The sequence below is a fragment of the Macrotis lagotis genome, chromosome 1, assembly GCF_037893015.1.
Source record: "Macrotis lagotis isolate mMagLag1 chromosome 1, bilby.v1.9.chrom.fasta, whole genome shotgun sequence".
NCBI lineage: Eukaryota > Metazoa > Chordata > Mammalia > Peramelemorphia > Peramelidae > Macrotis > Macrotis lagotis.
Window position 1 is genome coordinate 895425938 of NC_133658.1, and position 144179 is coordinate 895570116.

The following is a 144179-nucleotide window of genomic DNA, read 5'->3' on the forward strand; positions in this document are numbered from 1 at the left end:
AAAAAGGGAAATGGAATGGGAGAAAGAAAAAGGAGAGGGGGAATAGTCCAAGATATTTCACATAATAAGATTTTTTTATTGCAATGATATGGAAGGGGGGGAGGCAAGGGGGAATGAGGGAACCTTTACTCTCATCAGAGATGGCTAGGAGAGGAAACAGCAAATATACTCAATGGGGTATAAGTATCTGGAGTAAGAAGGAGGGGGGAGCAGGGGGAAGGGGTGGGGATGTGAATAAAGGAGGAGAGGATGGACCATGGGGGGAGAGAGGTCAGATATAACACATTTTCTTTTTTACTTCTTGCAAGGGGCTGGGATTGGAAGGCCTGCCCAGGACCATAGGGCCAGATGGATTCTGGGTCTAAGGGGTGGTATGGGGGCTCAGGTCTTCTTGGCCCCAGGACCAGGGATCTGTCTGCTGTGCCACTCAGCGACCCTACAGCAGAGTCAGAGTGAAAGGAGAGAGAAAATATAGTACATGGTAGTGGAGAAATAAGAAAGGAGGGAGTTGCAATCAGCAATGGCAACATTGGAAAAATATGGAAGTAACTTTTGTGATGGACTTATCATAAAGAATGTGATCCACCTGTGACAGAGTTGTTGGTGTTGGAACAAAGACTGAAGCACATTTTTTGTTATTATTATTTGGGGGAGGGTGCAGGGCAAGTGGGGCTGGGTGGCCTGCCTGGGGCCACATAGCAGGGTGATCTTTGGGAGTCTGGGGCCAGATTTGGACCCAGGTGCTCCTGGCTCAAGGGCCAATGCTCTGTCTGTCACCCAGCCACCCCTACTATTATTACTATTTTATTTTATTTTATTTTATTTTGGGTCTTTTTTTTTTCCTCTTCTTTTTGGTTTTTGCAGGGCAGTGAGGATCAGGTGGCTTGCATGTCACATGGCTGGGTGATCGTTGGGTTTACGAGGCTGGATATGGACTCGGGTGCTCGTGGCTCCAGGGCTGGTGCTTCATCCATTGCACCACTTGGCCATACCTACAATTATTACTATTATTTTTTTAATTTTAATTTTTTTTCTCTCCCCTTTACTTTTTTCACCTAAGCAAGTCTATCTATATTCATGAGGGGAGGGGTATTTTGTTTACTTGTAAATAAGAATATTTTATTAATGTAAAAAAAACATTTGTACAAAATGAGAATAAAAAATAAATTTAAAAAAGAACTGCTATGAATATTTGGGAACACGTGGGATTTTCCCATTTTTTATGATTTCTTCTGGATATAGGTCTAATATTGGAGTTGCTGGGCCAAAGGATATGATCAGTTTTATTGTTCTTTGGAAATAGTTCCATATTACTCTCCAGAAGAGTTGGATCAGTTCCCAACTACACCAACAATGCATTAAGGTCCCTATCTTCCTAACATCTCTCCAGCATTGATCTTTTTCTCTTTGTCTTCAAAGCAAATCTGATAGATGTGAGGTGAAATCTCATGGTTATTTTAATTTGCATTTCTCTAATCAGTAATGATTTAAAGTACTTTTATATGATAATATATTGCTTTAATTTCTTCATTTGAAAACAGTCTGTTCATATACTTTGACCATTTATCAATTGGGGAATGACTTGTAACTTTATCAATTTGATGCTATTTTGTATATATTTTAAAAATAAGACCTTTATTAGAACCCCGAGCTGTGAAAATTGTTCCCCAGTTTTCTGTTTTTCCTTCTAATTTTAGCATCATTTGTTTTATTGGTGAAAAAACTTTTAGTTTAAAGTAGTCAGAATCATCCATTTTATAATTTATAATGTATTCTATTCTATTTCTTTTTTGGTCATGAATTTCTCCCCTTTCCATAAATCAGACAGAAAGAGTATTTCTTGGTCTGTTAATTAGTTTATGGTGTTGCATTTTAGGTCTAAATCCTGTACCCATTTTGACCTTATTTTGGTTTAGAGTGTGAGATGTGGGTCTATGCCTAGTTTCTGCCATACTATTTTCCTGTTTTCCCAACAATTTTTGTCAAATAGTGAATTCTTATCCCAGAAGGTAATGTCTTTGAGTTTATCAAACAGTACATTACTATAATCATTTATTATTGTTTCTTTGAACCTATCCTAAATCACTGATCCATTACTCTATTTCTTAACCAGTACCAGACAGTTCTGATGACTACCACTTTATAATATAGTTTCAGATCTGACAGAGTCAGGCAACCTTCCTTTATGTTTTTCTTTCATCAATTCCCTTGTGTATATACTCTTTTTTTTTTTTAGGTTTTTGCAAGACAAATGGGGTTAAGTAGCTTGCCCAAGGCCACACAGCTAGATAATTATCAAGTATCTGAGACCAGATCTGAAACCAAGCACTCCTGACTCCAGGGCTGGTGCTTTATCCACTGCGCCATCTAGCTGCTCCGGGTATGTATTCTTGACCTGTTGTTGTACCAGATAAATTTTGTTGCTTTTTTTCCCAGTTCAGTAAAAATAGTTATTTGGTCAATTCATTGGTATGGCACTGAATAAATAAATTAATTTGGGTAGAAGTGCTTTGTAATTATGTTTATACAGTTTCTGGGTTTATCTTGGGAGGAAGACTCTCATAGATTTAATGTTGTCTGCAGTTACTTTAAATGAAGGTTCTCTTTCTATCTTTTGTTCTTGGGTTTTGTTATTCATATATAGAATTACTGATGATTTATGTGAGTTTATTTTATATTCTAGTACTCTGCTGAATTTGTTGTTTCAAGTAGTTTGTATATGATTTTGTCAAGTTCTCTAAGTATACCATCATATCATCTGCAAAGAGTGAAAGTTTTGCTTCCTCATTGCCAATTCTGATTCTTTTGATTTCTTTTTCTTCTCCTATTGCTAAAGCTAACATTTCTAATACTATATTGAATAGTAACGGTGATAATGGGCATCCTTGTCTCACCCTGTTCTTATTGGAAATGCTCCTAGTTTATCCCGATTACATATAATATTTGTTGATGGTTTTAAATAGATATTGCTTATTATTTTAAGGGAAATTCCATTTATACCTGTATTTTCTAGTGCTTTTAAGAGGAATGGATGCTGTATTTTGACAAAAAAAAAAACCTTTTCAGCATCTATTGAGATAATCATATGATTTCTGTTGTTTTTGTTACTGATATGGTCAATTGTGCTCAGTGTTTTCCTAATACTGAACCATCCCTGCCTACCTGATATAAATCTTACCTGTATTATCCTAATAATAACTTGCTGTAATCTCTTTGCTAAAATTTTATTTAAGATTTTTACATCAATATTCATGAGAGAGATTGTTCTATAATTTCCTTTGTTTGTTTTGGTTCTTGGTTTAGGTATTGGTATCATAAAAGTAATTTTGCAGAATGCCTTCTATTTTTTTAAAATATTATATGTAGAAGAAGAATTAGCTAGTCCTTAAAAGTTAGAAAGAATTCATTTATAAATCCATCAGGAACTGGAGATTTTTTTTTCCTTAGGGAGTTTATTGATGGTTTCTTCAATTTCTTTTTCTGAAATGGGGTTATTTAAGTATTTTATTTCCTCTTCTGTTAATCTGGGAACTTTGTAGTTTTGTAAATATTCATCCATTTCATTCAGGTTATCTAATTTATTGGCATACTGTTTGACAAAATAGCTTCAAATTCTCTCTTTAATTTCCTCCTCATTGGTGGTTAGTTCACCCTTTTCATTTTTGATACCAGTAATTTTAGGTTATCTTCTTTCTTTTTTAATCATATTAACCAAAGGTTTGTCTTTTTTATTGTTTTTTTTATAAAACTAACTCTTAGTTTTTATTTATTTATTTGTTTTTCTTGCTTTGAATTTTATTAATTTTTCCCTTGATTTTCAGAATTTCTAATTTGGTATTTAATTGGGTATCTTTAATTTGTTCTTTTTTCAAGTTTTTTTAGTTGCATTTGCAATTCTTTGATCCTCTTTCTCTATTTTATTCATATAAGCATTTAGCGATATAAAATTTCCCATAAAAACTGCCATGGATTCATCCCATAAATTTTGGTATGATGTCTCATTGTTATCATCTTCTTGGATGAAATTATTGATTATTTCTATGATTTGTTATTTGATCCACTCATTCTTTAATATGGTTATTTAATTTCCAATTAATATTTAGTTTATCTTTCCATGTCCCTTTATTACATGTAATCTTTATTGCATCATGATTTAAAAAGTATGCACTTATTATTTCTGCCTTTCTGCATTTAATTGAAAAGTTTTTACACCCTAGTATGAGGTCAATTTTGGTATAGGTGACATGGACAGCAGAGACAAATGTAAATTATTTTCTATCCCCAATAAGTTTTCTGCAATGGTGTATCATATCTAAGTTTTCTATGATTTCATTCACCTTCTTAACTTCCTTCTTGTTTATTTTGTGGTTAGATTTAGCTAGTTCTGACACAGGGAGGTTGAGGTCCTGCATTATTAAAGTTTTGCTGTCTAAATCTCTTTGTAATTCACTCAGATTTTCCTTTAGGAAATTTGGTGTATACCCATTTAATAATGATACAGCTTCATTGCCTATTGGTGCCTTTTAAGAAGATATAGTTTCCTTCCTTATCCCTTTTAATAAGACTGATTTTTGCTTTTGTTTTTATCTGAGATCAGGATCACCACCACTGATTTTTTTATTTCAGCTGGAACATAATATATCTTGTTCCAGCCTTTTATTCTTACCCTGTGTGTATCTGTCTGCTTCAAATGTGTTTCTTATGTAACTGTTTTCATTGGTGTCTCTTCCATTAGCTCCTTGCCTTTCTTGGCATTGCCAGAACATTCCTGGTATACAGCAGGCACTTGATACAGGCTTGTTGACTGACTGACATAGTAAAAATCTAATTCCTTCATGCCAGTTGTATGATTAACAAGCATTACAATGTGCTCTGTGAAGATGAGCATATTATTATTATTGTTGTTGCTATTCTTAATTAATATTCTGAGACTGGAGAAGTAGGTCTCAGAGGCCAGGGTGCCGGGGTCAAAGACCTGATTCTTCCCTATTCTCACAAAACTTAAACCCATCTGATTCTGGAGGTTCCTGAACAACAACTCAGCAGGCAACACAATGACTAACACACAATAGGGGCTGTAGAAATGCTACAGCCCAGGCACCTTCTACCTGCAACTCCAGTATACAGAAGCAGGAGGGCCACCCCCAACAGGGAGGTCCTAGGGAGGGCCCAGTGAGTCCTGCCCTTCCCCAGTTCTAATAGCAGCTCACCTGAGTCTTCTCCTTGGAGTCAGCATCTACATAGATGCTCAAATTCTGGAGGACCTTATAGTTTCCAGGGGAACATAATCCCCAAGAGAGCTCTGGATGGACTACAGCAGCACCTGGTCACCACCTGTGGGAAAGCAGACCCACAACACTCTAGACTCACAAAGGGATTGAAACAGGAGGGGAGCATGGGTTGTCTCAACAAGGAAACACAAGATAATTTATTCCTACTCACACAACTTTAGAATCTAGACTCTCTAGGTTCAAAGAGAAGTCAAAACAGAGGATTTAAAATGTCTAAGATTCTAAAGGAAATTATCAGCAAAGCTGGTTCTCAGGAACTTGTAAAAAGAGGTTAATTTAGTCCCTAGGACTCTCCCAGTTTCCTAAATGTGCCCACCTAATTTTATAAAGCTTGGAAAATTGATAACATAATTCTTCTGGAAGAACAAAAGGTCAGGATATCAAGGGAATTCATGAAAATAATGCAAAGGAAGGTGGCCTAGACATACCAGATCTAAAATTATAATATAAAGCGGCAGTCATTAAAACTATCTGGGGGCAGCTAGATGGCAAAATGGATAGAGCACTGACCCTGGAGTCAGGAGGACCTGAGTTCAAATCCAGCCCCAGACACTTCATAATTACCTAGCTGCATGACCTTGGGCAAGTCACTTAATCCCATTGCCTTGCAAAAAAGAGAAAAAGAAAAGAACCCCCCCCAAAAAAAACTATTTGGTGCTAGCTAAGAAATGGAGTGGTGGATCACTGGAATAGATTAGGTATACAAGACACAGTAGTAAATAATTATGATAATCTACTATTAGTTAATTCCCTAAACTCTAACTTTTGAGATAAGAATTAGACAAAAATATGGTAGAAACTATATATAGACCAACATCGCACACCCATACCAAGATAAAGTCAAAATGAGGACAGGATTTAGACATAAAGGGTGATACCATAAACCAATTGGGAGGGAAAGTAATAGTTTGTCACTTCTATGGAGAGGGGAAGAATTTATGATCAAACCAGAGACAGAGAACATTATGAAATGTAAAATGGATCATTTTGGTTACATTAAACCAAAACTTTTGCACAAACAAAACCAATGCAGTCAACATTAGAAGGAAAGTGGAAAACTGGGGGGAAAAGTTTCAAAGTGTTACAAATAAAGGGCTCTTTTCTAAAATACACAGAGAATTGTGTCAAATTTATAAGAATACAAGTCATTCCCCCAATTGAAAATGGTCAAAGTTTATGAACAGGCAGCTTTCAGATGAAGAAATTAAAGCTATCTATAGTTATATCAAAAATGCTCTAAATTGCTATTAGAGAAATCAAAATTAAAACAATTCTGAGGTATCAACTCACAGTTATTGGCTAATGTGTCAGAAAAGGAAAATGATCAATATTGGGGGGATGTGGGAAAACTGGGACACTAATGCATTGGTGTTGCCTCTCCGCCTCTGGAAGATTTTGAAGACAAAATTAGACTCCACCTAGGGTCCTCAGCTAGTTGAATGAGTAGACTGAGAGGTGAGGGAAGACACCCAAAACTGGATTCAGTCTCAGCTGCATCTCACACTTCTCCATGGTTGCCCTTTTGTTTAGGGCAGGTCACCAGAGAATAGGAGAGAGATCAAGCCTGTAGTAATGGCCCTTAGCATGACTGTGGAGGTATCAGGAATGTTTTCTCTTGTTCCTTCCACCTTCCAATTGTACTTCTGAGGTTTTGTTAGTCACTATTCCTGCTTCTAGTTTTGTTAGTCCAGGCAGAAGGATGACTTTGGGAAACCTCTCACTATTCCTGCTTCTAGTTTCAAACCTCAGTTCAGTGCACCTCAGAGACAGTCTTACCTAGGAAGCATCTCTGCCCAGCCCACCTACCTTTCCTACCTTAGCTCAGCCCAGAGTTCCTTGACTCTACTTCCCCAAGATGGTAAGATCCATAGGATCATGGTGTTTATAAACTGAGAGGGCACTTGGAGTCATCTAACCTCAGTCTTTTTCTGCTTCTGAGACTAGACAAGCAGCTTCACTGGACTTCAGTGTTCTCAACAACAAAAGGAAGAGATTGGACTTAGTGGCATCCAAAGTTCTTTCTAGTCCTGCGTCTTTGATTGAGGTCAACTACTTCCTTCCATAGAGAAAACAAACACCAAATCAGTCAGCAAGCATTTATTAAGTATCTACTAGATGCCCAGCATTAGGCTAAGTGCCAAGACAGGAAGAAAGAACATAAGGAAGGAAGAAAGGGAAAAAAAGGAGGGAGGAAGCAATCATGTATTAAGGGCCCACTATATGCTAGCTGCTGGGGATTCACAGAAAGGGCAAAGTGATTTAGTCTTCACCAAGGAAAAGTGACCTAATGAGGCTGTGCAGGTAGAGTGTTGGCTCCTTGAATGAAGGAACTATCCTGCCTTTGTCTTTGTAGCCCATCCTGAGCACAGTGTTTTGTACTTTGCTCTTTTTTTGAGGGGGATTTTGGAAGGGCCAAGGCTCTGATCTACTTGCTTAGGAAAGAAGACACCCTTTATGAAGGCCCATGAATACCATGTCTGCGACTCATAGACTTGCAGTGATCTACATTGATTTGTCCAAGATCCCTCAGCCACAATGGATCTGAGGCTGCATCTGAGTTCAAGGGTTGAGCTACCTCAGGGGGCTCCCTCCCTATAGCTTTCCCAGCAGAGGTTGGGTGACCATTGGTTGGAAGGGGTGTAGAGGGGATTTTTTGTTCACCAATTAATCAAACTAATCAGTCTCTGAGATTTTGCTGCTGCCCTGCAGCATCTCCTAGTTTAGAGAGAAACCAACAGAAAAGATGCAGTAAGCACTTATGGTCCTGTGCAATGGGCTGTCATCAGAGGCCACATTCCAACCCTCCCACATCTTCCTGGATGCTTTCTGCCTCTTAGGCTCCATGTCCAATCTACAAATAAGGACTGTTCATTTCACTTTTGCAGCATCTCCTGGCTATGCCCCCTCAATTCCTCTGATACTGCATCCTCCCTACTAAGGAACCTCTTTGCCTCACACTTGGATTATTGCAATAGATGCTGTGGGAGGAGTGGCATCTGCCTGTCTCCCATCTTTTCCTCCCTCCACTCCATCTCATATCCAGTCATCAAAGTGTTTTTTCTAAAATGCAGGTCTAAACATGTCGCCATCCTACTGAATAAACTTCAGTGGCTTCCTATCCCTTCTAGGACCAAAACTAAAATGTTCAAAGCTCTTCCTAGCATAGTCTTCTGCTTCCTTTTCAGTCCCATCTCACCTTACACCCTTCCCCCACCCCCTCCATTCCCCATCTGTGATGCAGTGAAACTGGTCTCCTTGTTCCTCCCAGCTGGATATTTCCCTTGTCCTTCCCTCATGCCTGAAATTCTCTCTGGCCACATCTTGACCTCCTGGCTTCCTTGGCTTCCCTCAGTCTTAACTAAAATCCCACCTTCCACAAAAAAGCCAATCCTATTCCCCCTTAAATCTAGTGGATTTTCTCTACTGATCATCTCCAATTTATCTCACATGGATCTTGTCTTTGGCTATTTGTTTTCACACTGTCATTTCCATTAGGTTGTGAGCTCCTTGAAAGCAAGCAATATCTTTTGCCTTTCTTTGTAACATGTGCTCAGCACATAATAGATCCAGAATAAATATTGATTAGCTAGCTGACTAGAAGTCTCCCTCTTTCTTTCATCTTTTATTCAGAATTTGACTTCAGGACCAGGTGGGAATGATCAACCTCATCCACCATTGTGTAAAGCTGTTCTTCAGGCTACTTCTATGCTAACATGAAAGATGATGATTTTGAGACATGTGTGCCTTACAGAGACTGCAGCTCTGAACAATACAAAAAGTCTCAAGGTGAGCCTCCTCCATCACCATCCACCCCAGGGACCCAGAACCATTGTGACTTCGGGCTGCTGCTCTGGAAACCTGAGAAGTTCCCAACTCTTCCTTAGCTCTGGGTGCTTCCCTGAAGGCTGTGGTGGGAAGATGGTTGGATCTGGTGTGAGGACTGGATCCAAAACTCAGCTTTACCCTTACTGCCCATGTAATCCTGAGGTTATTTGACCTCTTTGGGCCCCAGTTTCCTCATCTATCAGATAAAGATGTTGGATTATATGATATCTGAGACCTATTCCTGATGGAAATTTATAATTCCATGAAAATGAAATCGATTTCAGGTCCCCATTCTTATCTTCATGGACCTCAGTCTGGATCTGGGACAGTTTGGGACAAATCTGGAATTTGGGAGCTGGAAAATGTCAACAAAAGTCATTGTACTGGGGTCCTCTACTAAGGTGTTTGGGTGCACAAAGTGACTCTGAATATTTTTTATCTTTTAAAATGATTTTTTAATTGACAAAAGACTTTTTTTCTCTCTTTCTCACATTTCCCTCCCTAACCCCCCTGCCCTTGAGAACAAAAACAGAAGCAAAAATCTTTATAGCAAATTTTATGTGGTCAGGAAAAAAAAGCATCTTCATGCTTTGGCCATGTCCAAGGAGAATGTAGGTCTCCATTAGGACCCTGTATCTATCACTATGGCAGAAAGTGTTCTCAACTCTATGCAACAATTTAACTCAAGTAGCATTTATTAAGCAACTACTATCTACCAGGCACTGAGTTAATCCCATAAATATACCCAAAGCACATCAATCCATCTACTGAATTTATTTCAAAACCGTTTATCAATTGCCTGCTCTATGCAGAGCGCTTTGCTCAAGAGCCAAGGTGAATGCAGAGTTCAATTCAATTCAATGAACATTTATTAAGCTCCTTCTATGTATGGTCATAGAAACACAGACCATTTGTTCAAGATATGTACAAGATCCTGTTCTGGCAGAAGGGAGGGAAAAGAATACACCAGAATGAGAGTTTTTCATACATCTGGGTTCTATGTCTGTCTCTGTTTCTCTATCTATCTATCTCTATTTTGGTTTCTATCTGTCTCTGTCTTCAAGTCTTTCTAGCTCCATGTCTGTCTGTCTCTGTCTCTATCTCTGTCTGTCTTTTGTTGTTGTAGCTCTAACATCCAACATGGTTCTTGGTATATGGCAGGTCCTTAATAAATGGTATTTGTTAAAATTGATTGATGCAGTCTTTGCCCTCATGGAACCCACAGAAATTTGAAAAGTTCCTTCTAGATATCAGAAGTCAGTACTTTGGTGACGTCATGTTTAGAAATGAGGGTAGCCCTGATTGCTATGGGTCTTGCCAATATTGGTTATACACATAAATTATGTAACACACAGTCCCTTTGCCCAGGCTAAGCCTAGAAGTAACAGAACATGGTAGAGAGGGATGGACTAGGGCAGAGAGGCCATGGTAAGATCTGTAGGCCAGGGCTCAAGAATGATTGGTGAATAAACTGAGAGTCTTCTTGACCTGTGCATCAGATCTCTGCTTAGGAAAGGGTGATAGGCATAAGTATCAGAAATTCAAGAAGTGAGCACATTAGTCAGAGGGTTAGGAAGAAACCACAAGCAAATTACTTCCCTTTCTGAACTTCATGGGACCACACTGTGGTTGTAAACTCAAAGATTTAAGCCGGAAGGTGTTGTGAGTTCATTTGGTTAGATTTGTTCATTTTACATAGAAGGAACTCCAGGCCTATAGTGCCATTAAGTGGCATCCAGGTGAAGAAGTGGAGTGAGAGAGAACAGGCCTGGAGACTGAAAGACCTGAGTTCAAGTCTAGCCTCAAATAATTACCGGTTACATGACTGAAAAAAATCACTTCACCCTGTTGGCCTGTTTCCTCATCTGTAAAATGAGTTGAAGAAGAAAATGACAATCTACTGCAGTAACTCTGCCAAGGAAATTACAAATAGGGTCACAAGAGTCAGACACAACTGAAAATGACTGAACAGCAACAACAAGGTTTACCAGAGAATAAGCTGAATTCAGGGATACAAGACCCCTCAGTCTCTGCCCTCAAAGAGATCACACACTTATGTGAGAGATAACAATCAGATTGCCATGTAGATACAAGATATTTAGTGGTATCCTACCCTCAGAAGAAGATGTTTGCATTGTAGGGGATGGGAAAGACCTCTTATAGAAGATAGAATTTGATCCATTTTCAATGAAGATTGAGGGGAGGAAGGGGAGGATTCCAGACCTGGGCAGCATCTGGTAAAAAGACACTTCTTGTGTCTTGAGAGGTCCTTGAGAGGAGAGATTGGTTTATTCTTTGTTCTTCTAGCTCTGGAATCTTCCACAGGCTCTGGCATACAGGAAGCACTTAATAATATGTATATACACAGTACAAAGGCTGGGGTCTGCCTATGGCTGTTGGTGCCTATGTGCAGCTATGTGAGTGTAAGACAAAAGAACTGACCCCAAACTAATCAGACCTGAGATTAGAATGCACCTGTCCCATCTGGTCCTAAGTTGACTTGGGGTCTCTGTCCTTTGCAAGTGATATATTACTGTACACTCCCCTGTGCTCATTAGTACAATGACCAGGATAGGGAGAACTTATTAGAGAATAGTATAGAGGTGAATGTATTGATTAGATTATAACCCTAACCAATGACTGGCATAAAGGGGAAAAATAAACCTTTCAAACTGCATATGACTGGACATTGTAGTCATTTGCTGCCCTTCTCACAAGGAGAGATGGCCCTTCTCTGAAGAAAAGTTTATTAATAAAAGCTACTTTAATCACTCTGGATTAAGTATTTATAATTACTAGTCATTTGTAGCAGGAATGATAACTTTGACATAATGTATGGAAAATATTTATAGGACATTATATTGGCATATTGCATTCTGACTAGATATAGAGTACATGAGTTAGTCTCTATCAGTTCTAGGATGGTACAGAGGGGCACAGAGATGTCACAAAAACATAGCATCCTTTGTAGAAAGAAATAGAAGAAAGTACAAGTTAACTACTTGTGACCAGAAGCACAGGGAAGGGGAGTCACTGAAGTTTCCTGCTTCAACACCCACTGCTTGATCCTGGACCAGAGCTGCCCTTAGACACCTCTCCAACTTTATCTCTACTAACCAACACTTCATTCCTACAGTTCAGGCAGCTGTGGGCCACCTCAACCTGCAATGGTCATTGTCTCCACTGCTACTGCTGCCACTGCTTCAGTTGTAGCTGCTGTGGAACTTTCTTCTCTTCCTTCTCTTTGATTCTCTACCATCTCCATTGCCTAGAGGACATAACCTCCCTCTCAGATGCGACAGTTTTCAGAGATTGCCATCAACCAGCAGATCCACCTGGAGTTCTATGCCACCTACATCTACCTGTCCATGTCTTATTACTGTGACCTCAAAGATGTGACACAGAAGAACTTTGCCGAATATTTCTTGCACCAATCTCAGGAGGAGAGGGAACGTGCTGAGAAGCTGATGAAACTCCATCTTCCTGTAAGACATCAAATAACAGACCTCTTGAAGGGGCTGAATTCAATGGACTGTGCTCTGCACTTGGAAAATCATGTCTATCTTCTCTACTGGAACTGCACAAGCTGGCAAGTGACAACAATGACCTCATTTATGTGATTTAATCAAAACTCACTAAAAAAAATCCCTTACCCCAGCTACACAAAAAAAAAAAGTAGACTAAGTCCATCAAACTGAAGTAGGCAAAATATTGCACAGAAATCTATATTTTAATAACATCAAAATAAAATAATTACTACAAGTTTTTACAACTATATTCCTGGTAAAATTCCTGATTTTCTTAGCTATTGTGAGGAATGGAATGAGTCCTCCTTTAGACTTCCAAAGGAAGACTTGCCCTACCCTCCTTAAGCCAGGAAAGAATGTATCTTGCTTTAGCCTTGGAAAGGAGTACTTTGCCCTGCTCTTCGAGCACCTAAATTCATAAAAAATGTTACCTTCCTCAGGCAAAATAGCCCTGTAGAAGGATGGTTCTCTTTGATATCAAATAATAGAATGATCTCCAGGAAAGTTTGAAGTTTTGTCTACTCTTGTTAAGTATATTCTGGTCCCCTTCCCCTGCTGCTATAAAGTTTTCTGATCTCCCTCAGCTTGGAGTGGTCATTACTAGGATGGCCTCCATCTATAGGTTAATGGTAAATTCCAGAGAATAAAACTTCATGTCTAACCTATATGTTCTGTCCTTTGATTTTAACCCTGTACACACACACACACACACACACACACACACACACATATATGTATATATATATATATATATATATATATATATATATATATATGTATATATCCCAAGATTTTGTTTTTAAGGTTAACAATAGTCTATTCCCTCTGTACTGTTAATGTACCTTACATTGACACTGACCCTCTACCTCCAACCCCTTGTTCTGGCTATGAGATGAGGTCAGTGAATTTTTAGAAAGCACCTTGCCCCTCTAGGTACAAAACAAGCCCCTATCAAAAAGCAATGGATCCCTGCCTTGATCTGAATGAATTAAGTCTTTGACCTTCCATCCCTTATATACCTATTCCTAATTACCTCACTTCTGTTCTCTGATTACTGCCCCCATCAATACTCTGGTCATCTTTAAGGTAGAAGATTATCTGTCGTATTTTAATAGACACTTAATGAACTGTATTCAGAAACCTGGAAATTTTCATAGGCTAAGTAGCATGATTCAATTAATAATATAGCCTAACACAATTCAGAACAGCTTAACCACTGCTAGAGGATCTGGTAGGCAGGATCTCTTGGGCCTTGGGGAAAAATGTTTCACCATGTGACTTCTGAGGACCCTCCTTTCCAACTGTAATTTTTAGGATTGAGGGGTAGGAAGAGTTGTAAAAAATGCTCCAGTTTCTATTTTCATACTTTCATGTCCTTCATTATAGCATTTTGTGTACTCTGGTGATAATTTTGAGAGCAGGGTTTTGTCATATGTTAAGGGTTTATTCTGGGCATCATTCCACAAAAAGTGTTATTATCCCCATTTTATAGAGGGAGAAGCTGAAGTTGAAAATTAAATGACATGTTCATAGTCCTACTGCTAGGAAGCATGTCCCAGTTTCTGGGTTTATGCCATTAAATTACTCTCATACTGATGTACTTATGAATATGGATTATTTCTGAATTTGAATGGAGTTTTCAAATTATTTAGAAGAAGTAATGTACTATAAATGTTTTATTTGGATACTTAAGTTTTAGTGGCATAAACAAATAAAAAAGTTGAAAATCTCAACTAATATGGAACCTAGGAAGCTGGTCAATGATATGAATCCTATGTGTAATACTTTTATTTCTGTGACTATTATTTGTATTCCAAATTCCTGCCTGGTGTGAAAGAATGATTTCTCATAATTATATTGTGATAGAAAATTCCTTTTAGAAAATACTGTACTTCATATCAATCACCTTGCTCCCTAGTTATAAATTAAGACTCCAAAAGTCTATGTTATTCACAAATCTAAGAGAAAAATGCTCAGGATGTAAGGAGATCATCCTCCCAGGAAGAAGCAAAAAAAAGAATTCATACAAAGATGATAGTTTTCATGTATCAATATTGAACACTTCTATGTTTTAATGACACTTAAGGAGGTTAATTATTTTACCTATTTTCAAATTGTATAAATTCTAGTCTCTTTCCCAGTTCCTTGTGGTCATTCCCTCAGAATGATCTCCATCTGTAGGTTATGGATAAGAACTTAGATAATAAAACTTAAAAATGGGTAACCTATGTTTTCTGTCATTTTAGTTTTACCTTATGCTTTTAAAGTTCTTACAGTTTTAGAGTCCACGCTGGAAAAGGCAAGGAATCTCAGCGATCACCTTTCCATTAAACAGGTTGTTAAAAGGAAATGAAATGTTTCTAAGGAAAATACCAGTGAATAATCAATAGGGGGGAAATGGAATTGGAGGTGGAGAGATGTTAGGATGATGGAAAATGCAAAAGAAGACATTGTTCAGCTGTACAATTAGGACTTAAAAAACAGACTTAAAGTTTCTCCCAAAGAGGAAAGAACTGAGTACTTTAAGAATGAAGAAGTCTGCTTGTCCTCCAAAGACTGAAATAGGGCAATCACAGAAATTATCGGGTAGGAGAACAGCTTGTGAAGTTCTTGGAAGAAGAGAGGACTAGACGGTGATTTACTAGGGGAAGGCACTATGACTCAGTGAAAGGAACCTTCATTCTGGAAGATGACTTGGGTTTAAATCTTACTTCTCATGTTCATCAGCTGTAAGACCTTGGGCACGACAAGAAGTAGTAAAAGAGTAGGGGTCATTGAACCAAAGTCATTGTAGGAAGCAAAATAAGATTGTATAGATTTTTCATGCAATGTAATTTTAAAATGTAAGGTTTTACAACCATACAAAAGCAAGTTGAAGGCTGGAACTGGCCACTCCCTTATTGCTGTTCAGTTATTTCAGTTGGATCTGAATCTTATGACTTCCTTGGCAGAGACACTGGAGTGGTTTGTCATTTCCTTCTCCAGCTCATTTCATAGATGAGGAAACTTCAGGGTAAAGTGATTTTCCCAGGGTCACATAGTTAGTACTATCTGAGATCAGATTTGAACTTGGAAAGATTAGTTTTCCTGTCTCTGTGCCTGGCTCTCTATCCACTGCACTACCTAGCTATCCCTTCCCTACCCTTAAGGAGCTTAAATTTTAATGGGGTAAAATAATTTCAAAAGTAGAGACTGGGGAGGGGTATAGTGGTAAAGTTTGGAGAATCAAAGCTGAAAGAGAGGGGGAAGTGAAGGATGCCTTCCCTGGGCTACTACCCAAAATGGAGGACTCAGAAGGAACTCACCAATGAGAGATGGGGCCTGGAAGGGGACAGGGAGAGTTCAGCCACTGAAGGGGTCATTTGATCTGTGATATGTTATATCAGTGTAGTTGACCTGTGACATCTTTTCCAGTTCTAGCTCTGTGAGCCTATTATTACTATTCAGGATATATAGGCAATTATTTGTAGACTGGATTAAAGCAATAGAAAATGATTGTTGAAATGGCAAGAATAGAAGATGGAAAAAAGGAGAGGTGATAAGATTATTAGTAAGGTGATAGTTAAAATTCACCTATATCTTCTTGAATTCAAGATATCTGATTCTGATGAAGTGCCACCCAGTATCCCCAGTGAACTGGTAGGTGTGAATGCTGTCACGGCTAGGGAAATTTGAAAGATTGTGGAAAATAAGAGAGGTACCATAAGACTGGGGAAGGACAAATGCTGTTCCAGTTTTTGACAAAAAGGGGAAGAGTCTACAAAACCACATGCCAAGTGAGTTTGAATTCAATTTATGGGGAAATTATGAAACAATGAAAGAGATCGTTGGTAACCACAGAGAAAGGGAAGTATTCATTACAAAGAACCGCAAGATCAACTCCATCAAGAAGTCATGATAGACTAATTTCATTTGTTTTTTGACAGGATTATTAAACAAGTGAAACTGTGAAATGCCGTGGATATGGCTTTCTTAGATTTTACTAAATCATTTGATAATGTATCACATACTATTCTCATAGAGAAAATGGACATATGAATTAGACAAGAATACAATTAGGTGACTAGATGGCTGCAATCAGTATACAGTTGTTAATGGTTAAAGACCAATGTGGTAGTCCTCCAGTGGAGTAGCATTGTGCTGTTTAACAGTTTTATCAGTGACTTGGATGAAGTTATCATTATCATTTAATCAGCATTTGATGAGTATAGATGGCATGCTAATCAAATCTACAGATGACATCAAATTGGAAGGATTAACTAACAACGTGGATTATACTAAAAATTCTCTCTCTCTCTCTCTCTCTCTCTCTCTCGCTCTCGCTCTCGCTCTTGCTCTCTCCTGTTTGCTCTCTCTTTCCAGATAGCTAGATAGCTAGATAGACAGATAGACAGATAGATAGATAGATTAGTATTCTATTTAAAAAGTAATGAAACCTTTCTGGTAGTATAGTCCAGATATGAAATGATTTAGGACTTGGTCATGTTTGAGGTAGATTGAAACCTAGAATCATGAAACAGTGCTGGTTTGATGAGTTCTCAAGAAATAATCAAGTGCCTGGCTTCAGAAAAAAAGAATAGAAGCTGAAAATCATATTCTGATATTAACTGTTTTTCAGTTAGAAAGAGCAGAAATAAAAGGGTTTCTTTTTTGTTTTGCAGAGAAAAAAATAAGAGGGGGAACATATGTATCAGGAGTTAAGGGCCTTTAAGGCCAGTTTTGATTTGATTTAGTCCAAAATTTAGTTCAGAAGAGGAAAAAAAGAACAGGACCAATTAAATTAAGAAATGTATTCATGTATTTCTACCTTTTTAATTAAATAAAAATATATGGGTTGATTTTCTGTGAATTACTAATACATATAATGTATATATAATATATACATTAACTTGAGAGGCTTTGAAGTTTAAAGTATGTAATTGTGATCATGATATTTTGTGATATTCCTCAATGTTCTAATATTAACAAATATTGATTAATTTAAAAATTTTAATGCAGAAATGTTGCTAGTGATAAAGTTAAAATAAAGAGGAATGTAATTGGGGCAGCTAGGTGGCGCAATGGATAAAGCACTGGCCCTGGAGTCAGGAGTACCTGGGTTCAAATCTGATCTCAGACACTTAATAATTACCTAGCTGTGTGGCCTTGGGCAAGCCACTTAACCCCATTTGCCTTGCAAAAAAAAAAAAGGAATGTAATGAGTGAACTTGGTCACTGCATGTCTTCCCTCTATCTTAAGCAAACAGGCCTTTTCATTTGTAAAGACCTTTTGTTTCAATGAAAGTGGTACTTCAAAGAATGTTTTTGGAGATACTTAAAAATAAATTTCTATACCAAATTAGATTTGATAAATTCAATTTTAAGACTTATTTTTGCTTTAAGATTGAATAGGAGAGATGTCTATCATTTTACAAATTTACAATTAATATATTGTCTTTTTAAGAGCGGGAATAATTATTACTGCTTTTTATTGTTTCTTGATTTCTCATTGAGTCATCAGCTTCCCTTAGCTTCATTGTACATTTGAAGGAATTCTTTTCTTCTGAGAGCTTTTGTCACATCATTTCTATCTGGTTAATTCTGTTTTTTAAGGCAATCTTCTCTGCATTGGTCTTTTTGGATTTCTTTGTTTATTTTATCTAAATGGTTTTTAAGATGTTATTTTCTTCGGTATTTATTTGGTAATTCCTTCACCAAGATGCTGACTTGGTTTTCATGCTTTTACCACATCTCTCACATTTCTCTTCCCAAATTTTCCACTAATTCCTTTACTTGATTTTCAAAGTCTTTTTTGAACTCTTCCATAGCCTGAGATCAATTCATATTTTTCTTGAAGGCTTTGGATACAGTTTTGACTTTGTTATCTTCTGAGTGTATTTTGATCCTCCACAGGACCAAGGTAATTGTCTATGATCAGATTTATTTTCTTCTGTTGTTTGCTCATTCCCCCAGACTAGGACTTGACTTTAATTCTTTGTTAAGACAGGTGTTCTGTTTCCAGGGTGGAAGATACACTGTTCCAAGTTTTTAAGGGTTTTTGGTGCTGTATTCAGGGACACCCCCCCCCCCCCAGGGATCCCAATTCCTTCAAGGTTTTATGAGAGGCTCTGACTGTTCTTCTGGCCTCTGCTCTGGTCTGTGGATGACCACAAGCACTCCTCTCTTTCCTACAACTGTGAGGAGGGTCTCTCTTGACTCCTTACCTTCCATGGGCTGAGGGCTCAGGAAGCAGCTGCAGAGTGATTCTAATCCAGGTGGCTCCCCAGGCTTGCTACTGGTTCTGGGGACCAAGACTGCAACTACCTGGGCTGGTCTGGGCTCCAAGCTCACTCTGCTGTAGAAGAGTTTTATTGCTGAGCTTCCCAATTGTCCTTGGTGATCCTTGGGCTGAGAAGTCAGGAAACTGCTACTGTAGCCACTGACTCAAAGGCCCCAAAGTACCCCGGAGCCCCAGAGCTGTTGCTGGGATGGATAGATCTGGTTAGCTCCAGCCAGACTGCACTGCTGGCCCTTTCTAATCCTAGTATAACAAACCTTTCCCAAAGACCTTCTAAATTGTCTTGGATTGGAAAATTGTTTCACTTAGTTGTTTTTTTTTGTGGATTCTGCCACTCTGGAATTTGGTTATAGTCATTATTTATGGAGTGGTCTGGGGGAGAGCTTGAGGAAATTCCTGCCTTTACTCCACCATCTTGGTTCCATCCCACCGTTATTAATGCTTTGTAAAAAAGAATATTTGTGGCCTACTAAATTTTCAAATCTGTATACTAATTGATTGCAGTAGTGTGATAATATTGCTTATAGTTGTTATAGAAAAACTATTTTTCAAGGCTACTGTTTGTGAAACTAGCTATTGGGTTAATATTGAAAGCATTTACTATAATAATTGCAAGTAGAAAAGTTTTTGCCATTCCATGGCATAAGAGTTTTATTGGTATTTTGAAATAATCTTGTTTAAGATTAAGTTCCTGAAGAGTCTCATTTTCTTTTTAAGATTGATATAAGTATATTTGAATAAAATGAGGAATATTTAAAAGAGCTTCCATTCCTGTCCTCTGAAGAAATATAAAGTTTCAATAACCCATTCTTCTGTTGTTCTGCTGGTGGTGTTATGTGTCCCATTTGACTCCAAAGGAGGGATTGGTATAGTGTTTGGTATATGATTTGGTATGATTTTGAGGATTTTAGTATGATTTTTAGTATGTTTTTATAATGATAGTTTTGTATTTTAAAATATGATAGTAATTCTGCGGTAATCAAATAGATTATTTTAGATAATATTTTCAAACTATATATAAGTAGGGGTTACTAAACTTAAAAAATTTATTATTCATTTTTATATTACCATTGTGTACATTATTTGTTAAATCTGATATTCAGAACATCTGTAGAAATATATTGTTTAAGACTCATCTAAAGATGTTATTTTAAAAGGATTCTGGAAGCAATGGTTTTTGTTTATGTTTTATTTGAGCATAGATAATCTGAACATTTTTTTTTGTCACCTCTTTTGGATCTCACATCAATCCTCTTCTATTTCATTTTTTACATTATTGCAATAGCCTTGTTGTAAAAGTAAACCTAATTCCCTCTCCCCCCCCCCAATAGATAGAGAAGCCTCAAGAAAAATAAAGTGAGAGGAAAAAATAAAGTGTGCTTCAGTCTGTATTCAGACACCATCAGCTCTGTCTCGGAATGTAGCGCATTCTTTATCGTAAGTCCCACAGATGAGCAGAACCAGAAAAACACTCAACATCCTAACAGCAACGTGGGGGTGATGATCAACCCTGATGGACACGCTCATTTCATCAGTGCAACAATCAGGGACAATTTGGGACTGTCTGCAATGGAGAATACCATCTGTATCCAGAGGAAAGAACTGTGGAGTCTGAACAAAGTTCAAGGACTATTTGCTTTAACTTATTGTCTGATCTAGTTATCTTTTATTCTTCCTTAAGGATATGATTTCTCTCTCATCACACTCAATTTGGATCGATGTACAACATGGAAACAATGTAGAGACTGACAAATTGCTTTCTGTGTGTGGGGGGGAGTAAGATTGGGGGGGGGGGAATTGTAAAACTCAAAATAAATAAAATCTTTAATTACAAAAAATAAGTCCATCAGAGAAGTTGCTTCAATAAATTTTCCCCAGTTTTTGTTGATAACTATATTTTCCTCCATCCTATTTCTCCTTGCCCCCATTTATTCTATTCTCTCTCTCCTTTCACCCTGTCTTTCCTCAAAAGTGTGTTGTATTTCAGTTCCCTCTGTCATGATCTTCCCTCTCTTCTATGACCTACACTTCCCTCTCCTCCCCCCGTCCCCTTTCTCCAATCCCCTTCCTCTCCTTTTTACTCTAGTATAATAAATTTCTATACCCTATTGAATGTGGATGTAATTTCCTCTCTGAACCACTTCTGATGGGAATAAATGCTCACTCATTCTCCCTCACCTTCCCCCATCCACTGACTAGCAAAAGCTTTTTCTTGACTCTTTTCTGTGAAATATTTTATTCCATTCTATCTCTCCTTTCTCTTTATCCCAGTACATTCCTTTCTCTCTCATTAACTTCATCTTTTAAATATATTTAAATATATTATACCTTCATTTTCAGCTCCCTCCTGTGCCTTGTCTATATATACTTTCTAACTGCTCTAATACATGAGAAAGTTGATATGAGTTATTAATATCATCTTCCCATTCAAAAAGAAAAACAGTTCAACATCATTAAATCCTTCATAATTTTCCCTTCCCATTCACCCTCTCTATGTTTCACCTGAGTCTTGTACTTGAAGATTAAACTTTCTGCTCAACTCTGGTCATTTCATCATGAAAGTTTGAAAGTCCTCTGTTTCATTTAATGTCCATCTTTTCTCCTGAAAGAGGATATTCAATTATGCTGGGTACTTGATTTTTTATTGCAATCCAAGTTCTTTAGCCTTCTGAAATATTATTGTCCAAGCCCTACGAGCCTTTCATGTAGAAGCTGCTAAATACCTGTGTAATCGTGACTGTAGTTTAATGATATTTGAATTATTTCTCTTTGGCTGCTGGTAATATTTTCACCTTGACTTGGGAGTTCTGGAATTTTTCTATAATATTCCTGGGAGTTGGGGCGACTAGGTGGCACAATGCACCAGCCCTGGAGGCAGGAGGACCTGAGTTCAAATCTGGCCTCAGACACTTAATAATTACCTAGCTGTATGGCCTTGGGCAAGCCACTTAACCCCATTGCCTTGCAAAAACCTAAAAACAAATATTCCTGGGAGTTTTTATTTAGAGATCTCTTTCAGGAAGTGATCAATGAATTCCCTCTGCTTCTAAGATATCAGGACAATTTTACTGAATTATTTTTTGAAAAATGAAGTCTATACTCTTTTCCTGGTTATGACTTTCAGGTAGCCCACTAATTTTTAAATTATCTCTTCTGAATCTATTCTCCAGGTCAATTGTTTTTCTAATGAGATTTTTCACATTTTCTTCTGGTTTTTCATTCTTTTGTTTTTGTTTGACTGCTTCTTGATTTCTCACCAAATGATCAGCTTTCCTTAGCTTCATTCTACATTTGAAGGAATTATTTTCTTCGGAGAGCTTTTTTATCTCCTTTTTCCATCCAGTCAATTCTGCCTTTTAAGGTATTCATCTCCTCATTGAGTTTTTGGACTGCTTTTTCCATTTGACCTAAACTGGTTTTTAACATATTATTTTCCTCAGCGTTTTTTGGTATTGCCCAGTTGCTGACATATTTTTCATGATTTTCCTGCATTGTTCTCATTACTCTTGCCAATTTTTCCTCTACATCTCTTACTTGATTTTCAAAGTCTTTTTTGAGCTCTTCCATAGCCTCAAACCAATTCATATTTTTCTTGGAGGCTTGGTATATAGAAGCTTTGACTTTGTCATCTTCTGAGTGTGTAATTTGATCCTCCGTGGTTCCAAAGTTAATGTCTGGTCAATTCTTTTTCTTGTAATATTTACTCATTTCCCCAGTCTATGACTTGATTTTAACTCTGTTAAGATGGGGCTCTGCTTCATGGTGAAGGAAACACTTTCCCAAGCTTTTTGAGGGTTACCTCAATTCCTACAGGGTCCTATGAGAGACTCTGAATGCTCTCCTGTCCTGTGGTCTGGCCTTCCAATAGCCATAAGCACTCCCCTCTTCCCTGGAACTATGAGGAGGGTGAGAAATGCTGTAAATGACAAGATTTGGCAAGCAATTGGGTTTGGTGGGATGTGAAAGTAAGACATTGAGGCAGAAAGGTTGTGAGCTTGGGCAACTGGGAGGATGATGGTGCCCTTTACAATAATAGGAAAGTTAGTAAGGGGTGTGGGTGAATGGAAGATAATTAGTTAGCTTTGGATATATTGAGTTGAAATGGTTTTGGGAAATACAATTTGAGATGTCCAATGGGTAGTTATGGGAGACTAGAGTTCAGGAGACAGGTTAGTTCTAAATAAATGGGAGAATATTTGTGTAGGGATGATCACTGAATTCTTTGGGAACTGTTGAGATAGTTTAGAAGGATAAGAGAAGAGCATCCAGGACAGAAACTTGGGGTACACTTTCCACAAGTGGGCTTCCTTTAGAAAGAGATACAGGAAATAAAATGATAGACCAGTCAGTAAAGTAGAAGAAACAGGACAGAGTAAGTGGTTCCTTGTACTTCAAGTTTCTAGTCCATAAAGCTATAAAATGAGGTTAGATTAGATGATCTTTAAGATGTGCTCTAAAATTATCAAAGAATAGAAATCAAATGCAGGGTTGGGGTTTTTTTTTTTGACTCTATGTCTAGTCTGCTTTCTACTCATTTTATTGTGCCCACTAAGGAAAAATAAGCAAGCTTAGAGTCAGCACATTAAATCCTAAAAAAGAAATTTCTTTACTATATAATGTTCCTTTATATTATACAGTTATATAATATAAAAAGTATTTATATAATAAAGATAACGATACAAATACCTAATTTGGTAAAAGCAGCAGAGAGGGAGATATAGCAAATATATTAAGAGCAAACTTTTAGCAAAACTTAAAAGCCTCCTAAATTCCAAGGAGACACTCCTTTCAATCCAATTCCTCCTTTCCAGGGTTGAACTCTTCTTTTTTTTTTCCCCAATATTTTGTATGTTTTGTAATTAAATACAACAGTGGTGTCTACCTATCATTTCATGTAAGGTTTTGAATTTTACAATTTTTCATCCACCCTCCTTCCTTCCCCCTACCCCCCACAGAAGGCAATCTGATAACCTTTATAACGTTTCCATGCTATACATTGATAGAAATGGAATATGTTGAGAGAGAAATCATATCCTTGAAGAGAAAAATAAAATATTAGGGAAAATTAAATTAGGTAATACATAAAACACTTTTAAAAAAATAAAATTAAAAAAATGAAGATAGTAGTCTTTGGTCTTTGTTCGAACTCCACAATTCTTTCTCTGGATAAAGATGGTATTCTCCATCACAGAGAGCCCCAAATTGTCCCTGATTGTTGCACTGATGGAGTGAGTCCATCAAGATTGAGCATCACCCCCACGTTGCTGTTAGGGTGTACAGTGTTTTTCTGATTCTGCTCATCTCGCTCAGCATCAGTTCATACAATTCTTTCCAGGCTTCCCTGAATTCCCTTCCCTCCTGGTTTCTAATAGAACAAATACACATAGACCACAGTTTGCAGGGTTGAACTCTTGGTGATGTTTACAATCAACCCTAGCAATGGGGCAAAACTGAGCATAAAATAAAAAGTGTGTGCATTTGTAGAGGGAAAGGGAAAGAAAGAGGGAATGGAGACAAGTGGAAGGGGAGGAGGGAGGGAGATAAGAGAGCTAGGGGTGGGGAGGCCAGGAGGAAGAGGAGGAAGAAGAAAAGAAATGGGGACAGAGAGAGGCCCTGATTCCCCAGGAGCCCATGGGTGGTGGGTGGAGGGGGAAAGGGAAACCAGGGGAAGTTGGGGGGGGAGGGGAGCATCCGGGTCCTCCGTCATCGGGCCCCGTTCCTTGGGGCTGGACACGCTGATCATGCGCACTGGCTCCTGCAGGTCACGTGGTTCGGGTCCCTCTGGCGCCCATCCCCCGCCGGCAGCACGAGGCCCGGGCCGGAGCTGGTAGGGGCGGGAGTCGGGGTGCCGGGGGCGGGGGGTCAATCCCCCCTTTCTACCCCCACTTTGGGGGACGCGGAAAAGAAAAAAAGGGCTTCAAGGCCCAAGAGTCCGGCTGGGGAAAAGCCGGGGAAGGGTCCGGAGCCCGGGGCCCGGGGTGGGCCGCCGCCCCTCCCCTCCCCCAACCGCCGCCCCTCCCCTCCCCCAACCACCGCCTTCCTTTTTTAATTTTTTTTCAACGTCATCTTCCTCGCAAAAGTGAAGGACAAAGCGGCAGAAATGCCGCCCTCGGGACGGAGGTGCCCGGAGCCCCCGGGGGAGGGAGGGGGCTGGGCAGTGGGGGAGGGCCGTTTCCTTTGGGACCCTGGACCCCCGGTTTCTGTTTTTCTCGGGGTGCCGCTTGGAAGGGAGCTTTTTTACCTTGAGGGGAGAGGGAAGTGGAGGCGGAAAAGGACTTGAAAAAATCTGGAAGAAAGGAGAAGATGGGTTGGGTTGCGAGGGGAAGAGAGAATGGGGGAGAGCGGGGGTCTGGGGGTCTGATCCAGAGAAGGGGTGGGCAGTTTAGGAGAGGGCTAGATTGTGCCACCGCGAGGTGCCCATGGAGACTGAGCAGCTCTTCATTGCTATTTCAGGAAGTTCCTCTGGTTTTCTGGAAACGCAACCCGTACTTTTTACTATGTCTTTTTTGCTTCTTTTAGATTTTTTTGCAAGGCAATGGGGGTAAGTGACTTGCCCAAGGCCACACAGCGAAGTCATTATGAAGTGTCTGAGGCCGGATTTGAACTCAAGTCCTCCTGACTCCAGGGCCGGTGCCCTATCCACTGGACCACACAGCCACCCCTGTCTTTTTTTTTTTTAATCAGTACTTGATAATACAAGCGCTCTGGCCTCTCAGCAAATAAGGCAGAATCCTGTCCTGCCAGATTTTAGTCAGCTCCTCGGACAAGAAAGTAGCCCATTAAATTCATGATGAAAAGCAAGGACTCTCTAAAGGGAATTTATCTTCTATCCCAATAGAGTGCTAAGCAAATATTCTCTGACAGTAGGTGGGGTGAAGAGAAAAGGGTCAGGAGAATGGAGCTCTAGTATTTACTTTGCAATTTAACAACAGTTTTGCTTTTATGGGTAAAACCTAAAAAAAAAGTTGACTATTAAGATGATGGGGATAACCTTGAATTATTAAAAGAAATGTTTTGAGGGTTTCATATTGAAAACTTTTTTTTTTAGGTTTTTGCAAGGCAAATAGGATTAAGTGGCTTGCCCAAGGCCACATGGCTAGGTAATTATTAAGTGTCTGAGGCCGGATTTGAACTCAGGTAGTCCTGACTCCAGGGCCAGTGCTCTATCCACTGTACCACCTAGCCGCCCCTAGGGAGTTTTTTTGAAGTGGGAGTATATTGAGTGTTTCATTAAATTGTAAACTCTATAGGATAATGCTCATAAGATATGTGTGAATTTATATAAATCATAAAATTTTAGAGTTAGAAATGGCCTCAGAAGTTATCTACTTTAGCTACTAACTGAAGCACATATCATTTCTATGGCATCCTCTGTAAGTGGTCATCTGTCCTGTGCTTGAAGATAAGAAGTGTTGAGGAACTCATTACTTAATGAGGCAACCCATTCCACTTTCCTTATTTACTAAATTTGTTGAGACAATTAGAACTCTTGAGTTGAAATCTTCCTCCTTTACCTTTCATCAACTAGCCTTAGTTCTATTCTTTTGGCTATGTCTTCTTCCTCCTCCAAATGACAATGCTTCAAATATTTTAGCATGTGGTTATATTCTATCCCATTCTCCTCCCATACCTCACCCCCATCCTGCCTGTTTCTTTCTTAAAAATAAGATTTTGTGGATGTATGTTTTTAAATCATCTTTGTTTCTGCCAGGATCTCCCACTTGAAAACCATTCCTTATAACAAATAGGTTTTTTAAAGAAAAGAAGGAAAGAGAAGGGAAAAAAATCATCAGTTGTGAACCTCTCATTTCTGCAAATCCTTGGACCTCATGTCTTCTTCTAAGCTATACTTTGTTCTTTATCACTGCAGCATTCACTGTTGTGGGTACAAAGTTTTTCCATTGTGTATATTGTTTTCTTGGTTTTCCTTACTTCAATCTTCATCACTTTAGGTAGATCTTGCCATCCTTTGGTGTATTAATTACGAATGTCATTTCTCACAGCACAGTAATATTCCATCACATTCCTATTACCTCAGTTTCTTTAGTCATTCCCCAGTTGATGGACATATATACTTTGCCCCTAATTCTTTGCTATAACAAAAAAAATTCAACACTCTTTTCTTCAGGTAGATATTCTCTAATTTAAGACTCTGTCTTTCCATGGTTGTTATTCTTCTTGAGTGGACACTCTCAAGCTTATCAATATTCTTTCTAATATTTGTCTAGATCACACCACATATGGAATAATCTATTTAGATGAGATAGAATAGTTGATTATCGCTAACCTTCTGGACTCTGTACTTTTATAATTGCAATTTAAGATCAGATTTAGCTTTGTTGCATTGATTCATTCAGTTCTGCTAAAACTAGTCAGGCTTCTATATCTAGCTCCTCACCTGGTACTTACCTGTAATATTTATTTTACAGACTTTATATTAAATAACTTGTTTGCTTCTGTCTTGCCAGTATCTTTTTTTCATCTCATTTCTAACACTGTTTAGCCCTCTGGGCTTATTGTCCTCTCCAGATTGGACAAGTATATTCTTTATATGTTTATATGTTTATTTCCCTTTTAACACGATTTGGGTGAATTTGAATCTCTGGGCTGTAAAATGGGGTCACTGATGCCAACATGAAGTACATACCTCCTAGGGTCCTGTTAATCCTCGGACTCAAGTGGGATAGCAATTTTGCTAATTGTAAGGCCCTATATCAATATCAGTCATTATTACCATCACTTTCACCCCCAAATCATTGATAAAAACATTGATCCTCACACAGGATGATGAATTTTCTGATTTCTTGACATTTCCCCATCCCTGGAATTCTTTTCCTCCTCTTTTTCTATTGGCTTTCCTGTTTCCTTCAAGTTTCAGCTAAAATCTTGCCTGGAAGTAAGAAGTCTTGTTGATACCCTGATCACCAGAATCTTGTTTGTACAAAGTTACTTGCATATGGTTTCCTCTAGTAGACTGAGTTTCTCAAAAGCAAGGGTATTTTTTTTCCTTTCTTCATACCCCATATCTTAGCACAGTATCTGGCCCATAGTAGATCTTAATATATACTTGTTTTTTTAGGTTTTTGCAAGGCAAATGGGTGGCTTTCCCAAGGCCACACAGCTAGATAATTATTAAGTCTCTGAGGCTGGATTTGAACTCAGGTACTCCTGACTCCAGGGTTGATGCTTTATCCACTGTGCCACCTAGCCACCCCTTAATAAATACTTTTAACTTGACTTAGAGTTGTGATTTTTGTCTTAACATCATAAAGTCATTTATGGCAATAACAGTGTGGTGTTGTGCGCTAATTTGACCTTTTTTTTATTTTTGGAGAAACAAACTGACAGCCATTTCAAAAGTGACATTTCTTTTGAAGTTTTGAAAACATTAAAGAGAAGCAATCCATTCCATTTGTTTTTACTTTCTTTTTTTTCTGAGGAGACTTGATCTCAGAAAGGTTAGGTGACTTTGCTAAGGTCACACAAAGTGGTATTCAAAGACAGGTGTTTCACTTCCCACAATCCTAGCCTCAGTAACTTTCTGCTGCTGAGACAAAGTGCTCTTGGCCAAGACCAGTCTGATGGCTCCAGGTGGGTCTGAACCCATCCCTCTTCTTTAGGGGGCCTAGATAGAGACCACCATCCTACTTCCAGCTACAATGCAGCTTCAGTTCTCCCCCTCTCTCTCTTGGTAGGGCAAAGCACAGAACTTTGGGCCTGAAATGGAATCCTGCCACCAGTTAGCCATGTGATCCTGGAAGATTCTGAGCCTGAGAATGTGAGAAAGCAGATGGAATACTTGGCCTAGAGTTAAGAAGAACTGAGTTTGATGCCTGCCATTTTAGATCTCATATAGCCAGGACTCCTTCCTTTGCCGTTTTTGTTTTTTAATCAATTCTCTTGATATTCTTGTCTTTTTGTTGCACCAGATGAATTTTGTTACTATTTTTCCAAATTCTGTAAAATAGTTTTTTTGGTAGTTTGTGATTGGTAGGTATGGCACTGCATAAGTGATTTAATTTGGCTAGAATTACCATTTTTGTTGTTTTAGCTTGGTCTAAGCATGAGTAATTGATGTTTTTCCAATTGTTTAGATTTGACTTTATTTGTATGAAAAGTATTTTGTAATTGTGTTCACACAATTTCTGTATTTTATGTTGTCTTTAGTTACTCTAAATGGAATTTCTCTAGTTCTTGCCCTTGGGCTTCGTTATTCATACATAGAAATGATGATTATTGATAATAAACTTTTTATTTTTTTATATGCTGCCACTTTACTGAAGTTGTTAATTGTTTCAGGTTGATTTTCTAGGTTCTTCATATTATATCATTTGCAAAGAGTGAACATTTTGCTTCCTCATTGCCAATTCTAATTCCTTCAATTTCTTTTTCTTCTCTTATTGCTAAAAATCTAATATTTCTAATATTATATTGAATGGAAGTGGTGATAATAGGTATACTTGTTTGACCCTGATCTTATTGGAAATGCCCCTAGTTATCCCTCTTACATAAAATGTTTATTGATAGTTTTAGATAGACACTACTCATCCTTTTATGGAAAACTATTTATTCCTATACTCTCTAGTGTTTTTTTTTAATAAATATTTTATTTGTTTTTTCAACTACCTACAATGGGAGTTTTATCATTTTTTTTTGGCAAAGTTTTGAGTTTGTACTTTTCCCCCCCCTCCCTCCCCTCTTCTTCTGACAGAAAGCAATCTGCTATAGGTTTTACATTTGTAACCATGCTAAATACAGATCAATATTGAACATGTTTATGTTTGGAGAGAAGAATAAAATCCAAAAGGAAGAAAGAAAACATTAGAGAGAGCAAAATAACATAATACATAACAACTTTTAAAAACTGAAAATAGTAAGCTTTGGTCTTCATTTAAACTCTTCTGTGGACATGGATGTTATATTCTATCACAAGTCTTTTAAAATTGTCTTTGAATATTGTGCTACTGAAATGAACAAGTCCATCATGGTTGATCACCACCCCATATTGCTGTTAGTATATAAAATGTTCTTCTGATTCTGTTCATTTCACTCAACATGAATTCATGCACATTTTCCCCAAACTTTTCTGAAATTCCACCCCTCATGATTTCTTATAGAACGATATTGTTCCATCATGTATATATGTATGTATGTATGTATGCTGCAATTTGTTCAGCCATTCCCCAATTGATGGGTATTCCCTCAGTTTCCAATTATTTGCTACTACCAACAGAGCTGCTATGAATATTTTTGGATGTAAGATTTTTACTCTTTTTCATGATCTTCAGGGTATAGACCCAGTAGTAGTATTGCTGGATCAAAGGGTATGCATATCTTTTTACCCTTTGGGCATAATTCCAATTTGCTCTCCAGAAAGGTTGGATCAGTTCATAACTCCACCAACAATGCATTAGTGTCTTAGTTATCCCACATCCCCTCCAACATTGATCATTATCCTTTTTAATTCAATTGGTCAATCTGAGAGGTATGAGCTGGTACCTCAGAGATGTTTTAATTTGCATTTCTCTATAATCAATAATGATTTAGAGAAACTTTTCATATGACTAGATAGCTTTGATTCTTTGAGAATTGCCTTTCCACACCTTTGACCATTCATCAATTGGAGAATGACTTTTTTTTATAAATTTGACTCAGTTCTCTGTATATTTTAGAAATGAGTCCTTTTGTCAGAAACACTAGTTGTAAAATTGACTGAAGAATAGAAAAGTATCTCATAGAGGAGAATGGAAGAAGGACTTTTGAACCCATGAAACTCAAATGGAACCTTACAGAACTGAAGGGTGGGACTTTTATTGACCCTTCAATAAATACCTGCAATTTGGGCTTAAAAGTATAGAGAAGTCATTCCCCTCCACCCCCACAACCCAGTATGCTGATCTTGAGAAAACAACATTTGGAAGAATCACAGGACAGAAGGAACCTTTAGCTTTAGAGAACCAACTCCAAACACCCTACAATTTTGAGCAAAATAAGTGATGTAAAATTATATTCTCAAGGACTAAACCCCCAAATGTTGCAAGGACATGCTTTGTAATGGCATCACTACAGAAACCAGCAACCCTTATGTACCACTCATAGTGGCAGTGCCTAAGAAAAATGAAAAGAAATGGATATGTGTTGATTTGTGAATTTGAGCAAAAGGCTAAGGTGGACCAGGACACCGTGACACAGGTACAGGAAACCTTGGATTGTCTGCAGTATTTTCAGTCGTGGACTTGAATAGAGGTTACTGACAATCAAGCTTTATAACTTCTATGTACCCAGTACTATCAAATTCCTATATCTGAAGGAAACAAAGAAAAGATTTCTCTCATAGTTCAATGACTTAGAGGCTGGAAAAGTTAACTCATGGTTATTGAGAGACTGGACAATTTGACAGTTTATAGAATCGACTCAGGAGATGGAGGCATACTCTAAGTAGTACATATAAGTACTTATTTATCTCAACCACCTATTGCCCATAGGGAAGTTAGTTGAACTTTTCAATGAGCATGTACAGAGAACTGATAGATATTCACCTGGAGAAAGGCTGAGAAAAAGAGACCCCCAACTGTTCAAAGACTTTCTGGCCTGGATATGGGCATAGAAAATGATGGATGCAGGAAAGAAAACTGTGTATTATTCCAGGGCAGGAAAATTAAACCTGTAGTCAACTCCTTTCATGCCCCAAACTGGACAGAAACTGATAGGGGAGGGATTTAATCCAGAGAGCTCAAGTGTACTGACAACCAACCTAGACTGACTGCCAGGCCAGGTGTAGACTCAGACTACAAGGATTCTAAGGTTCAGCCCACACCAACTTACTAGTGCTGGTCTGGAAGCAAAGAGATCAGTCAATGACAAGAGAACCAGGCTATTAGACCAGTCATTAGACTATTATGATTGTTACAGGGAAACCTGAAGACATAGTGACACATCACTAGGGAATAAAGTGAGATATTTTCCCATGAAAAGGAGCTGGCATGTACTTAAGCATGTGTATTGTTGAACTGTGAAAGATAATATGTTGAGGATGCTTTTTATTTGCTATTATATTTGTTTGATTATCCTTTGTTATATTATGACTGTGTAAGGGCATAAAAACCTCACAATAAAATGCCAAAAAGCAGAAATACTAAATGCATCATCTTTCTTAGATCATGGTGCAATAAAAATTACATGGGTAGTCAGACTAAAAGAGACTAAAAGACAGACTATTGGAAGGTAAATTAACCTAATGGGAAAGGAGTGGGTCAAACACAAGTCTTAAAACAATAGTTTCAACTAAGACAATGACAATGAGACAAGATATCAGAACTTATGAAATGTTGTTTTAGCAGCTCTTAGAGGAAATGTTAAATCTTACATGCATATTTGAATAAAATAAAGAGGAAATAAATGAATGGGGAATGCAATTAAAAAATCCAGAAAAGGAACAAATCAAAAATCCACAATTAAATATCAAATTAGGAATCCTAAAAATCAAAGGAAAGATTGTTAAAATTTAAAGCAAGAAAACTATTGAATAGTAAATAAAATTAACAATTAGTTTTATGAAAAAAACCAACAAAATGAATTAATCTTTGGTTACTTTCATTTATAAAAAGAAAGAAAATGAAATTATCGATATTGAAAGTGAAAAAGGTGAATTCACCATCATTGAAGAAGAAATTAAAGCAATAACTTGGAGCTATTTTGCTCAACTGTATGCCAATAAATCTGACAATCTAAGAGAAATGGATGAATATTTACAAAAAATACAAATTGCCCAGACTGGCAGTAGAGGAAATAAAATAAATAACCCCATTTCATGAAAAAGAAATTGAACAAAGCCATCAATGAATTCCCAAAAAAAAATCTCCAGGGTCACAAGTTCTACCAAATATTTAATAAACAATTCCAATAGTATATAAAACTCTTTGGGAAAATAGGTGTAGAAGGAATCCTATCAAATTCCTTTTATGGCACAAATATGGTGCTGATATCTAAACCAGGGAGAGCCAAAACAGTCAAAAAAGTATAGATTGGGGCGGCTAGGTGGCGCAGTGAATAGAGCACTGGCCTTGGAGTCAGGAGTACCTGGGTTCAAATCTGACCTCAGACACATGATAATTATCTAGCCGTGGCCTTGGGCAAGCCACTTAACCCCATTGCCTTGAAAAATCTAAAAAAAAAAAAATTATAGATCAACCTCCCTAATGAATATTGATGCAAAAATTTTATTTTTTCACTGATATTTTATTTTTCCAAATACATGTTATGAAAGTTTTTCAACATTCATCCATTTACATATTTATATATTTACACATTTTCCCAACCCCCTCCCCTGAGTGGTGAACAGTGGTAAAAGTTGTACAAGTACTTTTGTGTTTAGCATATTTATATATTAGTCATTTTGTGTATGAAGAAGTAAGGGAAAAGAAAGAAAACCAGGGACAGGAAGTAAAACAATAAGAGTTTTTCCATTCTAACTCTGATTTTTTTGTTTGTTTTTTTCCTCTGGTTGTCAATGGCATTGTCTAAAACAGATCTTCCAGGGTTGTCCTCCATCTCTGAGCTGCTGAGAGGAGCTGCTTTCATCATATTTAATCCACTCACAGGACTGTTATTAATGTGCACAACGTTCTCTTGATTTTGCTCCCTTCACTCAGCATTACTTCATGCAATTCTTTCTATGCTTCTCTAAAGTTCAACCATTCATGGTTTCTTATAGAATAATAATACTCAATAACATTCATATACTATAACTTATTCAGCCAATTCTCAATTGATGGATATCCCCCTCAATTTCCAATTATTTATGACTACAAAAGCTGTTATAAATATTTTTAAACATGTGGGACTTTTCCCATTTTTTATGATTTTGTGATGTAGGCCTAGTGTTGGTATTGCTAGGTTGAAGAGTAAGATCAGTTTTATGAATCTTTGGACATAGTTCCAGATTGTTCTCCAAAATGGTGGGATCAGATCACAACTCCACCAATTTTGCCACATTCTCTACAACACTGATTATTTTATTTTGTCAAAGGGCAAAAGATAGAGAAATTCCATTTAAAGTAAGTGTAGACAGGGGCAGCTAGGTGTCGCAGTGGATTGAGCACCAACCCTGGAGTCAGGAGTACCTGAGTTCAAATCCAGCCTCAGACACTTAATAATTACCTAGTTGTGTGACCTTGGGCAAGCCACTTAATCTTGCAAAAAAACAAAAAAACAACCTGAAAAATTAAATAAAGTAAGTGTAGACAACATAAAATACTTGGGAATCTATCCACCAAGACAAACCCAGAAACTGGAGGAACACAATTACAAAATACTTTTCATACAAATAAAGTCAAATCTAAACAATTGGAAAAACATTAATTGCCCTGGAACAGAAGGCAGGGACTCTTGACCTGCAAATGCCCAAGGCCAACAGGGTACTCAGCCCTGTGTTACTGTACTCACCCACAGCCACAGCCCAGGACATCCCTAGTGAGCACAGCTGTGGAAGGTCCTTCAGTTTTTTACTCAGTCATCAGATCACCACACTGTCTGAGAGATGAGAGTTTATTAGGCTGAGGTTGCCTCTAACCCACCTACTTCTATGGCTTCTTGTTTGTTAATTCTGCAGAAATCAGCTTAAACTTGTTTGAACTTCAGTCAGCTTGAACTTCTGCCTCTAGAGGTCAGAGTTTTCTCAAATTACTAGAACTGCTTTACTCCCATGTTTATTTTTGTTGCTCAGAAGTGATGTTCTTTCTTTTTTTGTGGGGGAAATCTGGAAAGCTGAAAGTTTTCTGACCTACTCTGCCATCTTCTCAGAATCTTCTTTGGTTTAAGCTTGATAAAGGGGAATACTTTCTAACAATTAAAGATATCTATAAGCAAAATGAGATGCCTTTTGATTCAAAGGTTTTCATTTCTGTAGAGATCTTCAAATAAAATTAACATCCTTTGTCTCCCAGGGAATTGTCTCTGGGATTGAGCCCCATTCTTCTGATTGCCTAGCTCCTCCCAGAATGTCCATTTTAAGGAAAATGCTCAAGCCAGGCTGTCATGTCTTCTTTCCCAGATTCCACTTCTGACTCACCAGATTTTCCCTGCCATAGTCTCCCCCAGATCCTTTCTTCATATCTCTCCCAAGTTGCAGCTCCCATTGAAGTCTTGTCTTTCCCTCAACAGAATGGAAGGGCCGTGTGAGGACTATGGGGGTGTTTGGGTCCCACAAGAATGTGAAGGGAGACTGTTAGTTTAGGCTTTTTATTGGTGCCTATGGGCAGGTATGAAAGTGTAAGAAAAGATTTAACCTCAACCTGAACAAAAACTGAGATTGGATCAGGTCTGCCCCACCTAGTTCTGAGTTAACCTAGAGTCTAAGTCATTCTCCTTTGTGTATGCTCCATAAGGTAGCTGTTCTTGCTCAATATAAAGAGCAAAGCAGGGAAAACATGGAGATGAATGTATCAAGTAGATTTGTGACCCCAGTCAATGATTGGCATGAAGGGGCAGGAAAAAAGCCTTTTTGGAATCCCTGTCCCCTTGAGAAAGGTACACACCATTTATTAAGATGTATTAAAAAAAACATTTTTTAGATTAAGTATTTTTTACTTAATTTACTAGATTAAGTTATTCTCAAGTTTTTTATAACAGTCCTTGAGGGCAATAACTATCTTTTTGCATGTAGTTGTAATCTTAGCCCACTGAGTGGCATATAGAAACTGCTCAATAAAAGTTTCTTGACTTGGACTGAATCAGGAAACTTACTTGTACATAGAGCCCCTATGAGTTAAATGGGATGTCTTACTCTGTGATTTTGTACTTTGGAGAAGGCTTCCATGGTTGAATAGAGAGAGATCCCTGAAATTGGAGCCAGGAGATCTGCAAGGCTGGGAAAAAATAACAATACAGGGAAATATAGGGAATAAAAATCATCCTCCATGATCCCAGCAAAGATTGGGGCCAGTTGGAAATTGAATCAGTACATCTAGCAAATATCTTCAATCTAGGTCTTTTCAGTATGTAGATGTTGGGGAACTGTATGGTAGAAGGACATATCAAATTACAATACTTCAGAGTTACAATTTATTTTTTTATCTCAGATACTTAAAGTATAGGAGAAATTATCCTTATTCATAGCTGGTTGTTTACCAAAATTAGCAGGATTAGACAACGTTTAATTAGAGAATTTTATGATAAAAAATGTTACATATTTTAAAACTTGAAACAAAACTCATGAAGTACCAAATCAGGTGACAACCTTCATTACTTTTAACTTTTCCCTCAGTTTTTTTTACTTCTTCTGTCATACAAAAGAAGTTTCCTTTCACTCAGATAAAAGTTGCTTTTTTCAAAGACATTTTGATTTTTAATACAAATTACAAAATTACAAGATAGGTTTATACTCACTACAGTTTTTCTTCTGAAGGTGTGGAACTCATTAACTTGCAAATGGATGAATGTTGAAAGCTTCCTCTGCAGGTAAATGGAAAATTAAATTAAATTTTAAAAAACTCTTTTATAAGAGACTTCTTACTAAGGACCTGAAGTCCAATTCCAAGTTTTTTCTAATTAGATAAAAGGCACCCTAAAGGGATATTTTTTTGGTACAGAAGAAGACTGCCCCATCTAATAATACAAATCCTATGGAAGCAAGGACCATGAAGTAGAGTCAGCAAAGGCCCACAATAACCCCTAAAGTAAGCCCTAAAAAACCTGTAGTGTAACAGTTAAAACCCTGAGAACCTTTCCCTACGTGCAAGTGATCACCCATGACTTTTCTTAACTTTCAGGGAGAGAGAGTGTCCAGATGCTCCCTCAGTGACACATCCTTCACACCATAGAGAATTCTATTCCCATTATATCCCCAAACACACACATTCTTTCTACATGTACATACAAAAGGAGTTGAGTTGCTGGGATGGAAATCAAATGCCTACAGGCTAAGAAGAAAGTAAGTTTTGGTCTCTAATATTTCCTCAACTTCATTGGGGAAAGCAGAGCAGGGAAAGAAGAAAGAAGCCATTCAGTTCCATTTGGCTCCTCACATCATGTATAAATATAGAAAGTAAACTAGATCAATAATGGTTTTTTGTTTGAAAATATGAAAATTAAATATTTGATTAAATAGATTCAAGAACCACAAGAATATTAAATACCCTTATCTGTGTTCTTTGTTTCATAAGCTAGAGTCGGGGTTTAGGGGGTGGGCAAGGAGTGACTGGCACTGTTAGAAGTGATAGGAGTCTGGCAGCTTACCTGGTGCTGAGCTGTGGTTCTAGTGGTTTTACTTGGCATATGCTGAGGGTGCTTCAGTGTTTCTATGTTTCCCTGGTATACTCTGGCACACAAGGTGGTCTACCCTCTGACTGTTGCAAGTATGCCTGCGTTATTCTGAAGCCTTGGTTTTGGCACTATAACTTTGCCCATCTGCCCAGGGCTGTGCATGTGAAGGTCTGGTAACTGGAGGCTGCCTGTTTACCTATGGCTAAGCTGAGGCTTGTGGTGGAGTCTGCAGGCATGCTGGGAGACCCTGGTTCTCCTTTACTGGAGTGATTCAGACCTTTCTTGCCAATCTTTCAAGTTACTTTGGCTAAAAGATTGTTTCTGCTGTCTTTGCAGGTTCTGCTGTTCAAGGATTGTTTTGGGGAGCTTTTTTTATGTTTGGAGGTGACATAGGACAGTTATGACTTGCCGTCTTGTCTCCCAGAAGTCCCCACAAATTTATTCTTATACTATGCACATTTATCAATTATAGTCACCTCCTGGACTGAGAAAGGTTGTTTGCCTACATTTTTGCAGTTAAACTAATAGTTCTTTATTTCATTTTAGTTTCTTCAAAGATCTTCTAAGAGATTTGGTCGACCAGACTAAAATACACAGAGATGGGAATCAGAAGCTACTTGAAGGTACGAATTCAGGTCTGTGGACACTCATCCTAAAGTGGAAAGAGGGACTGTTGTAGCCTCAACTCCAAATATCAGGGAGGATGATTAAGAAGATACCAGACAGCTGAGGGCAAAGTGTATAGAATCAGGAAGACCTCAATTTGAATCCTGCCTCCCACATTTACTAGGTTAACCTTCTAACTTTGGTTTCCCTACCTGTGAATGGGTGTAATAAAATCATCTCTTTCACAGAGCTATTTTAAGATCAAATAAAAAGTGTACAAGTTCTCTGGAAAACTTTAAAATGCTAAATCAAGTGTGAATTTGTCAGGTTAAAATTCCATCCTATGGGTATCCACACTTCTTTCTTTTACCCCGTCTTCTCCAGACTCTCCATGTTACTGCTTTCTAAAATTATAGACTGGTCAGACTCTGTCTTAGAGATGAAATCACAGAATTCTAAGACAACAGCTGAAAGAAATCTTAGAGGACTTTAGGTCCAATCTCCTCATTTTACAGATGGGGAAATTGAGGTTTTAGGGTATGAGAGTGAAAGGGGCAAGATGAGACCCAATTTTCCTGACACCTTGGACCATACTCTCTTTCTTGCCATCATTGTCTCTTTTTTCTTCCCCAAGGTGTTTCGCATTGTCATGATTCTTCAGTCCATCCCCTTCGAAGAGACAGTGGAGTGTATGAAGGGACAGTATGAGGTGAATGGGCTGTGCTGCTTCCCTTGTGACACAGGTAAATCACAGAGTCTCTTTCTGTGGTAAATACCTGCCTGTTCCAGCCTCTCTTCCTTTCTTCATGAATTCATTCAAATTCCAGAACTACATATTCTCAGAATTTCAAGGGATGGTGGATGGCATCTAACAGTTACAGCAATGAGTTCTTCTCAGAGCTTAGAGGGACCATGGATGGCATGTAAAAGATTTGAGGGATCACAGAGGGCATCTCTAAGCTTCGAACAACAGATGGTATCTCAGAACTTAGAAGGATCAGGGAGGATATCTCAGAGCCTTCAGGGAACAGGGATGGCATCTCAGAGCTTGGACAGGGGTTACATGGGTTATATCTCCAAGATTAGAGATAATGTGTGGGAATATCTTAAAGCTTACAGGAATAAGAGAGGGTATCTCAAGAGCTTAAAAATATGGTAAACTAGGGCATTTCATAGTATAGTGGGACCATAGAAAGGGTCTCCAACCTGAGAAAAACTAAATAATTCACCACTGATCATCCAACAATATTACCATTACTTTGTTTACTGTACATTTCACATTACATCTGCTCCTGTCTTTCCAGGTTTTACTGAGAGCATCCTGTTTTTTGTGACTTAACTTACCCAGTTTTACTTCCCCCTTTCCCTTTTACCTGGTACATTCCTCTCTCAGCCATAAGCTCAAAATTTTAACATATTATTCCTTCATACTCAATCCCATCAGTCTCCCCCCCCCCTCTATATATGTATATATATACATATATATATAAACTCTTTTTTATGGCCTTAATAAATGAGGAAGTTCATATGAGTTATCATTGTCATACAAGAACAAAACAGTCCAACATCATTGTCTCTTAGATTTTCCTTTCCTAGTTCTCTTTTTATGTTTCTCTTGAGTTTTTTATTTGAAGATCAAATTTTTTGTTCAGTTCTGGTCTTTTCATCAGGAATGTTTGAAAGTTCAACTTTTCCCCTGAAAAAAATATGCTCAATTTTGCTTCATAGTTGATTTTTGGTTGTAATCATATTCCAAGTCCTATGATCCTTTAATGTAGAAGTTGCTGAAGCCTGTGTGATCCTTACAGTGACTCCCTGATAACTGAATTATTTCTTTTTTGACTGCTTGTAATATTTTCTCCTTGACCTGGGAGCTTTTATTTGTCTATAATATTATTTGTCTATAATATTCTTGGGAGTTTTCATTTTGCAATCTCTTTCAGGAGGTGATTGGTGGATTCTTTCAATTTCTATCGGTTTACCCTCTTTTACTAGAATGTTCTTTCACAGATGAGGTCTAGGCTTTTTTTTTTATCATGACAGGGAGTGTAATAAATTTTAAATTATATCACCTGGTTTTATTTTCCAGGTCCCTTGTTTTTTCAGTGAGGTATTTCACCTTATCTTCCATTTTTTTTTCAATCTTTTGGCTTTGTTTCTTCGTGTCTCTGAAGTCATTTCTTCCATTTGCTGAATTCTAATTTGTAAGGAATTATTTTCTTCAGTGAGCTTTTGTAAGTCCTTCTTTAATTTGGCCAGTTTTACTCTTTAAGGAGTTCTTTTCTTCAGTGAATTTTTGTATAACTTTTTCCATTTGGACAACTCTTCTTTTTTCCAAGCCATTCACCTTTTCTTGCATTCCTGTATCTCTTTTACAATTTGGCCTAAACTGTTTTTCAAGGTGTTACTTTCTTTAGTTTTTTTGTGCCTCCTTACTATTCTATTAACTTTTTTTCATGATTTTCTTGCATCCCTCTAATTTCCCTTTACAACTTTTCCCCCACTTCTCTTACTATATTTAAAACTTCTTTTTTGAGCTCTTCTATGACCCAAGACCTATTTATATTCTAGGGGATTTTGGACATAGAAGTTTTTTACTTTGCTATCTTCTGAGTGTAAATTTTGACCTTCCTTGTCAACAGAACAACTTTCCATGGTCTGAATTTTTTTCTGTTTGCTCATTTTCCATCCTATTTCTTGACTTTTAATTCTTTGCTAAAGTAGGGCTCTGCTTCCAGGCTGGAAAGTTACACTGTCCCAAGCTTTAGGAGTTTTGTGCAACTATTTGCAGATAAAAGGGACCTGTAAGTTTTCAGTCCTCCCAAGGGGGTGATTTAAGGAGAAATGTGTTCACTGCTTTCTTGGCCTGTGCTCAGGTCTGTGAGTTAGACAAGAACTCTTTTCTGGAACTATGAGGAGGGTTCCTGCTCCACTGAGGCTAAAAACTCTAGTGTGCTAGTGGTTTTCCTTATCCTAGGATCCAAATATGGGCAAAGCAGTAGAGTCCTGCCCCGCTGTGCTAGCAATGTGAGCCCTGGCATCTACTTCTGACTCATTGTTTGACCCCTTTACTGTCTGTGGACTAAGAACTGGAAGCAGCCACTGTCACTGTTGATTCAGTGGCTCCCAAGCCGTGCTCCTGGTTTATTAGGGCTGAGGGTGTGCTGGTACAGCCTGCTCTGGATTGCGCTGCACTCTGTTCATGTTATAACAGACCTTTCCTGACAGATTTCTAAGTTGCTTTAGGCTGGAAAATAGTTTCACTCCTTCCACATGTGGGTTCTGCTGCTCCAGAAAGTGAGTGGAGGCATTCTTTAAAGTTGTTAGGATGGGTTTGGGGAGAGTTCAGGCAAGTTCCAGCCTTTTCTCTGCCATCTTGCCTCTGCCCCAGAGCTGTCAATTTTAATATTCCTAAACACATCTGACTGTGTCACCCCCTTGCTTCCTGAATAAAAATGACAAAATCCTCCATCTGGCAAGTAGAGTCCTCTGCAGATTAGAGCACCTGTGTACTTTCCTGGTATAATAACAATAACAATAACAACATTTCTATGTCAGGTACCCTGTGAAGTGCTTTACAAATATTTACTCATTTGATTCTTTCAATAGCCATGTGAGGTTGACCCTGTTATCATCTCCATTGTACCAATAAGGAAACTGAGGCAGAAATAAAGTGACTTCCTCAGGGTCACATAGCAAGGGCCTGAGACTGGATTTGAACTCAGATCCACCTGAATCGAAGCCCCATACTCCATCTACTGCGTCACCCAGTTGCATTACATCACCTTACTTTTCACACTTTTCTATTTCAGCCAAAATAGCCAATTTGCTGCCCCTGGTCTCAGCTTGCCATTCCACATCTGTACATTTATTTGCATTACCAAGAGTTCCTTATGTTTGCAGTACCCTCCTTACTTCTGCCTTGTAGAATTCCTAAATTTTTCCATTTTAACTTTTTTTCAATAAAAATTTGAGTTCCAAATGATTTTCCTCCCTTATACATTGAAATGGTATGAAATGTAACATCAATCATATATGTGAAATCATGCAAACATTTCCATATTAGTCACACTGGAAAAAAAGCAAAAAAAATGAAAAAAAATATTTCAACTTGCAATCAAAATTCATCTGTTTTTTTTCTCTCTGTGCTTCTCTCTCTCTCTGTCTTTCTTTGTGTCTCTTGGTTTCTGCTTCTCTCAACCTTTCTCTCCATCCATCCCTCCATACTATGTAATTACTATGAATTTGTATTTGTATGTCTGGGTGAACATTATATTCCTCTGGTAGCATATAATCTACTTGAGGGCAGATTGTTTCTGTTTTTGTCTTTTTATTCCAAAGACCAATTTGGGTACTTTGCAGATTTGTTTGTTGTTGTTCAGTTGGGTCTGACTTTCCATAAGTCTATCTGGGGTTTTCTTGGCAAAGGTACTGGAATGGTTTGCCATTTTTTTCTCTAGCTGTTTTTACAGATGAGGAAACTAAGGCAAACAGAATTAATTGATTGCCCAGGGACACACAGATAATAAGTATCTGAGACCAGATTTGAACTTAATCCCAATTCCAGGTTCAGTGCTCGATCCTTGTGTCTCCCACCTGCTCACATTAAACCTTGCAGATAGAGAGTGCTTTATAAGTTTCTTTTGTATGTTGTAGCCTATTGTATTCTTAGAAATATTATTCTAGATAAATTCTAATGCCCATAAATTTCAATTCTCCCTCTTGGACCTCTATCGTCATTCCCTGTCAACCGACTCTCTACCCCCTTGTATTTTCCCTGATCCCCCATAACAATGGCCATTGAGACTAGTTTAGACAGGGTCTAAGATTCCAGAATTGTCTTGGCCTAAATTTACTGCATGTAGGAGGGATATGAGATCTTAGGGACCAGTTTGACTTCTGTCACTCTGACTCACTCTCTGTGTGATCTTGGGTCAGTCATTGAATTGCCATATCTAAAAAATGTGGGCATTGGACTAGGTGACCTCTAACCTTCTATATCATAACATTGTCTTCCTAGATCTTAATCCTATGTTCTGAGGTCTCTGCTAGCTCTGACAATTATGTCCTGGAAATCTTTTTATTATTGATATTCCATATGCTTCTTTAGTTTTGACAGTCTCTGTTCTATGGTTCTGTGACTTGGGCATGGATGTGCATCATTCTAATTTTCATAGTAATGTTTGCCCTTCATTCTTTAGAAGACTATGGCATCATGGAGGTGATGCCATGACAAGCAATTGAATTGGATTTGAGTGAGGGGATCCTATACTAAGGCACCACCCTTACTTTCTCCTCCAGAGCCATCTGGTCCAGTGACCAGATATAAATCAGGACAACTGGGAAGGGCCCTGGATATGAGGTAATCAGGGTTTAGTGACTTGCCCAATGTCACATAGCTAGTAAGAGCTAGTTAGAGTCTGTCTGAGACTGGATTAGAACTCAGGTAGGCCAGTGCTCTATCCGCTATGTCACCTAGCTGCCCCTCTTACTAGCTGTGTGACCTTGGGTAAATCATTTAACCCTGATTTGCCTCATATCCAAGCCCTTTTCCAGTTGTCCTGATTCATATCTGAGCCCTGGACCCAGATGATTCTGGAGGAGAAAGTAAAGTTGGTGATCTAGCATGGCACCCCCTTATCAAATCCAATTCAGTTTTCATAGCAAACCATACTAAACCATACTAAGTTTCATTGGTGGCTTTGGTAACTTCCTGAGTCTGATATTGGTTGAATATGTGAGGGGTATCAGGGTGGTATTGGGGGCATAGTAGGGCTGGAGTGGAGGGGTTTCTTCAGGGTCATGCCTTGGGCTATGTTCTTGATGCTGACTCTTTGATACTATTTAGGTTCTAGAGTTGAGAAGACATGCACTAAAATGAACCCCACCTTTGTGGGGTTATGGCTATGCCTAAGCACCATCCCTGGGGTCATCACAATCCCAACAAAGTCTAACTTGTGATCCTGGACAACACCCACAAATCCTCAGAAGTGTCTTCCTTGTAGAGCCTGTGACCCTGGTAAGAAGCTCTTCAGGGGATTTGGAGACAACCAGGATCCTAGATCTAATTCAGAGCCTGCCCTCTTCTGAGCTCTGATATGAGTCTCCTCTAGTTTCCATGGAAAAATGGCAACTTGGTCCAGAGAAAGTTGTTAGCCCCAGGGGAACAGCTCACCCTAGAGCACAGTTTAGAAAGAGAGGCAGTCAGAGTGCTGTACTGGTCATTGGAAGACCAGGGTTCCTTTCCATGCTTTTCTCTGTTTGACCTCGGGCAAGTCATGTACATTCTTTGGACCTTAGTTGGTCCATCTATACCACGAGGGGTTTAAGCTATTTCCTAAGGTTTGAGGGTACATTATTGCCTATCTAAGAAACATAGGATAGTTTATTCACACTCTCTCACACACAAACCTAAAATGTAGACTATCTAAACTGGAAGGGAACTCAAAATACAACTCTAGAAATATGAAAGGGGTGATGAGCAGAGCTGGACCTCAGGAACTTGTGACAGAGGTTGAGTTGTTCCCTAGGGCCCCATCAGATCCTTAAAAGTGTCGGTCAACACCTTTCTTAGCCATAGGCATAGCAGGTATTTCCCCCAACTGCCCAAAGCCTGTCCCCATAACCCCTAGTTAGATTTGACATCTCCAGCACTGTAGTGAGCACTTTTAATTACCTCTTTATTTTTCTCCTCTCTTCTGGTGATCTCCTGTCTTCAGTTGCCTGCCAGGAATTATGCTAAGTAATTAATTCACAATAGATTGTAAATGACTGTTGATGTTCCCTTTTCCTACAATATTTAAAACATGGGACATTGTTAGTATAAAGGAATGAATTTCCTTTTTTTTTTAGGTTTTTTTGCAAGGCAATGGGGTTAAATGACTTGCCTAAGGTCCCACAGATAGGTAATTAGTAAAGTGTTTGAGGCTGGATTTGAAGTCAGGACCTCCTGACTCCAGGGCCAGTGTTCTATTTACTGTGGTACCTAGCTGCCCCTTAAGGGATAAATTTCTAAGGATGAATTTTCACCCATAGAGATAGGATGATGGTTTTCAAGAACATAGGACTTCTCCCCATGGTCCTAGAGAAGCTCACAGTCTAGTGGGAGGCACCATGAAGCTGCTCTATGCAAACATAATCCAGGTGGAATGAAGTGGAGACAATCTTAGATGGAAGGTGGGAACATGGAGAAAAATGAGGAAAAGGGAACTGACTTTTCTGGACTTGTCTTGAAAAATAAAAAGATTAGAAGCAATATCAAATCACTCTCCTTCCAGTTTTAAATCTATTCTCTTCACATTTGGCTAGGAGATTTGTGCATAAGAGCTAAAGGGTACAGTAGACAGAGTGCTGAGTCTGAATTCAGCAAGATCTAAGTTCAGTCGTGACCCTGAACATTTATAACCTTGTGACCTGGGGCATCTCTTAATTTTAATCTACCTTAGTTTCCTCAGCTGCAAAATGGGGACAATAACACCAGCTACCCCTCAGGCTTGTATGAAGATCAGATGTGATAATATTGTAAAGCACTTTGCACACTGCCAAGCACGTGGTGGGAAGGCACTAAATGAAGGCTTCTTCCCTTCTCTCTTCCCCTTTCTTCTTGCCACCTCTCGCTGACTCTGTGACATTGAGAAAGTCCTTTCCCCAGTCTGGTCCTCAGTGTCTGTATCTGTTTAGTGGGTACAGGTAATAACCCTTGTCCTCCTGGAGGGTTTTGTTAGACTTTGTTGGGATTGTGATGACCCCAAGGATGGTGCTTTGGCATAGTAAGGCACAGGAGAAGGCTGCAAGCCTCCATCTCAGAGAAATGTGGAAGTGGAGTCTGCCTCCCCACTTACAGAGGAAATGATTGACCCCAGATGTCCTCAGCTAACTTCTTGTAGCTAACCAAAACAGTCCCTTCCTTCTTCCTCCCTGTGACACTCCATTTCTTTGCACCTCGTTTCTTCTTAAACTGGTCCTCCTGATGTCCTGCTGCTTCCTCTCAACCTTGGAAAGCCCTTAGAGGTCCAGATTTTGGAGAGGAACTCACACTCCCCCTAGGGTCCTCAACTAGTTGAGGGGAGAACTGGGAGTAGGGGGGGAGATGCCCAGGATTGGATTCAGTCTCAACTGCTTCCCATAGGAAAAAATCTATTTCTGTAGTGGTTTCCCACTTGTCTGCAGTAGGGTACCAGTCAGTCATCACAAAACCCAAGTAATGCCCCTTATCATGACTAAGGAGAACTTTTTCTTTGATCTTTCCCCTGTTCCACTTGTGCTTCTGCTGACTTTGTTAGACCACAGATGCCAGCTTCCCCAAATCTTGGGAAATCATTCACTAGTCCTCCTTCTAGCTTTAGAACTCAGTTCTGGTCACCTCAGCATCTCTGCCCAGTCCATGTCTTCACATCTGCCTTTCCTTCCCTTATTCCCCTGTACATTCAGTCCAGGATCTCTTGACTGCACTTCCCCAGCAAGGTGGGATCCATAGGATCTTGGAGTTTATAAACTGAGAGGGCACTTAGGGTCATCTGACCTCAGTCTTTTTCTGCCTCTAAGATTGTGGGCAAATGACTTCTCTAGCCTTCAGTGTCCTCAACTATAACAGAAAGAGGATGGACTTAGGAGTTTCCAGAATTCTTTCTATGGTCTAGGTCAACTGATTCCTTCTCCAGAGGAAGTGAAGGCCATGTTGGTCAACATTTATGAAGGATCTACTGTATGCTGAACCCTGTCATGATAAGGGGCATTACTTTGGGCTTTGCCCCCCCTATTTCCTGCCCCAGACAAGAGGGAAACCACTACAGAGACAGGTAGCTTCCTGGACACTGAATACTAGGCTAAGTGCTGAGACAGGAAGGGAGGAAGGGAAGAAGGGAGGGAGGAAAAAGAAATTGAAGTCGGTAGGAAACTCTGTTAAGGGCCTATGATATCCAGACACTGTTCTAACTGCCAGGGATACAAAGAAAGGTCAAAATGACTCTGTCTTCACTAAGGAAAAGTGACATGAAACTGCACAGGTAGAATATGGCTCCTTGAGGACAGGGGGCTGTTCTGGTACAGCTGCTGGCTACTTGAGTTCAGTTCAGCCTGTAAGGAATCATTATTCAGACTCAGGAAAACAAGGGTGGGAAGAAAATAAAAATGTATTAAAAGAAGTTACAACATGTAAGAAAATGATAGGTAAAGAAAGATAGACAACGAGCAGTCAAGTTAGACTTGACTGGACCAGCAAGACAAAAAAGACTGGTGGCCCTGAGTGGAGTCCAACCCAGGTTTTTATGTCCTGCCTCTCATCCAGAGAGCAGAAGGTGAACTCCCTTCCCCTTATTGGACCTGGAATTAGGTAGAGGGTGAAGCCTAAGGAGATCAGGATACAAATTTTACATTAAACAATGAATCAATAGTAGTCAATTTACATCAAGAATGGGGATCTGTACCCAATTTAACAAGATTTAGCAATCTAAGATTACAAATTTAGTTTCTGCTAATTCATAGTTCTCTATCTTTTCCATGGTAGTCAATGTACATCTCAAGAGTAGGTGTTAGGGGGGGCTAGGTGGCGCAGTGGATAGAGCACCAGCCCTGGAGTCAGGAGTACCTGACTTCAAATCCAGACTCAGACCTAGCTGTGTGGCCTTGGGCAAGCCACTTAACCCCATTTGCCATGCAAAAACCTAAAAAAAAGAGTAGGTGGTAGTCAATTTACATCTCCACCCAATTTCTACATTCATAATTCTTAACATTTTTCCCCTGCATCATTCCCCCCTCAGAATTATTCAGGATCCCGATTCTTCTGGGCCTTCCAGAGTCCATTTAAAGATGAATGCATTACAAGGAAGACTTCATTGGGGCAGGGTCCTGAGAACGATTGACTGGTACAGCTGGTTGGCACAGCTGGTTGGCGTCCTGCAGAGGCTAATCCTGGAGATATCCAATTAGAGATAGAAAACTCAAGGGAAAAAAATTGAGAAAGCAAAACCAGAGATATTGTAACAGAGAAGGCAATTTAACAGAGGTCCAATAATTAGGAAAAAACTAGAAGGTGTATAAGGAGCAAGAATTATATTTTATGATCCTAAGCCAGTATCAGAATATCTTTTTATAAGAACATGGGTTTATAACTCAGATTCATTAACTAGCCACATTAAATTGTAACCAAAAGCTCAAAAATAGTATAAACAAATGTACTGAATAAGCATTTTAAAAACTGCACATTTCCAAAAAGTAATTTGCAACAAAATTTTCTATTTTGCTTTGGCCATGTTTAGAATGGAAAAAAAAAAACTCTGGTTAAAGAATGGATCTCTCCTTCAAAGTAGTTAAAAAATTTACCAGTAAGGCATTATACTGATATTTTCCTTGAGGGAACTTGTTTGTTAAAAGGCCAAGACAAAAATACTTGCCAGTTATTTAAAATGTAGAAGATAGAATTCCAGTGGCTCACTCTCATACTTAATTATGATGCACCTGGAATGATCATGGCAATTTGCTATTACGGAGCAGAGAGGGACACAAGGACAGGTTCCCTTATGAAGTCATACAGACAATCCTTTTCAGTGAGCCAGGTGAGGGATTCCTTTAAAAGAATCCTATCCCAGTTGAGGTTGTTCTTTCAAAGGTCACTTACTCCATCTGCAGCATTTAACATCAAACCCTTTAGGGCTAAATGGCTTCATTGGCATATTTTCTTTCTATTTTAACATACCTGATATCAGGCAGATCAATTATCAATATGTTGTAATATAGCAATTACCTTTAACCAGAGCTATAGGTGGCTTGAGCACTAAGGATAACCAAGAGTGTGCCAGGTTGTAATTTGATTTAAGAGATTCAGGGGGGAAAAAAATCATAATTCAATTGTTGCTCAGGTACCTAAAGACAGTGCTGTAAATGAAATGCAATAATCAGATTGAGATGTAAAATACAATAACCCTAATTAACTTTTTGCAATGAACCCATTTAGTTATTAACTATTTAAAATAGCTAAGCATCTCCTGGCTAGGAGGTTGTCCATCATCTCCATACTTGTTACATAACAATTGGCTAGAGATTGCCACAGAGAAATCTCAAATTATCATCATTATTTTATCTTCCTCGTGTTACATAGGTACTTTTCCCTCAAAGCAAATAACCAGTTTAGTCCCAGTTTACATATATATCTAGAAATTTCTTTACATAAACTTAAAACTATTAGCCACCTTCAAAAATTCAAATTATTACTTTCAGAATTCTTTAAAAAACCGTTAGAACATCTTAGGTAACCTTAAATTCCTCACATGTGTTATTGATTCCAATGCAATTAAACAATACTAAAACCAACCAGGCATTCAAGTCAATTAACAACATGAGTTATGTATGAATCCACAGATTTATCCTAGAAGGGGTCATAATTTTTGATACTTCCCTTACCGCCTCTTCAAAGCAATCACATGTTAATTCCAGGCTTTAAAAATATTCAAATAGTTTACATGTTCACAAAAGATAGCCAGACACTGTAAATATGATTTCTTTGCAGTTAAAAAGGAATATCACATAACTGTTAAATACATTCTGTTTATCTTCTATTTATCAATAAGCTACCTTGGAAAGAGACCACAATTGCTATCTTCAGTCAGTCAGAGCTGCCTGCAGTTACCATGAGAAAGTCCATATTCTTGACTTCTTTAAGATAAAGCAAATATCATTAATTTACATCACAAGATTCTTATTTAAACATCTCATTCCCCTTAGAAAAAGAGCAAAATATTATAAATGCTAAGCAATATTAATACATTTTCTTATTTTCAAATAACAGATGTTAAATAGATTTTGCTTTTAGTCATATATACATACATATACGTATATATGATATATATGTGTGTGTGTATATATATATATATATATATATATATTCCCTTCCATAAACATAAGAGACAAAGATTATTACAAACTTTCTTCCTTTATCAACAAAAGATCTAGTGAGATTGTTGACAATGTATTATCAGAGGGGCCACTAGGTGGCTCAGTGGATGGAGCACAGGTCCTGGAGTCCTGAGTCCCTGAGCTCAAATTTGGCCTCACACACTTAATAATTACCCAGCTGTGTGGCCTTGAGCAAGCCACTTAACTCCATTGCCTTACCAAAAAAAAAAAAAAAAAAATGATGACCTCAGACAAGTGTATTATCAGTATTGATTTAACATCAAAACAGATCAGATTACAAAATTTTGTACAGTATTTCTCTTTCCCAAAAGAAATCAGTAATTATATATGATTCAGGGGTGGCGTAGTGGCGTAGTGGATAAAGCACCGGCCCTGGAGTCAGGAGTACCTGGGTTCAAATCCAGTCTCAGATACTTAATAATTACCTAGCTGTGTGGCCTTGGGCAAGCCACTTAACCCCATTTGCCTTGCAAAAACCTAAGAAAAAAAATTATATATGATTCAATATTCCCAAATTCCTTGACATACCATTTATACCAAGTATTTTTCCAAATATTTGCCTTCTTAATAACACACAAATTCTCAAGACTTGTTTACAGAACTTTCAAAAGTGATTCAATTACTCTCCTTTAGCTCTCAGATAGTTTGTTTTTTAAACACAAGGTGGTGACCTTTTCCTATCAAAGGCCTTCCCACCCTTTTCAAAGCCTCTTAAGGACAGGAAGTCTACTCACAAATTTAGCAGCTTAAAAACTTTCAAATGATATAAGAGGATAGGCACAGATCCCAATTTCATTAATTACTTAATTTTAAATCAGACCTTTATAAGTGATTAAATTCAAAACCCAAACTAAAAGGAGTAACATTTAACTCAGGTAACTGTAACTATTTCAGATCTGAATTACATACACACAGAGATACAGGCACAAACACACAGAAATAATTTCGTACAAAGGTCTCAAATTTACTAAAGTGAGATTGTTGGATACCCTAGCCAACATCAGATCTCAGAATATAGAAACATTTTCCCACCCCTCCAGGCCAGGAGAGAGTTGTAAAAATGTCCCATTGATATTTAAATACACACATAAACATATATTCACACATATATTTGTATTTTTTGAACGTACCAATTAAGACCAGTCAAAAAAAATACACCTTTAGAATCAATCAGAATTTCTTGAGGAACCTCATATATCTTCATTACGATTTTTGAAGTAGCTAACCAATAGTTAAAATCTAATACTTTCTTAAGTAACTTTATAAAGTTCAAATCCACTTGCTCAATTACAGAGATATTAGTTATCAGCACAGGCTTAATTAAAAGATGAAATCTGAATTTCCTAGTCCCAGAAAAAGTTATCTCTGCCCCCCCCCCTTTTTTCCCCCCTTGACTATGAGGCTTCTCAATCAATCTTAGTGATTTCCCCTTCCCCCTCCCAAGGGTGGAATTTTCTCAGCCCAGCTAAATGAGGCTTGGAATTGAAAACATGGTCATTACCCACCCCCCAAACCAGGAAGAAGGCATGAAGGTCCCCTGTTTTCTAAAACAAGTTTTTTAGGGGGTCATACCCTTCCTGCAGCAAAGCATGTATTCCATCTGAGACACAGTTTGAGTTTCGAAGTTCTAAAAAAGGAAGATTTCCCTTCTCCCTCTGCAGAGGGTGGGGGTGACAGACAAAGAGAAAACATTTCAAAGAGAAAGAGAATTCCACCCAAATATAAGTTACAGGAGCACAGGTGTTTTGCTTTTATCAAATATAATTCCTTCCAAGGAACAAGCACACAGCTGGGGGGTGGGTGACTTGGGTACCAAGTTTTCCCTATGTTTTAATTCTCCATCAATTTATGTAGGCAAACGCATCAATTGGACATATGCCAAATGCCCTTCCTTAACAACCCTTATTCCACAGTGGAGTATAAATAAACATACCTCAGAACTGCCTTCTCTGGTCAGTCTGGAAAAAAAACAGGCCAGGCCCACACCAGGGCTACTGTGAAACACCACATGGTATCAGCTTAGCTGACTCCCCACAAAATTCAACCTTTTCCCATTTTCCAGAAAAAGGGACACAGAAGGAGATCTAGAGGTCCAATCACTTTCCTACTTTTCTAAAAATCTAGGATCAAAAAGGGGTATGCTTCTCATGCTTCTCACCTATGGAGCTTAATCCAATTTCCCAAGTCTGGGCAGAAAATTTTATCCTGACTGGCTCACCATTATGTAGCTGCTGGCTACCTGAGTTCAGTTCAGCCTATGAGGAATCATTATTCAGACTCAGGAAAACAAGGGTGGAAAGAAAATAAAAATTTATTGAAGTTACAACACACAAAAAAATGACAGGTAAAGACAGACAGAGACAAAGGAACAGTCAAGTTAGGCTTGACTAGACCAGCAACTCAGAGAAGATTGGCAGCCCTGAGGGGAGTCCAACCCAAGTTTTTATGTCCTGCCTCTCATCCAGAGGGCAAAAGGTGAACTCCCTTCCTCTTATTGGACCTGGAATTAGGTAGAGGGTGAAGCCTAAGGAGATCAGGCTACAAATTTTACATTAAACAGTGAATCAGTGGTAGTCAATTTACATCAAGAATGGGGTTCTGCACCCAATTTAACAAGATTTAGCAATCTTGGGGCAGCTAGGTGGCATGGTGAATGGAGCACTGGCCCTGGAGTCAGGAGTACCTGAGTTCAAATTCGGCTTCAGACACTTAGTAATTGCCTAGCTATGTGGCCTTGGGCAGGCCACTTGGCCCCATTTGCCTTGCAAAAAACCTAAAAAAAAATACTATAAAAAAAAAGATTTAGCAATCTTTAAGATTACAAATTTAGTTTCTGCTGCATTCATAGTTCTCTATATCTTTTCCATGGGACTCAGTATCTCAAGAGTAGGGAGTAGTCAGTTTACATCACCCAATTTCTTCATTCATAATTCTCTACATTTTTCCCTGCATCGCTGTCTGTCTTTTTTAGCCCATCCTCAGCACAATGTTTCTACTTACTTTTTTTTTTTTTGGCAGGGTGACTGTGGAGTGAACAGGCCTGGGGTTTTGCTTGCCTCAGAGAGAAGAGGCATGTGGGCATTATGACTGCAGTTCATAGTCTTAGAGCAGACTGTCCCAGATCCCTCAGTCACAAAGGATCTGGGGGAAGAATACGAACTCAGAGCCAAGAGCTGGACTACCTTAGGGAGCTCCTTCTCTGGAGTTTTCCTAGCCAAGGCTGGCTGACTATTGGTTGGAGTGGTATGGAAGAGATTCTTGTTTAATAATGAGTCAAACTAAATGATCTCTGAGATTTTACTGCCACCTTCCGGTGTAGGTGTAGAGAGAAAAACCAAAATAAAAAGGTGCAGTCAAGGATCATTGATTTCACCTTTGCATTATGTCCCAGATGTCCCCTCCTCTCCTCTGACACTACATCCTCTTTGCAGTAGACTGCCTTTGTCTCACACTTGAATTATTACAGTGGGTGTTTGGAGGGGGTGGTTTTGGGGGGAATTCTCCTGCTTTGATCACCCCCTCCAATTCATCCTCCATGCAACCATCAAAGTAATTTTCCTAAGGCACAGGTCCAAATATGTCATTACCCTACTAAATATACTTCAGTGTCTCCCTATCACCTCTCGGATCAAAAATAAAATTTTCAAAGACTTCTCTAATCTAGCCCCCTTCTGTCTTTCCAATTGTAATAAGCCTGACACCTTCTCCCCACCTCCATTACCCACATACTCTGTGATCCAGTGACACTGGTCTGGTCTCCTTGTTCTTCCCACTTGAACATTTCCTCTGACCATCTCTCATGGCTAGAATTCTCTCTGTCTTCACCTTCACCTGATGGCTTCCCTGGCTTTCTTCAAATCCTGGATCAAAGCCCACCTCCTACAAGAAGCCAGTGCCATTCCCCCCTTAGGTCTAGTGCCTTTCCTCTCTGGATCATCTCCATTTATCCTGTATTAATCTAGTTTTCAGGCACTTGTTTGCATACTGTCACTTCCATTAGACTGTGAGCTCTTTAAAATCAGGAAGGTTTTGTAATCTTTCTTTGTAATATGTGTCCAACATATAGTAGGACCTGAGTAAATGTTGATCAACAGACAGATCTAATGATTCCTTCTTCCTTTTGGTTTTTCTTTCAGAATTGGGTTTCATGACCAAATGGGAATGCACACATACTTCCAACACTACATGTGGCTGTTCTCCAAACTATTTCTGTGCCTACATGAAAGATGATGACTGTAAGAAGTGTGAGCCTCTCTGCCACCCTGGACAGTATGTGAAGTCTCTAGGTGAGCCTGATCTATCCCCTTCAACCACAGACCCAGAACTATTGTGACTTCAGGCTGCTGTACTGGAAGCCTGACAAATTCCCAATCCTTCCTTAACTTTGGCTGTCCTAGAGGCAATTGTGCCAGGATGGTTGGATCTGGTGTGAGAAGTCTGGGTCTAAAAGTAAGCCTTACCCTTACTAGCCATGTGAGGCTGAGGTTCCTTGACCTTTCTGACCCTGAGTTTCTGCACTTGCCAGATTCACCTTGATCCTCATATTCAATCTCTAGCTTCTGGGTAGAAGGGAGGGATGGGGGGGGGGGGTGTTCCATTGGTATTGTACACTACTCATAACATCTCTGAGGTCAACTCTAGATGGAAATTTATGATTCTTTGATAATGAAGTCTGGCTTCTGGTCTTTATCTTCATGGGCCTCAGCCAGCCTGGGGCTAATCTGGAATTAGGCACTGGGAGGAAAAGTTAATTAAGACCTTTTTTCATGAGTCCTCCTCCAAAGTGCTTTGGGGTCACAAAGCAATTGTAAATCTTTGTTCTGTTTTTTTAATGAAGGATTTTTCTTTGACAAAAACCTAATTACTCTCCTCATCTTTTCTCCCCCCCCCACAGAAAAGAAAAGCTAAAGTAAAAGCAGAAATCTTTATAAATTTTACATGTAACCAAATAAAGCACATTCATGCATTGGCTATGTTTAACAGAATAGATATCTCCCTTAGAACCTCTCCATCAGGAGGCTGAGCAGCATCTTTAATCATGAATCCTGATCATGTCATTGATCTGAGTTTTTAAGTATTTCTAAGTTGTTTGTCTTTACGATATTCTTGCTACAGTATAATCTGATCTGGTTCCACTCACTTCATTCTTCAAAAGTTCATACAAGTTTCCCCATGTTTCACTGAAATCCTCCATTTCATCATTTCTCACGGTGCAAAAAATGATATTCCCTTACATCCTTGGTCAGTGATCTGTTCAGCCAATAGCCGGAGCAATGGGCCAAAAGACAAGCATGGCTTAATAACTTTTGAGATATAGTTCCAAAATACATTCCAGTATATCTAAAGCAGTTCATAGCTTCATAAACAGTCTGTATTTGCCCTTTTTTGGCAGCTGTTTCAATGCTCCAATTTGTATTTCTCTAGTTACAGATTTAGAGCATTTTTTTTTTTTAGTTTTTGTAAGGCAATGAGGTTAAGTGGCTTTCCCAAGGCCACACAGCTAGGTAATTATTATGTGTCTGAGGCCAGATTTGAACTCAGGTACTCCTGACTCCAGGGCTAGTGCTCTATCCACTACATCACCTAACTGCCCCTAGAACATTTTTAAAAACAGATTGTTTTTTCCCTTTGAAAACTGCTTATTCCAGTCCTTTGACCATTTATCCTTTGTAGAATGGCTGTTATTCTTATATGTTTGAATCAGTTCGGGTATATCTCTTGGATATGAGACTTTTATCAGAGAAACTTGTTGCAAAGATTCCCCACCACCACCACCTCTTTCCCCATTTACCTCTATCCCTATTAATTTTAGATATATTGGTTTTGCTTGAGCACAGTCTTTTACATTTTATCTTCTGTGATCATCCTTCTTCCTTATTTGGTCATAAACTCTTCCCTTATTCAATGATATGATTGATCATTTTTTTTTTTTTTAGTTTTTGCAAGGCAATGGGGTTAAGTGGCTTGCCCAAGGCCACACGGCTAGGTGATTATTAAGTGTCTGAGGTCAGATTTGAACTCAAGTACTCCTGAGGCCAGTACTCTATTCACTACGCCACCTAGCCGCCTCCAATTGATATATTTTTCATTGCTCCTCTTAATGGTTTATGATATGCCTCTGGGTTCTTGAAGGTGATCCCCAAAGAGTCCAAATTCTGACAAATACTGCTGAGTTAGAGACTTCTAAAATAGGACTAGGGATCTGGTTTTTTTTTTTTTTTTAGGAAGTCTTTAAAAACCCTCAACTTCATATAGGCCTCAGGGAATGGAAGTTTCAGTTAGAAGTCTGAAAGACCAATTGCTAAAATAGATCCCAAGCTGCCCAAATTGAAGAGCCTTCAGCTGTTGAATTAGTGACCTATGTGACCAAGTAAGTTATCTACTGACCTTTCTGGATCTCAGTTCCCTCTTCTCTAAAATAAGACAGTAGGACTCAATGATCCCCAAAGTCAATTCTACCTCTTAAACCTTGATTCTGTAAGAAGGCAAAATCATGTGTGGTTTCAGAAAAATGTAATTAATAATAATAAGAAAACAAGTCTTCATCTCATTTAATCTGCATCAGTAGCAGACTAAAGTGCTTTACAACTACTGCCTTGATGGCAGGTTTATTCCCCTTTTCTAGTAGGGGAAACAGGGACTTGTTTACACACAGATAGTGTCTGATGCTAGATTTGAATTCATATCTTCCTGACTGCAGGTTCAGCACTCTATCCACTGAGTCACCTTGCTGCTTATACCTCATCTTCAATTTCCAGCTTTTGGGGGAGGTGGCATGGGTCTATGAGGATGGAACACTACACATAACATCCCATTGTTTTGATATATAGATTAATTTGCTGAACTGTGTATTCCTATTGAAAAGATTTTATATTATAAGAGATGGCTCTATGAATATGCTAAGGCCATAAGGGTTATGCTGGAGTCAGCCTAGACTATTTTCCCAAGATCTAACTATGAAATTTTAAGTATGAGCACTGGCACTTCAGAATGAGGAAACAGTATTAATTAGGGTTTAATTTCTTTTTTTTATTAATTGCTTAATTTTGAGAAAGTGATTGGTTCTCTTTCACAACATGACTAATATGGAAATATGTTAAATACCATTGTACATATACAACTTTTTTCTGGATTTGAACCCAGGTACTCCTGACTCCAAGGCAGGTGCTTTATCCACTACGCCACCTAGCCGCCCCATATATATACAACTTTTACCAGATTGTTCACTGCCATGTGGAGGGGGAACAGAAGGGAGAGTGGAAGAAAAATGTGGAACTCAGAAGCTTGGAAACAGATCAGTTTTCTTTCCATGAAGTTAGAAAAAATAGTAAAGAGAAAAAGAAATTGAGAAAAATTTAGTAATACTGGTTAAACATAAAAATGTGCCCTATGTTCTTTTCCTTCCCCTACGCTGGACCCACTCATCTCTGGAAAGAACTGATTGTTAAACAATTATTAGTGAGGGAAAAGAAATAACTTATAATGTTAGTGAAGCAAAAACAAAACTTTGTTTTTGAAAAAAATTAATTTATTTGTCACAAATCTGGGGTGTATATCATCTATTGTTCCCAATACTCTTTACTGTGACCCAGAGCTTCTCGGGAAGGGATCAGTCAACCCAGGGTCACAGTTGTAGTTTTGGCTGTGCTCAGCACCAAATCTTTCATGTCTCCTTCTCTTTTAGGTACGGACAGAAATGACACCATCTGTGAAAAGTGCCTGGAGGGAACATTTTCCCCCAAAGGGAACCTCGACCAATGTTTACCATGGACCAAGTAGGTATATTGTACTTTCTGGGACTTGGTGGTTCATTCTTCTTTTTTGTTCATTTATAATGTTTTAAACAAGAATTTCCATACCCAGACTAGGTGACTTTTGAGGGTCCCCTTTCAAAAATAATGATAAATGGGCAGCTGGGTGATACAGTATAGAGTGCTGGGCTTGGAATCAGAAAGACTCATCTCCTTGAGTTCAAATCTAGTCTCAGACACTTAAGGGCAGCTATGTTGTGCAGTGGATAGAGCACTAACCCAGGAGGATGGGAGTTGGAATATGGCCTCAGTTATTTGACATTTACTAGCTGTGTGATCTTGGGCAGTCACTTCACCCTGATCATCTTGCATTAAGGACCATTTTCAATCGTCCTGATCCATATCTGACCACTGGACCTAGATGGCTCTGGAGAAGAAAGTGAGGCTGGTCATTTAACACAGAATTCCCCCCTCCCCCCTTAACTCCACTTGCTTGTCACAGCACCACCTGATGACATGGTCTTCTTCAGGAAAGAAGGACAATGTTCATCAGCCTCAGGTACTTAGTGGCCTTGTGATCCAGTATTTGTGTCAAATCGTTTAACCCAGTTTGCTTCAGTTTTCTCATGTGTAAAATGAGCTGGAGAAGGAAATACATTAATAATTAAATAAAAAAATTGTCATTATCGAAAAGGACATCAGAGAGAGGTGCTGGACTAGAATTATATCTATCTGCTCCTTTAAATATTATTAATTTAGAGGAAATGATTAAGCTCAAATTAACTTTTGATGATTTTTTCATTATTCAGGAGGAATGAGTATCTTAGTAATAATGATATTAATGTATTCTCAGAGCCACATGTGTGGAGAGAGAGAGAGAGAGAGAGAGAGAGAGAGAGAGAGAGAGAGAGAGAGAGAGAGAGAACAAACAGTACAGATACCTCTCCATAATATTAAGGTCCATCTCTGGTGTAGGCTGTCATGTGACCCCTTCCCCTTTTCTAAAAAAGATTTTAATTCCTGCTACAACAGAAGCAGGAAATTAAGGCCAGAGGTCACTTTGTTCATCTCAGAGAGATAGGGTAAAGTCTAGAATTATAACTTTCTTTGTCTTTAAATATTATTAGTCTAGGGGATATGACCAGCTTCAACCTAATTTCTGATTACTTTGTTTTTGGAGGAAGCAGGAAAATGTCAAATTCTCTACCAAAAATTGAGTCCTCCCCACCAAGTACCAATTCCACAATGAACACACATCACCAAAAGCAAAGAAACCCAGTTTTCTAAATTGTAGCAAAGAGGAGATCAGAGAAGATGATGATGCTTTTCCTTCATTCTTGAACAAGATCATGGCATGAGGGAGGTGATGCCATGACAAGCACATGAATTAAATTTGAGTTGGGGGGGTGTGTGCTGAGTCCCCAGCCTCACTTTCTCTTCCAGAGCCATCTGGGTCTTGTGGCCAGATATGAATCAGGATGACTGGGAGATGGCTCTGGATGGAAGGCAGAGTTAAGTGACTTTCCCAAGGTCACACAGCTAATAGATGTCAAGTGTCTGAGACTAAATTTAAACTCCCATCCTCCTGACTCTAAGGCCAGTGCTCTGTGTGTATAAATTCCAGATAATACAAATGAAGGTCATTGGGAATGAGATAACTTGCCTCAACTGAGAGAGAGTTCTAACGTTCTCCCAGAGGGATGAGCCCCTAAGTCTCTAGTAAAATGAGCTAGGCAAGCAGACCTAATGGTAGCTGCTGGCTCCTCTCATGTCTTCCCAGAGTCTTTTCCTTCAGCTTCTTGAATTGGGGTTGGCCTTTTCCAACTTTCCTCTTGAAGATGTAAGATGTAATCTAGAAGCAATTTGATGCTTGAAGGGTCCTGAAAAGGATTCATCAAGGCTGGAATTCTCCCAATGACTGTCCAGACAACTGCAGCTCAGAGCATTCATCTTCACCAATAAGAAGAATGCCTTATTCCAGTGGGCATTGAGACAGAAGCTACAACAACAGGAACAATAATAGCATTTATCTCATTTGATCCTCATACCACGCTAGGAAGTGGGTGCTATTATTATCCTCATTTTACAGATGAGGAAACTGAGGCAAATGGGTTAAGTGACTTGTTCAAGGTCACACGGCTAAGAAATGTCTGAACTAAGATTTGAAGTCCCACATTCCAGACTCTAGCTCTGTCTACTGGTATCCACTTGTTCTATGATCTTTTGAAATTGATTTTTTTTAACCCAAATTGTAAGACATTGATTCCATTCAGTCCTATTATTTTCCATTTTACTGTTTGATTAGTCAATGTGGGATGCAGGGTTTGCCTTGGAGTCAAGAAGCATCAAGTTCTCTTAGAATAAGTCCTTGCCTCTCATTGCCTTAGCCAACCACCTAAGTCTCTTGATTTCTGTCAAGTTGCCAGTCTGCATCAGGGGAGGGCATTTTCTTTACCATAAAATTCCCCACACTGAGGAACTTGCAGTTCTGGACCCCTCTCAGTCTTTTTGGATTCTGACTTTGGACACACTCGCTTTCTAAATAATCTAAACTGCTCCCTCCTATCTTGGTTTGTAATTATGAGTTTGGGAGGTGTGTGCCTCTGTCTTTATCTCCTTCTCCCCCTCTGAATACTCTGCCTCTCTTCCTGTAAGCTTCTTTGGCTGTTGAGAAGCATGGCCACCTGCAATTGGCTGACAGATTGGATCACTCCATTTTGCCAGGTTGATGGGAATGAATTCTCATTCAGTGACACATGTCCTCATCTGTCTTCCTAGTTGTACTACCCAGGGTCTAGTTAAAGAAAAGTCAGGCACTGACACCACTGGTGCAGTTTGCTCACCAGACAGTGGATCCAAAACCAATGACCTTGCAATCATTATTTCTGCTACCGGCATTCTCATCTTAATCATTTTCACCATCGTCAAGGAAACCTTCAGAAGTAAAGAGGACCAACTAGAAGGTAAGTAGAGACTTAAAGAGGATGGACAGTGGGGAATTTATCCCAGGGTATTAAATTTAGTGGGTTCTGACCACAATCGGAGGCCTTTGGGACTAAAGAAAAATAGATCTCAGAACATAAATCTTACAGTCATTCAATGATTCTAGGAAAATTCCATTTGAAAGGCAGAGGAATGTTTTGCCCTTCCATCCATCCTTCCATCTTATTCCCCCTCCCCTTTAGTGAAGGTAAGCTTGACCCAGGTATAGTTTCTGGTACTTGGCAACAGGCATAGAAATTTCTAGTTTTATTTCTGCTGCTAATCACTGACACTTGAATTCATGTAAAGGCAATCTAAATGAGAATTCTTAGGATCGCAACTTTGTGAAGTGAACTTGGAAAACGTTCCTTTTGTCTATACTTCCTTCTGATTTTCTTTTTGTGGCTTGTCCCTATTGTTGAGTTTTATCTTTAAACTGAACTAGAATTTGCCTTTGAGTGACTTCTCTCTGTCATTATACATTCTCTACCCACTGGGGTCAAGCCTCATGAGCTTATTTCTCTTCTGCTTAGCCCTCCATTAAATACTTGAGACAACCTTTGGCCTCTCCAAGTCATCCTTCAAAAGCCCCTCACATGCATGGTCTGGAAACTTGGTTGCCCAAGTACCATGGGCTTTAGAGTCAAGAAAATCTGGGTTTAGATGCCACAGAGGCTGTGTATCTTGGATTAGTGAGATATTTTAAAGTGTTGGTTCATAGAAGATGCTATAGCAACACTACCTGTTATCAGTGATGCTTGATTTTCATTTATTAATGAAAGACTCCTTGAAGTCCCTTGAAGTACCTTTCAGCTTAGAATCTATAGTGCCCTCTTGTGGCAGATGTGGGATGACCAGGGTTTAGAACAGCAGTTCTGTTCTAAACCCATCAATATTGTCTAAGACTAAACTGCTATGGCTAGTTTTCCAATTGCACTACTGACTCACATGGAATGTTCAGGAAGCTCTCATTTTTTAGATTACTATCTAGTCCTGTCTCCTAAAGATTAGTGGCATGGCTGAGAGGAAGAGGCAGTCCTTTCCTTCAGCTCCAGAGCTAAGGTTTGGATCCTATCTCTGATGTTTGCTTCCTTTGTGACCATGGATAAATCACTTTGATTCTTTAGATCCTTGTTTCCTCTTCTTTCTAATTGGAGGATAGGAGTAGGAGGCTTCCAAGATCCCTCAAAATAATATAGGCAACTAGAGGGCACAATAGAGACAATGCTGAGCTTGGAGTCAGGAAGACTTCTCTTTTTGAGTTCAAATCAGAGTCTCAGATACAAACTACTGACCCTGGGAAAATCACTTAACCTTATTTGTTTCAGTTTCTTCATCTGTAATATGACCCGGAGAAAGCAATGGCAACCCAAGCCAGTATTTGCCAAGAGAACCCCAAATGGGGTACTAGTCAAAATATTACTGAAATAACTAACAATAATAATTTAAAAATAATGAATTAATAATTGAAATGCACAAGGGAGTGGGGAAGGGAAACCAGGCCAGAATTATATCTCTCTGCTCTCTTAAGTGTTTATAAATGGCTCATAAATACTTAGTCCAGGGTGATTAAAATGGTTTTTTTATTAAGCTATCTTAACAAAAAGGCACACCTTTCTCAAGGTGCGAGAAGAGTGAGGAATCCCTGAAATGTAGGTCTTTTATGCAGTTTGAAAGGTTTTTGTTCCTGCCTCTTCATGTCAGTCATTGACTAGGGTCACAATCTAAATGAAGCATTGGTCCCCGTACATTCCCCTGCCTTGTTCTAGAATAGTTACCTCCTTGAGTATATGCAAAGGAGAAGGTTGAAAAGCCTAGGTTAATATAGAACTAGGAGGGACCAACCTGTCCTAATCTTAGTTTTTGAACAGATTGAGGCTGTCTTTTGTCTTGACATATCTGCCCATAGACGATAATACAGGAAGATCCCAGTCTTTGAATGTAAACTCACAATTCTCCCTTCAGTCTTGTGGAACTCAAATACCCCCATATTCCTCACAATTCCCCCTTTTCTTTTTTTTTAAATAAGAGTTCCATACCTTATTAGTGATTTCTTTCTTGAATCACAATCCTTGTCATTGACATAACTACTGACTTTTCTTCTATCAGGATTTTTACTTCCTCATTATCAGAGACTGGACCTGTCCTATTTTCCAGGTTTGTATGGGAGCACATGCCAATTTTCTGATGTCTTTTACTACTTACCTATTGTCATCTGTCTTTAGGTAGCAACTTGATAGATTCAATTTACCACAAACTCCTCCTTCTCCAAACAATAGATTGTCTAGTATAACTCTATGTTGAATAACTCTCTCTTGTTTGCATGGTTTAATTAGCCAAAAAGTCCAGGGCCCTAGCTGTCTAATTAGTAATTGTTTCCACCACAGCTCAGAATCTAATCAGGATATAAATTGGGGTTCCATAGCCCCAAATCCCATCCTGTGCCCAGGTAACAGGCCCATAAGTCTAGATAACAACTCCCTAACCAACCCTTGGCAAATGGATAGATGTAGTGATTATTACAATTTTCTTTACCAAATGGATCCTGACAAGGGATACAGGTACCATTATTACATCTCACATGAGTCTCAGTCCACCTATCTCTTTAAGTTGTCTAGTCCAGAATATGTGTACCCTGCTTCTGAACATAAGTCCACAGACATTTGCTACTCTCCAGGGAAATATCCTGGCCAGACTGGTATAGACAATGGTCATCATGAACTGACTCAGTCATATGCTGCTAGTGTTTCTCTTCTCTGGACCAGAATCCTGTGCCACAATGCACCTCTGACCAGGAACTGAGAATCTAGGCTGGACCCAAGGGGACTGGCACCCAAGGCCAATTCTCAAAACTTCTGTGGACCATCACAAACCCAACAGTTAGCCACACCAAAAGACTGGGCATTGATTTCTGTCACCTTTTGTCATCTCCTCCCACCATTACTAATATTCCGTTCTCTAAATCAGAGCTAGGACTCTCCCTAGAAGGAATATACAGACTCAGGTAGGATATAATCATGCCACCCTATAGTCTCCCTCCTTTTCTCTCAATGTAGAACATCTTCACACACCCCTCTCCTCCTCCTTTCTGTAAGGAGAGGGACATAAGTAGGGATATCACACTTACAGGATCAAGGGGAAGTTACATGTACAGACCCCCTGACTAAACAATGTACATATAGGCGGAAGATGGTGGAGATGAATTGGTCCAGTGTCTCTCCTCTCTTCTCTTCCACCCTGGAGACATTCTGTGTCCTTCTGCATCTTCTGAATCTGTTCCTAAAGGTCCTCTCCAACTCAGGTGACTTTTGAGACCTTATCTTCTGGTAAAGAAACTACTTAACATTTTACTCAGATCAAAACACATGTTTTCATCACAAGACAATGAGATTCTGGAGCTTATTACAATTTACAATTTGCCTTACTCACTGTCATATTGACATACATACTTCACTTTAACACAATAAACTTCCATAAGTATTTTACCATGTGAGCAAACTCCATTGAGAATTATCACATTAACTTAAGCTTGCAACATAGACATTTCTTAACCTTTTTCTCAAATTACAATGAGTCAAACATCTTTAACCAAAATGAATTTTTTCTTTCCCCAAATATTCCCAAATATACCACAGATTTTCCTTTTTCCATATATACTTATCTGACACATCCCTTTCCTTAAACTAGACCTTGAATTAATTATCCTAAGAATTATCCTGTAATTATCCTAAGAATTTCCCATTCTTTTTTTTTTAGTTTTTGCAGGGCAGTGGGGTTAAGTGGCTTGCCCAAGGTCATACAGCTAGGTAATTATTAAGTGTCTGAATGTGGATTTGAACTCAGGTACTCCTGGGGGTCTATCCACTGTACCACCTAGCCACCCCCTTCCATTCTTCTCCTTACCTAAATATTCCCTCTAACATAAATATTAAGAAAACTTAATTCCTATCATAACATGTAGCTGACAGCAGGTGTCAGAGCAACACATTTAACCTAGCTGGAAATTAAATCCAATTGACTAAAATTTCTTTGATTTTTTTTTATCATTTTATTATAGAGATATAGGACATCAAAGGAAAACTCCTTTATAGGTGTAATTATTGAATGTCAATATCCAGGCAGAGATCATATGGGTAGTCAAATGTTTTAGGCCAGAATTATTCTACCAGGAGAGACATTATCCAAATGTCACTTTGGGGAAATCAAGTCAAAAGTGTCCAACAAGCCACACTAAAAAGCTGCCCCTTTGACTGGATATCCCTATCACCTCGATTATTCAGTCCTTTGACTTCCTTGGCTCCCAGAACAACACGTTGATCCAATAACTTTCCTTTTTGCTGACCATCCTGATATCTGACATAAAAAGAGAAAATTGATAAAAGTCCCATGATCTAAAATAGTTGTTTTACCTAATTAGAATTCTGAGTGAGTCCAATTCACTGAATTCCCATTATAGTCTTAATGGGGTCCCAATTAATGAATCCTCTACCCAAAACTCTGAGAGTCCTTCCTGCATCCTTGCTAAAACCAAGAATTTTAACTGTGACTGGCCTTACATGCCTCATCTCCTACCTCTTACTTGAGACCTCTGATCTCCAGACCCATATCCCTTTGTCTGAAATCATACCTACTCTATTTCTATATAGATGGTATAACAGATTCCCCTTGGCTAGATAACCCTCCTTCTAGCCTGTTGTATTTTACAACAAATTTATAACAAAAAGCCAGGAGATTGCCTATCATCTCCTAAATTCTCACATAGCAATTAAACTAAATATTGCCACAGAAAAATCTCAAATTATCCTTCTTGTATATTACATAGGTGCTTTTACTTCAAAGCAAACAACCACAGTTTTGGAATATATATATATATATGTATATATATATATATATATATATATATATATATATATATATATATATACATATATATATATATATATCCAAAATATTCCCAATTCACATACATAGCTAGAAATGTCTACACATAAACTTGCTTGTTTAGCTATTAGACACCCTTAATATACAAATTATTTTTTTGCAAGGTAATGGTGTTAAGTGACTTGCCCGAGGTCACACAGAAAGTGTCTGAGACCACATTTGAACTCAGATCCTCCTGACTCCAGGGCCAGGGCCTTTATCCACTGTACCACCCAGCTGCATCACACAAACTATTATTTTCATAATTCTTTAAAACCATTAGACCATCTTAGGTGACTTTAAATTTCCAACATGTGTTATTAATTCCAATATACAGAACAGCAGTAAGAATAATGCACAAATTTCTAGATTGTATTAAACAATCTTTCCATTAATAAATTATGCATGAACTCACAGATCTATCCCAAAAGGGGTCATAATTTTTGATATTTCTCTTATTCCCTTTCAAAGCAATCACCTGTTAATTCCAGGGTTTAACATCACAGTATTTAAATAGCTAATATATTGATAAGAGATAACCAAATACTGTAAATATAATCTCTTTGTAGTTACAAAAGAATATCACAGAACTGATAAATACATCTTACTCATCAATAAGTTAACTTACAGTGGGACCACAAAATTGCTATTTGCTCAGTCAGAGCCCCCCACATCAATGGTACCCAAATCTAATCTCATACATATGATAATTTAAAAACCCCAATGCAATTCTTATTCATGCCATAGTTAATGCAATGGCAAAGGACTAAATAATTAGATGAAACCTCATTTAGTTTGCTATCAACTATGCAACTAAATTTCCCAACAGTTTAGTTTGATAATAGCTTTAGAATATCTTGTACAGACAATCCAGCACTCATATTCCAAAAATTCCATCCAAAATAAAATGCTATTATTATTATTATTATTAGGCTTAATATTAAAACAAATTAGAGCTTTTTCCCAAAAGAAATCAGTAAAGATCCCTGATAATATAGGTATTTTTCTTCTTAGTAACCTTTAATTTAAAGGTGTTTCAATAGAATTCAAAATCTCTATACAAATTTTGTCAGAATATAACAACATTAATTTCCTTCTTTTAAAAATCCTCAGATTGATTCCCAAACCTCCAGTTCAGAAATGGGTCAACCTTAAAAATGGAGTTAAGAGTCAGCATTTTTAGGCCACCTGGCTAGAATAGAGGTATTCATTAAACATTATTTCCTTTTAATAAATGTGTCCCCGAACCGCTGGATTTTATATTTTCTTCCTTTTCACATATCATGCATATCTCTTTAAGGCTTAGCACTTTAAGTTTCCTGCCCCTACCTCTGTGGGTAAATGGAGTGCTCCTCAGCTGAACTCTGAGTACAAAGTCTTAAAAAGATGGCAAATAGGATCAAGCTACCTCTGCTGAAACCACCACCCCTTTCACCCAATCCAGGGAGAAAACATGAGATCTTTCCCAGACAGTCATGAGCATAAGAAATCTTCCCTCTTATAACTTCTCTTTTTGTTTTGATTTTTGCTTTTGCAAGGCAATGGGGTTAAGTGTCTGAGACCAATTTGAACTCAGGTCCGCCTGACTCTAGGGCTAGTGCTCTGTCCACTGCACCACCTAGCTTCCCCTAATTATTTTTTGTTTTGTTTTGATTTTCCTCCTATAACTTCTTGCCCCCCCCCCGCCCATGTCTGCCAGCAACCTTCCCCTTGGTGGGTTTTAAGATTTGGGAGAAATTCCTGAAGAGAGACCCCAAATCCCCCTCTCCCTTTGGGACACCCTATCATCCTCTGGCCTCTCCTTCAGGAAAGATTTCCTGCCTGGAAAAGTCAGCCAGGGCTGTTCTGACCACCACTCCACTTACCTGAAAATTGCCCCTTACCAAGGATCTTACCCCCAGACATTTTAATCACTCCCAGCTCCAAACCCCAGGCCAATCTTCCCAGAAATCTCTAAGATATTCCCCCCCACAGAGAAGACCAAGAAAGTAGGCTTGAAATCACATCATTTGCACACGTTATTTTCTTGTGTTCTTCCTGGAAAAATATCGAAGAAGAGACTTATAATATCCCAGAATGAGCACCCAAATTGTTATAAATGGTTAGTATAATTGTTATCCTCATTTTACAAATGAGGAAATTTAGTCAAAAAGGGTTAAATATCTTGTTCAAGGTCAAACAGCTAGGAAATGTCTGAACTAAGATTTGAACTCCCATGATCCAGGATTCTAGTTCCAGGACTGTCCACTGGTGCCCATCTTTTCTCCAAAGAGAGGTAATGTTTATCGGCAGAGATAGATATATAATTATTAAGTACCTAGATAGATAGATGGATGATAGAAGGTGGATTGATAGATTGTTTGGTTTGGATAAATGAAAGGATGGATGGATTGATAGTTGATAAATAAATGAATGGATTTGAATGGAAGGAACTATATATTGGATAGAAATAGGAAAAGATAGATGAATGATCTGAAAGATTGATAGATAAAAAGATGGATAGATGGATAGAACATCAATAACATGGTGGGAAAATGGATGTTTAATAGAAAGATGTATGTCTGATGGACTTGATAGAGGTATGGATAGATGGAAAGCAAGATGAATAAATAGATGGAAAAATTGATAGGTAAATTGATGATTAGGTGATATAGGTGAAGCATTTATTAAGTATTTACTATATGCAAAGAACTGTCCACAAACCTATGCTATGCACATCAAGATAACTCAAGTAGCATTTATTAAGCATTACTATATACCAAGCATTGGGTTAGTCCCTTATATACACCCATCTCCTGACTTTCTCTCAGAACTATTTATCAGTCATCTACTCTATGCAGAGCACTGTCAGATTGACATGTAGATACACGATATTTAGTGGTAAATGAGAAGTTCCCTCAGAGGAAAGGTGTTTGCATTGAGGGGATGGGAAAGACTTCTTAGAGAAGGTGAAATTTGAGCCATTTTCAGTGAAGGTTGAGGGGAGCAAGAGGAAAAATCCTGACCTGGGCAGCACCTAATGAAAAAGCACTTGTGTCCCTTGATGGAATATAAGATCCTTGAGAGGAGAGATTGGTTTATTTTTCTGTTCTTGTAGTTTTAAAATTTCCCTCAGTATCTGGCACAGAGTAGGCGCTTAATAAATGCCCAAAGTCACACAGAGAGAGTCAGAGTCCAGATTTTTTTGACTCTGAGCTCAGGGCTTCAACCACTGCACCCTAGATAGATGTTTCTGTAATTCTATTCTTTTTATTTTATGTCTGGAAAATGTGTCTCATCTGCTTTTTGATAATCATCTTTTTTGCATTTCAAATTGTGACCTAGAAAGAATGATGAGCATGTGAGAAGTTAATTAAGATTAGAGCAGAGTTGAAAGAATTCAAGACTCAATGACCTAGAGCTAAGAAGAGCATAAAAGTTTATTATGCTTCTGGAAGCAGGCTGAGTTCCAAGAAAGAACTAGCTTGACAGGGGACAGGAAAAGACTTTGTAAGGGAAAAGCAAAGTTGGAAATTGAGGTAATGCCCATCAATTGGGGAATGGCTGAACTAATTGTGGTATATGTACATTATGGTATACTATTATTCTGTAAGAAATGATGAGGGACAAGATTTCAGAAAAACCTAGAAAGACTTGTGTGAATTAATGCTGAGTGAAAGAAGCAGAACCAGAAGAACATTATACTCACTAACAACATGGATGATGAACAACCATGATGGACGATGAGCAACCATGATGGACTTGTTCATTTCATCAATGCAATAATCAGGGACAATTTTAGGGGATTTGTGATGGAGATTACCATCTATATCCAGAGAAGGAACTGTGCAGTTTAAATGAAAACCAAAACTTATTATCTTCAATTTTTAAAAGTTGTCTTATGTGTTACATAATTTTGCTATCTCTAATGTTGTCTTTCTTCCTTTTGGCTCTGATTCATTTCTCACAACACATTCAATTTCGATCTTTGCTTATCATGGATGCAAATATAAAGCCTATATCAGATTGCCTTCTCTTGGGGGGAGGGAAGAAAGGGAGGGAGATAAATTATAAAACTCAAAATGTTGCCACAAAAAAAGATGATGATGATGATGATGATGATGATGATTGGATATAATTGGAAAATAAATAAAATATTTATATAATTTTAAAAAGGGAAAAGGCAAGCAAGGATTGTGAACTGGGAAAGATTGGGGAAGGCTTTGGGAATGTTGCCTTCTGTGCAAGCCTGGTTTAGGGAACCATTTCAGAAATAGCCAAGGAAACTTAGCTCATTACTTAGGCAACATTGTTATCTCAACATTCTCAGTCATCTGAGCTCAGTGAGCCAGTGGACTGATGCTCATCTGGAGCATCATAACTTTGACATATTGTATGGGAAATGTTTACAGGATACAGAGTACATAAAATATTGTATTATGGCAGATAGAGTATATGAAATAGTTTCTATCACTTCAAGGATGGTAAGGGCACAAAGCAAGTTTTTCCTGAGGTGTTACAGAGCATAGCTTTTGTAGGTAGAAATAAAGACAAGTACAGGTTAACTGTTTGTAGCTGGGAGTACAGAGAAAGGGTGTTGCCAAGGTTTTCTGCTTCAACAATGCTTGAATGGAGCCTGCTGCTCCATTGCCAGCTAGAGTCACCCTTAGCCACCATTCCACCTTCATCTCCACTAAGCAACACTTCTTCCATCCTACTGTTCAAGCAGCTGTGGTCTGCCTCAGTCACCCTGGCCCTCATTTATTGTGCTTCCTCTGCAGCTCCAGCTGCATCTGCTTTGTAACTGCCTCTTTCCTTTTCCTCCTCCTCCTCAGCTTCTCTTCATGGCCTTCACCATATCGGTAGCCAAGATGAGCTAGTTTCTCTCTCAGGTTCAACACGACTTGGAAGTCTTCATTAATCTGAACCTCTAACCTGCTACATCTACCTGTCCATGTCTTACTGTTAGAAATAAATTTTTAAAAGAAAAACAAAAGACATCAGAGTGAATAAAGTATCTTAAAAATATAAGTCATCCCTGAAGGAAGAGTGTGGTCATCAAAGACAGACATACACAGAAGCAAAAAAAAACAAGTAAATTTGGGAGCATCCAGTGGATAGCGCATAGGCTCTGGAGTAGGAGGACCTCAGTTCAAATCCAGGGTCAGACACTAAATAATTAGCTGTATGATTTTGGGCAAGTCACTTAACACCATTGCCTTGCAAAAACCAAATAAGTAAATAGATAAACAACAAACAAACCAAGCAACTTTTATCTCTGCTCCTAAAACTCCAGTTCCCTACTTCAGGTTCTCATTGACTGGGACTTTGTACCAGGATGTGAGTTAGTGGGTTAGTTACATCCTTTTTATTTCACCAACTAACTGTCTCCTTCTTTTTATGGACACACAAAATATTTCATTTCTTTCAATCCCTCCTTTTTCTTTCTAATATGGATTATGTTTCCATACCTTGGTTGTAGTGTTATTTTAATCATTCAGGGGTCTCCATTCTTCCACTGGGGTATTATAGTTAGAAATCTCTGGACTGTCTAGATCTCAAACTACTATCCTAAATTTTCTCCTGGGTCTCACTCTATTATTTCTACTCCAAATCCCTAAGCCTAACTCATTGCCTAATCTGATCAAGAGAGGGCAGTCCCCTTTGATTAAATAACCTATACAAATATAGAGCAAGATAGAGAAGATAAACAATAAAAAATCTTTTCATCCAATTTTTCTTTCTTTCTTCTGGAGACATCTGATTTTCTTCTCTATCTCAGGAGTCTGTTCCAGAGGTTCTCTTTAGTTCAGGTTACTTGTTGAGATCTTCTATTCTTGTAAAACAACATCTTTGCTCTGATTTTAATCAGATTAAAACTCATATTTTCATCATTAGAAAATAAAACTCTGAAACTTCTCAGATAACTACAATTTACATTTTAACTTGCCTACCATAATGTTGATATCACAGAAAATTCAGTTACAAATAGAAATTAAAACCCTAGTCTTGTTTTTGACATTATCTTATTCATCTTAATCATTCCCCCCATTTGGAAAATGTTACTTCACTTAACAAAATAAACTTCCATACAGATTCCACTACAAAAATGAATTCACTAAAGATTGTCAAATTAACTTTAACTTGTAATGTTTACATTTGATAATCCATTTAGAACAGAGAGTATCCAATAAGTGATTTACAGATAAAACATTTTTAACCTTTTACTATTGTTAAAATAATGAAATAACCTTAACTGGGAATGAATTTTACTCTTTAAAATATTTCTAAATATACCATAGATCAGTGTTCTTCTGGTATACTTAGTTGACTCATATTCCTTTCCTTAAAACAGAGCTTAAAACTGTTATAATAATCATACCTTGATGTCTCAAAAATTTCTTATTGTTTCACTTAAATAAATGTCCCCTTGGCATTAAAAGGATCTAAATTCTCATAGGAAAATATATTAGCCTACCTGGCTATTAGAATTTAGATAATTGTAGATCAGATGACTTAAAATTTCTATTCCTGATCTTAATATTGGTTATAGGAATTTACCATCAAGATCAGGATCATAAAGAAAAAGGGAAATTCAAGGGGTAGCTAGGTGGCGTAGTAGATAAAGCAACGGCCTTGGAGTCAGTAGTACCTGGGTTCAAATCCGGTCTCAGACACTTAATAATCACCTAGCTGTGTGGCCTTGGGCAAGCCACTTAACCCCATTTGCCTTGCAAAAACCTAAAAAAAAAAAAAAACCCAAGAAAAAAAGGAAATTCCTTTATTCATTTAATGTTGTTTTTCTAGCAGAGGTCAAGACCAAATTCCCTGAGCCAGACTAAATCTGCAAGGTGAGATATTTTTCAAATGTCACATTTGGAAAACCAAATCAGGAAAGTTCAATCTCAGAACTTGTTGAAAATTGCTTTTCCAGCTTTTCCCAATGAGCCCATCACTGGCATTGTCCATGTTCAAAATCCCACAGTGTTCCTGGGATCAACAGAAGATCATAGAACATTGGCCCAACAGCAATATCTTTGAATCTCATACCTCATGTCAGACATAGAACAATGCCAATTCAACAGTCCTATAAAATCTTAAATAGAAAATTCCAAACAATCTTACATACATTCAAATGAGTTCAGCTCACAGGGATTTAATATCAATTGTAATTCACACTGTAAATAAGCAAGAGATTATCTCAGAAATTTTTTTTCATCCTCTTTCATCCATGTTGCATAGATTTTTTTTTTGCTTCAAAACTAACAACAAAGATGTGAGATGTATGAACATCATAATCCCATATTGCATACAGAAACAGATTCTATTAAAAATAATTTCCTCTATTAATATGTTCAGTTATTATCCACATTTAAAGAGACACAATCAACAAACAATTGTTTCAGAATCCTTTAAAACAGAATATCTTTAGATGGCTTTCAAATAATTTGCATATAGTTCCACAAGTGTTCTTAAATTCAATGTAACAAATGCAAAACTTATTAGATTCTAAATAAGATGGTCTATGAGTTAATTGTATTCATATCATTCTCAAAAGAAATTGAGATTCTTCAGGAATTTAATCTTATACATATAATAATTTAAAAATACTAATGTAACTCTTATGTATGCCATGGACTGGTAACAACTTTAGATCAAAACAGCAAGATACTTTGATCTCTCTCTCTTAGTTTTTCATCCTAAAAACAGGAACAAATCTTTAAAGTTGGAATTTATCAAACATAAATTGATAAAAAAAAATTATCTTTGGTCTCAAATGCTTTTATCCTAAATAACAATTTCACCAGTTACAGCTTACTCTAGGACAAATGATTGGACAGAGAGGGACAACAAACCAAGTTCTCTTTTCTGTGATCCCTGTTAATATAGTCTGGACAGGGTTAACCCACTCTGGGAAATAAACTAATTTTGAACCAGAATTTCTAGATGCAGTTGTTCTTTCATGGCTATTCAATACAAAATAAAAGATTTCACTATTCCAGTTTGAATTTGTTCTGATATAAAAGCTAAATCATTTAAAAAGCATTTCTATATTAGACAGAAATTTGCAGATGTGTAGCAGGTCAGGTTTAGAAATTCTGCTTCCAAGTTAGTTTATTTCCCAGGGTTGGTTAAATTAACAGGGCCAGCAGAAAAGAGAACTTAAGTTTATTAAATAAATAATAATAGAGTTAACATTCACATAGCAATTGCTTTTTTGCCAAACAGTTCATATTATGGGGTTTTTAATTTTCATTCAATTCATTGCCAGAAATTGCAAAAGTGGCAATCTAATAACTAAGCTTTTTAACTACCCCAATCACTTTTGAGAAGCCATTTCAATTTAGCACAAATCTGGGTGACACAATCCCAGAAGGCATAATTTAAATCAGAATCTGTAGTAGATTCCAAATCATTTTTTTTTCCCAATAGGATTGTTTCACACTTTAGTTAGCCACCTCTTAGCTCTTTGGTTTAAAATAGTTCTTGCTTGCTGTAGGGTATGTACTCCCCTAAAAATTAATTTTCTATTTTCTTCCACTTACATGGCAGCAGCCTCCACTGCTCGTAATCTTACTTTGACCAGCCTCCTGAGACTGGTCTAGTCATTTTGATAAGAAGGCCAGTGGCTTTCACTGTCCTCCCCAAGACTGAGTAAGGACTCCCAATGCCACTCCATTGTTACATGCTGTTACATATTCCATACTGTTACAAACAGATGAAGTGGTTTGTCCAATGATAATATTGGAGTTAAATCAGTACCTGTTTCAATTCTTTAATAGATCCCTCTCCATTGGGATCAACTAGGTAATATTTAGTTTCCCTCCCAATAAATGAGATATAATTTCTTAGGTCTCTAAATATAAGAATCAATGCACAACCTACAGTATTCAACCAGATATTAAACTTTGTGATTTTTCTCTTATTATTTAGAAGGGGAAGGTCAACAATTCCTTTAATTCTTTCAGAATTAATTCTCCTCTGCCTTTAACCCATTAGATAACTCAAGTTTTTCCCTAAAAAATTCAACAGGGCATTAGTGGCTGCCACCCCCTCCCTCCTTTAATCAAAGGATTTCTTTATTTCTCATCCTCCTCAATGAGGATAGTCATAGTAACCCTAACTTACTTATCCTGCACCTTTTTAATTTCAAACCAAATTGTGTTCAGTCTCTTCCCCAATGAGACAGGATTGTGTTTGGGAGGGAACCTGTATTGACTAAGAGATCCTCCCTCTCTCATTCCACAGAGAATAAGACAGAGCCATCCCCCCCAAACTAGAAAGGGGTGAGCAGCAGCTCACAAACATAAATTTGTTCAGCTTTTAGTCAAATTCTGATAAATTGTTTCCAAAAACTTTTTCATATTACTTCCTATTTTGAGGAATTTTCACCCCTGGGGTTTCCTCATTAACCTGTGGGGTCCCACTTTCAGATTTATCAATAGCTCCTGGTGGGAACTGATGCTAAGTAACTCCTAATTTCCCTATTCATCTCCACCCTTTTCTCTCTCTGTTTACCACTGGTTCAGCCTCAGTAATAAGAAAATGGAGGGAGCAGGTCATGCTGACCTTATTCCAGAGATAAAGACAGAAATATAATAGGCAGCTGGAAATAGCCAATCTAGACACAGAAAAGAGGACAAAGAAACACAATTTAAACACACACACACACATACAAAACAACTCATCCATCCATCTTCTGAATTTTCTTTTAATCCTTATGCCTAGAAAATATAAATATACTGAATTTGTATTGAATTGATTTCCTGTGATGTGGAAGATTCATGTAAAATTGTTTGACCCTTTGTATCACAAAAGAAATATGAATTATTATTATTATGAATTGTTGTATGAGAAACTACATCTAAGGATGTATTTTATATATAAGTTAATTTGGGAGTTTAATATGGCACTCCTGGGTTTTGGGGGACCAGAAAAGCATATATTCTCAATATATGTATTACATATTATTATATTAAAAGATAAAATATGTTGATATTATACAATACCATGCATACATTTTATGCATTTCTGAGCCTCGAACCTTTTTTTGTGTCATCTCCTGGCCTTTGCATGTAGTCTGAGGCTTCTGCAAAATTCCTCCAATAGGGAAAGTTGTGATGTGAAAGGAATAATTGTAGCTAGAGAGAAAAGACAAAGAGGCCTGAAAAATTTGAAATAGTCTCAAACTGGCAACTTTTTACTTCTCCATCTACACTTTCCTCTGTTTCAGGTTAGAGTGTTTCATACTGGAAAGATCTGTAACAACCATAACACTGATGGGTAAGTCACCAAAATGCCTGTGAAGGAGATTAAACAAAAAAATAATCAATTTTACTAGGGAAATAATGTCCAAGACTTGGGAAAATCGGGAACCTTGAGGGTCTCAAAGTTTATAGGACTCAGAAGGGGCATTTCCAAGTTGAGAGAGACCATAGAAGGCATATTTGAGCACAGACAAACCATGGAAGGCATCTCAGAACTTAGGATGGCAGAGGGCATCTCAGATATTAAAAGGATCATGGAGGACAGCTGAAACCCTGGAGGACCATAAAGGACATATCAGAGTTTTGAGAAAGCATGGTGATTTAGGTTTTATCAGAAAGTAAATAGGAAAGGAAAGAAACTGAAATCAGATTGATTCTAAAGAATAAACTATAAATCCCTAGTGTTGATTTCTTTTTTTATTTATTTTTTAAGAAAAGAAAAATGTAATAAGAATTGAAGGATGGGAAAATAAATTTAACTATTATAATCATGAATTCAATGAATAGGATGAATTAATTCATAAAATGGAGGAAAGCAACAGAAAGAGTTAGAGCAAAATTCAAAAAAATGCTTTAAGAAAAAAAAGCATTTAAAACAAAGTTTCATGTAGTTAACCAAGGGGTTGGAGTTGTACTTATTATGCCTTTGCATTTTAAAAAATGTAAGAGAGACAAATAAGGAAACTATTTCATACTTAAAGACCCTAAAGGAAAACATTCAGTATTAAATAAACTAACACACATTATAGTTGTCAAGATATAAAAATAAGTAAGAAAGTAAGAATCTAAACAGAGTGTTGGGAAAAAACAAAGTAAACTAGTACAGTGGAAAACAATGGATATGGAGTGAGATCTGATATGAATTTTGGCTGTGTCACTTATGACACATAACTGTGGGCAAATCACTTAACTTCTGTTGGTTTCACTTTCATTTTTCAAGTGAGGAAATCAACCCAAACGATCTCAAAGATTACTTCCAGCTCTGAATATATGAGCCTATAATAGATATTTTAGCAACAACTGAATGAAAGATTTTTAAACTTTTTTATTTTATTAATTTTTTATTTTCTATCATAATCATTTTAAAAATATACCCCTCCACTTATTTTTCAAAGAGTAACCTCTCATAAAAAAGTTTTAAAATGTCTTTTCTATATGTGCTAATGTAGTATTTTAATCTAATATTAAAGATTACCCTATTTTTTTCCCAAGGCAATGAGGTACCCAAGGTCATACAGTAATTATTAAATGTTTGGGGCTGGTTTTGAACTCAGGTCCTCCTGATGCCAGGGTCAGTGTTCTACCCACTGCACCATCTAGCTGCCGCTGGATTAGTTTAATTTTTTAAGGATCTCACAGCACTTTTATAAAAACCAGTCATATGAGAAGACATAAAAAACTTATAAACAAATACAAAAAAATAGACAAATGCAAATAATAAATATATAGCACATGAACTGAAAAGGAGATTGATGATGTTTTGTCCTTCATTTTCAAAGAAGATCATGACATCAGAGAAGTGATGCCATTTCAAGCATGTGAACTGAATTTGAGTGAGGGGGGTGCAGTACTAAATCACCAGCCTCACTTTCTTCTCCAGAATCATCTGGGTTCAGTGGCCAGATATGAATTGATGACTGGAGATGGCCCTGGATGTGAAGCAATCAGGATTAAGTCACTTGTCCGAGGTCACAGAGCTAGTGTCTAAAGCTGGATTAATTCCAGTTCTCCTGACTCCAAGGTCAATGCTAAATCTACTGCACCACCTAGTTGCCCTGAAAAAAAAAAACGATTAATATTATTCTAAATAAAGAGTAAGACAAAAACAGGCAAAGTAGGATAAAGGAAAATTAAGAAGAAAATAAAAGGATGGGAGATGGAGGATTAGGGAGTAGAAACTGGGAAGGTAGAAACTGTAAAAGGATTAGGGAATTGAATCTGGTAAAGTAGATTCTAGAAGGGTCAAGAGAAAATAGTTGCAGTGAAAAGGCAAAGTAATTAAAAAAGGAACAGTTAAGCAATTTGCTGGTGTAGATTTTTGGGTGAAGGAAACTGGTGAAATTACTAGAGGTTGGTAGCAAGCTGGATGAGGACGTGTTTATGGCTGAAGCTAGCAACTTAAATTTTAAAAAGGCCAAGTATTTGAGTGGAGTTTTAAAGTTACTAAGAAGAAATGCTTGACTATAACTATTTTAATTGGATACTTAAGTTAGTGAGATAAATAGCCACAAATACTTCAAGCAAAAAGTTTGGAAATCTCAACTATTACTTGAATCCTCTGTATGATATTTCTATTCCTGTGACTATTATTAGTATTCCAGGGTCCTTCCTGGAAAAGACGAAGACTCAGAGATTACCTTTCCATATTTCTCTGTTTTAAAAAAGAAAACTAAAGAGAATTGCACTTCAGTAATAATATTAATGAAAAATAATACTAGTAATAATAAATAGTAGTAAATAAATAAATAGTAAATAGTAATAGTAAAAAGGAAAATAACAGTTATAATCAATGTGAGGGGGATGGGACTGGAAGTAGAGAGAAGTCAAGATGATGGAAAATGGAAAATGAGAAATTGTCCAACTGTCCAACTGGTTGATTCTTTTCCTTTGCTATTGAAGAAGACCAAAATTACATTACAATGTTTAAGATAAATGACCATGTGTCTGATCAGTGGCTGATCAGCCCAATACGAACTCATATTGCTCCACCACAAGTTGGGCACAAATAGTCCATGTGAACACCTGGGGTGGGTATTGGCTCCATTTTATAGTTGAGGCAACTGAGACTTGCCTCTGGTTACATAGCTAGTAATTAGTTGAGCTGAAAACCAACAAAGAAAACTAAAAGAGACTTGCACTTCAGTAATAATGATAATAATAATAATAATAATGAAAAATAATAGCCTACTCTAATAGTAAAGAATGGGGAAGGCTATGATTAGATAACATTCATGAAATGCTCTCACAGTTTTAGTAGACTTCAAGCTCAAAAAAAGTTAGTGTCGGGGTGGCTAGGTGGTACAGTAGATAAAGCAGGGGCCCTGGAGTCAGGACTACCTGGGTTCAAATCCGGTCTCAGACACTTAATAATTACCTAGCTGTGTGGCCTTGAGCAAGCCACTTAACCCCATTGCCTTGCAAAAAAAAAAAAGTGTGATAGGACAGCTAAGAAAACTAATAGTCTTGGGCTTGCAGTATGAAAGAAATAGCTTCTAGGAATAAGGAAGTGATGGCCCTTTGGTACTCTGACTTTGTCAGACCACATCTGGGTTAAAGTGTTCATTACTGGGCACGATGGTTTAAGGATACTGATAATTTAGAGAATGTCCAGAAGAGAGTAATTTAGAATGAGATCTTGAAGCCACCTCGTATAAAGATCACTTGAAGAAAACAGGCACATTTAGCCTTAAGGAAAGTCTCAGGGGTAAGAAATAGGAGCAAATCAACAAAAATGTATCACTATGAGAAAGGTAAAAACATGAAACTTGCCCTTAAGAAACATTCTAATGGGGGGGGGGGGTGAATATGCAAATAATTACGAACATTCACAATACATCCAATGCAGATAGTAGGTAATCTTAGAGGGGAAGCACTGGCAATAGGGGACAAGGGGAAGGGTACTCCAGGAAAGACCTCTTACAGAAAGATGTAAGATGACCTTGAGATGATAAAGGCCTGGGATGACTGGTGTGCTAGTGGAGAGAAGAGGGTGCATGTGAGAAATGTTGTAAACAACATTGGATTTGGTGGAGCATGAAAGTAAGAAGCTGAAGATGGCAGCTTGTTGTGAGCTTGGGTAACTGGGAGGATGGTGCCACACACCCTTGACTGGAATAGGGAAATTAATAAGGGGTGGGTGGATGGGAAGATGATGAGTTCAACCTTGAATATATTGAGTTGAGGTGACTTTGGGAAATACCGTTTGAGGTATCCAGTGAGCAGTTATGGGAGACTGGAGCTCAAGAGGGCAGCTCTAGATAAATGGGAGATTATTTGCTTAGAGATGATCTTTGGAATTGATGAGATAGTTTAGAAATAGAAAAGGAAAAGACAAGATAGGTCCAGGACAGAAACTTGGGGTATACTTTAGTGAGTGGGCAGGCCTTGGAAAAAGATACAGCAGAGAGAGTAAGTTACTTTTCCTCCTTGGACCTCAACTTTTACACACACACACACACATACACACACACACACACACACACACACACACACACGCACGCACACACGCACACACATATACATAAAATGCGATTGGATTAGATGATCTCTGAGATCTGCTCTAAATTGATCAAGCTATAGAAATCAAACACTCCTTGTCCAGTCTGCTTTCTACTTCTTCCAAATGCAAGTACAGAGCTCACTCATTTTATTGTGTTTTCTAAGGAAAAAGGAAGCAGGTTCATGAGAGTTTAGGGTAAAGATGCAAACCTTAATAAAAAGTATTTATATGATATATATAATATTCCACTATATTACAAGGTAAAGATACAAATACCTAATTTGGGAAGAGGAACAGGACTAAAAACCCAATAGCCAACATAAATAACATATCTTCAAGTCTGCAAAGCACTTTGTCAGTTGAACTTAGTTCAGCTGAACCCCAGTACATCCCTGGGGAGGAAAGAGCACCAAGCATCATTACAGGTAAAAAGACCATGGAAGGTTGAGCCAGAAGGGACCTTAGAGACCAGAAGTCTAGCCTTCTTATTTCTAGATGATGAAGCTAAAGATCATAAAGAGAGGATATGTCAGAGCCATGAATTATTACCTTTTTGGCTTCCCAGTTGAGCCCACTACACTCCTGGCCATGCTATCTCAGAGAAGTGACCAGGGCTGGTTGCAGCCGGGTTCTAAGTCACTTGTGTCATTTGGGACCTCTCTAGACCCCATCTCTTCTTCTATCAAATGAGAGGCTGAGGATACATCAGAGGTTAATATTTTGGTTACTATTTTGATAAGTGTATCAGCATGATTGTTTGCCTTTGAAATACTAATTTAAGTATTTGTAATAAAAAATATACTGCTTCCACTGCCATGACTACTACTGCTATTGCTACTGTTACTGTTAATACTGTTACTATTACTACTGCTACTGTAACTACTACTACTACAATTGTTGTTTGTCCTTCATTCTTGAAGACCTTGACATCAGGGAGCTGATGCCATGACATACACATGAATTGGATTTGAGGGAGGGGGTTCTGGGTTAAGTCACCAGTCTCACTTTCTCCCCCAGAGTCTTCTGGGTCTAGATAAGGATCAAGACAACCGGAGATGGCCCTGGATGTGAAGCAATCAGGGTTAAGTGACTTGTCCAAGGTCACACAGCTAGTATCAACTGTCTGAGCTCATATTTGAACAGGGGTCTTCTTGACTCCAGGGCCAGTGCTCTATGCTACTATTACTGCTGCTGCTGCTACTATTATTAATACCTTCCTTATTTTTAGTCCTTTAAGATTTTCAAAAAGTTTAAGTCCCAAATAAAATCCCACTTTCTATGGGAAACCATAAGTCCTATTCATGGAAGTGCTGATGTTCTGTTAATCATTTTTTATTTATTCTGTATATAGTTTGCTTTAAGGCAACTAAGTAGCACAGTAGATAAGAGTGCCAGGCCTTGAATCAGGAAGACCTAAGTTCAAATCTGACCTCAGACACTTCTTAACTGGGTGTCACTAGATAAGTCACTTAACCTGTTTGCTTTAATCTACAAGAGAAGGAAATGGCATAATCCTTCAATATCTTTATCAACAAAACCTCAAATGGGGTCATAAAGAGTCAGACACCACTGAAATGCCTGAACACCATCACCAAATGATAGCATTCTATTTCTGAGGCATCTTAGGAGGCCAAAATGAGCAATTTATAAAACAGTATTTATTGCTAGCTATTATTGTTGTTAAACAAACACTTTTCTCACAATAACCCTGTGAAATAGGCACCTTAAGGAACCTCAGAGATTAATTTGAACCCAAGACTTTGCAACTCTAAACCCAGCACCCTATCACCACATTGTGATGCCTCCTATAAATAAGCACATGGCCTCCAATGAGCAGGCCCCCCTTTTTGTCCCATTCCATTTAGAGATGGCTGGAATTACAGAATCCCAGAACTCCAAAACTACAAGCCCCTCCTTGACCCACCACTCCCAAAAGAATCCCAGACCATCCTCTCCTGAAAGCTCCTTCATTAAGGGGGAGCCAATGTCCAAAGGTCTCCTTCTGGGCAGTGTTAATGCCTCAAGGGTCATTTGGCAGAAGGGAACAAATCAAGGGTCAAGCTCAGGGGGAGGTGCTGGCTTCCCAACACAAAGATTCAACTCCATCAAAGATTTTATCTGATAATCCAAGTTTAATGAATAGCATTGAAGGGACTCAGGCAGATCTGGGCTCAACCCCAGCCTCCTGGGAAGGGACTCTTCACTTTGACCCTCTGGGGGGATGGAGGAGGAGACAGTCTACAGGAGTCTGGCAGGGGGATGTTTCAGGGTCTTGTGCCCGTCATCTTGTGCACACATCCTCATTGCACTGAAAGAGAGAAAGAGATGAACAAGGGGATGCTGGGAGGATTGGGCTGTAGGAGAAAAGCTGTGCTCCACTCTGAAATGCATAAGGACAGGACAGGTGTAGCCTATCATGTAGAAACACTATCCTAGTCACCAGAGGGGATGCATAGAATGCATAGAATATAAACTCTAAAGAAGTTTATATTCTAATGAGAGAGACCACATATACATGAAGAAGCAGAACCTAAGTAGGAAAAAGTTATTGTTGGGGAGATGGTAGGCACTAGCAGCTAGGGGGAAAACCTGTAAGGGGTTAGGAAGAGGGGAAACAATCACCTACTATGTCCCAGGATCTGTGCTAAGCATCTCCTGTGATCCTCATAACAACCCTGGAAGGGAGGTGTTCCTATTATCTCCATTTTACATTTAAGGAAACTGAGATACACAGAGGCTGAGGGACTTGCCCAGGGTCACACAGGTAAAGAAACAATTTGAACTCAGATCTTCCTGACTCCAAGCCCAGTGCTCCACCCACTCTGGCACCTAACTGCTAGAATCATGAAAATTTCTCATATATCACATATAAAATAATGACATCAAGAGTGAGATGTTGTGATAGATAAAACACCACCCTTGGAATGAAGGAGATCTGGGTTCAAGTTTTACCTCTGACTCATACTGACTGTGGCACCCTGGGTAATAGTCTAGGAAACTCTCTAAGACTGGAGTTTTTAACCTTCCTGTGTCCTCTGGCAACCTGGAGATGCTTAGGGAACCTTTTTCAGAATCAGGTTTTTCAATAGCTAAAATAAATACAGAGTATTATGTTGTTTTCAGTTGTTTTTTCATTAGTGTTCAATTCTTGGGGGTTTCTTGGCTGAGACACCATAGGAGTTGTCATTTCCTTCTCTTGGTCACTTTATAGAACAGGAAACTGAGGCCTGCAGGGTGAAGTAGCCTGCTCAGGGTCACTAGCTCACAAAAGCTAGTTAGTGCCTGAGACCATATCTGAAGTCAGAATAAGGAATCTCCCTGACTTCAGAGCTGATGCCCTATGCAATATGGCGCCACCTCGTGGCCCCGTAAAGCACTGTAAAAAAGTCAACAATTCAGAAATAAAGAGACCATACAAGTTCATGGACCATCTGGAATCTACCCCTCAATTCTTAGAGGAGGGGGTTGGTAGACCCCAGGGGAAGAGTCCCATCCCTAAGGCTTTAAGGTAAAGAGGCTCTAGCTTCACTTCCAATGATATCAGATGTCAACACAAAAAATGATGACAGGATGGACTATGGAGACACTTATAAAAGGACAGATATATTTAGCGATTTTGTTCCCTGAAAGGGAAACTGGGTTAGGCATTATCCTCTTTTACTCTGATGCATCCTGACCTCAGAGAAGTTAGGTGACTTAGTCAAAGTCTTTCTCTCTCTCTCTCTCTCTCTCTCTCTCTCTCTCTCTCTCTCTCTTTTGGGGGGGGGCAAGGCAATGGAGTTAAGTGACTTGCCTAAGGTCACACAGCTAAGTAATAATTAAATGTCTGAGGCCACATTTGGATTCAGGTCCTCCTGACTCCAAGGACTAGCTGCCCCCCAGGTCTTTCTCTTCCCACAATTCCAGTCTCACAGATTCATCCCCCTCCTTCTGGGGGCAGCAGAGAACACAGGTACCACACTCTAATTCTGCCTTGGTTCTCCAGCTACAAGGCAGTGTCAGTGCTCTCTCTCGCTCTCACTCTCTGATGAAGGGGCAAGTGTATAGAACTTTGGACCTGAGTTGGAATACTACCATCAGTTAGCTGTGTGACCATGGGAGACTCTCTGAGCATCAGAGTGCGAGAGAGCAGATCAAGCACTAGGTCCGGGGTCAAGAAGAGCTGAGCTTGAATCCTGCATCAGACACTGGCAGAGATACTGGAGTGGTTTGCCATTTCCTAATTTTACAAATGAGGAAACTGAGATCAACATGGTGAAGTGAACTTTCTGGAGAGCAATTTGGGATTATATCCAAAGGGCAACAAAAATGTGCATACCCTTTGACCTAGCAATACTACCACTGGGCACCCTGAAGAGATGATTAAAAAAAAAGGTAAAAACATCATTTGTACAAAAATATTCATAGCAGCCCTGTTTGTGGTGGCAAAAAATTGGAAATTAAATGAATGTCCTTCAATTGGGGAATGACTTAACAAACTGTAGTATATGTATGTCATGGAACACTATTGTTCTATTAGAAACCAGGAGGGATGGGAATTCAGGGAAGCCTGGAGGGATTTGCATGAACTGAGCGAGATGAGTGGAACCAGAAAAACATCGTACACCCTAACAGCAATGTGGGGGTGATGATCACCCTTGATGGACTCACTCATTCCATCAGTGCAACAATTAGGGACAATTTGGGGCTCTCTGCAATAGAGAAAACCATCTGTATCCAGAGAAAGAACTGTGGAGTTTGAACAAAGACCAAAGACTATTACTGTCAAATTAGGGAAAAAAAAGCATTATTATGTAATTTTGCTATCTCTCATACTTTATTTTTCTTCCTTAAGGATATGATTTCTCTCTCATCACATTCAACTGAGATCATTGTATAACATGGAACCAATGTAAAGACTAATAGAGTGCCTTCTGTGGGGTAGTGGAGGGAGGGAAGCAAGAATAGGGGGAAAATTGTGAAACTCAAAATAAATAAAATCTTTCTTTAAAAAAAAAACATGGTGAGGTGACTTGCCAGTGGTCATATGATTAGTTAGTATCTGAGGCCAAATTTGAACTCAGGCCCTCTCAACTACAGGCCTGGCTCTATATACACTGCACCAACTACTATGGAGGTAAAAATGTAAGCTCCCTGAGGGCAAGTTTCCACTTTTGATGCTGTGCCCACCCCAGTGTTGGTACAATGTGCTAATTATCTCCATTCTGATTGCACATCGCTGTTTGCAAGTTGCCCCTCCCTTTAGCTCTTTGAGAGCAAGGACTTTTCTTTGTATTGCCAGTACTTAGAACATGCAATTAGGCAGTAGGCAATTAATACTTTCTTGTTGACTGACATCGTAGAAATCTAATTCCTCCAAGTCGATTATGTGATTTGCAACTGTTCAAATGTGCTCTGTAAGGATGAGTTATTATTATTATTAATATTAATATTATTATTATTATTAATACTATTCTGAGGTTGGAGAAGCAGGCCTCAGAGGCCAGGGTCCCAGGGCCAAGGACCTGATCCCTCCCCATACTTACAGAACTTAAAGCCTCTGCCTCCCGTTCTCCACTGGGGATTTCTGAACAATTCAGCAGGCAACACCAAGACTGATACAGAGTAGGGGCTGTAGAAATGCTTCAGCCCAGGCGTCAGCTTCCCACAGTCCCAGCATGCTGGAGCAGGAGGGCAGGCCCCAGCAGGGAGGCCCTAGTGAGCCCTGCCCTTCCCTGTCTCTAATAGCGACTCACCTGAGGCTTCTCACTGGAACCAACATTTGCAGAGATGCCCAAGGTCTGGAGGACGGTTTCCAAAGGAACATAATCCCCAGGTGAACTCTGAATAAAATGCAACAGCACCTTGTCACCACCTGTGGGAAAGCAGAATGGCAACACTCAGGACTCCCATAAGGCCCAAGACAGGAGGCAAGTCGACTCCATTCAGGGATAGACTTTCCCTCCCCATGGGGAGTAATGATGTCCCTCTCCAGAGGAGAGTCCGGCAGAGAGCTAGCCCCAGGCCCCTCCCAAGGATATCAGGACCTTAAACATCCTAATGTGACCCATGATGAGAAAGAGACCTGACCAGGTGGGCCGGGGGCAGAAATAAGCTAAGAGCTTCGTTACTGTTCAGATACTTGAGTCTGAGCCTCCTAAGGATGAGGGGGAAATTCAAATCCAGGGCGTCCTGACTCCAACTCAGACAGGGTGGACCTAACCAAAGTTACTCTCCTGCTATTATTCACTATAGTTAATGTTCAACAGACTATTGCACAGGCATATAAAGAACTGTTTTTTATAAATGAACAAAAATATTGAGACAAGATATTATATCATTATTCTCATCAGGATGCCAGAAAGAAGTCAGACAGTTGGAAATCTGCCTTGTATCCTTACTAGCTTTGTGACAATGGACAAATCACCGATCCTGTTTACTCCTCTGTAAAATGGGGATGATGAGGGCACCCACCTACCCACTAGAGGCTCTGTAAGAGTCAAATAAGACCAAATACACAATACACCTTGTAGTTATTATTTTAATGTTCTGTGGTTTGCAAAACATTTTACTGTGAAATCAGTCTTCTAGACATTATTTCTCATGTTTATAATGAAACTGATATAAAGTTAAGTGACTTGTCCAAGGTCACACAGTTAATCAATGTCAGAAGCAGGATTTGAAACCAGATCTTCCTGACTTCAAAACTAACCATCTATTCATTAGGCCAAGATGTGAGCTGACTCTGTCGGGGCTCATTCTGGACCCCAATTTGCTGCAGGGCAGAACATGTGACTGGGTCTGACCCTACCCAAGCTTCCTGATTGAAAGATGATGCCACAACCCTGTAACTCTCCTACCCAATCACTGACCTTTGTTAACAATTATCATCCCTCCACTCTGCAGCAGGTCACCAGACAAGTTTCCTCGGATGCCAACTGCCTTTGCCTATGTGGAAGAAGCAGAGTCCAGGTTACAGCAGTACTGCTGCTGCCAACCCCAGGAAAACAAGGGATAGCTGAGTCTTAGATAACCTCATTCACTGACCTTGGCAGCAACATCCCGGACTGGTTTCCCTATAGCAGCAGGAATGATGCTCAGACTGTTGTACCTGTGAGGAGGTGGAGGAGAAGAGGAAGAAGGAGAGAGAAAAGGGGAGAAGAAGAAGGGAAGAGGGAAAGGAAAAGGAGAAAGGTAAGGGAGAGGGGGAAAGGAACAGTAAGAGGGAGAGAGTTGGAGGAGGGAAGGAAGAAGGGTAGAGGAAGGAGGGGAAAAAGAAGGGGAGAATGAAGGAAAGGGAAAAAGAGGGAGAAGAGAAGAAAGACTGGGTTAAGTAGCTTTATAAATATTATCGCATTGATAATATTGATCCTTACAACAACCCTTCAAAGGAGGGCTATCTTTATTCTCATTTTACATTTGAGGCAATCAAAGACAATCAATGACTTGCCAAGGATCACACAGTGTCCGCAGCCAGATTTGAATTCAAGTCAGCTTGACTCCAGGTCCAGAACTCTGAATTCTCTGTACCATCATCAGATGCCTCTGACATAGTCATTAAAAGCTAATGTTTATGAGAACCATCCTTGAGAGAAAATAAGGAAGTGGACTATAGAAAGCTTTGAACATTAAGCTCTCAATAGTTTTTTTTATTTTAAATCAGAGGCAAAGGGAGACATTTCACAATTTCAAAAATGAGTGGAGAGTGGGGAGCTTGGTCAAATCTGCATTTTAGGGTTAGCAGGCGAGCCATAGAGGAATAAGAGAGGGTAAAGACTGGAGGACCCAGGCAGCAGGCCAATGGGTGGCTAAGGTTTCCCTGGCCAAGAGTATTTTGAGCTTACATCTGATCAAGGGAAGACTGAGTGGGTATGGAATGCTGAGCAGGGAAGTAGCCTGCTCCCCACTCCCCAACCCACATCTAGGACTCTTTGCCTCCTTCTAATCTGTCTTGCTCTGAGATTACCAGTCCCTCACATGGCTTCTGCATCACACCCACCTCTTAAATCCCAGTTCCTTGTAGCTCTGCTTACTTTCATCGAGATAAAGCTCTGAAAAACAGGTGGAAAAAGGAGAGAGTGAGGGAAATTTGGGAAGATTTGTATGAATGGATACAGTGTTATAGAAAAACAAGAACTGACAGGACAGTGAATGAGGATCACATGAAGATGGAGACCGCTAACCAAAGGAAGCCAAAGATCCCGTCACCGACAAATTAGTAACAATCCTGGGAAATACATAAAGAAACATGCCTGTCTCCTGAGAGCTGAAATTTAGAGGACAAAAAGCGACTAGTAACATAGCAAATAAAGGTTGGGCTCCGAGTCAGGAAGACTTCCATTTGAATCCTGCCTCAGAGGCTAATTGTGTCACTCTGAACAATCAATCTACCTGTTAGCCTCAGTTTTCTCATCTGTAAGTTTGGAATGATAATATTTACTTTTCAGAGTTACTGAATAACAGATAATTATTAAATAACATACATGAGGCATTTTTTATTTAATTTTTTAATGTTTAAAAAATCTTTAAGTGGCAAAATTCTTTTAAAAATTAATTGGTTGGGACAGCTAGGTGGTGTAGTGGATATAGTGCTGGCCCTGGAGAGGAGGACCTGAGTTCAAATATGGCCTCAGATACTTAATAATTGCCTAGCTGTGTGGCCTTGGAAGTCACTTTAACCACACTGACTTAAATAATAATAATAATAATAATAATAATAAATAACAACAACAATAATAAAATTAATAAAAAATATTTTAGGGACAGCTAGGTGGTGCAGTGGATAGAACACTGGCCCAGGAGTCGGGAGGACCTGAGTTCAAATCTGACCTCAAACTCTTAATAATTACCTAGCAATTACCCCACTGACTAAATAATTACCCCACTGACTAAATTAAAAAAATAAAATATATTTTTAAAAAATAATCTCACAAAAAAATTAATTGGTCCCATTTATGCATTATTGGTGAAGTTGTGAACTGCTCCAACCTTTCTAGAGAGCAATTTGGAATTACACCCAAAGGACAATAAAACTGTGCATATACCCTTTGATCCAGCAATACCACTACTACATCAGTATCCCAAAGAGATCACAAAAAAAGATTAAAAAATTCACATGTATAAAAATATTTAAAACATCTCTTTCTGTAGTGGCAAATAATTAGACACTGGGGGAATATTCATCAATTGGAGAACGGCTGAATAAACTGTGGTATATGAATGTGATGGAACACTATTGTTCTATAAGAAATCATGAGGGAAAAGACTTCAGAATAGCCTGGGAAGACTTGAATGAACTGATGCAGAGGAAGTGAGTAGAACCAGGATATTATACACCCTAACAGTAACATTAGGTGATGATGAACTATGATGGACTTATACATCAAAGACAATTATAGAAGACTTGTGATGAAAAAGATCATCCATATACAGAAAAGGAACTATGGAGTTTAAATATAAACCAATGCTTACTACCTTCAATTTTTTTGTTTTGTTTTTCCATTTGAATTTGACTTTTTTTCACAACATGATTAATATGTATCTATGTTTAGCATGGTTAGACATGTATAGCTTATATTAGATTGATTTCCGTCAGAGGGGAGGGAAGAAAGGAAGAAAAATGTAAACTCAAAAAGGCTTACAAAAAATGATTGTTGAAAACTACCATTGCATATAGTTGGAAAAATAAATACAATTTTTAATTTAAAAAATTAATTGATCCCTCCCATTATACCCCTCCCCACTTATTAGGCAAATTGTAAAAAAAAGAAATTCCCCAATACAAATCTCTATAGGCTACCCACTAGCCATGTCTGAAGGTGTATATTGCTGTCTATATTTTAAGTTTATCATCTCTCTGTTAGATGAGTAGTATTCTTTTAATCTTCATTTTTATGTTATTTTTATTCTTTTCTTATTTACTATCATTATTATTTTATGTTATTATTATTATCATCTTCATTCATAAACTCTGGTTTAGCATTGCATAGATTAGAATTCTAAAGTCTTTCAAAATAATTCTTCTCTATTATATTGTTTTCTCCTAGTATCCAGCTAAGTCACTCTTCATAAAAGTTTTCCCAACTTCCTCTGAAATTATCCTTTTTAGCATTTCTTCTGGAATGATAATATCCCATTAAAGTGGAAAGACTTACATGAACTGATACAAAAGGAAATGAGCAGAACCAGTAGGATACTGTACATAGTAATAGCAACATTATATGATGATCAACTGGGAATGACTTGGCTACTCTCAGAAGTACCATGATCCAAGACAATCCAAAAGACTCATATGAAAAGAGAAAGAACCTCCAGAGAAAGAACCAAGGGAGTCTAAATGAAAATCAAAGCATACTCTTTTATTTTTTTACTTTCTTAATTCTTATTTTTTCTGGTCTGGGTTTTCTTTCACAACATACTAATATGGAAATGTTTTAAGTGTTTGCACAAGTAAAACCTATCAAATTGCTTACTGTCTCAGAGAAGGAGTGCGGAAGGGAATTTGGCACTCAAAATTTTTAAAAATAGATGGTAAAAACTGTTACATTGAAAAATAAGATTCTAAATAAAAATATTTTATTCATATACCACAATTTGTTTACCATTTCCCAATATGAGGACATATCTTTAACTTCCAATTTTTTGTTACCAAGAAATTATTTTTGTACTCTAGATTTTTTTTTTACATATAGATCCTTTTTCTCCTGCTTTAATTTCTTTTTTTTTCCCTTAGGTTTTTGCAAGGCAAACAGGGTTAAGTGACTTTCCCAAGGCCACACAGCTAGGTAATTATTAAGTGTCTGAGGTCACATTTGAACTCAGGTCCTCCTGACTCCAGGGCCGGCGCTCTATCTACTGCACCACCTAGCAGCCCCCTGCTTTAATTTCTTGAGGGTATAAGCCTAGGAGTGGTATAGCTGAGTCAGAATCAAAGTCAGCATTTAGTGACTTCGGGAGAATAGTTCCAAAATACTTTCCAGAATAATCAGACCAATTCATAGCTCCACCAAAAATATTTGAAGTGTACCTGTTTGTCTAGGTAGAGCCCCTCCAGTTTATGCCACTCTTTTCTTTGATCATCTTGGTCAATCTAAAGAGTGGGAGGTAGAACCTCAAAGATGCTTTAATGAGTATGTTAAAGTATTTTGCAAACCTTAAAACCCTTACAAAATTTTAGCAATTATAATGATACCTTTTCAAATACAGAAGCTATAGTTGTTCAATGGTGAGGGTGGTGGGAAGGGGAGATGGACTGCTTCCAAAAATTATAGTGTTAAAGTGACAGTTATTGCTAACACTTCAAAAAACAAACAAAAAAACCCCACAGGGTTGAGCCCCACCTCCACCCCAGTCACAGCATGGGTTATGCAGAGAAAGAGCATGAGGTTTTAGAGAGGTCAGCTTATTCACCCACAAATGAATCAGACAACTTTTGACCCAGCAATTCTGGATGCATAATTGCTATAAACAATTTTTCTTTTCAAGGCAATGGAGTCAAGTGACTTGCCCAAGGTCACACAGCTAGGTCATAAGTGTCTGAAATTGGATTTGAACTCAGGTCCTCCTGACTCCAGGGCCAGTACTCTATCCATTGCGCCACCTAGCTGCCCCTCTATAACAATCTTTTAAACATAAAGTCTACAGAAATGTTTAAATATTTTGGCCAGATTGGGGAGTCATTTCCAAAATCCAAGACTTTCTCTCATTGACTTTATTAGCCCTGGAGACAAGGGACTAAACATCAGATTTCAGATTCTTTCTACCTGTTTGGGTGGAGGTAGCTAGTCAGAAAGATATTGATTCCAATCCCATCTCAGACATTGATGAGTTGTGTGACTGTGGGAACTGACTTATTTCTTAGGCACTTGTTTCTTAGACTTAGAAACCATTTAGTCCAACCAGAGTCAAAGAATTTCCTGTTACTGTTATTAATAATGGCTCATGTTTATGTGGTGCTTTAAGGTATGTGAAATACTTTACATACATATGTCATTTAATCCTCTCTGCTATCCCTTGGAGGGAACTTAGTATTCCCATTATCATCCACCTACTTCCCAGGTGAAAACCAATTGAAAAAAATATTTTAAATCTTTAAAGCTTTATATAAATGCTATTGTTATGATCATAATCATTGGTGGTGATATTATTTATTCCAGATCTAGATTTTAGGTAGACAAATGTTGTATTAAGATTCTTTCCCAGTATATGTATGTCATGGAACACTATTGTTCTATTAGAAACCAGGAGGGACAGGAATTCAGGGAAGCCTGGAGGGATTTGCATGGACTGATGCTGAGTGAGATGAGAAGAACCAGAAAAACACTGTACACCCTAACAGCAACATGGGGGTGATGGTCAACCCTGATGGACTTGCTCATTCCATCAGCGCAACAATCAGGGACAATTTTGGGCTATCTGTAATGGAGAGTGCTATCTGTATCCAGATGAAGAGCCGTGGAGTTTGAACAAAGTTCAAGGACTATTCTCTTTAATTTAGGGGGAAAAAACAGATATCTTATTATCTGATCTTGTTATCTCTTATACTTTTTGCTTCTTCCTTAAGGATATGATTTCTCTCTCATCACACTCAATTTGGATCAATGTACAACATGGAAACAGAATAAAGACTGACAGATTGCTGTCCATGGGGGGAGGGGAATAAGAATAGGAGAAAATTTGTAAAATTCAAAACTCAAATAAAATCTTTAAAAATTAAAAAAAAATAAAAAATAAATAAAAAAGATTCTTTCTTGGATGTGAGCCACCAAGTCTACACTCTAGTCACTAGTTACCTGCCCCTCTAAACGAATACTGTGCTGCTCTGGTGTTGGGGTAATGAGAATGGAAATAAGGCCCAAAATAGGGAAATGACTTGTCCGAGATCCCCCAACTAATAAATGACTAAGTCAAGATCAGCCCTAGGTTGGAATCCGTCAGTGGTGACTGCCTGTGTACACTCACCTCCCTTAAAGTAGTTCCCCTCTTGAAACTCCTGCAGGCCCAGAGTCTCTGGGGCAATGCCCACCAGGCGCACCTGGTGCTGATCCAGGAGGTCCTTGATGCTGCTGAGATCCTGGGCGATCCATCGACACACCATGCAGCCGAAGCGCCGCAGTCCCAGGACTACGCAGGTGCGTTCCTGCCATAGGCTCCTCAGCTCCACTGTCTGTGCCCACCCGCACCCCCCAAAGATGGTCAGAGCTAGTGAGGAACCACCTGGACCAAGGGCAAACTTCCTGAGCCCAACAGAGCAGCAGGTATCTCCAAGGTGGAGGGGCAACAGACTGTTCCTTTAGAATAGGTGTAGCCCCCATCCCCCCCAAAGGTGTGCTATGGGACTTCCCACACATACATAGAAATGCGCGTAGAATACCCCATCTCCTGCCTGCCCCAGGAGTACAACTGAGATCCCCAGAGGCATGCCATGGGAGCCCTCCTCTCTTAGAAGTACAGAGAGGACCCCATCTCCCCCACCCCCTCAAGTGTACAAGTGAGATCAAGGTTACTTTGTGGAACCCCTTCTCTGAGGAGGGCTCCTGGGGTTGGAGTGGGACCCCACCTCTGGAGGTGTGCTATGGGGACCCCTTCTCTAAAATGTGCAGGACCCCACGCCACTCTGGACTATGTTACAGATTCTCCCCATCTAGCCCTAGGTGTGCAATGGGAGAGTGTGTACACACACACACACACACACACACACACACACACACACACACACAGAGAAATGTGATGAACTACCCCATCTTCTGGCCCAACTAAGATCCCTAGAGGCGGGCAATGGGGTCCCTCCTTTCTGAAATGTGCGATGAAGGCACCAGCCCAGGCGGGGCGGGGTGTGTTACAAGGTGCTCCCGGCTCTCTGCAGGGGTGCAATGGGAACCCTACCCCACCCCCGGGAAGCCTAACTCCCTTCTCCCTCCCAACCCTAACCCCCCCAGAATGCAATGAAGACTTCGCTTTACACACACACAGACACAGATACACACAGACACACAGACACACACACACACACACACAGACACGCGCGCGCACACACACACACACACACACACACACAGACACACAAACACACACAGACACACACACACAGACACACAAACACACACAGACACACACACACACACACAGACACGCGCGCACACACACACACACACAGACACACAAACACACACAGACACACACACACAGACACACAAACACACACAGACACACACACACACACACACACACACAGATTTGACCGCAGCTGGGCCGCTGCCTCCTGGATGCGCCCCCGGGTCCCCCACCCCTAGGCACGCTGGGGGGACCCCAGCCTCCAGGGGACACGCCCCGGGGTGCGGGGCCCCCACCGAGCCGCCCCTCCCCCTCTCCTCACCTCCCCGGTGGCCACGCTCTTTAGGGCACAGGCGCCCACCCGGGCCAGGTCCGGGGCGCTCATGTCGGGCCGCGGCGCCCCGAGCTCGGGCCTCAGCGCGGGGATCTGGGGGGGGCGGCACTGCGGGCTCAGCCTTCGCAAGCACTGACATGCATATGCATGAGGCGCCGGCCAATCAGGATGCTCGCCTGCAGGGGGCGGAGCTGCCGGCCCGAGGGTTCCCTGCGGGGAGGGGGGAGGAGCTGCAGCCGCGCACGGGGAGGGAGGAGCGGGGAGGGGGGAGGGAGGGGAGGGGAGGGGGGAGGGAGGGGCGGGGAGGGGGGAGGGAGGGGGGAGGGAGGGGCGGGGAGAAACCTGAGCTAGGAGAGCAAGTTCAAGGCCCCTGCTGCAGCTAAGGGCCCCCGGGGGGGGGACGGAGGAGGAGGATGGTTGGGGGGACCGAAAGTGACCCAGTTTAACTAGAATCCCCAGAGTCTCCGGAGAGCAAACGGTGCCCGAAGCGCAATAAGACGGACCGCACCCTCCACCTGGCAATGCCAACACCAGGGAAGCCCCGGCAGAGTTTTCTGTTTGCCCATTTTGCTTTTGGAGTTGGGGGGGGCGGGGGTTGTTTTTGGTGGTGTTTTAGGTTTTGGTTTTGGCAAGGAAATTGGGGTGCAGTGACTTGCCCGAGGTCACTCAGCTAGTAAGTGTCTGAGGTAGGGTTTGAACTCGGGTCCTCCTGATTCCAGAGCAGTTGCTGTGCCACCTAACTGTGCTCCCTAGTATTGGGGCAGCTGGGTGGTGCAGTGGATAGAGCAGACGTGGTTAATGTAGCTGCTTTTGCTGGCCTAAATTTTTCCCATTAATCTTTATTAAATAAAATTAACTATTACTCTGCCAAACTGTAACCCCAAAATGGTTTAGTGCTAGGAAGCCATATATCATCGTCTTTTTTTAAATACCGTCTTCATTTCCAAAGTGAAAATGAAAGCGAGATAAAAATGTAAATGTCAATTTTAGAAAAATTTAAACCAAGCAAAAATCAGTGAAGGGAATTTGGCTAGATAATCCCAAAAGCTCCAGCTAGTTCTAATATTCAACAATCCTATCATTAAAAGAAATTATGACAGAGGAGGGGGGAGGAAGGAAGGAAGGAAGGAAGGAAGGAAGGAAGGAAGGAAGGAAGGAAGGAAGGAAGGAAGGAAGGAAGGAAGGAAGGAAGGAAGGAAGGAAGGAAGGAAGGGAGGGAGGGAGGGAGGGAGGGAGGGAGGGAGGAGGAAGAAAGGGAGGAGGAAGGAAGGGAGGAAGGCAGGGAGGAAGGGAGGGAGGGAGGGAGGATTTTTCCCTTCTCCAAGAGCTCTGAGGGTCCTTTCCCAAAGGCACTTTTTTTTGTTGTTGTTCAGCTTCTGTGTGAACTTTATCTCTCTAAAAGAGTCTCCCTTCTCATTTCTCTTTTCCCTTTTCCTTCCTTGTTCTACTGTGCCCACAAGCACAAAACAGAAGACATACCAACGGTTAAGCCAGATTTCAAATTTCAAATTCTTAGCCTTTAAGCTGATAAAAGAGGCTCCAGAGGATCATGGGAAAGAGGAGAAGAGTATTGAATAGAATGGGTCCAAGTGATCGCTGCATTCCCTTCTCTTCTGGCATTTTATCTTCTAGTGAGTCTTATTTGCTGAATTCTTTTATTTTGTTTTCCTTGTCCAGAGAACCCTATCCTTAAACTCAGCAGGCTTATACTGTAATACTAATGAGTTTCCAGGGAACAAAGAATTCATCACTCAGTGGCTAGCTCCCTTGAGATGAGTCTCTCCATATTTAGCCAGCCTGGTTCTCAGAGGACAAATGCCCCCAGGCAGACCAATTCAAGGCTTCTAGAGCTCTGTTTTCCACTGACTACCCTCAGGGACTTGGAGTCCCTTCCAGCATAAGGGCAACATCAGCTTCCATTTTGGGGTAGACTTTAGTTTCCATACATTATATAACTGGTGAGAGTAGGATCAGCCCCTCCCCATCAATCTCCCTAGCATTATCCAGGGTCCTCGGGTCCCCAATGACTCGAGTTCCTGATTTCAACATCACAGTCCTTCAGCTATAATAATCACCAAGCTGATAACCCGGAATGATCATTGTACATACATTTGAACTGATCTTTGATTCTCACATCTACTTATCCTGTCCCAAACTCTCTGCTAACCTCCAATCTGTTGACCTTAATTATTTAAGGCTGAAAATAAAATAATAAAAAATGTTTCATTCTCTATGGTTTACATAGAAATCTAACTCAAGTGAAGCATAAAAAGGTAAACAGGAAAGGCAAACCATAAGGATTTAATGGTTCTGAACTGCTGCATACTAAAAATTCATATAAACTTTCTTATTTATTAAGGCAAGTAAGAGCATATATAGAGAAGACACAAGTAAGAGTTGAATTTGAAAGAATAATATATTAAAAAGATGGAGTTAGTGGGTAAAAGAAGAATGTACTGGGAGAAGGGAAAGGGAGAGATAGAATGGGATGTCATTTTGCATAAAAGGGACAAGAAAAAGCTTTTGTTATGAAGTGGAAGGAGAGGTAAAGGGGAATGAATGCACCTTACTCTCATCAAAATTAGCTCAGAGAGGGTATAACATATTGGGTGTAGAAATCTATCTTACCCTGGAGGAAAGTATGAGAAGAATGAGATAGGAGGGAGAGGGGGTTGGTAACAGAAGGGAAGATTGTGAGATGGGATAGTCAGATGCAAAACACTTGGGAGGGGGGGACAAGGTAAAAGGAGAAAGAAAATAGAATAAATGGAAATGAGAGAAATAAAATATTAATAATTGTGTGAAAAAATATTTTAACAAGTTTCTCTGATAGAAAGCTCAATTTTCAAACACAGAAAACTGAGCCAAATTTGTATAAAATAAGAGCCATTTCCCAACTGATAAATGATCAAAAGATAGGAACAATTTTCAGATGAGATTATTGATGTTGTTCATGGCCATATTTTAAAAAATATCTTAACTCACTTTTGATAGGAGAAATGCATGATGGAATGATCTAATGTACTACCATATAGCTACTGGATTAGTTAAAGGACAGAAAGAGAAAATGACAAATATTGGAAGGAATGTAGGGCAAATGAGACATTAATGCATTGCTGGAGAAATTGTGAAATGATTCCACATTTCTGTAGAGCAATTTGGAACTCTTTCCAAAGAGCTATAAAATCATACTTACCCTTTGACCTAGCAGTGTCTATATTCCAGAAGAGAAGAAAAACAGGAAGAAAAGGGACCTATATGTATAAGATAATCTATAACAATTCTTCTCTGGTGTCAGGGAGCTGAAGATTGAAGGCTTGTTGAACAAATTGTGGTACATATTTAAGATGAACTGTTACTCTGTAACAAGAAATGATGAACAGGATGCTCTCAGTAAAAACACTTACATGAGCAGATGCAAAGGGATATGTACTATATACAAAGGAGCAGTAATGTTGAGGTGATGATCAGCTTTGAATGATTTACCTTTTCTCAGTAATGTTAGGACCCAAGAGATCTCTGAAGGACTTATGATAAAGAATACTAAACATTCCAAAGACAGAGTTGATGGTGTCTGAATATAGATTGAAGTATATTTTTTAAATTTTATTTTTCTTGATGTTTCTCTTTTGGGGGGAGGAAGGTAAGTTCTGTTTACTTTTATAACATGACTGTTGTGGTTATGTTTTTCATGAATACATATTTTTTAACCTATATCAAATAACTTACTTTCTTAATGAGGGGGAGTGGGGTGGGAGGAAGGGAGAGAATTTGGAACTCAAGATTTTAAAGTTAATGTTGAAACCTATTTTTTCATGTTACCAGGAGAAAAATAAAATAAAATAAATAATTTTCAAAAGAAAAAAGGAAAAAGCAGGCTCAGTGTTTACATTAAAATTGTCATGTTCTGGGGCAGCTAGGTGGCGCAGTGGATAGAGCACCAACCCTGGAGTCAGGAAGACCTGAGTTCAAATGTGACCTCAGACACTTAATAATTACCTAGCTGGGTGGTCTTGGGCAAGCCACTTAACCCCATTGCCTTGCAAAAAAAAAAGAATTGTCATGTTCTTATTTTTTTGTTTAAAAAAATAAATGTATTATTATTATATTCATTATTTTTATGATTATGCTTTATTACATTTTGTATTTTATTGTTATACACATTAGTGATTATGAGTTTCATTGTAATCAAATAAAAATTGAATTCTAAAATAAAAAAGACAAGATTTACCTGGAATTCTATAGATGGAAGATATCATTAAAGATATCTAACAAGAGCTTAATGAGGGAAGAATTGTAAAAAAATATATCATTGCTTTATGATCATTTTACCCATCCATAAGGTCTGATCTGTGTCAGAAACTCACACAGGGCAAGTGCACACAAGGGGATCAGAAGAAGAGATACCAGGACACCCTTACAGTTTCTCTTAAGAACTTTAGAATTGAGGCAGCTAGGTGGCGGAGTGGAGAGGGACCAGGCAAATTCACACAGACAGAACCAGGTTTCAGATTTATAGTTGGAGCGAGACCTTAAAGAGGGCAGAGGCTAACATTCAGACTTATAAATTTAATTAGAGGCTGAGAAACCAATTTCTGATTAGAAATAAAAGAATAAATCTCAAATTTCCAACCATCTCAAAGTCATCCTCAATTGGATATCTAATAGACATCTTAAACGCAACTCCAAAACTAGACTTAATTTTGTCACCTAAATCCCTTTCCCCTCTTACCTATTATAGAGGGAAGAACCATGCTCCCAGGTCCTCGACTCTTTGCTATCCCCTAGCCTCCCCCATTCATTCCATTGTCAAAACTGTCGATTTCATCTCTGCAGCATCTCTCCAATATGCCCCCTTGTCTCCTCTGACACTGTCCCTGGTCCAGGCCATCATCACTTCATTTCTGAACTACTGCAATAGCTGCTGGGAGGTCTGCCTTCCTCAAATCTCTCCACAATCCAGTTCAACTTCCATTCAGCCACCAAAATGACTTTCCTAAAAGTCAGATCTGAACTCATCAACCCCATGACAAAACTGTTGGTTAAGTTGTGAACTGATCTGAATATTCTGAATCCTTTTTTTTAAATTTTTGCAAAGTGATGGTGTTAAGTGACTTGGCCAAGGTCACACAGCTAAATAAGGATTAACTGTTTGAGGCTGGATTTGACCTCAGGTTCTCCTGACTGCAGGTTCAGTGCTCCACTTAGCCAGCTAGACTTTAACATTTTCAGATATGAGGATTTATGGAAAATTATGTCAAAATTTGGTTGCCCAGAGAAGTTCATCAGTATTGCATGATGGCATGCCTGCCCAGGTTCTGGATAGTGGACCCTGAGGTCCTTTCTCTGAGATTTTTCAGTCACCAGTGGAGTGAAACAGGGATGTGCCCTTGCTCCCATAATTTTTCAGTCATGTTATCAAATGCTTTCACTGAGGATAAACATGAACTCAAGGTTAGCTACCACACTGATAGCAAATTCTTCAACTTGAAAAGGCTACAAGCCAAGACCAAAGTGGAGGGAGTGTTGGTGCAGGATCTTCTGTTTGCAGATGATTGTGCCTTTAATGCAGCCTCTGGAGCTAAGATGAAACAAAGGATGGACCAATTCTCTGCTGCTTGTGCTCATTGTGGTCTAATAATTAACAAGAAAACATAGGTGCTCCATCAGTCGGCACCACACCATCCACATGTGGAACTATCGATTACAGCAAATGGAGAAGCTTTGAGTACTATGGACAAATTCACTTATGTTGGCAGTGTCCTTTCCAAGGAGGTCCACATTGACAATGAAGTTAACACTTGCATTGCCAGAGCTAGCTCAGTATTTGGGAGGCTCCAAAAGAAAGCATGGGAGATAAGAGGTATTAGACCGATGACCAAACTGAAGGTCTACAGAGTTGAACTGTTGTGCTGACCTTATTGTCATATGCCTGTGAACCCTGGACAGTTTACCAACACGATGTCAGGAAATTGAATCGCTTCCATTTACATTGTCTTAGGGAGATTCTGAAGATCACCTGCCAGGAAAAGCTACCAGACACTGAGGTCCTTTCTCATGCTAAACTGCCTAACATTCCAACATTACTACAGAGTGCAACTATGATGGACTGGTCATGTTGTTCTAATGCCAGACATACGCTTGCCAAAAGGACTATTTTAGGGAGAATTCACACAGGGCAAGCACTCACAAGGAAGTCAGAAGTGATACCAATACAACCTGAAGAGACCTTCACAGAACTTGTATAGCATGGGAGACCCTGGCACAGGATCTCCCAGCATGATGTGCCTTCATCAGTGAGGTCGCTGCACTCTATGAGGGAGGCAGAATGGAAGCAGGTCAAAGGAAATATAACTTATACAAGTTTGGAGTACCCACCCCAGGCATTCACATGAACTATTTGTGTCCAACCTGTGGTAGAGCATTCGGAGCTCCTATTGGGCTGATCAGTCACAGTCAGAAACACTCAAACACAGTGAGGTGATTTTGGTCATCTTCCACAACAAAAGACAAGAACCAGACAACCAACCAAATGCTACTGGTTCCCATTTGCCTCCAGAATCAAATGCAAAATACTGTATTTGATGCTCAGTCCTTTATAATCTAGCCACTCAGCCCACATCCTCCTTTCCAGCCTCCTCACATTTACTCCTTATCAGTCAAATGACTCTAGTTTACATGATTTTCTACAAAAAAGACATTCCATATCTCAGTTCAATGCATTTTCCCTGGCCAGGCCCAATGCTTGGAACCATATTTCTCCTCTTGGCTTCTTTGACTTCCTTTAACCTAAAGTTCCATCTTCTATAGGAAACATTTCTTTTTTTTTTCTTTTTTTTTTTTGGCAAGGCAATGGGGTTAAGTGACTTGCCCAGGGTCACACAGGTATTATTGAGTGTCCTGACTCTAGGACTGGTACTCTATCCCCTGTGTTCCTAGCTGTCCTAGGAAGACTTTCTTAACCCTTCTTAATTCTAGTGCCTCTCCTAATCATTTCCTATTTATCCAGTATATAACTTATTTGTAAAAATTTATTTGCTTGTTTTCTCCTCCATTAAATTGAAGTTTCCTTGAGGGCAGAGACTGTGTTTTTATGTTTCTATATTATCTTTCTATATCACCACAATATAGCTCAATGCTTTGCTTTAAATAGAGGCTTAAACATGTTTATTGACAGATGTTACTGATGTAGAGTAAAGTAAGGAAAACCAGAAAAAATGGTTTTTAAACTAATGTGGTAAAGACAATTTTGAAAGCCTTGAGAACTCTGATCAATGCAGTGACCAATCATGGTTCCACAGGACTTGAGTTAAAACAAGTTTTCTACCTCTTAAGAGAATGAAGTTGGATTTAGCCTGCACACATGAATGCATATATATTTGGATATGACTAATATGGATTTTAAAAAATCGATTATGGCTATTTGTTGAAAAATGTTGGGTTTTGTTGTTCATTTGTTTTTGTTTTTTTGAGTCGGGAAATGCAATGGTTAACCCAATACCTAAGTTGTTAAGTGGATGGAGCGCTTTACCCAGAGTTAGGAATACTTATATTTGTGAGTTCAAATCTAGTCTCAAACACTTCCTCAGTGTGATCCTGGGCAAGCCTATTTGCTTCAGTTTTCTCACCTACAAAATGAGTTGGAGAAGGAAATGGCAAATCATCCAATATCTTTGCCAAGAAAACCCCAAAGGGGGATGTGGAGAGTTGGGCACAAATGAAATGAGGGAACGATAAAATTCTTATTACCAAACATCCTGGAAACTTTGACCTGTTTGACTTTGACGTGGATAACATTACACTTTCTTAAATAGATTGTTGACCTCTTACATCTGGGATTCACAATATTGCTGTGAGACTTAGTGTGGATAACCAATTGTTTTTAGACCTCACAGCTCCTCAGCTCAAGCAATCTAACTTGCTCAATTGCAGAGATTATAAGTGTGTGCCAAAATACATGGAAATTTTTCTTTTTCTTTTTCTTTTCATTTTGAGGGGGCAGGGAGAGGGTAGGAGAAAAGAAGAAGAAGAGAAGATGGATTTTCATTATTTTAATAAAACTTTTAAAAAAAGAGAAAGATGAAGTCCAGACAAAAAAGCTCTGAGGGAAATAGAAAAGACACTAAATTACATACTTGATTGTATTTCCATCTGCATAGCTTCTGTGTAAACTCAACTTTTCAGAAGCAGATGAGAGAAATATGAAATATTAGACAGATGTTGCCTAAGACTACAGAAACAGAGTGAAAAAAATAGTAGGAAAGGGATGAAAATGTCCATCTACACCATGATTTTGAGAAAGATCTAAAGGACTTAACCAATTTTCTGTCTCCAAAGGGGGAGAGCAGCTAGGAACTACATGGATCAAGAAACAAGTTAGTCCTATCTCTTTTCCCATAGTGTTAGTAATATGGACATCTGAAATGAAAAATGAAGACTTATGAAAGGGGAAGATTGTTTGATACCACCATGAAAAGGAAGGCAAATTTTCCTGTGCACGAAGGGACTGGCTGAATTATGATCTTATGCTATATTTTCTGAGGTGAGCGAAATAAAATCTGCCTTTACACTCAAGGCCTGACAAACCTCAGATATACAAACCAGTTTCCTACATTTCCATAGAAAACCATTGGTGAGGCTAAAAAGCAATTTCAACAGATGAATAAACTGAAATCTAAAGAAGCCAAGTAACTTAAAGCAAGAGTTGGAATGTGGCACAACCAGAACACTAATTATCTTTCATTATACCAATCTGTTTCCCTGTATTTTAAAAGTTCAAATCGGGAAGAATAATAGTTTTAAAAGAATTCCTTTCTTCCTGTTTCCCACTGTTGTAACATTTCTGTATTATTGTATTCATTGTTGGTTTCCACATTTATAAAAGATATCAATAAACTGGGGAGTATCCAAAAGAGAAGAACCAAAGTGATGAAGGACCAAGAGTCCATGTCATGGGAAAATCAGTTAAAAGAATTAGAGGTTTGAGTCTGGAGAAGAAAAGAGGGAAGGAAGTATGTTTGTCTTCAGGCATTTGCTAACTTGAGAGGGATGAGATTGTTTGGTTTGTCCCCAGAAAGTGGAACTGGAGTCAGAGGCAAAGAGAACACTATCCTTTATGTCTAGTGAGGATCTCTTTAATATATATGTTAAACTAGCTGACTGCTGAAGTCCCCTCCCACTCTCAATTATGGTGATCTGTGCATTTCTTTTCATTTCAAAATCCTTTTCATTTCATAAAATTAAACAATCTGTTTTATCTTTTGTAATATTCTCTAGCTTTAATATGTTTAAGAGTTTTTCCTAGATCCATAACTGGGATCTGATCTCATTCTCTTCCATTTTTTAAAAATAAGACCTTTTATAATAAGGTTGTGTAACCATTTTTAGATTATTGTACACTAAGTAAACTAATAGAATGACCAGCAGATGGCACTATAGAATAAACAATTTGACTGAGGGAGCCTTTTCCTCTCTCCTTTCCTAGAAATAGATGGAACTGATTGCCCTAGACAAGTTATTTCTGCCCACTGGTATTAAATGGGGAGTATGACCTTATTTGATGTCTTCCTGATCTACTCCAGGTCCACCCCATAATGGTCATTGATGAGGAAAATCCAAAGAAGACTTACATGAATGACTGTTATATTAATTTCTGTAAAAATATTTTCCAGTTTTCCTAAAAAACTATCTTGTCAGATAGGTGATTCTTCCCCAGTTTATCCTCAGGTTTATTAAGCACTGGATTACTAATTTAGAGTGTTTCTGTTCCACTGAATTACTTTTCTGTTCCTTTTCTTCTTTATTACACCAAATAATTTTTATTATTACCACTTTGTAACATAATATGAAGTATGGAAAGTCTATTATAATATAGGAATAAAGGACAGTTTATTCCTATTTTTCTCAGTCTTTCTCTTAGGATTTCAAACTTTTTGTGTCTTTAAATTTTTTCTTGCTATCAAAAGCATTTCTATAACTACATTAAACAACAGCCAGAAAATAGGGCACTATTGCTTTAATTCTGTTTTAAATAATGATAATTGAGCAGTTGGAATTTTTTTTAGTCCCAACTCATTTCCGGTCTCTTCTATGGAGAAAAATACCATTGTCTCAAATAACACCTATTAGGGGCGGCTAGGTGGCAGTGGATAAAGCACCAGCCATGGAGTCAGGAATACCTGGGTTCAAATCCGGTCTTAGACACTTAATAATTACCTAGCTGTGTGGCCTTGGGCAAGCCACTTAACTCCATTTGCCTTGCAGAAACTTCAAATAACATCTATTAAACCTACTCTGTTTTGACTTGCCTGGGAGGAAGATAAGCATCATTCCATCTAGCTCCCTCCTCAAGGCTCTTGGTCTGCCTGCAGGGGAAGAAAAGAAATGTCATTTACTACCTCCCCCCATGGATCTCCTCCACTAAGCTACCTAAGACCCAAGAGGTTTCCACTTCATGGGACTGAAAAACTCATTCTTTAATGACACAAATTTCTACCCAGTCATACCCTACTAATTCCAATGATTCTGAAAACCTATTTGAACACTATTCAACACTCATAGCTCAATTTCTTATTCCCATTCTTGTCAACCCAGCTTCCCTCTTCCCTCACCATGTCCCACTCTAAAACTTTTTACCTCTTCCACTGTGATCTCTGTAATACTTTCTCCATACATAAAAAAACTTCTTTCCTCTTAAAAAAATAATTTTAATATTTTCCTAATTATATGTAGAAAATAATCTAACCTACATTTATTACAATTTTGACTTTGGAATTCTTTTCCACTCTCCTTCTTCTCCCTCCCTCATTGAGAAGGCAATTATTCATATACAGTCACCAAATGTTGCTCCATATTAGTCATGTTGGGAAAGAAAACACAGAAAAAAAATCCCAAAAAATTTTTAAAAATTTAAGAAACAGTGCTTCAATCTTCATTCAGAGTCCATCAGTTATTTCTCTGCAGTTGGATAGCATTTTCATCATGAATCCTTCAGAATGGTCTTGGATCATTGTATTGATGCAGAGGAAATGTCATGCTAGCAAAAAATTATCTTGCATTTTGTACTAACAGAACTATACAAAGCTGTCTTCCTCTACAGGAAGCATATGACACTGATGCCCAGGGCTATCTAGCAAAGACAATAGGTTGAGCACCATGAAGATGCCAAAATAATAGGAGACTGACCAGTAACAAGCAAAACATTAGTTAACTTTCTGACAAAACCACACTGGTGCAGAAGACAGAGAAACGCATGTTCCTGACCACTCCTTGGTCTCTCTAATCACTTTTTAAACCCTCTGCAATTCCTCCTAGCTCACAGATCTTTCTTCCTTTTAAGATCTCTTCCTATCCTCTTCTAGTTTGCTAGCTCCCTTTGGAAACTAGTCTGCTTTATAGCAAACATTAAAGTTAAGGTGTCCCTCATATCTGTGTCTGAATCTAGTGAATTCTTTCTCCATCATTCTCGAGCCTTGAACCTGGTTCATCAGTATTGTTAAGAATAGCTAAGTCTTTAACAGTCGATCATCAAACAATATTTCTGTCATTTACTTTACATTTACATTAGTTCATATAAGTTTTCCCAGATTTTTTTGAAAGCATTTTACTTGTTATTTCTTATAACAAAATAGTATTCCATCCACTGCTGGTTCAGTCATTTTTCAGTTAGGTCCAACTCTTTACGATCCCATTTGGAGTTTTCTTGGCAAACACACTGGAGTGGTTTGTCATTTTTCCATAACTAAGCAAACAGGATTAAGTGATTTATCCAGGATCACACAACTTGTAAGTGTCTGAGGCTGGGTTTGAAATTAGGAAGATGAAGCTTCCTGACTCAAGCTCAACAGTCTGTCTACTGCACCATCCAACTGTCCGAATTAGGCTAGCAATAACCAATAGATTGGGTCAATAGTTTCTGACCAAGGACTGACCAAACTCAACATAGTTGGAGCTGAATACATGGGAAAGACAATGTGATGGATAATAGTTTGGACAGCATCTTGCAGGTTGGGACAACATTAGTGGTTATTTCAAAGAAAGCCGCCTAGCACTCACATGGGGCTAGAAATCACCTCTCTGTGTCATTAAGGAATGCTTAATTGATTTATGAGACCTACCTGCATCCTGAGGACATAGATAGTCAACCAGGGATGGTAGACTCACAGGCTACTGGGGGAGATAAGGCCCCCCCTTAATCTACAAGGACAAACAAGACCACCAAGGACAGACAGCATATCATAGTGTTGGTTTCAGGACTTAAAAGTACTAACCAAATTTTTATTGTACCATTTCTCACTTCATGACAAAGCCAGACAGAGTGCTAGTAAATCAGGTAGTGGTTTATTAAATACCTTCTTTGCAAGGAACTAACTTGTAAATCAGAGGATTACTCCTTGGAGCTCCACCTTATAGTAGTTCAGGCAGAGAAAATATACATGTTGAAAGTATCAGTTTCAGGACAAGCCCAACCTTCTGGACAATACAAAGACTACCTCACTTGTAATCATTCAAGTAGGACGACCTGTGGGAATGGCTAAGTTGATTGTGATGTTTGTCCCTCATTTTCAAAGAAAGTCACAACATCATGGAGGTGATGTCGGGACAAGCACATGAATTGAATTCTGAATGAGGGGAGGTGCTGTACTTGGAGAAGTCACCCTTCACTTTCTCCTCCAGGGTCATCTGGGTCCAGTGGTCAGATATGAATCAGGATGACCGGAGATGGCTCTGGATGTGAAGTAATCAGGATTAAGTGACTTGCCCAAGGTCACAGAGCCAGTGAGAGTCAAGTGTCTGAGACTAGATTCGAACTCCTTTCCTCCTGATTCTTTTCTGGTTATTGGACACAGATGTCTGTGGAGGAGAAAGTAAAGCTATTAACTTACCGCAGCATCCCCTCACTCAAATCCAGTTCGTGTGCTTGTCATGGCATCACTTCCCTGATGCAAAAAATTCATTGTGTAGTCATGTAGGCACACCATTATTCTGACAGAACAGGGCCTGGGTACATATGAGGAACATGGGTGTGTTTGGTTTCCATAAGGATGTGAAGGGAGATTATTAATTTACATTACAAAGTCTGGAGTCTGCCCATATTGGTGTCTATGGGCAGGTATGTGAGTGTAAGACAAAAGATTTGACCCTAACCTGATAAAAACTTGAGATTAGATCAGGTCTGCCCCCATCTAGTTCTGAGTTAACCTAGAGTCTTGTGTCCTTTTCCTTTGAACCAGCTCAAGGAGGTTACTGGTTACTCCCCTGTGCTCATTAGTATAATGAGCAGAGGGAGGGGAAATGTATGGGGGTGAATACATCAATTAGATTGTGACCCTGGGGGAAGCTAGGTGGAGCAGTGGATAGAGCACTGGCCCTGGAGTCAGGAGGACCTGAGTTCAAATCCGACCTCAGACACTTAATAATTACCTACCTGTGTGGCTTGAGCAAGCCACTTAACCCCATTGCCTTGCAAAAAAAAAAAAACAACCCCCCCCCCAAAAAAACAAACCTAGATTGTGACCCTGGCCAGTGATTGGCATGAAGGGGGAGGAGCAAGCCATTCAAACTGCATATAAGACCCAGCATTGTCTAATTTGGGATCCCCTTTCCTAAGTGAGATAGTCACTTTTTTTCTTTGCAAAGATGCATCAATAAAAGACATTTTAATCACTGTGGACTAAGTATTTATAATATCAAGCCATTGATAGCATACAGAACAGAACAGATTTTTATTAATTCACCTCACCTAACATGGACAAGTACAGGTCAGTTAAAAATTTAGGATCTGTCATGATTGACAGATAGCTTCTACTTAACTTTCAGTGTTTCCCCAGGTCCAGAACCTTCCTGTTTTTAGACAATCTCTAGAAACTAAATTATTATTATTATTATTATTATTATTATTATTATTATTAAATTCATTACACATATCATATTAGTCAGTATGACTCTTGACAAAAGATAACACCAGATGCCTTGGCATTTTCTTAGGAGCTAAAGGAATGGTAGATCACAATTTTGCCAATTAATCATAACTTTAAACTAATTTGGGGTGGGAGATTTTTCAGAAATTGACAGAAAATTTCAAGTTCTCCAGATTTCTTCCTCATACTAGATACGACATTATCACAAAGTGAACTTAGAGCAGTAAAAGCAAATGAAAGTTGGGGTAAAGTTGTTAACCTCTAAGAAAACTTAAGAGGACCTCAGAAAAGACTTTCCCTTTTCAGAGGATGTTTGGTGGGAGTGAAGTGAAACTACCTCCAGGCTAACTCCACTAAATCAACAAACAAGAAGCTCAGGGGCAACTGGGTCTGAGGCAGCCTCAGGAACTTTCACCTCATGGATAGTGTGGGAGTTCGAATAGCTTTGTAGGGAAAGAGTGAAGGACCCTCTGCTGTTGGGAATGTCAGGTCTGGAATGGACATGGTCCAAGCTGCAACTGGGAGTGAGGGATTAGCATGAATATAGTTACTGGTCTCTACCCTCAGTAAGGCCCATGTATCTTCCCCCCTACCCCTCCCATCCCATTGTGGAAGCCAAGAGATGAGATCAATGAACTTAGTAAAGTTTCTAGCCCTTCCCTGGCAAGGACTCAGTAAATCCCTGCCTCCAGACAAAAGATAAGCTTCTATCAGTGAAATCAGTTATTTAGCCTGAATGGATTGTCTTGGATTATCTCATTTCTGCTCATCAATATATCTCTCATTACCTCATCTCTGCTTTAGAAGCTAGCTGTCCCCAACTAGATATCCCTATGTCCTCCTGAAAAGACTCCCTTACTCTACAGTTATCTTCCTGCAAAGCTAACCCACCCTGGGGGAGCATGATCCCTTACCCCTATGCCCTTCTTTCCAACCTATTTCCCTGATGGTTCTTCTTCCTCTAGAGGAACCCACTCTTGGGGTTCAAAATTCCCTATGTGGCTACTCTCTCTATCCTATACTTTGATAACCATAATTTCCTTAAGCTAAAAATGAAAAAACAAAGTTAGTTTTATAAATGAAGTTTAATTCTCTAAGCTCTTACCAAAACCCATGGGTAGATGGCATCCTTGCAAATGCCAAGGCAGAACTAATTGAATAAGCAATATTTGTAGAATTTTAACAAAGGATCATAAAATTTTTTGGGGGGGGCAACCAATCCGGTTGCACTTCTTAAAATAAAGGTGTCTTTGATTTACTTTATGATTCTCTAATCCATCTGTAGGGTCTGTTCCATGTCAGAACTGACAAAGATCTAATTAGCCAAAGGACAGCTTGTCTCCTCTTCTGACATGATATTTTATGTTGTTATTAGATGGACATATACACATTAGCATTTCTTCCTTTGCAAAACATCATAAGTACAATAATTTATTCAGATTCTCATTTAGATAACCAGAGCAGTTCCCTGCCTTCTCAGGATGATCTTTAAATGAGTGTTTACACAGCTTTTGCAGTAAAACCTGCAGATGCAATTAGGGGAGAACTAAGCTGTCCCACACAGACAGAGCCTGCCTTCAGATTTATAACTAGAGACACAGACTTTGTGGAGGGTCAGGGGAGAAATTTCAAACTTACAAACCTCAACTGATAGAACAACTTTTGATCAGAAATATAGATCAGACATATTTAATTCTAAATGAAAGAATATCAGATTAGATCATTTCTAATTTCTCATTGCATTTTAGGTCTAGGTTGTTCTTTCCTTTAATCTCTCTGCTTAGTGGTTTCCTTCCTTCATGTTAGTCTTTCTCTTTCCCTTAGTTTCCATTAATCTCAGAAAACTCTCCTGCCCCAAACTGATCCTAGCTCCAGGTTGCTGGACCCATGCAGCCAGATCATGTTCATCTAAGCCCAGTCATTGTCTCATGACTGTTTCCTTTCCCTTTCCCTTTTTTGCCTTTCTTAACTGTCTTTGCTGTTCTCTCCAGTCCAACTTGTAGCTGTTTCTTTTTTTACTTAGACTTACTATCTTTTTAGAAACTCACTTTTAAAAATGTTTTTATTTTTTTTTTTTGCAAGGTAATGGGGTTAAGTGACTTGCCCAAGGACACATAGATAGGTAAGTATTGAGTGTCTGAGGCCAGGTCCTCCTGACTACAGGGCCAGTATTCTATTCATTGCACTACCTAACTATCCCCCAAAACTCACTTTCTTCACCTTGTTAATGTGGGATCCAGGTCTGAGTTTCACTCTTGCCAGGTTGAGCCCTGTTGTTTATCCTTTCCTAAGGGCATGAATGCTAATCTTCAAAGAAACTCCAAACTACTCCAAATTTTACCTTGGTGACAACAAAACACTTCCTCCTTGGAAACCCCAAACAGTTCTCAGTCCCTGTAGAAACCATACCACCTTGCTTCCTATACCCTATAAAAAGAATTGCTCTCCCCACCACCCACTGCTAGGGTCTGCTTGGACACAGTCCACCATTCCTTCCTTCAATAAACAGTTTTATATTACATTTGCCTCCATTCAGTGTAGGAGAAAGCATCACTATGATGTGGTAAGATTCGGGTAATTCAGATGTGTAGAGTTATACTGGCTTATACACATGTGATCCCTCTGTCCTATACATGGTCATCAGTTCCCCCTCCTCTACAGCCATGTGCTCAGGAATGTACAAACTTCAAGCAAACTGCTCCTCCCACCTGAGTAGCCTCATCCTCATTTCTACCAATCTGCTTCCCTCCTTGTCTTCAAAACAAAACATGGAATTGCCTTTCCAGGAAGTCCTCCCAAATTAGTCCACTCAACTGATCATCCCATTAGATAGTTTTTAGGTCAGGAAGGGACCTTGGAGATCACAAGAACTTAGGATAAGAGACTGAGAACTGAAAGGGACATTGGAGACCCCTAGTCCAACACTTCATTTCACAGATGAGGAAGTTGAGCCCCCAGGAGTTTGTCATCATGGATCCTAAGTAACAAGATCAGAATCTGAAGCCAGATCTACTAACTCCAAGTCTGTCTTCCACTCCACTCTGTTTCATCATCTGGTACAATCCCTTCCCACAATTCGTTTTACAAATGAGGAATTCAGTTAATTCAAATCAATAAAAATATATATTAAGCACAATTTCCCATCTGTACAAAGTACTGTAAGGAAACTAGTTTCTCAAGGGGAAAAAGGAAGTGACTTGGTCAATATACAATGAGTTATCCAACCTTTCCAGAGAGCAATTTAGAATTATGGCCAAAGAGCAACAAAATGAGCATACCCTTTGATCTAGCAATACCACTACTGGGGTCTATAATCTGAAGAGATGATGAAAAAGGGTAAAACACAACTTGTACAAAAATATTCACAGCAGCCCTGTTTGTGGTGGTAAAGAATTGTAAATCAAGTAACTGTCCATCAACTGGGAAATGGCTTAACAAACTATGATAAATGTATGTCATGGAACACTATTGTTCTGTTAGAAACCAGGAGGGATGGGAATTCAGGGGAGCCTGGAGGCATTTGCATGAACTGATGCTGAATGAGATGAGCAGAACCAGAAAAACACTGCACACGCTAACAGCAACATGGGGGAGATGATCAGCCTTGATGGACTCACTCATTCCATCAGTGCAACAACCAGGGACAATTTGGGGCTGTCTGTGATGGAGAATACCATCTGTATCCAGAGAAAGAAATGTGGGGTTTGAACAAAGATCAAAGACTATTACCTTCAATTTATGGGGGGAAAAACCATTATCCTATTATGTAATTTTGCTATCTCTTATACTATATTTTTCTTCCTTAAGGATACGATTTCTCCTCTCATCACATTCAATTTGTATCAATGTATACCATGTATACCATGAAAACAATGTAAAGACTAACAGACTGCCACCTGTGGGGGAATGGGGGGGGGGGGAGCAAGATTAGGAGACAAATTGTAAAATTCAAAATAAATAAAAATCTTTGAAAATATAAATATACACAAAATGAGTTAGCAATAGAACCAAGATTACTTGATTCCCATAGCCTACTCAAGGCTTTCCCCACAAGATTACTTCATAGTCTCAATAGATTTGTACAATGTAAGAGTAATGCAAGTCTAATCAGGTGATGAGTTAAGATTAAGTAACTTTAATGTTTTCAAAACAATGATAGTATTAGCCAAAATTCCAAGCTATGGGTTTGCCCAAGGTCTCAGTAGAAGCCAGATTTCTAAATACCTTTCCCAGAATCCTTTCCATTCTACCATACTGCCTCATATATCATAGAATCAACACTGGAACTAGAGATGCCTGGGAAAAATGTAACCAGCTAAAGGTTTGGACAGAAAATGAAAGAATTCATGTAAAAGACTCACTCTGACCCAGAAGAAATTTTAAGGAGAAAAAGATTTACTTACATATCACTGTGGCTAGCAGAAACTAAGGGAAAGAAAGAGCAAAGACAGTTGAAAATCAGCACCAACAACCCCTTAAGTGATATAAGGTACCATAAGAGGATGGGCAATAAGGAAAGATCACCTGGGGAATCTCCGCTTCCCAAGAGTGGACTAGCTTCACAGGAAAACAAGCATCTCAATTGAGTAGAGGGTGACTAAGGGAAAGAAATAGAGAGACTTAGGAAGAAGTAGGGAGAAGTAGTTGGGGGCAGGTAACTCAGCATATTATGAAGTAATGAGAGAGATATTGATGAGGGGCAGTTGCTGATCGACTTAATCTTTTCAGGCTAGGGCAGGGACCATAGTTTTGTTGATGGAGTTTTAGGGAGGATCAGGTACTTTATAAAGTTCATTGACCTCACCTCAATAAGCTGAACAATGGGATGGGGGAAGGGGAGAATACATGTTCAGCATAGAGGGTACAGATTAATAATTATAAAACATATTTCTCTATTATAAAATATGTTTCCTTTATTTTACCAGGATGGAATGACCAGATACATATAAGGCAGGAAGGAGTACTGATTCTCTACTGATAAAATATCATCTAATCAAGTCATCAAAATGCCACCCCTCCTCCAGGTTCTACTGTCCATCCAGATCCTTTCCTGGGACCCATATCCCCATGTCAGGGAAAGCTGACTGCCCTACAATTCATTCTTGGCCCCAGCATCTGCACTACACATGATTCTGGGGATTTACAAGGGGATCTTTGGTCAAGGAAAAGCCGTGTCCACTCGCAAATTTCATCTCTACTCCCTCAGGGTAATCTCAGCTCTAGTTCCTACTTTCCTCTGTCCTCCCTTTACACCATGATATCTGAAACCCTCTAATGTTAACCAACTCCCCTTCCTCCTAGTTCTCTTCTTTTCCCATTCCTCAGTCCTCACATATACCTGGATTTCTCCCAAAACAACACATATCTTAAAATTCTCTCCAAGACTAGCTACTCCTTCTTTCACTGTCATGGAGATATTACAAGGAGGGGAAAGGAACTGCCAGGCTGGAAAAAGCCAAATTCCTGATTTTTTTATAAAAGGGAAGAGAATAGAGTCTGAGAATATTCAAGTATAGATTATTGAAATATAATAATCATTTTGGTTTTAGTCATATCTGACTCCAAAATCCATTTGGAATTTTCTTGACAGAAATACTGCAGTGTTTTATCATTTCAACTCATTTTACAGATGAGAAATTGAATCAAACAGGGTGAAGTGACTTGACCAGGATCACATACCTAGGAATTATCTGAAACCAGCTTTGATTTCAGGAAGAAGAGTCTTCCTGATTCCATGTCAAGCATTCTATCCTAGTTACCCTATAATAAAATCAAAGTAATTCACATTTATATAGTGTTTTAATGTTTGCAAAGCATTGCACGTTATCTCATTTAATCTTCACAATAACTATTTTTCATATTTAATTTATATTTGTTTCAGGGTTGTAAGTGGTGTTATCATCCCCATTTCAGATGAAGAATCTGATGCAAGCAGAGGAACTCTGAGCAAGGAGAAATGTTTTAACCCTCTTGCATTAGAAACAAATTATAATTTTTTTGTGCTATTAAAATATCCTCTATTCTATATTGACTTTTTAAAAACCCATTTAGCAGTAAGCTAGCAAAAAACACCCCTCTGGGTAGCTCTGTGTCTTCAATCCTAAATCACTCTGGACTTAACAATAGGGAGCCATGTGCTTAACCTGGGTCCTGCCTGGGGCAGGCATCACAGATGCCACTCGTGCCCAGTAAATGCTACCTTAATGTTAATTAAGCCCCATCCTTAGAGTATGTGCAAAAGATTCCACTCCTATACTAGGTATTAACCACTCCTTAGGCACTGCTTAGCAGAGTGTTCCTTGTCTGGGTCTTATACTCTTTAATTGTATATCTCTGATAAAAAATTAATTTTGACAGCCTCTAACTGGGATTTGTAAGTATGAATGCTAGCCTCTGCCCTCCTCAAGGTCTATGTCTCTCCAGTTATAAATCTGAAGGCAGAATTTCATTTGCAACTTTGGGCTTTCACAGTTTGTGTAAAACAACTGGAGGAAAGACCATCCTGAGAAGGCAGGAAACTGATCTGGTTATCTCTATAAGAGACTGAATAAATTCTTATATTTATGACATTTTGGAAAGGGAGAAATCCTCATGTTTTATATATCTATATCATATGTAATAACAGCATAAAATATCAAGTCAGAAATGCTAATTTGATCTTTGTCACTTCTGACAAAGAACAAATCTTATGGATGTCTTAAAGAATCATAAAGTAATCAGTGACTTTATTTACTAATGTGTAACATGATAGGTTTTATTATCCATTGTGAAATTTCTATAAATATTGTTTCCTCATTAAGCTCTTGGTTGGTATCTTTAATGATACTATCCATCCATGGGTTTGGTAAAATCCTAGAGAATAAAACTTCATGGATAAAATTAACTCTCAGTTATTTCATTTTTAGCTTAAGAAAATTATGACTAGTACCCCCACACATAGGAGTTTCTTAATTTTATTGACTGGCTGAGTGGGAAGAAAAGAAACTTTGAAAATCAATCAAACCTGAACCCAAATCCATTTTCTGAAGCCTTCTACTTGACTTTGGACTTCTTTGATTTTTTTTGGATCTCTTTCAGTCTCTTTGGCTTTCTTACCTGTAAAAGGAGAGGCTTGAACTAAATGACTTTTGAGGGTCATTCCTAGTCTCGGTTTTCTCTGAGGGCTCTGAAGAAAAATGATTTCTAAATCTTCAAGGACAAGAAACCCAGACCCCCCTTCCAGGTTATCAGTCCAGGCTGCTGGGAACATCCAGAGGAACTTCAAAAGCTACTATGGAAAGTGGGGTGGGGAGCAAGTATTTCTATATCCATCACTCATGGTTTAGTCACCGGGTTTGAATTATATGTGTTGTTGGACCTTCTCTGGGACCCCAAATCTATCAGTATGAATGAAGATCGAAGTGAGTAAGACAACCAGGAGTGAACATGAGTGGAAACACTATGGAAGACCATATCAGGACACTCCAATTAAAGGAATTACATCTGTACATATTGTCTCTCTCATTTGAAGATGGGGTCTATTTCAGTTTTGCCTTTTTATCATTAGGATCTAGGATGCAGCTGCATATAGCTGGTGCTTAATAAATGCTTGCTAGTTGATTTTTAAAATATCAGTGCAAAAGATATAGAAAGATTTATGACTAGAAGATTTATGACAGGGAAGACTAGAACATTTTCTGCCCTCAAGGATTTTGCATTCCCTAGAATACCCATAGAGAAGCAGAAGGCTTGGCACACTTCTCACTCCTCACTTCCCCTTTCATCCCTTCTCTCTGTCACATTCACTAAATAGAAGCTCTCTTGACAAGTAAAATGAAACTGGGGTAAACTAAGGATCAATTTTCTCCAGGGCAGGAAAACAGTTTATTAAGAATGACAAATATAACTGTATTTTTAAAATTTTTATTTATTTTTTTCCAACTACCTGTAAGAGTAGTTAACATTAACTTTTTTTTCACATTTTTCTTTCTCTTTTCCTTCTCTTCTGTCTCCCCCTGACAGAAAGTATCCGATATAAGTTTTATGGGTATAACTAATGCAGGAAAAATTTTCATGTTAAACATGTTGTGAAAGAAGAATCAGAACAAAAGGGGAAAACAATGAGGGGGAAAAACTATAAAACAAATTTTAAAAATTGCGTACTTTGGTCTGCATTCAGACTCCATAGTTCTTTATCTAGACATGGATGGTATTTTCCATCACAAGTCCTGTAAAAGTGTCTTTGATCATTTATTGCTGAAAGCAGCTATGTCTACCATAGTTGGTCATCACATAATGTTCCTTTTAATGACATGTACAACTTTAAAAAAAAAAATGAGCCACTGACAGCTCAGCAAAACCAGGGATCTGAGCATGATCAATTTATTAGTTAGGCTAATAATAATAAATAAATAAATAGGGTCAGTGATTTCTTTCCCAAACCAAAAACTCAGAGTCTTTGGTCTCTGAAGTGAGTGAGTGAGGGCAGGCAGGTTCTTTTAAACCCAGGTGTGTTTTCTTTCTGATTGTTCTAACAAGACAATATTTGGATCCCCATTGGTAGATGGGTTAATAGTTACCTCATTTCCTCCCTATTACCTCCTCCATGGAAGATGGGAATCCAGTGACAGAATTAATTTATATGACTAGAGAGTAGCAACAATTTTGACTGAATCACCTTAAATCCAGCGGTTGAATTACAAACTAAAGTAACAGAATTGTGACTCAAAATGGCCAGAGGCTATTTCAGCAAAGGGAAGAGATAGTTATCAAATAAGTTTGACATTTAGGCAAGCTTCTCCAAACTGTGGGTGTAGGGTAAAATTATATGGGTAACTCTGTGGGAGAATATTAACCTATGCAAGTTTGACTGTCTTAAAAATGGAATTAAAATTAATTTTCAATTTTACATTCAACTCTGTAAAAGTTTAAGCTATTCTACTCAAAAGTTGCTGCCATCTTTTATAGGCATATAGGTCATTGTTCCTCCCTCAAAAATTCAGTATTTAGTTTATGGCTTTATTCTGTCCCATTTCCACACACCATTTTCCCACTTTCTCAACCTTTTCTACTGTCACAATGTTTTAATCTACTTCATCCATATAGTCCTATCTTAGACATCTTAACAAAATTTTCCCCAGAAGCCAGAATTACTATTTACAGCTCTAAATGGAATTATTGTATATTACAACTGAAAGGAAACATAGCTGTCATCCAGTTCTAATTGTACAGATGAAGAAAATAACTCCATAAAAGGGCAAGTAATTCATCCATTCATTGTGGGGGTCCAGGCTCTGCGGGGTCCTTGGAGCCTGACAGGAGGAATAGAGTCCGCGAAATGAGTTGAGTCAACAAAGGGGTAAAGGCACGAGCAGGTTGACTGTCAGCTGCTTGGATTTATTTTTATGGTCTCATAATCATATCAAACAAGCAAACTAAAATCATTTCCTTGGTTACAAAAGTATACAATCTTCATCATTAATCACATAGTTCATATGGTTATGAGTTTGATCATGTAGTGGTTACAAGTGTGATTATCAATCATGTAGTTAATTTTCTTGTTCCTGCTCAGACCGTGATGACCTCAACCTGTCTGTTGCCTAGTTTGTTGCTGCATAGTAAAGTTATTAATTAAGCAGAACTTTCCTGTTAATAATCTTTGATATAATTTGCTTAATGGAATGCTTTTGTTTTTGTGCCGCATATGTAATGTTTTTCAATATGCTCCTTTGACAACCTATAGTGAGGGTAGTTATGTTTGTCCACCCATCCGTTGACTCCTTCAATAACCAATTTTCCTTTCAGCCCTTGTTGGTAGATGCTATGGTTTCTATGACTTTTTATTCTTTCCCAATGAACTAAGGCTGTTAGAGTTCACATATTGGTCACCTATACTAACTATTCTCTCACCCTCTCTATCATATATTTCTGTGTATGATAAGGGGGGTAAAACTGTTAATTTCCCTGGAATTCTATCTGACCCATCTTGTATCTGTTTTCCCTGTATATATTCTGACATCTCCCTGGAACTCCAAGTGCTGTATTTTCCAAAGATTTCATAATGTTGAAGCCTTTTGTATGCCTCAGGGATAGGCAATCCTGTTAAATTTGGACAGAGTTCACCATCTGTTTTATTCAAGGAATTTCTCTGAAATTCTTCCTTTAGAGTTGTTCCACTATTAGGATGAGTAAGTTTTGCAATCAATAATAGACCTATAAATATGGGTATACATGGAATCCCTATATATATTGAAGAAGGAAATATTGTTCCATCAGGTGATGGCCTTGAGTCTTCTTGCTGCGACTATGTCAAACAGCTTAGAGACCCTGGCTCCCAACAATTCATATTATCTAATTTCAATAGGCCCCCTTGCAATTCTTATATTTGTCTCAAATTAACTCTTCCCATACAGATGTTTCAGACCTTCTTTTCTTTGCTCCAGCTTCTAATACCATTCCACAAATTTTCCCTGGAAAAGAACCTCTCTTCCTAAGTTTACTGAAAAGTTTGACTGAACTCCTTCCTCTCTCCTACTCTTCTAATCAAACCTTTTCCTCTATCTTCATTTGTCTTCCCCTTTTCCTCAATCTGAAAGAATGAGGTGACTCTTCCCCTTGTTAAAGTTCATCCCTCCTACTTGATTCTATCACCTCCAATTCCTTGCCTCATTAATCCCCTTTCTATATAGCAATTAGAATGGGGATATATTTGTCAAGTTTCATTAGGAAATCTAGTTCATTCACAACCCAGATTTGTGAATTTGTATCTAGACATTTTAAGGAATGTGCCTTTCTACTGGTTTGTTTCTTAGATTTTTGTTTCCTATGAATGTGCTGTAACTAATTTGACAGATTAGCACAAATGGTTTTCTTATTCCCCTCCATCCCTCCCATGCATCTTCTTTTGAAACATCTTTTTTATTAGTTTGACAAGTTACCCAACAAATGCCAGACTTCATTGTAAAGATGAAAGGCATTGTGGTTCAAGAAAGGGCTTTAAAGAGTGGGCTCATTGGAATGAAAAACTCACCAATCTCTCAGGATCAAGAGAGTAAGAAAAGACATAGATGTCAGGTTATTGCAAAGTTCACAGATTACTACAAAAAGATCATAAATTACTATATAAAGTTTACAGGTGATTACAAAAAGTTCACAGGTTAAGTTCTTTGGAGAAGCAGCAAGATAATGAGTTCCTTAAAGGACAGATTAGCAGACGTTGAGGTTAAAAAGGCTAAAGTGTTTGAGAAGAAAAAAGGAAAGAAAAGAAGCTTAGATCAACATAGATCCAGCTATATGGAGCTGGGGGTCATATTGGTAGTTATAAGCTGGGAAAGGGGTAGTCAAGTTAAATAGGAAAAGGGAGAAGAAAAGCTTAGAGAAGGGAAAAGAGAAATAGACAGCAGAGTCCAGGAGAGAAAGAAAGAGAAAAGAAAAGAAGAAAAGTTTAGATCAACATAGACCCAGTCACATGGAGTTGGGGTCATACCATTCCATCAGCATGGCCAGACCATGTGGTTCTAGTTTAGATAGAGAAAGGTAGCACCTTCCCACTGGGAGTTCAGAAGAGAAAGAGTGAGCTTTCACTGGGCAAGAGTCTCCTCAAACATCTTTCTGGTAGGCAGGATAAGGGTGGTGCTTGCAGAGGGATTTAGCACCTGACTCCAGGTATTTTCTAATATATATACCACGGGAGCAGTCCCCAAAGAGTGGTTAAGACAGTACTCACTGATTGTGAGTGGCATTCTACATACTACAGTGTCCAACATGGATTAGGAAGCGGAGATGGCAAAGCTTCAATAAGAATAGCGAATACCCTCCACAGTACAGAAAAATTTCAAAAAGATTAAAACAATATCTGTGCCCAGAATTCTCTTATTTCAGTTGGATGTACTTCATCCATGGTCAGGAGACCACCTTTCTTATACTTTAAATTTTAGTATAGGAATCCAAATCACATTCTTAGATGCTATGATGACAGTATGAATATTAATATGGATGAGCAGAGAGTCATCAGCTACAATCCATCCACTTGAATCTTTTCACCTAAACTGTCGATTTATTGATTAAGAGCCTCAACACTTGTCAACTCTGCTATGATTCTTAGTCTACTGGAACTTCCCTGATTAAACCTTAAGGTAGCTAGGTCTTAACTGTAATGATGATACTAACTTTTTATTTTATTCGAGAACTTTTTTCCCATGATGAGACAGGATGAGAAGACTAAAGTTAGATTCCTGATTCAGAGATGCTATAGCTTATAAAAAGGCAGCATTGTTGTTCCTGGTTTGTTTGGAAAGCTGAAGGAGTTCAAATATACTTCATGGACTCTCTGCCATCCTTTGCCTTGCTTGTAGAACTTTTCCTGACAAAGTCTAGAAGATTCCATTTATCTAGATATTCTATTCATACTGGCACAAAGTAAGCCATGTATTAGTTTTGCCAATGCCTATAACAGGTGGTTAATAAAAGTATTGTTAAATTTCAAATTTGAAACCAAGGGATTTGAACCCATCTTTTTTTTTTTGGATTATAAGTATAGTATTCTTCCAATTGTTGGTCAGCCAGGGGACACTGATGACATCATTGTACTTCAATGAAGGATCTTACTGGCCAGGACTCAGAAAATTCCTTCCTCCAGGCACAAGACAACCCCCTTATCAAAAAGACAATAAATTCCTGCCCTGACCTGAAATAATTAAGTCTTTGAGCAAATGCCCTAAGCTACCCAATGCATTAATTACCTCATCTTTATCTGTAAGTTACACCTCTCATCTGCATGCATATCCCTGATTACTTCATCTTTCTGCCCCTTTAAAAGTTCAGAAAGACTTCCATGAAGAAATCAGGAAGGACTTTAAAAATCAATTGGAAAAATTGGGAAAAGAAACTCAAGAGAAAATTAACATCTTGCAATGAGAAAACAAGTCCTTGGAAAACACAATTGGACAAATACAAAATGAGAATAATTCTCTCAGATCCTCAATTGGGCAAATGCAAAAAGAAAATAATTCTCTCAAAACTACACTTGGGCAAATGGAAAACTCCTTCAAAAATAGAATTGACCAATTGGAAAAGGAGTTTCAAGAGGTTAATGAAGAAAATTCTTCTCTAAAAAAAAAGAATGGAATCTGTAGAAACTAATAACTTCACAAGACAACAGGATTCTGTTCAACAAAATCTAAAGATCAAAGAAATAGAAGAAAATGTAAAAAGTTCATCCTCTCTCAGTTGAGCTATTGTCTTCCATTGGAAGACCAGTCCGCTCTTGGGGAATGTGATCCCCCAAATAAATGCCTTCACTTGAATATAGTTGTGAAGATCTAAGGTGATAATAATTATAAAGTGTCTAGTACCTGCTAGCTGCTATATACCACATTTCTCCATGTATAAGACATCTTAATTTTGGGGTCTGAAATTTGAAAAAAAGTATTATATAAAGTTATTGAACTCAAGTTTTATTCATTATAAAATTCATACAACTCATTACTGTCAAAACTCCCAACCATTAACTTGTCCTTTTCTGTGTTTGATGACAAATCACTCTTAGGAGAGGCTCTGATTGCTCTCCTTCCTGTGCTCTGGTCTGTGATTGACACCAGTACTCCCTTGGCAACTCTGGTGCATGGAAGCATGCTTAGTCCATTCCATTTCATGAACCTGAAGCACCAATTATGTCCTTTTTTCATTAGCAATTCTTCTGGCTTCATGCTGAACCATCTTTGTGGACACAGGAATTCCACTGGCCCTTTGCTCTTCAATCCATCTTTTCGATTCCCTCTCTACAACAGGACATTTTGCTGACTTGCCTCCATGGCCTTCTTCCACAAATGAATATATCCTTATTAAATGCTTACTGTATACCAGGCACTGTGGGAAGTTCTAGAGCTACAAGTACAAAGAATAAATCAATATCTCCTCTCAAGGAACCCACCAGGGGACACAAGGAGTGTCTTTTAACCAGTCACTGCCCAGGACTAGATGCTCCCCTTGCTCTCTTCTTCCTTCATTGAAAATGGCTCAAATTCTTCCTTCAGCAAGAAGTCTTTCCCAGTTTCCTTAAATGCAAACACCTTCCCTCTGAGGGAGCTTCTCATTTACTACCAAATATTTTATAACTACATAATGATCTGCTTATTTTCTCCTTCTTTAGAATGTGAGCTCTTTGAGGGTAGAGACTGAAGGGTTTTCTAACCCCAAATTCAACTTGTTCTCTGGCATGTTATGATGTTCTTTACAGGTTTCTCAATCAGGTATAACTCTTTGTGGCCTTATTTGAGATATTCTTAGCAGAGCTACTTGGAGTGGTTTGTCATTTCCTTCTCCAGATCATTTTACAGATGAGGAAACTGAGGTAAGCAAAGTTAAGTGACGTGCCCAGGTCTCATAGCTAGTAAGTCTTGGTTGGTTCTATGAGGGCAAAGACTGCATCAATCAATGAAAAAACATTTATTAAGCACAACACTATTCCAGGAACCATGATGGGTGACAAAGGGGGAGAGGGGGAGAGAGGGAGGGAGGAAGGGAGGAAGGGAGAGAGAAAGGGGAGAAAGAGAGAGACAGAGAGAGAGAGAGAGAGAGAGAGAGAGAGAGCTCACCGTTGAGGAACTCTCATTCTGATGAGTTCTCCTTCCTTCCTTTGACTTGATCTTGACAGGATCTTCTATGTACCTTGCACACACAACCTACTTTTCTATGTCCATGCTGAATTCCACATACACACATATATACTCCCACCCATTCAGGAGACTCTTTGGAAATGGGATCTATTTTACTATTATATAATATTTATAAAGAGGAAAGCTTAATAGAATTTTATTGAAGTTAATCAAATCTACATATGCCTTGGCTCCTGATCACAGTGCCCTGCATAAAAAGCTAATTGATAAATGGTTTTGAGATAAATTTAGTAGATGAATTGATTTGCTTTGTGTGTGTGTGTGTGTGTGTGTGTGTGTGTACAAACACATATATGCATATATACATATATATGTATATTTCTATATTATATAAGTAATATGTATATACATATATATATATATATATATATATATATATATATACATATATACATATATATATATGACTAGTCCAGAGTTTGGCACTTGGAAGATGCTTAATCAATATTACTTGAGTTGACTTGACATGTGGAGTTTATATTTAAGTGGACAATTCCTAGCATCAAGTAAATGTTTAATAAAAGTTTTGTCCATTATCATCCTTCTATTTCTCTGTCTGTCTATCCATCTCTATTTCTCTGTCTGTCCATAGCCCCTCTATCCTTTCATTCAACCATCCCTCCATCCTTCATTTTATCTATCATCCATTTATCCTTCCATCCTTCCACCTATTTTTTTTATTTAATTCAATTTTTTCTTACATTTTAAGTTACAAACTGTCCCTCTTACTCCCCGTGGAGTACTAGAGGCCACCATTTGATGCAGATTTATAAATAGATATAAACCCACACTATTTATATTTCTATTCATCAATGATTGAGTATTTATATGCTCAAAATAACTAGGTCATTCACAGTTGGTTTGTGAACAATATTGCTGTCACTGTATACAACCTTCTCTTGGTTCTGTTCATTCCATTTTGAATTATTCCTTGCAGATTTTTCCATATTTTTCTAATATCAGTCAGCTCATCATTTCTTTCAGCATAGTAATACTCCATCCCAATCATAGACCACAATTTGTTTAGCCATTCCCCATTAAACATTCCTTCAATTTCTAGTCTTTTGCCACCATAAAAAGACATTTTAAAAAATATTTTAGGACATCTAAGTTCTTTTCCTTTTCCCCTGATCACTTTGGGAAACAGACATGAATAGTGATATTTCTGGATCACATTCTTCCATCTATCTAGCCATCTGTTAATCTTTCATTCCTTCCATTGCTCTTTGTATCCAGTCAACTCTCCATTATCTATGTATCTATCTATGTGTGTCTACTTGTCTATTAAATATATATCTCTGCTGACAAACATTGCTTCCCATTGGAGAAGATATTTTCCAAAGTTTGCTTCACAAAGTTGTGATGATAAGAACTCTTATTTAGATTAGTTTTGAATGAATTTAACAGGTTAGCAGCAGAAACATAACAGAATTTCTGTTCCTGGGAGAAAGCACTACAAACTGAATCTGGGGCAAACCCACTCTCAGTTAAGTTGTGAAGGGAAAGGGAGGAGTAAAGAGGAAGAATGGGAACAAGGGGAAGCACTTCTCGGCCTTCCAGCTGGCATTTCACTAGTCACTGAATGAACATGATTTTGGAACAGAGATCTGCTGTTTCTACAATCCTCAGGGACTTCAATTTTGGTCAGAGCCCTCTAAATTCAAGGCCCTGGGGCAAAGTCCCCACTGCTCCACCCTCTTTATGTCTCTTCTTACCTCCTTCTGATCCTTTTGATTGCTCCCAAATGGCCACAGAGGAAAATGATAATAGTGATGATGAGAGTAATGATTACAATATCTGTGATTCATAGGTCCATTTCTTGTGAGCACACTGTATCAGTGCCTAGCTTGTCTTCAGCTAGATTCTGGGCAGTACAACTAGGAAGACAGGTGAAGATATGTGTCATTGAACATAAATTCGTTCCCGTCAACCCAGCAAAACAGAGAAATCCAACTTGTTATCCGATTGTGGTCAGCATGCAGCATTGCAGTCAAAGACACTTACAGAAAGAAAGAGTATCCAAAGGGGGTGGGAAGTGTATAAAGAAAGAGGTACATACTGCTCAAACTCATAGATAACACACAAAAAAAATAGGAGGAAAACTACATATATTGGATTAATTAAAAAGTCAATATGACCAAAGTCAGGATCCAAAAAGATTTAGACAAATCAGGAACATGAGACAATGTCTGTTTGTTTTGTTGTTTTCCAGAGGCCCAGAACTGCAATTTCAGCAGTATGGGGAATTTCCTGGTGTAGGAATGCCTTCCCTGTTGCAGGCAACGTGACAGGAATGGATTGAATTAGATTGTTGGCTAGTCCACCAAAGGGATGTGATCTGACTGAGACAAAATTTACTATGTCTAAGAGACAGAACTCAAAGCTTCCCATCTCCAATGCAAGCCCTCTAGCCTCCACTGCCTAACCTAACAATAAGATATAAATTAATAGGACTTAACGGAATCAGTGTCTTATATTGGGTTCAAAAAAATCAACTCAAAAAGATCATAGAGCAAGGGGTAGCTAAGTGATCCAGTGGACAACAGTAGACAGAACATGGGACCTAGACTTTGGAAACTGTACATCCAAATCTTAGTTCAGCATTTCCTAGCTGTGGGTTCTTGAGTAAATTCCCTAACCCCTCTCTGCTTCTCCTTCTGTAATATGAGAATAACAATGGTAACTTTTTCCTAGTGTGGTTATAAGGATCAAATAAGACAATACCTAGAAAATATTATATAAATACTAGCTGTTGTTATTGTAGTTCCTATCCCAATGTCCAGTGTATGAGACATTCTCTTTCTGGTGGAGATGAATGCTCTGAACTGCAGGAACTGACTGGGCAGAGTTAGTAGGAGAATTCAACCTTTTCAGAACTCCTCAAGCTTCAAATCACCTTAGGGGAGTCTTCAAGCATCAAATTGTTTCCCCCTTTCAAGAAGGAAGATGGAAGAGGTCAATCCAAATAGGTTGCCCAAGGAAAAGACTCTGGAAAGACATGAGAGGAACCAACAACCTCCATCATGTCCTTCTTTCCAGCTACTCACACAAGGAATTGTGGGAACTTCCCTTTGGGCAAGATATAGGACTTTCTCCTGGTTGAGGTAAACTATCTCATTCCTGGTGGGAAAGTTTCTTCTTCTGTATTATCTGGTGTATATTCAGCTATGTTTCTGCTTTTTGATCTCCCTTTTGCTACAATTTAAATAAATGCATTCTTTGATTTTTGTTATATATGTTCCTTGCGCAATTGGTATTAGATGGGAAGGGGTTTGAGCTTTGAATAGAGAGTTTAGGATTTCCCTGCCTCCAAAAACAAAGAAATCAGAAATTAGATCAAACCTGGTCATATCCCCTAGACTAATAACATTTAAATGAATAGATAGTTATAATTCTAGGCTGATATCCCATCTCTCTGAGAATAAAATGGCCTCTCGTCCCAACTTTCAATTCCTGCTCAAACAGGAATAAAACTCTTCCTTGGAAAATGATAGCTGTGAGAAAAATCAAGAGATGTCTAGTCCTCCTCTTTTTGAGCCATTTGATAGCCCCTACCACAGATAGACCTTAGCTAGCTCTCTCCCTCTCTACTTGGGGTCTCTAAGAATATAATAATAGCATTACTACTAGGGTTCTCCTTCCCCCTGAAAAATGACAAAATTATCAGAACCTAGTTTGAACCTAATCATATCCTCTAACCTAACAATATTTAAGGGAGCAGAGAGATATAATTCTGGGTCACTACCTCTTCCCCCAATGTCCATTTCATCAATAATGATTATTTTTGTTTAATTATTAATTTATGAATTATTATTATTTTGATGTTTAGCCATTTCAGTCATGTCTAATTCTTGGTGACTCCTTTTAGGGTTTTCTTGGCAGAGATAGTAGAGTACTTTGCCATTTCTTTCTCCATATTATAGATGAGGTCTGAGACCAACAAGGGGTTAAGTGACTTGGCAAAAACACTGGATCACATAGTCAGTAAATGTGTGATCTAGATTAGAATTCAAGAAGATGAGACTTCCTGACTTCAAGCCAAGTTCTCTATCTACTGAACCACCTAAGTGCCCATTTATCATTATTATTATCATTATTATTATTATTATTATTATTAAAGTATTTCAGAAGTCACCTTCTTCAATTCTCTAATTATAAAGTTGAGGGAACAGAGGTCCAAAGAATCAGAGTGATTTATCCAAGGTCACAAAGGAAACAATCATCAAAGACATGTCCATCGGTGTGAAAACCAGTATGCTTTCCACTCTATCATACCACCATCCTAGGAAGAAGATGGGACTGGATAGTAATACATCTGAAAAGGTCCTAGAGTATGAGTTACCCGAAGTCTTAGCCTACATTGGTAGGTTTAGAATAAAGGAATTGCAGTAATACTGTCCTATGTGCACTATCCTGGTCAGCCCATATTTCAAGAGTTGTTGTGTTCAGGGTTTCAATTTAGAAAATTCCTCACTTAGCAGGAGAACTTCTACAAGGAGGTGCTATTCTGCTTTATATGGAAACACATTTTTTTTGGTGTTTGTTAAGGTCAGAATTTTTGTTTAAAACATTTTATATGAAAAAATAAAAAAGAATGAATCAAAAAAAATCCCAAAGAGCATGATATACTTATTGATCCACAGCAAACATTGGCCAAGGGTCCCATTGGAAGAAAATGTCCCTAAATGGCACTTTTCACAGATGGTGTTGTTTCTGTCTGTGCCTAAAAGAGGAGATGTGGAATATTTGGTGCTGAGCATAGCAATAAGATAAAGCAACACATGTCTTCTAGTACTCTGTCCTTAGATTGGTTGGTCCCTTCCCTGAAGTTCTGTGTCAGAGCAAAGAGTATTGAGAACAATGACACGAAATAATTCACAGATTACTGGGAAGAAATTTATTTTTTTAAAATATATATTTTGCTTTTGCATTACCTAAATTACCCAGTATTTCCTTCTTCTTGCTAGTATAGCGCAGTGAATAGAGCACTGGTCTTGGAGTCAGGAGGATGGGAATTCAAATTCAGCCTCAGAAACTTGCCACTTACTAGCTATGTGACCTTGAGCAAGTCACTTAACCCTGATTGCATCATATCTAGGGCCGTCTCTAGCCATCCTGATTCATATTTGGCCGCTGGACTAGATGGCTCTGTAGGAGAAAGGGAGGATGGTAACTTAGCACAGTCTCCCCTCACTTAAATCCACCTCATGTACTTGTCGTGGCATCACCTCCCCTGATGTCATGGTCTTCTTCAAAAATGAAGAACAAACATCATCAAATGTTTAATAACCAACTCTCTGGGGAGAAAAAAGTAATATAGGACATGTTTTTATATTTAATGAATAGTATTAACATTTTATCCATCACTTTCTTGAATCTAAGCAATTAACAAAGCAATTAATAAATTAAGCCCTAATTTGTACTGTTTCCCCATTTCTGAAGTGTCAATGCTCAAACTTAAAATTTAACAATCAGCTCTTGGGAGAACAGTTCAGGCTGACTTCAGCCTGACTCCTGGTAGGTTGAAAGTCTGATATATATATAAATTCATTAAACTAAAAAAACCCTACAATAATATAAAAGTATAAGCTATGATATGGGTTCCCTAGCAAAAGTCTCTAGAAGCTGTTCATGTTGTGGGTTCCTGAAAAAAAGTTTCTATCACTGAAAACCATAATGATAATAATAATAATAATGATGATGATGATGATGGTGATGATGATGATGATGATGATAATGAGTTTCTTTCCTTATAATACTGTAAAGATTAATGTAAGCCTAAAGAAAGCATACTGACCAGAGCATGACCAGTACAAGGTTTTGTAAACTCAAGATTTTACTCAAAACAACCCTGATATGGCAACAAAAAGTCTGGAACCCTAGGCCCACACTAAGTTGAGGAAATCAAAAATATCAATCAATCCACACTTACATAGTTTACAGCTCCTCCTCCTTTCTTTGTTTTCTATAATTACTATAGAAATTTTGGGGTGATCTTTGCAGGGAATCATGATTGTCTTCTAGTGGCTGTCCTGGACTGCCCCAGTGTGAATATTGCACTTTGACTTTTAAACTACTGATATAATCAATCTGGAGTTCATTTCTGTGATATATAGATATTACACTGAATTTGATATATAGATATTAAACTGAATTCTAAAACCTTGAATATCCCACCAATGGGGAATTTCAGGCACAAGACCCCTTATGGCCTTATCTTACTCAGTATGCAGTCTTTTATCACAGAATATTGCAAATAGGAGAAAAACATTCAGAAAACTAATGAACCTATCAAACATAGTGGGATGATTTGAGTATTGTTCCATACCCATCATCCCCAATTTCTTCAAAGAAACTGCAGGTATAGCCTGAAGTACATACAATTGGTTTGTTGTTGTTCTCTGTTCTTGTAGTCTTTGTTTTTTTAGGTTTTTGCAAGGCAATGGGGATAAGTGGCTTGCCCAAGGCCACACAGCTAGGTAATTATTAAGTGTCTGAGGCTGGAATTGAACCCAGGTAGTCCTGACTCCAGGGTTGGTACACTATCCACTGTGCCACCTAGCTGTCCTGTCCTCTGTTCTTGAAGAGAGATGACCAAAATGATACCATTATGTTGGGATCAAAGTACAATATGTCTGACTTTGGCTGATTGAACCAATAGTACACGTTCAAAAGGTTCTACTATGGTTCAAATAAAAATTCTCCAAATTTGCTTATCCCATTTTTTCTTTTGATCTATTGAAATTCTGCTTCATTTGTAGAGTTCAGCACCTTTGATGTGGGCACTCTATACTGAATGACACTTTGTCAATATTTCCCATGAAATGCAATCAATTCCAAAGTTTTTTAGTGAGACCTGGAGAGTGTCCTTGTTTTATCTCTTCTGACCTTCTTGTGAGTCTTGCCTTGTGTGACTTTTCTGAAAAATAACCTTTCAGGTAAAAATATAGTTTATATTTGAACAATCTGACTAGTCCATTGAAAAGCTGGATCCACTGCAGTAGTCTGAATGCTGGACACTTGAAGTCAATAAAGAACCTCAGTATGCAAGATCTCCTCCTGCCAGGTGATCTTCACAATCTTCCTAAGACAATCCAGATGGAAGTGTTTCAGTTTCTTGGCATGGTGCTGATAGACTGTCCAGGTTTTACAGGCATACAGCAATGAGGTCAGCAATTGGAGAATGGCTTAACAACTTATGGTATATGAATGTTATGGAATACTATTGTTCTTTAAGAACCATAAATCATCATATTCTCTACTTACACTATTTGAAAAGAAAGATGAAAGAATTATGGTACTGTTACTTAAACCAGGTCCTCCTGATTCCAGGGCTGGTGCTCTATCCACTGCACCACCTAATTGCCCCAGACACCCAGCTGCCCCAACCAAACTTCATTTTGATGGAATCATGAATTTCCATCTGGAAGAGAGCTCAGAGGTAATATTGTCCAACCTCCTCATTTGATAGATGAGGAAACTAAGGACCAAAGAAGTCAAAGAATGTCAGGATCACATGGACAGTAAGGGCAAAGTTGAGTTTTGAACCCAGTCTTCTTACACCAGATCTAATCATCTTCCTACAACTGCTTTCAGGAAGGCAGCCAGAGCTGAGGAAGGATTGGGAATTTCTCAACTTTCCAAGGCAGTAGCCTTAAAAAACAATAGTTTTGGATTCCTAGTATGGAAGGTAATGTAGCAGGCTCACCTTGAGTCTTTATGTATTTTCCAGGGCTAGAGACTTGGTGAGGCACACATATCATACAGTCATCACCTTTCATGTTGGCACAGAAATAGCCTGGAGAACAACTACAGACAGTGTTGGAGGTAGGTGAACATTCCCATCTGATTACCTAGTTAAATTCTGAAAGAAAGATAAAAAGGAAGAAGGAAACATTAGGTCAGTGAGTACCTTCTAGGTTCTGGGTACATGTTACAAAGAAAGGGATAACACAGTCCCTACTTTCAAGGAGTTTACAGTCTAAAGGGAGCAAAATACACATGTACAAACTAGATCCATATGGGATAAATAAGAAATGATCAGTAAAGGAAAGACACTAGACTTTAGGGGCAATAGAATTGACTTCTTGTGGAAGGTGGGATTTTAGCCAAGATTTAAAGGAAACCAGGGAAGTTATGAGATGAGATGAAAACAGAGAGAATTCCAGACATGAGGGATGGCCAGGGGAGATGTTCAACTGGGAAGAAATAGACTAGATACAATAGTTTATATTTTTTGTAAATATTCATCCATTTCACTTAGATGGCCAAATTTATTGGCATACAGCTGGGCAAAATAGTTCTGAATTATTTCTCTAATTTCCTTCTCAATGGTGGTGAGTTCACCTTTTTCATTTTTGATCCTGATATTTTAGTTTTCTTCTTTCTTTTTTTAAATCAAATTAATAAAAAAGTTTAGCTATTTTATTGTTTTTTTTAAAAAAAACTCTTAGTTTTACTTATTATTCAATACTTTTCTTGCTTTTAATAGTTTCATCTTTAATTTTCAGAATTTCTAATTTGGTATTTAATTGGGGATTTTTAATTGGTTCTTTCTCTAAGCTTTGTTGCATGCCCAATTCATTGGTCTCCTACTTCTCTATCTTAATTCATGTAAGCAACTAGATTTAAATTATTTCCACTATGAACTGCTTTGTCTGTATCCTACAAGTATTGTTGTGTTGTCTTCTCATTGTCATTGTCTTGGATGAAATTATTAATTATTTCTATGATATGTTGCTTGATCCACTCATTCTTTAAAATAAGGTTATTTAGTTTCCAATTAAGTTTAGGTCTATCTCTCTATGGCCCTTTATTGTACATGATTTTTATTGCATCATGATCTGAAAAGATACATTCAATATTCCTGCCTTTCTACATTTGATTATGAGGGTTTTTTGTATAGGTACCATGTATAGTATATATTCTTTTCTATCTCCATTCAATTTTCTCCAGAGGTCTAGCATATCTAACATTTCTAACACTCTATTCACCTCTTTAACTTTCTTCTTGTTTATTTTATAATTAGATTTATCTGAGAGATGGAGGTTGAGGACCCCATCAGTATAATTTTGCTGTCTGTCTTCCTGTAACTCATTTATATTCTCCTTTAAGAATTTAGATGGTATATCACTCAATGCATACCTGTTAATATTAAAATTACTTCATTCATTATGGTACCTTTTAAGAGTATGTAATTTCCTTTCTTATCTCTCTTTTGTTTCTTTTTGCTTTTGTTTTTGTTTTTGCAACAATGGAGTTAAATGACTTACCCAAGTGTCTGAGGTCAGATAGGAACTCAGGTACTCCTGATTCCAGGGCCAGTGCTCTGTCTACTGCACCACCTAGTTGCCCCCTTCCCTATCTCTTTTATTGAGATCTATTTTTGCAATTGCTTTGTCTGAGATAAGGATTGCAACTCCTGCTTTTTTCACTTCAGCTGAACCTTAATATATTTTGCTCCAGCCTTTTACCTTTACTCTATGTGTATATCTCTGCTTCAACTGTGTTTCTTGTAAAAAAAAATGTTGTAGAATTCTGATTTTTAATTCACTCTGCTATTTACTTCTGTTTTATGGGAGAGTTCATTCTATTCACCTTCATAGTTATAATTAGTAACTCTTTATTTCCCTCCATTCTATCTCCCCTCCATTTGTATATTTTCCCCTTCCTTTAACCTTTCCCTCCTCCCCAGGGTTTTGTTTCCTAATACTATCTCCCTCAATGTGTCCCTCCTTCTATTAACCACCCTCCCTTTTTTTTTAGGTTTTTGCAAGGCAAACGGGATTAAATGGCTTGCCCAAGGCCATACAGCTAGGTAATTATTAAGTGTCTGAGACTGGATTTGAACCCTGGTACTCCTGACTCCAGGGCTGGTGCTTTATCCACTATGCCACCTAGCCACCCCTACACCCTCCCTTTTTTTCCCCTTTCCTTTTTCCCCTTCTTCCTTGCCTCCATTTTATCAGTGCCTCCTTCCTTTCCCTCCCTTTCCCCTCCTAATATTTGATGGGTAAGATAAATTTCCAAACAAAACTTAGTGTGTGTTTTAATCCCTCTTTGAGGCAAATTTGATGAAAGTAAGATGCAGTTAATTCTCACCCATGATCTTCTTTCCCTCTGTTGCAATAGGTCCATTGTGCCTCTTCATGTGATATGATTTATACCCTTCTACCGCCCCTTTCCTCTTTTTTCAGTCCCCCCCCACACCTTTTAATATCTTAATTTTTTAAAAGTATTGCTTCAAAGTCATGGACATACCTTGGATGTTTGTAAGTTCAGGCTAAGTATATTCCCTCTAATAGAGTTAAGAGTTATGAGTTATGAGAATCTTCTCAAGAATTATGAGAATCGTCCTTTAGGTAGGGATGTAGCCTGTTTTATCTTATTGAATAGCAGTCTTTTTCTTTTCCACTACTTAGCTTTTCATATATATCTTGAATCTCCTATTTGAAGATCTAATTTTCTGTTCTGTTCTGACCTATTTTGCTACATGTCCAACTTTTCCCCTGAAAAAGAAGATTCAGGATTCCTAGATAGTTGATTCTTGATTGTAATTAAAGCTCCCTTGCTCTCCAGAATATCATATTTCAGGCCCTTTGATCCTTTAATGTTGATGCAACCAGGTCCTGTGTAATTCTGACATAGCTCCTCAGTATTTGAATTGCTTCTTTCTGGCCATTTGCAGGAATTTCTCTTTGATCTGATTATTCTAGAGTTTGGTTACAATATTCATTGGAGTTTTCATTTTGGGATCTCTTTCAGGAGGTGATTGGATTCTTTCAATGCCCTCTGGGTTGAGGATAACAGGGCAGCTCTCCTAAATATTTCCAGGAGAATGTTATCCAGGCTCTTTTTTGATCATGGTTTTCAGTAGTGCTATTATTCTTAACTTGTCTCTTCTGGATCTATTTTCCAGGTCAATTGCTTTATCAATGACATATTTTACATTTTCTTTGATTTTTTTCCTTTAGATTTTTATTTAAGAGATTCTTGGAGGCTCATGAAGTCCTTAGCTTCCAGTACTCCCAATCTATTTTTCAGGGAAATATCCTCCATTTAGCTTTTGCATCTCCTTTTCCATTTATTGAATTCTATTTTTAAAGGATTATTATCTTTTCCCATTTTTCCCAATCATGCTTTTTTTTAGGGTTTTTTTTCTAGGCAAATGGGGTTTAAGTGGCTTGCCCAAGGCCACACAGCTAGGTAATTATTAAGTGTCTGAGACAGGATTTGAACCCAGGTACTCCTGACTCCAAGGCCAGTGCTTTATCCACTACACCACCTAGTCATCCCTACACCACCTAGCCGCCCCTAGATGCTCCATTGTATTTTTAAAGCATTTGTTTTCTTCTGTGATTCTTATATTACAAGATGTTAATTTTTTCCTGCATTTCTTTTTCAAATTTGTGATTTAATTTTTAAAATCCTTTCTAAACTCTTCTAAGTAGTCTGTACTGGAGACTAATTCATATTGTCTTCTGAAGATTCACATGCACCACACCTTCTGTCCTCCTTTTCTTATCTCCAAGGCAGCATTCAATTGATGCAGTTTTTCTCTGATCTTTGTTATTCATTTTGGGATTTATTATCTATCCCAAGGGTCTTGTGTCTGGGGAGGGGCTGGCTTACAGACCTTCTGTGAAGAAAACCCTAGAGGCTTGCTTACTGACCCATAAATGCAAGAAATTTGAAAGGGTTATTCAGTGGAACAAGGAGCAAGGAACACAGAGGCATGACAGCCACCTTCTCCTTATGCATGGGCTATATCTGGGCTGCCCATGCCAGCAAATCAGTCATTGACCTAAGCTAGCAGGTCTAGAAATGCCAGGGATTCTCTCTGGATAGTTACTGCTGGGGGAAATTGAACCAAACCCTGTACCTTGTGTAATGTGTGAACACCTGGGAAAGTTTCTGGGCTGTTTACACTGGGGGAAACACCAGGTCCTCCTGCTGAAATGCCAGGGATGTCTCTGGGAATACCAAGGGCTAGCTGGTCAGGCTGTCCAGATCAGCTGCACTGACCAAATGGGAGTTCTGGGTGTCTGTGCTGGAGTTGCCCTTCATACACATTGCAAAGGCATCTGCTCCCACAGCTGAGGTTCTCAGGTTAGTGCCTCCACCTCATTCCACAGCTGGTGCACTGGGACATTGCTGATCTTCTGAGAGTTCTGTTGCTAATAAAATCTGTTAAGAGGCTTGATTCATGTTCTGAAGGAAAGCCAGGATAGCCTAACACAGTGCCTGGCTTCTCTTCACCATCTTGGTTAGAAGACCAGAAATTTTTCTTAAAATAATAAGTGTTATTTGTCTTAAACAAAGAGTAGGCATCATCTGTAAAGGGATAAACCAGAAGTCATCCCAGTATGATCAGAGAGTGGAGGGGGAAGGGGGAGTGAGAGCAGAGGGGAGAAAGCAAGGATGTCCATTCTCCCAATTATGATTCAGTATTCTACTGAAATTGGAGGTCCACCATCAAGATACCAAAATGAAATTGAAAGCAAATGAATAGACAACAAGAAAGCAAAACTATCATTCTCTGCAGATGATAGAATGATATAATTAAAGAAACCTAGACAATCAGCTAAAAATCTATTTGAAATAATTAACAGCATTAGCAAAGTTGCAAGATATAAAATAAAACTATATAGATATATAAAACTACACATGTATACAAAATATACATATTTACACATACACATACATAGACATATAGACATATATAAATATACACACATAAATTATTTTTATTTTTGAATCATTATAATTAGGATTGGTCAGAAAATAATTTTAGGGTCAATTATAATTTCTTGAGGAACCTAATATTGTATATTAAGATTTTAAACAGTCAATTAGTAATTAAAAATCCTTATTATAGTTAAATGCATTCTTAAGTTATCTTGAACAGAAGATCAAACCCAGTTGTCTAATTGCAGAGATAATAATAATAAATTTGTTAAGATTCATTGAGCAAATACTTCCATGCTTCACATTTTAAAACACTTATTTTATTATGCTAATTCACTGCTAGGATTTGCTAATGTAGCAGTCTGGAGGATTTAGCTTAACCCCATTTCATATTAGAACACAACTTCATTAAGCTCAAATTTGTATTCCCCAGTCCCAGAAAGAGTTCATAGGTTAACTTTGATTAATCAGTTCCCATATGGTTCTTTTTATTTATTTTAAAAATAAAGTTAGAAAACTTTCAAAACAATAAGTGACAAGGCATTAACATATAAAAAAACCTTTCTGACATACACAGGTTTACTGTCAAACTGGTTTCCCTACTCCTTCCCTTCCCTGTTTTCCCCAAGGGCAGGGCCCTCCTCCAGCTTGAACCCCTAGACTCATGGGCAGGCTTGTTGTAAAACCCTACTGATGGAAGGTGGGATGGTAGGTAGACCCAAGAAAGGCTGCAATGCCTAACGTGGTAAGAGGTTACCATGTTTTCACTATGGGTGATTAAGGGAGGGTGATGTTCCCACAGGCAGCCAGAGACTTAGGGCAGGCTTGAAAAACTTACACCAAGTACTGGAGAAGTGTAACCAAGATATCATTTCAGCTAGGGCAAGGATCAGCAGCCTTTGGGGTCCTGGAGCATGGATCCCTCCCCCTATCCCTCCCTGCCACTGTCCCAGGGTAGGGCCAATGCAGTGGTGAAGAGAAGGGAGTTTTATAAAAAGAAAGGTTCTACTTCTCTCTCAGTAAGAAAAAGAAAGAAAAAGAAGTTCAAAAAGGAAACACAGAGAGAGTGGGGCTGAGACTCTGTCCTTGGAAGCCACAGTCACTGGATTAGTTTCCAGACTGTCAGATTCTAAAACAGAGATTTCAAGAAACCCATCTCATTCCAAGAAGCAAGACCACACCAGATTAGTCAAATGAAAACAGGGAATGTGATAGGTAAGCACTTTGGCAACTCCAGGGAAGAAATGAGATTCAAAAACAAACCAAGTCCTTAAACCCAGATTTCTTAATAGATAAAATAGCCTTTAATAACAATTCACCAGCCATAGGGGGAAAAGGAAGGGAGGATTCCTGCTAGTTCACCTAAGGGGCACTACAACCCTAGGTTGCTGCACATGGAAACTAACTATAGTATTTCTTTACCTAAAAAGAAGAATGAAGGGGAGGCTAGGTGGCATAGTTAGGGGAGGCTAGGTGGCATAGTGGATAAAGCACAGGCCTTGGAGTCAGGAGTACCTGGGTTCAAATCTTGTCTCAGACACTTAATAATTACCTAGCTGTGTGGCCTTGGGCAAGCCACTTAACCCCATTTGCCTTGCAAAAAACCTAAAAAAAAAATAAAAAAAATAAAAAAAATAAAAAACAGAAGAATGAGGGGAACTTTTCTATAACACAACCTCAGGAATTTGAGTCACTCAATAGCATGCTTGGTCCTCAAGGGTCTGAGTCATGCAAACCACTACTACAATACTGCTCTACCTAGAAACAGGAGACCCTCTACAAAAGGGAAGGTGAGAAGGCTGGCTAAGAGTCTAATTTGGCCTGGAAGAGATGGACAAAGTTAAGATGTCCATCATCTTCTAGAAATCTGAGTGAATCTAGGGTCCAATTCATAATCCTTCATCATTGCTAATATAGTTTTTTTGTTTTGTTTTGTTTTTTGGCAAGGCAATGGGATTAATTGACTTGCCCAAGGTCACATAACTAGGGAATTATTGACTGTCTGTCTGAGGCTGGATTCAAACTCAGGTCCTCCTGACTCCAGGGCCAGTGCTCTATCCATTGCACCCCAGTCTGGGAATTTGGTAGTGCCACCAGAGAAAAAGTCTAAAGATCTCAGTTCTAGTGAATAACAACTAGCCCTAGAGATTTAAAAAAAGGCTCGGATTCTTTATTTCACAAGTTTGTAAGGTTCACAGATTAAACTTTTTCCAGGAGACACCAAATTACTTAAGGACAGGCTGAAAAACAAAGATCAGAGGGAAAGAGAGAAATGGCTGAATTCAGACTTGAATGAAGAAGTGGGCCAAATTTTTTTAGTCTTGCACTTTTCCTGGGCAGGGAAGAGTCAGGGGAAAACAGGTTAAAGGGGAATCCCATCCCTTCTATATGACTGGGGTCAGGTGACCAACCACTTTGGAAGACTGAGAGGCAGGAGGCTGGAGGAGGAGTAGAAGGATGAGCTGGGGTTGTTCTTATCTTGGAGAATTTGCATTTAACTATGAAGTTATGTTGAACAACTGAAGGGAATTTGCTGCAGAGGGAACCCTCAGAAATTTCCAGACAAGCCCAAATAATAGTAATTAGTTAATATTAAAAAAATTAAATAGCAGTTTCTCCTTCAATATATCCCTATTCAGAATTTTTTTCTTTAGGAATTCTGCTAGAATTTCTTCAGAGCTAAAAGGGGAAATCAGTCTAACCCTACCTATCAAGGTTCAATTGAGGGAGAATGTGGGATAGGAGGAACACAACTGGGGCAACATCATCCAGACTGTTGACTATGAGGCCACCATTTTAGATGCACAACTTGAAGCCTGGGGTGGACAAACTTCAGAAAAAGATTAAGCAAAGAAAATCTAAGAGGGTCAGTTACAGAGGTTCAGAAAGGAGAAAAGCAGGAAGGTCTATAGAGAACAAAAATCATACTCCATGATCCTGTCAGTATCAGAATACTTTCTTGGGTTTTTTTTGTTTTGGTTTTTTGTTATGTTTTTGCAAGGCAGATGGGATTAAATGGCTTGCCCAAGGCCACACAGCTAGGTAATTATTTAGTGTCTGAGGCCTCATTTGAACTCAGGTACTCTTAACTCAGGGCGGGTGCTCTATCCACTTCCCCAACTCGCCGCCCCCAGAATACTTTCATAAGAACATGGATTCCAATTCAATATGGATTCATTAATGATTGCCACATCAAATTGAATTGTACTCAAAAGCTCAAGAATGATATAAACAAATACATTGGACAATCATTTTAGAACAGCACATGTCTAATAAGTGAATTGTAATGAATTTTTCCTATTTTAACTTTAGTCACATTTAGAATGAACAAAAATCCCTAACTGAAGAACGAATCTCTTTTTAAAACAATTTTAAAATAGAAAAGTCCAGTCATACCGATATTATTTTTCCAAAAACAGACTTGATGTCACAAATCTTAACAAGGGCTAAGACTAAATATTTTCTGGTTGTTAAGAATTTAGAGGATGGTAAATCAAATAGTTCACACTCTTCGTCTTGATTATTGAGCACCTGGTATGATTCTAGTAATTTGCTATGAAGAGCATACAGAGACGTAAAAAGACATGTTCTCTTTCATATTTAGATGTCTGTTCAGGCATATGTCATAAAGATAATCCATTGCAATGAGTCAGGCTCCAGGTCTATCAGAGGAGGCAGTTCCCTCAAAGGACATTTTGTCTGCAGTATTGAATATCAAAACCCATAGAGTTAGTGGGATCATTGGTATGTTGGTTACTTTTTGTTTAACATACCTGATACAGACAGACTAATTAGTAGAAATATAATGTAATGTAGCAATTTCCTATAATCAGAGCTTCAGGTAGCTTCAATTCTAAAGAATCAGAGTATGATGTGTGGTAATTATAATCAATATCAACAAAGAGATCCAGATAAAAATTATAATTAATTCTGTCAATCATTGAACATTCACCTAAAGGAGGTTAGTAATAAACATGTATTAAGAAGAGCTGAACCTCTGATAATATGGGTTTAAGTTTCATGCAATTGCCAGCTCTGACACCTTAATAGCTCTTTTCTAGAGTGTGTTATTTATTGAATGAAGATGTACTGTAAATGAAATATAATAAAAAAAACTTGGGATGTAAAAATATAATAATTCTAAATCACATTTAGAAGTGGATTTTTTAAAAAACAATTCTTTATTGCAAATCTCTTTAGTTACAAAGTATGTTTAAAAATAGAAATGCAAATCATTGCTTTCTTTTTAAGCCATTAGAATATCTTAGGTGACTATTTTTTTTTTAGATTTTTTTCAAGGCAATGGGGTTAAGTGGTTTGCCCAAAGCCACATGGCTAGGTAATTATTAAGTGTCTGAGGTCGGATTTGAACCAAGGTACTCCTGACTCCAAAGCCGGTGCTCTATCCACTGGGCCAACTAGCCACCCCCTTAGGTGACTTTAAATTTTCAACAATATTATTAATTTCAAATGTAGCAAAGCAGTAATAAGAACAACCAGATTTTCTAGAAGGGTGACACATGATTTATTAGATTTTACATTATTATATAATACATAAGCCTACAGATCTACAGCAAGCTCATGATTTTTGATTCATCCTCTCATTATCCCTACAGAGAAATTTCCAGTTTTAGACTTAAAAATTATTACAATAATTCCAAATAGTTTATATTTTCACAAAAGATAGCCAAATAATTGTAGGTGCAATTTCTCTGAATGTTAGGTAAATTAAGAAAATTAGGGAGTTATAAGAGTAGATGGCACAACTGACAAACATTTATGAACCTCAAAAGATATCAGAAAAATGTCACTACTTTTGATTTAATATTTGAACACAAATACACATTCACACACACACACACACACACACACAAATAAATACGGGGGGGGTGGCGAGAGAGAAAATTCTCAATATATCAAAGATTACACATTGGTTCACTTGTGTAGTGAGATTTTAGGGGCTCTGTCACTAAATCTTGAAAAAGTCCAGTGATTTCCTCTAAATTCTCCAGGCCATTGGAGACAAGAGAAAGGCTGCTGGAAGACACACACACAGAAATCTGATTTACAATATACATATATTCATATATGTATATATGTACATTATATTTATCTACACATAATGTACATATATATGCATATGTATGCACACACATAGATATATAAATGTAAATTTTATATTAATAGAAATTTATATTATATTGCTATATGCTGCAAAATTCAGCATATTCCATCAGGGGAAAAGACGGATGTTCAGCAAAATAGAGGACTTCCAAAATTTCCTGATATAAAACCAGAACGGAACAGAGAATTCAGTCTTCAAATACAAGAAACAAGAAATGCATAAAAAGGTCAATGGAAAAGGGAAAAAACCCAAAACAAATATTAGTCAAGAACATTAAGTTGTATACAATTCTACAAGGGATGAGAACAATTGTAACTATTGAGAATTATATTTTTCTTAGACTAGTTAAAGGGTTGATTATAATTGGAGAAATTATACTTACAGAGTATGGGTATGGTTGGTTCTTGCCCTTCTATTGAAGAAGATCAAAATTACATCACTGTGTTTGAGACAAATTACAGGGCATTTGACTATGGATGATTATCAGGGACAAATATGAGCTCAGAATGCTCTACCACAGGTCATACACAAACATTCCAGATGAAAATCTGGGGTGTTATGCTTCTCATGTTTCCTTTGACCTACTTTAATTCTGTCTTGCTCATAGAGCTCAGCACTTTCTCTGATGAGGACATTCTATGTTGGATGGTCCTGTGCTAGTGTTTTCCATACCTTACAATCAGGTGTAAGAGCGATCTTTAGAGTGTCCCAGCACTTAGAGTACTGAGAAACTTTATATTTAATTAAATAAGAAGTAACTAGATTTTAGAGGTTTGTAGTATCATAGAGCCAGAGGGTGGAAACCTACTTAGAAGAATTGGACATCAAGAAATTAGGAAGTGATCTTATCTTAATCTATACTTTAGTTAACAAGGATTTAAGTACTGTGGCTGGAGAGTTAGGGAAGGAGTGAGGGAGAGAGTATGTTGTGGGGAGGGGGGTTACAAATAGTTCATGAAATGATTTGGCTTTGCATGATGCTTTGGCCAATGAGGATGTGTGTGTCCTTGGAGGGTACTTGAAAAGGGGATAAGTTATAAAGTGATTATCATTTGATGTGATTCATCACTCTTTAGAAGTGTATTTGTAATGAGACAGAAGAGGGAGGGTACTTAGTGACAATGAGGCAATGTTGCTTATCAATTAATAAATCCTTGATTGATTATACTTTGAGATTATCAATCAAGTAATCAATCAATCAACCTTTGATTGCACTTTAATTGATAGTACTTTGAAAACAATAAAAATAAATTAATAAGGAGAAGGCTAGGCATTAGTTCATAAATAACACCAGGTAAAGAAGCACAAAGACCTATTATAGTAGAGGGAAAGAAGGGAGGGTGAAAACACTAAGTAAATCCTATTCAATAGATTTGGCCTAGAGAGGGAATAACATACATTCCCAATTAACTTTAAAAATCTATCCTACTCTATAGGAAAGTGGGAGGGGGGAAGAAAAGGGAAGAAGGGACTGATAAAAGGCAAGGCAAAAGTAAAAGTAAAAATAGAAGTTAATTTAAAAAAAGTTAGAAAGGAAAGGGAGAAAAATATTGGTGGGCAGGAATAAGTGGAAAGGAAAGAGAACAAATAGGGAAAGATAGCATGGAGGGAAATAAAGAAATAGTAATCCTAACTGTAAATGCAAATGGAATGAACTCTTCCATAAAATAGAAGCAGATAGTAGAATGGATTAAAAACCAGAATCCTACAATATATTGTTTACATGAAACACATTTGAAGCAGAGAGATATACACAGAGTAGAGGTAAAAGACTGGAGCAAAATGACAATGAAATTATATCATTATTAAACATATATGCATCTAGTGGTATAGCATTCACATTTGTAGAAGAGAATCTGAATGGATTGCAAGGAGAAACAGGCAGAAAACTATAACAATGGGTGGCCTCCCTCTCTCATAAGTAGATAAATATAACCACAAAATAAACAAGAAGGAAGTTAAGAAGATAAACAAAATCTTAGAAAATTTGGATATGATAGACCTCTGGAGAAAACTCACTGGGGATAGAAAAGAATATATCTTTTTTCTGTATGTAGCTGAACAAATCTTAGAAAACTTAGCTATGATAGACCTTGGGAGAAAATTGAATGGGGATAGAAAAGAATATACCTTTTTTCTCTACAGTACATGGCACTTATACCAATTTTGACCATGTACTAGGGCATTAAAAACCTTATAATCGATTGCAGAAAGGCAGGAATAAAAACTGCACACTTTTCAGCTCATGATGCAATAAAAATTACATGTAGTAAAGGGTTAAACTGATGAAACTGTTGAAAAAAATGTTAAAGAACCTAGCTGTGTGGCCTTGGTCAAGACACTTAACCCAATTGTCTTGCAAAAAAAAAACAACAACCTAAAATATTTTTTTTAAATGTTAAAGAAGATGATCAAGCTCTCCCAGATCTAAAATTATACTATAAAGCAGTAGTCATCAAAACTGCCTGGTGGTAGGATAGGTTCAAAAGATACAGTTGTAAATGACCACAGTGATCTGCCATTTGATAAAACCAAAGACGTTTAATTTCTGGATAAGAATTCACTGGCTGACAAAAATTTGGGGGAAAACTAGAAAAAGGTATGGCAAAAACTAGGCATGGACCCACATCTCACACTCTATACCAAAATAAGGTCAAAATGGGTACAGGATTTAGATGTGAAGGGCAATCTATGGAAAAGGTAGAAATTTATGACCAAACAAAAATTAGAGTTCATTATAAATTGCAAAATGCATGATTTTGACTACATTAAATTTAAAAGTTTTTGCACTAATAAAACCAGTGCTGCCAAGATTAGAAGGAAAAGAGAAAGCTGGGAAACAATTTTCACAGTTAGCGGTTCTGGTAAAGGTCTCATTTCTTTCTTTTTTTTTTTTTTTTAGGTTTTTGTAAGGCAAACAGGGTTAAGTGGCTTGCCCAAGGCCACACAGCTAGGTAATTATTAAGTGTCTGAGGTCGAATTTGAACTCAGGTACTCCTGACTCCAGGGCCTGTGCTCTATCCACTGTGTTACCTAGCTGCCCCTCATTTCTAAAATCTATAGGGAACTGAATCAAATTTATAAGGTTACAAGCCATGTCTCCATTGATAAATGGTCAAAGGATATGAACAGGTAGTTTTCAAAATGAAGAAATTAAAACTATATATATAAAATTATATAAAAAATGCTCCAAATCATTACTGATTAGAGAAATGTAAATTAAAATAACTATGAGTACTATGTAACACCCATCAGATTGACTTAGATAACAAAAATGGAAAACAATCAATCTTGGAGAGGTTGAGGGAGGATTGGGACATTAATGCTCTGTCAGTAGAATTGTGAATTGATCCAGCCTTTCTGGAGAGCAATGTGAAACTATGCCCCAAGAGAAATAAAAAACTGATTATATCCTTTGATCCAGCAATACCAATATGGCCTATATTCCGAAGAAATCATAAAAAGTGGGGAACGTCCCACGTGTTCCAAAATAATCATTGCAGATCTTTTTGTGGTAACAAAGAATTGGAAATTGAGGGAACACCCATCAATTGGGGAATGGCTGAACAAGTTATGGTATATGAATGTTATGAAGTACTATTCTTCTATAAGA

At 38.4% G+C, this 144179-nt stretch overlaps 2 protein-coding genes across 3 annotated transcripts; one reads left to right on the forward strand and one right to left on the reverse strand.

Moving 5' to 3' along the window:
- The first annotated feature begins 37740 nt into the window (after window positions 1–37740).
- LOC141509272 (tumor necrosis factor receptor superfamily member 14-like) lies at window positions 37741–76056 on the forward strand. Its single transcript, XM_074218681.1, has 6 exons — window positions 37741–37816; window positions 38422–38530; window positions 53834–53983; window positions 57382–57472; window positions 62540–62587; window positions 75564–76056. The coding sequence occupies exons 1-6, from the start codon at window positions 37781–37783 to the stop codon at window positions 75634–75636; spliced, it is 507 nt and encodes a 168-aa protein (XP_074074782.1). The 5' UTR covers window positions 37741–37780; the 3' UTR covers window positions 75637–76056.
- A 5487-nt stretch (window positions 76057–81543) lies between these two features.
- PRXL2B (peroxiredoxin like 2B) lies at window positions 81544–94278 on the reverse strand. 2 transcript variants are annotated; one of them, XM_074218683.1, is made up of 7 exons: window positions 94170–94278; window positions 92756–92960; window positions 87795–87846; window positions 86843–86906; window positions 86668–86743; window positions 85552–85638; window positions 81544–82124 (listed from the first exon to the last, which is right to left on the reverse strand). In XM_074218683.1, the coding sequence occupies exons 1-6, from the start codon at window positions 94230–94232 to the stop codon at window positions 85562–85564; spliced, it is 537 nt and encodes a 178-aa protein (XP_074074784.1). In that variant the 5' UTR covers window positions 94233–94278; the 3' UTR covers window positions 81544–82124; window positions 85552–85561. The 2 variants fall into 2 exon arrangements, with proteins under 2 accessions (XP_074074784.1, XP_074074783.1); XM_074218682.1 differs by having other exon boundaries at window positions 81574–82124; window positions 85552–85670; window positions 94170–94277.
- Window positions 94279–144179: the final 49901 nt, after the last annotated feature.

What these genes read in the sequence shown, in the direction of transcription:
- LOC141509272 (XM_074218681.1), top strand. Translation starts at nt 37,781, where the DNA reads ATGGGAATCAGAAGCTACTTGAAGGTACGAATTCAG. An exon ending in ACAGTATGTGAAGTCTCTAG is followed by an intron (nt 53,984 to 57,381) that starts GTGAGCCTGATC and finishes CTTCTCTTTTAG; the next exon opens with GTACGGACAGAAATGACACC. An exon ending in CAATGTTTACCATGGACCAA is followed by an intron (nt 57,473 to 62,539) that starts GTAGGTATATTG and finishes TTCTTCTATCAG; the next exon opens with GATTTTTACTTCCTCATTAT.
- PRXL2B (XM_074218682.1), bottom strand. Translation starts at nt 94,232, where the DNA reads ATGAGCGCCCCGGACCTGGCCCGGGTGGGCGCCTGTGCCCTAAAGAGC. An exon ending in AAGGAACTGGGATTTAAGAG is followed by an intron (nt 86,907 to 87,794) that starts GTGGGTGTGATG and finishes ACCTCCTCACAG; the next exon opens with GTACAACAGTCTGAGCATCA. An exon ending in GTTCCAGTGAGAAGCCTCAG is followed by an intron (nt 82,125 to 85,551) that starts GTGAGTCGCTAT and finishes TCTCTCTTTCAG; the next exon opens with TGCAATGAGGATGTGTGCAC.